Genomic DNA, 144,179 nt, shown 5'->3' on the forward strand with positions numbered 1-144,179 from the left:
CTGATTTATGCCAGCTGAGGAGCTAATCTGTGTGTTTTGTTGTTATGCAGACTGAAATGAAAGGATCAGTTTTCCATAATTTGCTTGAGAGTATAATGGAAATCAGAGATGGGGAAGACCTACAGTACCCCAACCTTAAATGGGAAACCTTAAAAATCACGAGGCAAGCCACCAAAATCAAGAGATTGTCTTAAAATCATGAGACATTTTAAAATACATTTTGTGTACTTTTTATTTGCCATCTGTTTTTTTAGCCTTTAGAACACACTTGGGTCATTTTCATGCTTTTGTGCGTAACCATAAGAGCTAAAATTTATTCTCTCAGATGTCTAAGGAGATTGGCCTAAAGTATTGATCTAGATCTGAACTTCCCCAAACACTGAAGGGGTTGATATCTGGTGTAGTTTTCAGTGCTTCTCGCTTCATGTAAAATTAAAAGAACACTGCTGAAATCTGGCCAAAAATTTAGATTTCTATTTTAGGGCTTCATCCTGCACTACTAAAATCAGTGGGAATTCTGCCATTGACTCTAATGAGAAGGCAATCAGGCCATTAGAGACCAGTTCTGCAATTGGCTCCAGGTGGGCTCACAGTTCCACCTCTGTATCTTTCATTCCAGGATCAGGACACTAAGTAGCAAAACTTTGAAGTCTTTTATATCCATTGGAGATCTCTCTCTCTCTCTCTTTCTTTTTTTCTCTCTCTCCCCACTGGGCAAGACAGAGTGAAAGTAAATGGGACTTAGGCTCCTAGTGTTTCAGACGTAGATTCTGAAAGATATTTAGGTGTCTAACTGCCATTGGGCTTCAGACACTTTGTAAATGGGACTTAGATTCCTAAATCAGTTAGCTGTTTTTGAAAATTATATCCACCATCTAACAGGCTTGATTCACCAATTCTCCATCTGGTTACAAATTTCAGCTGAAACCTAGTGCTGTTAAGCAATTAAGAAAATTAATCACGATTAATCGCACTGTTAAACAATAAGAGAATACCATTTATTTAAATATTTTTGAATGTTTTCCACATTTTCAAATATATTGATTTCAATTACAAGACAGAATATAAAGTGTACAGTGCTCACTTTATATTTATTTTTATAACAAATATTTGCACTGTAAAAAAAAGAGAAATAGTATTTTTCAATTCACCTAATACAAGTACTTTAGTGCAATCAGTTTATCATGAATGTTGAACTTACAAATGTAGAATTAGATACAAGCAAGTGGCTGAACAAGAAGTAGGACTGACTGGATTTGTAGGCTCTAATGTTTTACATTGTTTTGTTTTTGAATGCAGTTATGTAACAAAAAAAATTCTACATTTGTAAGTTGCACCTTCACGATAGAGATTGCACTACAGTACCTGTATGAGCTGAACTGAAAAAATACTATTTCTTTTATCATTTTTACTGTGCAAATATTTGTAATAAAAATGATAATATAAAGTGAGCACTGTACACTTTGTATTCTGTGTTGTATTGAAATCAATATATTTGAAAATGTAGAAAAACATCCACAAATATTTAATAAATTTCAATTGGTATTCCATTGTTTAACAGTGCGATTAAAACCGCTATGAATCACGATTAATTTTTTTTAATTGAAATTTTTTGAGTTAATTGCATGAGTGAAATGCAATTAATCAGGTTTCAGAGTAGCAGCCTTGTTAGTCTGTATTCGCAAAAAGAAAAGGAGTACTAGTGGCACCTTAGAGACTAACCAATTTATTTGAGCATTAATTAATTAATTGATCGACAGCCTTACTGAAAACCATTTTCTCCTTTGCTTATATCTCAACATCTCCCTCCCTCTGCTCTTATTTTCCGATTGAACTCTGTCATTGTATTATTTCACTCTACAGATCATTTTGGGATAGTTTGCAAGAACAGTGCTTTGCTCAATAAAGTTAAATTGTGTTGCATTGTAATAAAAATTCAAGGCATTTTCTGCAGAGTGCTTGGTTTCTGGTTAGTTTGTTTTAGCCATCCTCACACTGGCAAAACTGCCATTGATATTAATATCATCTTCCCCTGGCTCTGCTGGTGGGATTGGGCTTGGTTCACAATGGGAGGCGTCATATAAAGAGTTTGCTCCCTTGGAGCAAGAGTTTGCCCCACTCCAGAAATGTGTCACCTCCTCAAGCCGTGGAGCTCTCACTAAATAGTGTTTGCTCTCTATCGTTTCCACAGTAGATAACCCACCCCACTGTGGCTTTTATGCTCCTACCTACTTTTAGTTGTTCCTCTGCATCACACAGCAGGGGAACTATGAGTTTCTAAATTCGGTAAAAGATATGGAAAAGAGGGTAATTTACATACACTTTTCACATAAACAAAAAAAGAAGTGAAAGAGAAATATAAACTCCCCGCTCCCTTTTCCCCCAAAGGAATGAAATAGTTATAGCAGCTTAATTATGTATTTTAATTACATGCACATTAGAAAAAACTATTTATAGAATTATGTCTTTAAGAAAAGAACAGAAGGGCAGCGTTGCTATGTGTTTTACAGCGGCCCCTGACTATCAGATCAGGTGTTCAGAAATCACTACTTCCACTTCTTTTTCTGGGGCTGAATTTTTGTGTTAATTTCAGTTTATATGCTGGCCAGATGATGAGTGAGTTGTGCAAAACCCAAGAGTAAACAAAAGACGTCATAACCAGCAACTAACTGTCTCATGGAAGATCTTCCCCATTGTAAGCTTGACATGTAAGTTTTGCAGGAAGGAATGTTTTACTTACATCACCACTGTGCCTTATACCTGCACCCTAGTGGGAATCCCAGTTGACCATGTTCAGCTGGATCCTGTTTCTAGCTGCTAACTAGGTTCTGGAGCTGAGAAACAGGACTATTAGTCTACTGGTTCCTAACTTCTGCTTGCTGGGCTACTGTTTCTCCCAGTAGAAATCAACAGCTGAAGGATTTTGATGGTGTCCACAGGACAGTTCAGTAGGGATGGATTTACATCCTTAAAATGATTGTGCAAACTAAGGTTTCTATATGGGGTTTCAAATACATACATAGAGATTCATCACTGCATTATTCAACTATAATCAATTTCAGTGGAGTTACAGCAGCATAAAATTGGATAACACAGGAATGAACCAGGGCCACAATGTGTGGACTAGAATCTGATCTCAGTTACACAACTGTAAATCAGGAGTAACTCAAGTGATCTCAGTATTTTAGATTTTCATCAGTGTACCAGAGATCTGAATCTGATTTTATATATTATACACGCAAACTCAAACACCACCACCCCACACACACAGTACAGCACGGGGTTAACTGATAAACAATAATTCTCAATGGTAAAACCTTTTTTTAAAGAGCACTGTATATATTTTTGAAGTTATTTTAATTGATTGCCACTCTGTGTAGATATATGTATCACGACACTATGATTGCTTTCCTTCTCATTTTCATTAGCTTTGATGTGCTCTGATATACCAGTGACTTCAACCTTAATCAGTGCTGTAGCTTGCCAGCTCCACATGAAAATATCTAAATGGTCTTAACTTGCTGCAGGAGATAGTCTCAAGTATCTAGGCATGTACACACACACACACACCCCTCTAAACTGTGTGAAGAAAAGGAAATCTGTACTGGGTATTTCATCTTTATGTAGCATACTTGCCCCTTGATCAGCAATTGATTGGAAAGCATAATTAGAACTATCTTTTCCTGAACTAGTTTTCATCCCAAAGCCCTGATCCACCTAAACATTTAAAAATGTGCATTACTTTGACCAACAGAGTAGTCCCATATTGTAACTTGTCATGATAAAACCTACAGGAAGTGTGACAGGGACAGAATAGGTTCACACTTTTTTTTAACAACCCCATATTTTTAGAATTAAAATATGAAATGATGTTTTATCCTATTCCGCCTATAGTAACATCTAGGAAATGTATTGTAGGGAACAATCTTGCATTTGGTAAGGGATGGACGAAACGAACTAATAGGTCTTTTCCATCTCTAACGTGTGATCCTTTCCAGGAAAGAATAGTCTGTCATCTGACAGAAAATGGAATACATGTTGTCATTGAATAACTAAAGGTCAGTGTTTAGCTGAGCTGGGAGAATAATTCATAGCAAATCATCCACCAGACAAATATTGCCTCTTTTTTTGTTTTACAAATTGATCAAATTTTCTCAAATGCATCTGTTATTCAGAATTATTTCTGCAACAAATTCTTGGTCTGTTCACAAATCTCTCATTGTGAGTGCTCAATCTTCAAGCTATTTTGGCTGGACACATAGATCATATGTACATTTCTGTTCCCTGACTGGCCTTAGAATGCAATGCAACCCTTAGAATCCACTTTATGGTGTGAATACTAGTTATTATATTTTCTGTTAATATTCTGCAATATGGCCCCTAAAATTTATGTAAATTTCTTGCCAGTACACTCACTGGCTCAGATTCTGATCTCATATATATTTATGTAAATCAGGAGTAAGCCTATTAAATCCATAAAGCTACACTGGTCTCAAATTAATATAAGTAAGAATCAGGCCCTTCAAAATTAAATTGGTTGATAACCTCATGTTCCTTTATTACAATAATGCTAAGGAAGAGGTAATTTAAAGGGATTCTGAAAAGAAAAAATGAGTTAAAAGATTTTTAAGTTTAAAATACTTTTTGGTTCATTGCGTATCAGACCCTGAATACTAGGGTCCTGATTCTGATTTCACAACAGTTTTACTAAACCGGTGTAACTCCACGGATTTCAATAGAATTCTTCCTGATTTATACCCATGCACAAGAAAAATCAGAATACGGATCAAAGCTTGGCAAATACTGCAAAAACATTCCACAAATATTCATTTGAATTTGTGAACACGTTTGCTTTCCTAGTATTTGTTGTTTCGCTTTTCATTAATAGTCTAACAAATGGGCCTGATTCTGATCTTTCATTCACACCAGCGAATCTGAGGAGTTGCTCTGTTTAAGTCAGTAAAGCTACAAAGTGGTATAAAACAGTAGTAAGTGAGATCAGAATCAGGCCTTATTGTTTAGGGAAAATGCACACTGAAATGAAAAATATATGAAACTTAAAAATAAAATACAGTGTCCTTTAAAAGAATTCTTCTGTTGCAGAGTGCCTTTAAAATGTACCTTACTTGGCATTTTGGAAATTGTAAGAGCATGAACTTTAATTCAATTTAATTGTCAAAGAGCCTGATTCTCATCTCACACTACCATAACAGTTAGAATAGTTTAACTATTACATCAGTCGAGCCCCGATTCAGCAAAGCACTTAAGCATACACATAACTTCAATAGGTTTCAGAGTAACAGCCGTGTTAGTCTGTATTCGCAAAAAGAAAAGGAGGACTTGTGGCACCTTAGAGACTAACCAATTTATTTGAGCATAAGCTTTCGTGAGATGAAGTGAGCTGTAGCTCACGAAAGCTCATGCTCAAATAAATTGGTTAGTCGCTAACGTGCCACAAGTCCTCCTTTTCTTTTTGCGGATAACTTCAATAGATTCATAGATATTAAGGGCACAAGGGACCATTAGATCATCTAAATTGACCTCCTCTATATTCCAGGCCATTAAATTTCACCCATTTACACCTGTATTGAGCCCAGTAACCTGTATTTGACCAAAGCATAATTTAAGCATGAATAGTCCTACTGAAGACAAGGAGATTACTCACAAGCTTAGAAATATGGCGCCTACCTACATATTTTGCTATATCAGGACCTAAGTGAGTTAAGAATCTGGCCCTCAAAGCTTCACAAATAAATCTTCAATTGTCTAATAGCAGTTTTGTATACAATTATCCCAGTCAAGGTTTTCTTACAGTTGTTAAAAGTGTTAGCTTGATAGGGAAGAAGAGGCTGGTGGATTCTGTTGAGCTATTGTCTCCATCCTTACAATACTCTCCAAACTGAGCCTTATTCCGCCTTTAGATGCATATAAGTAACTCCCCCTGCACTCAGTCAGAAGGGCAAATGTGTATCTAAAGGTAAATTTTGGTGTATGTAAAATACTGCTTGGAAGCCCATACTGCGTGGGACAAATTCTGCTCTCAGTTAAGTCAATGAATGGTGTTATTCCATATTTACATCAGAGAACAGAGGCCCTGATCCAGTAAAGCCCCTAACAACCTTTAACCACTGGGACTGCTCACCTGCTGAAAGTGAAGTATATCTTTAAGTATGTTGCTGGGTGGGGGCTTGAGTGCAAAGTTCAGCTCAGAAAAAATAGAAACAACCAAGCTTACCTTCCAGTACTTAAAGCTACTTGTTCTGGGACATTTTAAGTGTTTAAAATATAGCTCCAGCTTGCATTGCTTAAGGCTCCAATTCAGGAAAGCCCTTAAGCACATGCCTTACTTTAAGTATACACTCAAGTCTCATTGGCTTTAGTGGGATTTAAGCACATGCTTAAAGTTAAACAAGTGCTAAAATGCCCTTCCTGAATAGGGATGCTTTCCTGAATTGATACCTAACTGAACTGATACAAAGATATTCCATAAGTCTAATGAACCATAATGATCCTCAGTTTTTCAGGTCCTCCCAAATTTAAAATAAACAGGAAAGACAAGATTTGGAGATCAAGTCAAATGTCCAATTTATTTTTATAACTTGAAACTGGAACAAACGTTGTTTTGAACGAGCGTACAAATGAAATGGTAGACACATGCTGAACTCAACATTGTGACAATAAGGGAAAAAAGAGGCCAAAAATCTTGTACAGAGAATAAAAGGAACAATAAATATTTCACTAAGCCATATTGAAATGACCTCCAGCCATCTCAACATTTTATCCATAATAAAAAAAAAGTGCTCTTGTTTTTTAAACAGAGCACCAAATACCAAGCAATAATAAATAGTTCCAAACTTGTAGTAAAAGACAAAACCTCCAAGTAAACAACAAAAGCTCATACAATAAGTAATAGAAAAAGGTAATAAAAATATTTTGCCTTGCCGGTACAAATGCAAACAACTTAAATCAACATTACTTTGCTTTGCAGTTCTAAAATACAAAGAGCACCATAAAAATGAGTTTGCTTGTGATAAACAAAACCTTGGACTGTCTTGTACTCAGGACTGGGATGAAATGCTGATTTTTGACCCCTTTTTTTCATATAGATATTTTCCTTCCCAAAAATGAGATTACAGGCCCACTCCTGCTCCCACAGAAGTCAACTGAAGTTTTGCTATTGACTTCAACGGAAACAGAAGCGGGCACTGGAAGTAATAAATTTCAACTTAATAAAATGTTAAACTGAATTGTGAATATAAATATGGCAGCATAATAGCTACTGTATGTCTATGTAATATTGTGCTTATGGCCTAGTAAAGTATGATTCTCCTAAACAGGAAGAAGAGGGTCTCCATTGTCACTACAGTCTGTAGAAACACATTCCTTGTGCTTTTTGGGTGACTTACCGTTGGTTTATGAATGATTTAAGTCACACGATTAGACAACTGCTGGTTTAACTACCTTAGTAAGAAACAATAGGACTAGCGGTGCTCCCAAGCAATTTGCTTTAAAATGAAAGTTGATGTTTTTTTTCTTTCAAGGAATTGGTCTTAGACTGGAAACCTAGGATTCAATGCTGATCTTCATTAGACTGGTGTGTATTCAGGGGTACTCCACTGAATTCCATGAGGTTACTCCAGATTTACACCATTGTAACAAAGATTAGAGTTTTCACTATAAAGTAGTATACACCTTTAAGGGGCCAGATTCTAATCTCAGTTACACTGGTATAAATCAGGAGTAAATCTTATGAATTAATCCTGATTTACACCAGCGTCACTGAAATCAAAACTTCACCAATAGGTAAATCTTAGGATAGGGTGTAGTCAAGCAAGAAGGCAACATCTGCAAGATAGCTGGGTCAAATTCTGCTCTCAGTTACAACCATGCCACCCCAACAGCTTCAACTGCATTGCACAGATGAAAGTGAAGGAAGAATTTGGCATGGTGTTTTTTTACCACCTTTTTCTGAAACAATGCAATTTCCTCCTTCTCTCCCACCTTAAAATATTCAATAGAATGTCATCGCCACTTCTGCTACCTGTCCCCATCCCAACCAAAAGAGAGAGAGAATAGAAAAGAGAAATCAAAAGGCACAGAATTTCATCCCAGTCCCTCAAACATTCAGAAATTTATGGAATGTACAGTTAGGAGTACAGCAGCAAAGCAGATAATAACATGGACTGGCAAGACCTGTACATGGAATAGGTCCTGTTCTGACAGGGAAAACGAAGGCTGTGCCTGGACCAATTTTACTTCAATCCAAATTACAATTGTACCAAGAGCAGGTCACTTTAGCTGTGTCAAAGCAGGTGTAACAGCTTTTAAAGAGTAAAATTACTTTATTCTGGAGGGCAGGAGTTAGGGAAGTGAGTGGGAGGCAGTGGTGGTAGAGAAGATGCTATAAACAGCTAATCATTTGCAAGGGGGAAAAAAATCTCCTCTCTCTCTCTCTCTCTCTCTAGAAGGGGAATCTGTGGAATGTTACTTCAAACATCTCTACAAAAACTGAATTTCCCTTAACATGAATAGGCAATAACCATTCAGCCTGGTTCACCCATACCTGGTAAAACCTTGATGCAAGGGGCCCAGGAAACTTTGAAGATATTAGAGCCCTGTGGGAACAGCACTTTTTTTTGTAGGCCATTTCTGACAAAAAAAAATATATATATACAACTAAATCATTTGTGAACAAAAAAAAAAAAAAAATAAAATGAAAAAAAGCACTTAATTATTTTGTTTTGTTTCTTTTACTTAAAGGTCGTCTAACAACCCCTCCCCCCCCCTTTTTTTCCTGTACAATAAGGACTTAACATACAAATTTTTTTTTTGCAATATTTTATCCTGCCAAATTAAAAAAATATATTATTGGCAGCCTGTTTGCTTGTTTTTATTTTTATTTCCAAATTCACTAACAAAAAGGTACATTAAATCCCTTTAAAAGGACAAGCGTACAGTTAAAAAATTACAAGCTTCAGTAAAAATACAGCGAGTGCCTACATCATATGAATCAACCAATATCAATATCCATTCCAGAAGGGGGGGAGGGGGAAGAGAAAAATAGGTATAGGTCAGAAACGTGATTTTTTTCTGCAAAGCAATAACAATATTAAGCACTTTTTTCTACATACTTTTTCTACATGGTGTAGCAATCACCTTTTAATCCCCAAATACAAGTTTCTATACATTTTTTGAAATAAAAATTCAACACCCAAGGCAGAAAAAATTTTACTAAAACTCAAGACTTTACAGTTACAGTGACAAGAACAAATTTATAGACCCACCATTTAAATTTTACTGCAACATTTTCAAGGAAAAAAGAAAAGGTTTTTTTTTGTTGTTTTTTGTTTTTTTGTTTTTTCTTTCTGGTTTTGTAAAATGCCCAAGCATTCTCCATTATTACAAATACTGGTCCACTTTTACAGTAATCAAGAAATTTTAATATATATAATATATACTAAAACCCCGTCACCAAAAGAAAACAATATACACATGGCCATCATGGCATTTTTTTAATAACCTATTAAGCAAACTTTGAAAAAAAAAAGATTGCTCAAACACACATACACACAATTTTTTTTACCCTTGTATGTATTCAATACTGTAAACGTATTTTAAGACAGAGTGCACTAAATTTAACTTTTAAAAAAAATTAGCCATTGTTCCTGAATTGTTTTTTTCTCATTCAATGATAACTTGTAATTTGTGTCATATGAGTTTTAATTCAGCAGTAAATCATTTCCATTCCATTTCCTAAGCAGCGTTGTCCTGAAAAAAAAAAAAAGCTGAGAATAATTCAGCTAATGGATGTCCGAAGTTGTGCTGGGTATGCATCTTCATTTGATTGGGTCTTATGGCATTTTCATGTCCACTATCTTCAACCAGTAATTTTTTTTTAAGTAAATGTGGCTCTTTTTTTTCCCCTTAAAGAATGTACTTTCCTTGTTTTACTTTTTTAAAAGTCTTTTCATTTCACAAAAACGTTTTGCATTTGTCTCAAGAGACTCAGATAGGAAGATCAGTTTTCAAGGCACTCACGTCAAATTGAATGGCAGTAGAAAAACTGTCCAATAAATTATTTTTATTTTATTTTTCTTTATAGTGACAGTATTGTGAATGCCATGCTTAGCAACACTGACACTTAATCTCAGCTGTTCCCTTACAGTTTAACCCACCTTTGGGCCAAGGAGAAGAATATGCTGTAATTTCTTGTTCAGAAGCCATTTTCTCTTAAACACAAACAAAAGTTTTAAAGTGCGGGTCAACATAATCAAAATGTCTAACCTTAATTGTCCACTCTTTGTTATCATTAGTCCTAATATGCTAAAAAATAAAACAATTGGAAAAACTGAGCAGCTGCATTCTTTCCCTACAATGCTTTGCTCATATAGGGCTTGCTCCTGCTCCCAATTAAGTCAATGGGAAAACTCTCAACTCAAAACTCTCTTGACTTCAGTGGGAGCAGAATCAGGCCAATACAGGTATTATGATTAATTTTTCCCCTTCCTTACAATAACATTGTTGTGCATTATATGAGATAATCCTGATATTTTCTACTCGCCATCCTTATAAATTCTATTCTATCAGATTGAGAAACTACCAATCAGCCCTAGTTACAATTGCCTTAATTACAGCGATTCTAGTTGCAGTATACTACTGAGCTAAGTAAGGGGTTTGTACATATATCCAAAACTCGGTTAGTTTTGTGTGTGTGTGTGTGGTAAACTAAAAGAATGGCATTTCATTCATCCAAGGGTGGAGAAGATGCTAAAATACCTTAAAAGAGCTTTTATTACAACTATGAGGATTCTTTCGGTTATCTTAATTACTGAACCTGGAACAAGTGACAAAATGGCGGCATCTCAGTACATATCATTAATAACCCGAATAAACTATCTGATAATAATCCACAATTAAGAATGCTATTGCTTTGTTCAATGTAGCTGCCTTCAGAAAATACCTGCACCCATGTCTTTTTAGTTGACATAACTTTAATGTTGAAGTCTACATAGAAAAGGCCTCTATCTTTAGCGACATTGTCAGTGCTACATATCAGATCCAATTCCAAAAGAAAGTGCTAATTTTAAAGATTGTTATCCGCTGTACAATTTTATTTTCCCTAATCTCCAAGGTTATTTTACAAAAAAGGAAGAAGAAGAAGAAGAAGAAGAAAAGAAAGAATTCAGTTAAAATGTTGGCTTCTTCACAAGAAATTACACATGCTTAGCTTAAATTTCAACAAAGCAGCGGCCCCAAAATTATAATTTAAAAAGATATGCCTCTCCCCCTACAATGCAAGTAATCTCAGGCTACTACTGGGTAAAATTAAAAAGGGATACCCAACAAAATTTTAAAAGAAATTTAAACAGAAAGAATAAAAAAAAGTACCTGCACATGCCAAAAAATTACAAAAACCCAATAAATACAGAAATTATTGCACAGTTAAAAGGCTCCACAATTTTACTGCCTTAATCAACCCTCAGGTTTAATAGAACTTTGTAGACACAGGTTATATTTAAGTGCCAAGGTCTGGCACCTACTATAGTTATGCTAAGTTATGTTTACGGAGGCAAGTTAGGTCAGCTTTTCTCAGTTGGCAATAGTTAAACTGTACAAATTAAATGTTACCTAGACCCCTGATTTAACCCAGTGGGGGTCTTAGCTTCTTTCTGCCTGCTCAATTTTGACGTCATTTGTCAGCAAATGTTCTCCATGCCACTTTTTCATGTGTTTCTCCAGGGTGCTGTAAACACTGAAGGGCATCTGGCAAATGTCGCAGCGGTAGACCTCCTTCCCTATCTGGCCATGCGTTTTCATATGACGTGTCAGCTTACTGCTCTGGGCACATGCATAGTTGCAGAGCTCGCATTTGTAAGGCCGCTCTCCCGTGTGGCTCCGGCGGTGCACCGTTAAGTTGCTGCAGTTCTTAAAGACCTTGCCACAGTACTCGCATGTATCGCTCCTCCGCCCTTCCTTTGAACTGGGTCGACCGGGACCAGGTCCACTGATGTGGGGAGTGCTGCCTCCGCTCGCTGTCCCACTGCGCCCTGAGAGACCCCCATCCAGCATGTCACCTGGTGGAGTGGAGAAACGCAGGCTTCCATTCTCTGAAGAATGCTCAGAAGAAGTTGCAAAGGGGGATTGTCGGGAGTCTGTGAATCCTAGAAACGGATCCTTCATGAAGTGCCTTGATGCTGCATACCCTACCAGCCACTGGGAGTAAACATTTTCAGAAGGTATTATTGTTGCTGGTGGTAAGTCCAAATCTTTCTCTATTTTTATTCTTTTAGAAGAGTTGTTTAAACTGGGGCTCGTGATAGGTGTTGGCTTGCGAGGAAACAAACCTGGGAAGGGTTCACCTGGGCCAAAGTTTCTTCCATTGACCGTCCCTTCCTCAGTGCGGTCAAGTTCTCCTGCCACTGAGTCTTCATCGCCTGTGTCTCTCTGACAGAGGTCTCGAGGACACAGGTCTCGCTGATCAGAAGACCTTTTCATGAAGCTACTCCTCTTCTGTTTTTCAGCTAGCATGTCATTGTATTGCTGGATGGCACCGAGACTTACATTCTCTATAACTTTTCCAAGGACAAGGGATTTTTCATCTGGTAGCGATTTGGAACCGTTCTCTCGGTTACGACTTAGCTCTGAGTCCATGCTGAAGCTTGACTCTGGCCTGCTCTCGTTTTCAAGCTCCTCTTCCTCCTCCTCTTCTTCTTCCTCTTCTTCATTGTCATGGCCCAGGGAGGGATCACTCTCATTCCTGAAATCTGTCTCACTGGATTTTAGTCCCTCTCCAGTGAGCTCACTTGTGCCTGGCTCAGGAGAACTTGTGGTGGAGAGTCCATCATCTGACCTGCCTGTCATGGAGCCAGCTTTGTGCATATGTGTTTTCATATGACGTTTTAGCTTGCTGGCCTGGGAGCAAGCATGATCACAGAGTTGACATTTGTAGGGCTTTTCTCCTGTATGACTGCGTCGGTGCACGATAAGATTACTCTGGAACTTGAATGTTTTCCCACAGAATTCACAGGACTTACTCTTTGCCTGAGGCTGCGGCGGCGTAGTGCTGCTTGGGGGCATTGGTGGCAATGGCGGGGTGCTCAAAAAAGGTGATTTAGGGCTAGGCTGAAAAGGATTCAACAAGCGATGCATAGGGTTGCTGCGATTCGGTGAGACTGGAGGAGGGGTAGAATTGTTTCCTGCCAGTTCTCGAAGCCTTCTGGAGAAATCCATCGCTGGGGACTCAATTGCCATGGGGTTTAAACGCATAACTCTGTCAAAGGCACTGGGATGCTGGGCAACTAACCCCATTTCTTCGGCACTAAGGCGATGTGGATCCAGATGATGACGAGGCGGTGGGCTGAACAGTGGAGGTGTGTTGGGGAGCCGACCCTCACCAAAGCCAGGGTGATCACGTAGGATGGGGCCCGTCATCCGCAAAAGACTAAAAGGGTTGTTGTCTCCAAGGAAATTCATCAGCGGGGACTGTGCAACAGTCTCTGGTCCCAGAGGAGGAGGGATGGTGATGCGTGGAGTAAGGGAACTGTTTGAAGGGCTGGTTTCCAGGTAGATGCGGAATCCATGTGTGTTCTGGGCATGCTGAAGCAAGAACCAAGCGCTATTAAAAGGCTGCTTGCATGTTGTGCAAATATAGCTTGAAGGCTCATCTTTACCTAAAAAAGAAAAACAGAGAGAACACTCAAAAAATAATACAGTGGAGAATATTTAAATACCATTGGCATGTACTTTATTTTGTTAACAGATTTAGTCCTTGGAATTTCTGAAAGGGGATTTAATTGCAATGTACTGATTGATATAACATGTTGCCCAGCGTATTTACTCATCCAACATTTTTATTCATTGAATATGCATGACATACATTACACATACTTGCCTTCTGTGTATATCTTTATATACTATATCATATAAAACCTTGATTTTTGGCATATAGGGATGAAACTTGCTTCACACCTTTATTCCATGTAAAAATATTTGTTTCAAGGCATCTAATGCTATGTATAAAGTCAAAAGAAAATGTGATGTAGTAGGTAGATCTGTTTTATGGTACCTAAATAGGCTGTGGTATCATGTTCAGTCTTTAATTTTATATTTGTATACACTTTACTCAGCAGTCACCCCAGATCTTTGCTGTATTTAATGTATACATGCTTCAATCATGCTGTCCCCGAAATTTTTAAAGCAGTATGTGGGTATTTATCTGCACAAGTCCCATTAAAGTGAACAGGAGCTTGGAAAACGTATCCCTTTGACATTCTCTTTGCCAAAACACCAAGAAGCCACTCAAGTGGAATATCCGGTAATCAAAGCTAACAGAACAGTTGCAATTAACAGTAACAAATGTCGGGCAGTGCTTGAACTGGATCCCAAGAATTTCTGAGCCTGAGCCTGCCCTCCATCACAGAAATAGTAACCAGAGCCAAAAACATGGCTCTCTATTTGCCTTTCTAGCCTCCTTTAAACAACTGTATAAGGTGGGAAACATTCCTTTAACCCTGATTCAGTTTACATACAAGACAGGTGTAGACAAGTCTGCACTACAGTCATAATTTTACTATCTAAAATATTCCAACCCTGGACATAATATAAAATTTTTACTATCTTCAAAAACATGGTCTTTTCCCCTTTAGTTCTCCCGCAGCAGTCTAACCCCTATACATGCCTACACACACGTCAGCTTGAAAATCATGCTTCAGGACATTTTTTTTTTAGAAGTGTGTCTTTGAAAGTAGCTACCTTTTATGGAAAAACTAAAATTGAATTTTTGATTTCTTTCTATGACTTAATATATTCTGAGCAGTGATGGACCTAAACCAGAGCTCTGAACCCAAATGCAATAAATTTTTTGAAGAACAGAACCAGGACTGAACTTCCTCTGTCTTGCCCTATGCATAATGAACTGAACCAAATCCCAGCTCATAACAACTGCAAGAGTTTGGCTCTGGATCTAAATTTTACAACCCACTTCCAGTTATAGGTATTAGGTTATGCAGAAGCCTGTTGCTCAACCGTTATACTTGAAATCAAAAGTGTTAATAGGTGAATCAACTGTACTATCAAAACTGCCTTTTTAAAGCTAAGTGACTCACAGGGTATGTCTACACTGCACTAAAGCACCCGTGGATGGCCTGTGTCAGCTGACTCTGGCTGCGGGGCTATAAAACTGTAGTGTAGACATTCGGGCTCGGATTGGAACCCAGGCTCTGGGACCCTCCCTTCTCATGTGGTCCCAGAGTCTGGGCTCCAGCCCGAGCCTGAACACCTACACTGCAGTGTTATAGCCCTGAAGCCCAAACCCAGCGAGCCTTAGTTAACAGACACGGGCCAGCAGCAGGTGTTTAATTGCAGTTTAGACATGCCTATAGGGACCAAGAAAACTTAAGCCAAAACACACCCGGAGAAGAATAACTGCCACTGATTCTATTCCACTGTTCTAAGCTTCCAGAAATGGCTGCTGATGAGGAACGCTTAGACAGAGGCAAGATGGGGGATATCTATCTATCCACCTATCTATCTGGCCTTATCATCATAGCATCTGAGTGCCTACGAAAAGGGAGAATAGAGAAAATTATATCTGATTCTACCACCTTGACTTACATAAATAGGCCTATTTTTAACTATATATTCATTAGATTATTTATGGGGGAGTAGTTCCTTACACCACAAGCACTGCTACTGATTTTAATAGCCTATTCATGTGAGTCAAGGTGGCAGAATCTGGGCCTTTACAAAAAAGAAACCTGGAGTGGAATACACTTTTGTCTGATTGACATGATCTTTTTCCACAGGTTCTTATTTTGTGCTCGGAGGGGAGATAACTAGGAGTAATATGCTAAACTTTTGTGATTAATCTGTAACAATAGCTATTGTAAATAAAAGTGCGGGGGCTATATTCTCCTTCTAACATGCATACAGAACTCCTATTGACATTAATAAGAGCTGCATGCACACACCAAATGGAGCAGATACAGTATCCTTTAAAATCTACTTAGCGATGAGGCAGTTATAGGGTTTTATGTCAACTCTGAAGTCGAAGCAACATTAAATGCTCCCATTATTACTTCAACTATTTAAATTTCTGTTTCTTATAGAAATATGATGAAAATGTCTAGACTTTTAACTTTTCTTGAACAGCAACATGTGTAGTATAAAAAGTGACAGAAATCACTGAAGCACACTGAAGTATATAACATATTCTGTCAAAAGCTTTTTTTAACAATATGTTTTACCTCAGCTCACCCTAGAATGGATTTTAATAAAGCCCTTTCTCAAGTGAGATCTAATAGCAAACGAAGTGCAGTGTCTTACAAGGTCATGTATCTTCAAAATAAAGAGTGCTCTGCACCCTTCACCTCCATTTTATCCACTCTAATTAATCCATTTATTACCCACAGCTGTTCGATTCTTTCATTTTTAAAAGTCACACTGTGCATTATATTTTAAATTGTGTGTGTGTGTGCACGTGCATGTGTGTGTGTGTTCTTAAAAGCTTGCTCATCTAGTACAAGAACTGACAAAATCCAAACAAAACAAGAACAAAAAATTAGCTGTCGGTTAAAAAAAAAAAGTTTACTTCAGAAAACGCACATATGTAAGAAAAAGAATTCGTGGGCAGGCTGAGGATCAAGGCTAATCTAAAACTGAAATGGCTGATTAAAAAAATTAGCCTCAAAATGGCAGCTGGCTAGGAGCTTGCTACTACATGTTATATGAAGCTCAGATGTTTTGTTTTGTTCTCCAAAACTTCACCTCTGTGAAATTCAAGTGAGGAAAGTTCCTTCTCCCTGACTCCTTTTTAGTTTTCTTTCAAACAGAGCAAATTAGTGTTTATTGCTGAGACAAGGTTTATGAGATATCAGTCATAACAGAAACAGTATTCTCTCTTTTTGTTTTATTTCGCTTTTATGCCCCTAAACTCTTCTGTTCAGGAGACCGCTACACAATGGCAAAACTGACTGCAGGCTACCTGGCTACCATGGCTCTGACAGCTTTTTCTTTTCTGTTTTTTAAACTTTCACAACCCTCAAAGGCTCTCCCTAGATGCCTCTTTTTTAAAAAATAAAATAAAATGTTCATTTCCATATTATCACTTCATGGTTATCTTGCCTAGAAGTTGCCCTGAGCAGTGTAGATGCTCACTTTTAAGTACAGAACAATGTCAAAAAGTCTTTGAAGATCCACTCCGAACATTTTTATAGTCTAAAACTTGCTAAATATTTTAAACATGCCCAGGAACAGTCATGTATTTCTCAAAAATGATTCGTATATTTAATAATGCAATGCACCTACACTGTAAAACCCTTTGTTATAAGGCTACTTTTCATATATGGCATAGTCTCTTGCCCACTTCACTGAAGTTAAATAATCACTTTATAACATCTTGCTACAGTGGCTATGCCATGCACTATCTCTTAAGCACATGCTTAGTTTTAAGCCACATGAGTAATCCCACTGAAGTCAATGACATTTAAGCATATGTTTAACTGCTTCATTGAACGGGCATGGGATTACTCATGTGCTTAAAGTTAAGCATATGCTATGTGCTTTATTGAATGGGGCCTGAATGAACACATTTCAAGAATGTGGGCATGACACGATTATCTTTAAGCAGACATTTCTGATTTCAATGTCTTTTGGGGGAGAGAAGGAGGGTTTGAGTTTATTTTATTATCCTTATTAATTGGTGGGTATTTATTTATGATGAGAAGATCAGTCCCCCATGCTGTAATTTATATGGTGGGATGAGAACCCAGAGCATAGGATGGGCACCTACAGAAAGTAACATGACCGGGGACATATGTTTATAGATTCACAGATATATAGACTTTAAGGCCAAAAGGGACTGCTATGATCTCCAGTCTCATGTTATGCATAAAGCAGGCCACAGAGTTCAGTGCTAGATGATATCTTTTAGAAGGACAGCCAATTTTTGATTTAAAGACTCCAAGTGATGCAGAATCTACCAAAACCCTTGGTAGTCTGTTCCAAATGTTGATTATCCCCAATATTAAAAAATTGTATCTTATTTCCAGTTTGAACTTTGCTGAGTTCAATTTCCAGCCACTGGATCTTGTTATGCCTTTGTCTGTTAAATTAAAGAGCTTTCTAGTATCAGATATCCCCTCCCCGAGTAGGTAATTATAGACCGTGAATTTATTGAACACTTCTGTCTTGTCTGCATATTATAGCTAAAGGTGGTCTTTGCCAGAAATATTAACATTTGTTCCCTCCCTTGCTACGTGACTGATTACATTTCATTCAAAATGTCAAAACAATAACAAGACTTTTTTTCTTTTTAATAAATGGTAAAAAACAGAGCTAAATTCAGTTTCCTTTCCCCCTCCCCACCCATAAAAGTCTGGTTTAATGTTGGGCACCTAGTAGACAGGTAGGTGAAGTAAATTCCACCCATCTGAACTTCTGCTTAATGCCTAGATCAATGCTAGAGCAACTAGATTTTGTGGGTCAGCTGCTCCAATGCATTTGCATAATCATGGATCCCCTGACCGGCCCTCTGCAAGCCTATTTGTGACCAATGCACAACTCTTTTTTGTGATGTAGAGGCCCTCCCCGTGCAATCAGTTCAAACCCTCCCTATGTAGGCTCAACCTTGAGCCATCAGCAGCAGAGGTGAATTTCCCCCTGAACGCCTTAAAATATTCTGTGCCATATTAAACAATAATCATAGTGTGATCAGAACTTGAGAAAATTCATTGTTTTCTGTTTGGGCTACAGAGACATTCTCTGCCTTACGAACCCTCTTTTCAGCAGGACTGAATAATTCCATTAGCTGTAACAAGAGAATAAACTCCCCCCTTTAATCAGCCACCCATGACCCTCACTAGGACTGTGGCATACACAAAGTTGGGTGCATATAACTACTGCTATTCTTTACCTCTAGGAATACATTCTAGGTAATGTTTCTGGTATGCTTTACAAAGTTATGACAGCAGCAATAAAAACGTAAGGAATTTTAATGCTGCTTTACTGCAGCTTTAGAAGTTCAGGAAAAGTAGAAATTTGCAAGCTTTAAAGAAAGGACACCATGAACTGTAACACTCAGGAACAGACATGTATCCGGTTCCTACAATCATTCCACCAGTGTTACTCTTGCCCTCTGCCACTTGATTTTTTAATGAGCATTTAAATAATTACTCCTTCTTATTATGCTGGTTACTCTAATAATACCTATAAAGCTAGCGTAGATGCTCAATAAAAACACACCTTTAATTGAATTATTATTAAATTAAAATGCCATAATTGAAAGCACTGGTTTAACAAGTCTCCTTATAAGACCAGCTGACATTAAAGAGAAGGACATTAAACACTAAAAAGATTTAGTGTTTCATGGTGAACAAGATCTATGGGTACATAACGTTTGACAGAACATTGAGGCTGGGACCAAATCCTTCCCAGGATCCACAGTGGGAATCCCTGTTGCATCACCCACATGCCAGCTCTATGGAGCATTCCAAAGAGATCTGTGATATGGATCCAAGAACAAGATTTTGCCCCTAGTGTCTTTTCTACCTGAAATAGTTTCACAAACTGTGCCATTAATTAAGCTATCCAAAGCAAGCTAGAATATTTATCTACTTAATTCTTTGACCTCATCACCATAATATGTGAGCACCTCACAAACATTAATGAATTTCTTCCCACAATATCCCTGTGAGGTAAGGAAGTATTTTAATCTCTGTTTTCTAGAAGGGCAACTGAGGCACTGGGAGGTTTTTTCAATGTCCGTGACATGGTATGTGGGAAAGCCAAGACTTGGACCTAGATCTACAATTCTGAAGCACCACCAACCCAGTGCTTTAACCTGAACCCCAAATTTTTAAACAAAGACTGAACTACTGACTTTTACATTTCTTTAATAATAGCTCAGTTTGATGCCAGTGAAAGTTGATGAAATGACACAACCCCTAAATCTTCAGTCCATCCATAGACTACTAGTAGAGTGCATACTTCCCTACATAACCCAGCCAATGTCAGCCTTGTTCTGAAGGGATGGCTCATTGGGTGTTACTAGACAATAGCCTTCATGTCCATTCAAATCTTGCATTGCCTATTGAGCACTGATGTTTCCTGTGAAACTGACACTTGTCTATTGAAAACAGGACTAAGACTACCAATGCATTTCACACAGATAACAAATCAGCCATCAGACGGCAGAAAATGTTGGACTCTTATGACTTAGGTAGAATGTCTCCAGACCTGATTATTACTTTCCTGAACCACTCAGTTCCCAACTCAGATAAATATTCATTCCCTCTCCTGACTCACAACTAACCTACCTGCTTTGCTAAAGTCCACCTCAGAGCACATGAGAGTTAGCATTCTCCTGAGCCGGTAGCTGTCTTCAGTCATATGAGATCTTGGTTTAAGAGCAGAAGGACATGAATTCTGGGGTGTCACTGTCACAGGGTAGCCTCAACACCTGGGATTACATTGGCTGGCCTCGATAAGGCAAAGAGTGCCTGATAGACCACTCATCCCACTGCACCTAGGGATTTAAACAGGTGCCTGCTGGAAGGTCAGAGAGAAGGAATTGAAGGTAAAGGAGAAAGAGAGCAGGAATGAGTGTCCAAGGAGCCTCCTGGAATCTGGGGAGAGGGAATTTTGGAATGAGGTCAGGTGAAGGGAAAAATTGGGGATGGAGAAGGATCAAATTGATTTGGGAGGTGGGAGGGGAAATAATGGGAATGCATTCAGAAAGAAGGCAAGGCTGTTTGCTCTCCATCCCCATCCATGGCAGTCTCTTTATTTCAACTTCACTCCACACTTACCCTCCAACCTCCTATATCCTTGTCCTGTCCTCACCTCCCTTCCCTTCTATATCCCCTCCCCCTTCACTTGTCTTTTTCTTTCCATCAGTTTCCACCATCCTAATTAAATCCCTCCCCATAAAAAAATAAATGGAACTAACATAACGTTTGGTGTTATGACATTGTTCACTCTGCTTGTGCATATTATACTCCTTTTTCCCATCCTGCATCTGTCTTGCCTAGTTTACTACTCTGTGTACAGCGCCTAGCCCCATTATTGGTTGGTCGTTAGGCACTGCCCTAATAAACATGATTAATAATAATAATTGCTCTGCTGTGATTGGAAAGGCTTCAGATCAGCTTTCATACTTCCTGAGTATTCTCCAACTCTGTCAAGGCTCCCCCATCTCCAACATGGCCTTTAATTAATGAGAAAATATTCAGAAGAGAATTTGTTTCTCCCAGGTGGAAAATTTACATAGCACTAACTGATTTCATGACTTCTTGCTCCAATATATACTGATATTTTTATGTATAGCCAAATCCTTCCCACACTGAAGCCAGTAGCAAAATATTGTCTTCAGCAGGGTTAAGAGCTGGTCCACAAATAGGGTCTACTCTTTATGCTCACTGAAGTCAACTGGAGTTCTCCATTGATTTCAAAAGGCATTGGGTCGGATCCTCACTGAGCAAATGTTCAGCGGGACACCAAAGCATCTGTATTGCAATCAATAATAAACATTATCTTCTTGCCAAATAAACTCTTTTACCCAACACAGGGAAAATCAAAAAGACCAACTGCCAGTCACACACCTTAGCTGTCACTTTGGGCCAAGTTATGCTCAGATACCCATGTGTATCTCCTGCTGAAGTCAATAGGAACAGAGTACAAGAATCCTAAGAGAACTAGTGATGTAAAGCTTACTGTACACTAGCATACACTGAGCCAGAGTCTGCTTTCACTTGCAGGGATATAAATCCAAAGTAATTCCATTTACCTCCATCACAGAGGCTAAATTAGACTGGCACAACACAGATCATAATCTGGCCCAGATTGAACAAATGAACAGAGTTGTTGATTTTTTTCATTAAACCTTTTTTCCCAAAAATTGTTGAATATGTTTGATGAAATTTAACACTCATAAAAAAAATCAGTGGCTAACAGCTCAGGCTAGAGCCATGTGTAATATGGGTCGGTGCATGTTGTCTCTTGGTAGATGTAGACAAATCTCTGCTAGAGACAGGGCTGCGTGTCCAACAACTCATTTTCAGTTGTGCCCTAATCAAACTTCAAGTTTGCACATCTAGGGGCCAGTACATTAAGCCATTAGCTGTACATTTCAGCTTAATTTTTATCATACCACATTATAGCAGGGTTATACATCCAGATCTCAAATTTCAAAAGTGAGCTGTGATTTTGGGAGCCTCAGTTTCTGGGTGCGACACCTTGGAGGGGCCTGAGGTTCACAGAAGGTGGATGCTCAGCACTTTTAAGAGTAAGAAACACTTTTCCCCTCCTATGTAGTGGAAAAAAAGAAAAAATGCATAGCAAAAATTGGACCTGACAATACAATATTCCCTGAATGGAAAGCACTGCATAAAATAGAAGAGGAGAGCACGTTAGTCATCTCTGGACCACACTCATCTAATTGGTGTTAAACTCTAAAATACAAATCAATTTATAAAACAGAGAAAGGGAGAGGTGCAAAAGGTAAGGAGAGGACAGGAAAATCAATATTGAGAGATCAATAGTGAATGAGCTAACTTTTAAATTAGCCCCTTGTGATATAACAGTTTCAACTGACTCCATATACACAGCATCTAAACAGTTTTGCTTCTTTTAGGTAGGTTCTATGAACCTTATATACCAGTTAACAGAGAGTGGATGGATGCATGCATAAGAAACATGGCCTATAAAATAGTGAAAATCATCAGTACCTTAATATTGGGTGGGAAAATGTACCCATTAGTGAGATGAAAAGGCTATTGGATGTATCTATGGTATGGTAGTTTATATATAGGATCCCATTTATAGCATTCATGAAAAACCACTGTACTTCTCAAGGACATTTTTAGGGCTTTTTTTTGCATAAGGCATTCAAATACATTTGAAATAATGTCAGTCTTTTCTACAACATATGAAATATGCCAGCAGCTTCCCTTTAAATCTGTTTCCTATACAGTAGCTTTGTTTGAAAACTGGCAAGCGTTTTTTTGTTTTGTTTTGTTTTGTTTTCTCAGAATTTTCTGAGGTGCCATTTTCTGATCTTTCAGGCAGCAATTGTGAGGCCAGAAACCTGATCAGGAACTTGAAGGGAGACATAAAGGAAATTGTCCATGTCATTTAATGGAAAAATAAAGAGTAAATTAGGAGACAATAAAATAAGCCAAAGGGTGAAAACAAATTTTACATTTTTTTCTTTCGGTGCTTGTGTCTGTTTTATTGCAGCTATCTCTTTAGGGTATTAGGTATCTATTCATAGCTAGTAAATGAAATAGCACTTTTGTTTTAATTCATTACTTCTTTAACAAATGCTAACTCCCATCTCTGCTTCTTTAAATCCACAAAATTTCCATGTTCAATCCTAAGAAGTATTATAAGGGCTGTAAATCTTGTTTTAATGGAATGTACATTTAGCTATGAGGAGATAATTGACGTTATGGAGAGCCTAGATACTGAATTATATAGGTTATCTAATACAAAGGGGACTCATTACTGAAGCACTACAAACAAGTAGTAATATATGTATATTGTTCTGAGTGGCGTTATAGCAAAAGTGTTCAGGTCTACAGGGATTTATAAAACACAAGAAAACAGCAGACATGCACTTGTAAATTTGTCTCATTTGTCTCTGAAGTTAAAGGTTATTCCCTTGATCTGAATTTGTAATAAAAACATGCTAGACTAAGGTTTGTAGAGAATGTTTGAATATGTAAATTGTGTATAATGATAGGCAATTATAGGGTAAAAACTGGACCTTATGAATGTTACAGAATTGCATGAAGCACCAAAGTATTTTCCTTCTGATGAAATATTTATCTTTTGTGCATGCTATAAGCACTTTTTCAAAGGTATTCAGCAACCTATTTGAGTGGAGAGTTAACAAAAATCAAACCATTACAACAGACTAAGACCATGGGCTTAAGCACAGGAGAAACCTTGGCTTTTATAAAATATACAGACTAAATCTCTTGAACTAATGGTTCTGGCGATGTATCCTCAAGGACAAGTTCCACTGATTTTCACTTGCTTAGATGAAAGCTGGTCACATGTTTCTGGATATTTTTTTTTAAAGAGGATGTGTGTGGGGGGGTAAGAATTTGAATTTCTTTGGACTGATTGAACTAAGTCCCATTTTTATTTTTAGTTGACGGCTGTACTCTTAAAAATAAAAAGGGATGATGCATCAAGATAAGAAGGAGTAAAGCAGAGAGATGATACTGCAGGTTATGCTGCTGAAAATAAGGTTTTCTCCTTCTCCGAGCATGGCAGTCTGTTCAGGTTAACCAACTGCAGTGTTAGAATAACTCCAGCCGACTTGTCACAGAGTACAAAAGTCATCAGCAACTGAATGTTCTTTTCTGCACCGCAATTAAGACGAATCAATACGACGTGCCACAAATGGTATTTTACTCTCAATAAGAACTCGGGCTGAGTTTATTCAGAATATTTTAGCGCTTCCCCAGGGGATTTTGGTCCGACGCAGATGGCAAATAAAGTACTCAGCCTAGGGCTAGAGCACATTATGCTAATTCTAATGTCAGATGTACTTTAATATACAGCTCTATTTAATCACCCCATTATTTCACATTTCCATATGAAAAACCTGCGGCACTTCTGCAGAGCTTTCACTGTGTGACAATGCCAGCTTCCTTCAACTAGCTCACTGCAAAACAGAAAAGAAGACTGGTCATTCTCACCAGTCAAAATGTTACAGTTTCAAAGTTTCAGTATTCCTGAATTTAAAGTGGATCTTCTAGTGCGATTAGCAAACCACTCTGCTAGGATGCTGATATATGCAAAATGCTAAAGAGGTGTTTTTAAAAAAAATGAGACCAGCCTTCCCTCTAACCCCCCACACGTGCGTGTGTTACACCCCCTAAATCTGCTTGGAAAAAAAATAAATCTGTCATAGTGCACCAATATTCACAACACTGTCACCAACAAAAACGCTAACATTCTCGAGTTCATAGCTTCAGTTATTTAAAAGAATTGACATGACTGGCACAGCTGCCAACCTACAGATGTCTCTGAATAAAACCCTCCTCGTGTATTGGTAATTTTTGCTATATCAAACTGCTCGGACTGGAATTAGAAACCACACACCTTCAGCCCAGATCACAGGCCAAATTCTCTTCTAATTTACCCTGATGCAACCCTATTGACTTAAATGGGAGTGCGCCAGGACAGAGCCGTAAACAGGGCGGGGCAAGCGGGGTAGCCACTAAGGGTGTAAAGCCATGGGGGCAAAAAACGGGGTGGAAAAATTATGGGAAAAAACGGCTGGAGGCACAAATATGCTTGCCCACTGCTTTTGAAAGTGAAATAGTTAAATGAAATCTTTGGTTTTATACTGGAAATAATTAGTGCACAATCCTTCTCTGTTGGGTGATTTTTTCATAACAATATATGGACTAGTTGTGTAGCAGTGGTAAGTGATACTGGAAATTGTGCCTGCAAATTCCCATTCCTCAGTCCTTACTCTTTACTTTGGCAAGTCTACTAGGGCACTCTCCATGAATGATAGTTGACTCAGCGTTTCAATATGGAAGGGACACAAGTGAAATGAGTTCCATGGTCTCAGCTGTCTATATCACCAAACCAATCACCAGGGTTGGAATAACTGGGGCTCTGTACAAAAAGGAGGCCCAATTCAGGAAGGTCAGAAAAGGGATCCAGGTCAGAATTGAATTACATCGATGTGCTGTCTGTCAGCTTCCCACTGTTGTGATAAACCCACCCAAACATTTAGGGGGAAAAAGCTATTTTTTTTCTTTTCTTCTACAACCATCCAATCTACATGCCTTGAAAATTGTTCAGCAATGCATGCACAAGCCAGCACCTGGGGCCAGACCTCACCTGGTTCCACTGTTATGAGTCAACGTTTAAAGATGCAGAACACTATTGCTGTGACTGATATGGCATATGTCACACAAATTAAATGTTCTAATTTGAACACAGTGGGTAGCAATCTTTATATTCATGGTTGGAACGATGACTTTTTAATCTTCATTTTTCTCACCGTGAACATGGTTGCAATACTCCCAAAGGGGAGGATGCTGAAAAGCACAAGGCACTAGAAGGGCCTCCTTAACCTTTTCTATTATCCTTTCAAACATGTGGGGTCTGATCCTGCAGTCTATACCCTGTCCATTCACTCCAGAGGAAGTTTTGCCCAAGTAAGGATTTCAGGATCGAGCTGTCTAGTGGTAGAAAGTTTATTTTGTCAGCTTGGCCAGGGAAACTTGGATAAATTAATATTTGTTAAGAATAAAAATACTACCCTAAATTCAATTAGTTAATTTCAAAGGGCCAAAAAAATTGTTTATTTTTAAGGGCCTGATCCACTGTCCACTGAAGTCAGTGAGAGTCTTTCCATTGATTCAATGGGCTTTGGATCAGGCTTTTTTCTTCCTGGGATTTGCTATTCTCAGGCCATTGACTTCAGTGCAGGAATAAATCTGGCCCGCTACATGGCAGTTAGTTAAGAATACAGGACCAAGTTCATCCCAGCAAAAAGCCCAAAGACGTCAGCTGAAGTTACACTAAGGGTTAATTTGGATCATCTCTGTTAGGTACTTTTTGTTTCTTCAGTAAATGCACATGTTAAAAAACAGGAAATGCACTAGCTGAATATCAGTCCCTGACAGATTTTGCTGTCTTTTTTTACTTCACTATTATGCGGGGGGGCGGGGAGGTCTCTCTTATTTCTTTTGCCCAGTTTAGATAAATTGACTCCACTTTTAAGTGCCATTATTAAGACTTTGCAGGAACTGTAGCTGAAACTAGCAAAACAGTTTAAAAAAAAAGAACACATACATTATTTATTCCTGGCAATAAACAAACTTGTGGAATCCCAGTCAATTTCCATCATTATGGAAATTATTTGAATGCCAGAATGCCTACGGTTGCATCTTACAGTGAAATTGCTCCTATAAAATTCTAAGTCCTGTAAAGGAAAAGCCCAGGCTGCATGAACAGAGAAGCAGAATGAGCAGAAACATGAGAAGTATAAATATTAAGGGGACAATGCTATCAAATACTACAAACTACAAAAAAGGTTCAGCCACAGAGGCTGGGATTTTGGGGGCTGTTCTAGATCAAGCAGTTTAGATGTGATCTGTGTGAGCGTAGCTGCAAAAGATTAATAGACAAATATATTTCCTGAAGTGCAAAGATAAAAAATACAATTTCTGCTCCTTAAAACTGCTGTTTTATGCTGTTACAACACTGCAGAAAAAAATGCCCATTCAGGCTTAAAAAACTTCCAAACCCTACAAACGTCATATTTTATTTCTGTACAATCCAGATTGATCACCTAAGAGAATCACAATTAAAGAATGCTAAGTATCCCAAGCCCTCTGAGAATGTGCTGCCTAAAAATATTTTTAGAACAATCACTGTAGTAATTCTTCTTAGTTGTAGAAACACTCCAAATCAGAAAGTCAATTTTTCCTCTATTTGCAGAAGTGTGCTGGTTTTCACTGGAAAGGCGCCTGTGTTTTGTTTGGCTGCTGTTCATATACTGCCTTGGCAGGATTTCCTTGGATAGCTTACAGGGAATATTGCTCTTGCACACAGTAGCACTCCCATTTTAACTGTCCCAGCCACACGGTTTCTAATAACACACGGAGAGCTGCAAAATCCCTGTACGCGTGGTGCTTAAGCAACACCACCAGAAAGGGAGCGGGGAGGAATTTCTGCCCCTTCAAAACTGAGCACTGCAAATGGAGGATGGTCCCTTTAAAAACAACCAATGTGAATTATGTCTAAGGCACAGTTTTTTCAGGAAAAAAATGAGAGAGAGAGAGAGAGAGAGAGAGAGAGAGAGGAAACAACTCAGTGAAAAGTCCTGATTCTGCTGATTCATTAAAGTCAATAAAAGTTGGGTATGCTCAGTAACTCGAAGAATCAGGCACTAAGAATGATCTTCATGTGACAGCACAGACAATTTAGTGGTTCCTGATGTCTCCTAGCCTGCTACAGCTCTGATGTCCAATCCTACGGTCCTTGCGCAACCAAAATTTCCACTGACCTGAGGGAGATTTGGGGGCACCAGGAAAGCAAAAACAAGCTGTTGAAAACAAACAGGCATAAAACGTAGAAGAGGAAGAAATCTAGATCATTGAAAGATCAGTAAGAAACTCAACCACTATATTTCCACCTAAGGTTGGAAGAAGGAAAAACAAAAGAACAAAAAACCAAGCGGGGATTCCGAATGCACGTTAGGAACAGCACTGACTTGTTAGGGAACAGCTGCAGTCCTACACAACTTTCCAACTTGGTGTATTTGCTGCCTTGCTTTCGGAGATTGACAGCAATTTGCATCACCATACATTTAATCTCTTGTAAAGTAAACTGATTAATTTGGCCAATGAAGGATGTCACTCAAAGAACAAATTTCCAGGTACAAAACTGTATGGCATCTAGACACCTAATATTATTTCTGGCTTTAAAAACTCTCCTCCAGCAGCATTGCCTCCACTGCACACCTCTCTCTCTCTTCCCTTTCTCTATCCCCACCCTCTCTCTCTCATTCTCTCTGTTGTTTACAAAGGTTTCATTATGTTTTCAACTAATCGGAAAGGCCTGCTAATGCACAATTAACGTGTGATTATAAAAAAATAGCTTCCAGAAGAAAGAAAAGTAATTAAGTAGAGAATGCTCTTCAATCAGTGCTCGCTTTAACCCATTGTCAGAACACGATCTAGGTTAGTCCACAATGGATGGAACAGATGCCAAGGGCAGAATGTTAAAAGCAAATCAAAAAAGGACATTATTTTCTTTGGGAATAATAACCATCAACTCCACAAAAATGAACATCGAAATTCAGTTGTTTCTCTCTGACCTTCTCCTCTTTCCTCCACTTTTCTGAAGTGTCTTTTATTGTTTCATTTAATTTTTTAAAAAGGTATTATTTATTATACCTGGACTTCCAGGGTGATAGAAAACCAAATAACAGTCTGAACCATCAAAAGGGCTTAATGTATTGGGTTTTTCAAAAATGTGATTTAGGCCTAATCCCCACCCAGCTTTCCACAAGCCAAACTCCCAGCACAGTCAATGGGAATTTTGCCTGCGTAACGACAGCGAGATTAGACCCTCTGTGGTTTATTCTGTGTTACATCCACATCTGTAGCACTGATATAGTTAAAAGAACTGCAGTATTTCTGTTGCTAACCTTGCTTTGCAGGGGCTGACAACGCATCTATCTGCAGTATCCTTAGCCCAAGACATGCCACACAGGTTCACAGCCTGGAGCCATGGGTTTGGGTTTTTTTTTTTAATTTTAACAAAATTTCATCTGAATAGGTTCAGCCATTTTTGATCTAGAGATTGTCAAAACACATCCAAATGTATCTTGTGTTCCTGATGCTTTCTGCCGACCTCCACAGCAAAAATGGTTCCCCTTGGAAAAATATAAATTCCTCTGGATGTTTGTCCTTGAAGTGGCACATTTGGTGTATTTTTATTCCTGTTTTTTCCCCCAAATGCATTTTGAAACAAATGAGACAAGTATTGGTATGTCTCCAGCTTGTGTGGTACTCAATATCTCTCGCCTCGTACTGAGCATCCCTCTGCTGCTACTGAAATCAGGGGTTCACAGGATCAGGCCTTTCCTTAAGTCAAAACTAAGCCTATGGAATAGCAGCTCCATTTCCTTAAATTTTTTGCTGTGTGTTTATATTCCAAACTCCGTGTCACATCCAGAGGATTTTTTCTACTCCAAATCCCATTAGTTTCATTGGCATGTTAGGTAATAAGATTTGCATGGTAAAAATTCCATTTGTATTAGATCGGGTCTAAAGGACTCACCAGCCTGATATGATTGCCAGGGGAAAGAGAGGATTTGTCTACACACAAATTTGCACTAGTTTAATGAAACGTGTTTAGTTAAACCAATGCAAATCCCTGTGTGGACACATCAGTTTAAAACTGGTTCTGTCTGTATAGCTTGTCACAGAAGCTAACTTAACCAGTATAAGCCAGGTTTGCATCAATTTAAGAGTGTCCACACACAAAGTTGCACTAAGTCAGCTGGAATACATCTTTAGTTAAACCAATACAACTTTGTGCGTAGGCCAGGCCTGAGTATTTAATTCATTTCCACTGACAAAGTTACTATGAGATATAATGGAATCATTGGGCAAATCCTACTCAAGGCCAGATTGAAATCAATGAGATTCTGCTACGCTCATTCATGTTGCTTTCAATGAGAGTGCTTGTGCAGGTAAGAACTATTCAATATAAAAAAAGGCAGCAGAATCAGAGTACAATATTATTTGAAGTACAGGTGACAGGATCAGACCCTCAATTTTTACCAAGAATTTACTCAGGCAAATCTCCTACTGAATTCTATGGGAGTTTTGTCAGAGTAAGAAATGACTTGAGGATTTGGCCCACAGAAATTAGAAATGGAAAAAACCTATTTAAGTTGTTTTGTCCAGTCCTTTTCTCCTGAAAGATACTGTGTGGCTTCTGGAGCTCTTCCCTGGCTAGTTTTAAATGTCCCAAGCAATGGGGCTTTCGTCACCACCCATTGAGAGAGAGTTGATCAGAATTTTTTTTGTTCAAAAATTGTCAAAACTTGAATTTTTTCAACCACCTCTACTTGGAAGAATAGTCCAAATCCTGATGTAAGTCATGGTTTAATATTGAGCCTAAATTTCTCATTGATTAGTTTTATCCTTTACTCATGGTTATGAGCCCCCATTCAGGAAAGCACTTAAGCATATGCTGAATTTGAAGCATGTGGTTTAATCCCATTGACTTTAAGTGCCCTTCCTGAATAGCAATGCCTTCCTGAACTGGGGCTTTTATGCCCTTGGACCACCCTCAGGTATTCTTCTCCCACAATGCTATTTGCAGAACGCTCCTCAAATGCTTGCATCATATTCCCATCCACCCTCCCCTTAGCCACTTTATAGTAATACTACTTGTGTATACATACTTTTTATCTTGCCTAGTGAATCAAGCCCTCCAGTCCTTTAATCAATTTTGTTGTTGTTCTCTGAATTCCCTCCCATTTACTGACATCTTTCCAGTATCAAGATGCTCAGAATTATACACTATGTTGAATCACTGTTATTTTTTCAAACTCACTTTAAACAAAGCCCAAAGAGAATTAAATGCTGAAATAATGTTTAAAGTAACACCATGGATCAGATTCAGATATCAGTAACATTTACCATGGTGTAAATGAGAGCAGACTCCGGCCCAAAGTGGAAAACTAAGGCTGACAGAAGCATGTAAATTCAGAGGAAGGAGTACCGTCCATAACTCAACCCCTTTGTTCCTGGATCAAGCAGTGATCAAGAGAGGTCACTCTTTTAAGACTCCTGAAACAGCAAGACACAACAGAGTGAAGGGAGGATTAAGTGGCAACCTTGACTCTGGATTGCCTTGCCATTGTCAGTTTGAACCAGTTGCTTAACTCTATATGATCCTACAGCAAGAAGTTATTTTCCATCTAAGATGCAATAGCATAGCAGATTTACAAAGATAAAACTAATGGATGTAAGAGGCAAGCAGCTGCAAGAAGAACCCGGAAGCATGCAGGAACCAGGCCTACATGTGAAAACATGCATTTTTTAACCACAAAGCTTGGCTAGGTGACAACTGTGGAAGCGACATGATAAGTACCCACAAGTTTCTGAATGGGGTAGATAGCAAGGATGGTAAGGAATTGTTTTGGGTGATCCAAGGGGGTACAACTAGAAGAAATGGGCTAAAATTGTGCCAACAACAGGACAGGCTGATTATCAGGAAAATATTTCCTAAAAGTATATAGTCTATAAACCTCCCAAGGGAACTGATGGAATTCCTATCACTTGTGTCATTTAAAACAAAACTGTGGGGAAAGTACTTAAGAATACACTGTAGGCAACAATGTTACATTGGCATAATTCCATAGGTATTTTCTATCTTCGTACTTATGGACCTGATTCACATACTTAAGCATGTGCCTAAGATTAAGCACCAGAGTAATCCCATTTAACCCATTAGAGTCAATGGAACTATTCACCTGCTTAAAGTTAAGAACGTGCTTAAGTACTTTGCTGAACGAGGTCTCTGAATAACACTGTGCCTTTTTAGGCAAAGCCCAGAGCAAAGGGCAGACCAGAGCCACTTTGTCTCAGGGACACTCCAGGGGTGAAATCACAGCTCCACTGAACTCAATGGGAGAGCCTTTATGGTACTATATAAATGGTACTTACCAGTAACAATCAATAGGAGCTCAGGAGAGAAATGAAAATAATGCATTCTTCACTTGAGCCACACATCCCTTCTCTCCAACGTATAAGCACAGACTTACTATTTGAATATTTTGACAATTTTTTGTATTTTTAAATCAAATAAGCTGATTCACATAAACTGATGATTATGAAGTTTAAAAGTAAACCTACTATATATATATATAAAATCAACTGGTATATGTTTTTCTCAAGGCAACTATTCTATAACTCATAGATTTACTGAATTATTCCATTTCATATCTGCAGGCAATGTAATTTCTTACCTGTAAGTTTGGTTACTGTGATTTGGATCCATCCATAATGGATATGAGGAAGTTTTTTGTTCACTGGGCCAAAATTTATCCCTGGTGTAACTTCAGGTGGATGAATCTGGCACAATGTCTACTTATGCTGATCTGTGCACCATGGACTCTGCTCTGCACAAGGAATCCATTTTCAATAATTCAGTAGAACAATCAAGTATCTGCAAGGGCCTGATCCAACACCGAATGAAGTAAATGAAAATATTCCCACTGACTTCACTGGGCTTTAGATCAGCCCCGATGCAAAAGTAAATCTGGGTCTCAGAAGCTAAATTTACAGCTAAGTCACTACCCTTTTTGTGGTCTATATGGACTAATCCTGATGATGAACACTCCAAGGTAAGAGCCAAACACTAAAACTCAATGTAATGCTGGGAGAAATAATGGACTAATTTCTGGGTTACAGAAATCGGAAAATGCCACCCCTAAGCCAACTCTTCTGCCCAGGATGTGGACAAGATCACCTAGATCTAATAGTCTTTAATCCTAAAATGATAAGAAATCTCTTCCACTTTGTAGGCCTCTTAATCCATGCACAAATGTTCTCAATGCTCTGGCACTCATATTTGAGGGAAGAAACTAGGTTTCATGCAGAAAACTACCTTGTCTTCCTGAAAATGACAATGGGACAGTGGCATGAGAGATCCCCTAATTCTCCAGCCCTCTAAGCAGAAATAAAAGTGGTCTTGTATCTTTTTATCAAATCAAAGAGGACTTAAACCAAAGTGGTCAGTCCTAGTTCAGTCAACTGCCCTGACCTCCCTTTAAGATTCTGAGAGTCTTCTCACATCTTCTTCTCAGTATAAAAGCTCTGAAAGCCAAACGATATAACCAGTGAAGGCTGGAGCTGCATTTCACACTATTCCATCCCTTCACCTGTTCACATCTGGGTTCTACCTACTGTTTGGGTCAACAGTAGGAGCTGGAAGCTGGCTGACACAACTAAAGTTCTCTTGCTACCCTGCCAAAGACCTTGTATCCTCATCTAGGACATTCCTTTATAGGGGAAAAGCAGTGCCTCTATGATGCTGAAACGCAGCAGAAGAGAGTTGAGTCAGAAAATTGCATGAAAATTGTGAAACACGATTGGCTGGTTTTGCCTGAGTGAGAAAATGATCACAGGGTGAACAGTGAATCCAAAAGACACAGAGGTGAGATTTCAATTTTGTGTAGGGAATTTGTACACCTGATTCCCATTGAAATTAATGGAAGTTGGGGAGAACACTAAGTGGTTTTCTGAGAAAAGTACATAGAAATCCAAGTGGATGGAGCAGATTTCAAACACAAATCTATAACAAACATATTCAGTTTGGGCTTTCCTATTGATTCCTACATAATTTTAAGCCAAATGTCATTCCCCCCATCACACAACTACCTCTTTATTTTCATTCCTGTAATCAGGGTCTTTCTGGGTGCCTTTTGTTTATTTTACTTCCACCCCAGTTGGCATCATACGCACAATGGACCAAATTCTGCCCTGGTCTAAACCCACTGTAGGTTTACACCAGGGATAAATTTAGCCCTCCGTTTACAACAGGATTTGTGAAATGGTGGCACGAGGAAATAACAGTTTTTGATGGTTGTAAGAATGCAGGTGGCAGTCATATGGTGATTATTATATATTCTACCCCCTTGTAATGGACAGGCAGAAGTCAAACTTGTGCACTTTAAGTACTAAAAGGTTTACAAATGGGCCTCTTCCTTTAATGTAAATAGTTTCCTTTATTTTTTAAGATGCATCTATTGTATAGTGTTCTGAGCAAACAAGCAATCTTCAATTGCCACCTCGTGTATCTGCAATGCATAGTACAGTTCTTCCCAGATAAATATCTGGAAAGAAGCAGGAAAACAATTAAAACTAGAAGGTAATAAATGATGAAGAAGCCTATGAACAGAGTTCTGGCCCACTTCCCAGTCTTCATTCATGCGTCAGAAAAATCCCATAGCTCTGCGTTTTTGAGAGGGCAGCTGGGCAGTAGGGGTGTCCACAGTAATATAAATGGGAATTAGATATGATCGAATGTGCTCACTGCATTTTCAACAGCACATGTAATCTTCTCCCACCCCCCACCCCCCCACACACCTCCCGCCCTTTTACCAGAATACATGACAAATGATTCTGTAACCAAGCAACCGGACAGATGAAGAGTTTCAAAGTTCCAGCACATGACAGCTTAGCTTATTATCATTTGGGTGATCAGGATCTGACTAGAGGGGCCATACCCATTTTCTGAGTTAAATCCATTCACACACTCAGAGCCTTGGCTCATGCTCTAAGCCAAATTCAACCCTGGCAGTTTGCATGGGATGTGAAGGTAGAATTTGGTTCTCTGTCCTTAAAATCTATATTCATTACCTTTGTTGTTCCCTGACATATACAGGTGCGTGACATCCACTGGTGAAGTACAGTTGCACCCACTTGCCAGTCAGCTCCATGGCAGCAATGGAACCGCCCCAGGCATCCCCACCAATTAGCTAGTTAGCCCTTACATTAGAAGTGCCTGGGAATGTTCAGAGTATTTAGCATAGCTTAATCCCCAACCAATATTTGTTTGCACAATATAGGAACATTATTTATAAAAATTTAGTAACCTAAAACATCTTAAAACAACAGCATCTTTTCCAGTGGCCTGTTCTAACTTGTAACAGCCCTCTCCACTGGGGATTGACGATGAGATGACTGATCTTGATGTCACTAGGTGCACCCTTGTTTTCAACTCAAGACACATAATGCCCCTGGAGGTCAATTATCTCACAGTACAGTCCCCAGTAGCAGGGGCTATTGCTTAAGAGATCCTCTGCTAACAAAGTATAGTTATCCCATACTGGCATGAGTTTACAAAATCTTTTTATTGCTCAAACTATGTAAATTACATATTTTTAAATAAATATATATTTATATAGACAGAGAGAGACAGAAATATATTATGTGTGTTTATTTTGTATCTCTTTCAATATCAGTACTTATGTGACCCTCAGAACTGAAGCATTTGTGTATGTATATGTAGAAAAATTATAAAACATTTAGATAGATAGATAGATAGATAGATAGATAGATAGATAGATAGATAGAACCACAAAAGGTTTCGCTCTTACTCATTTGGATCAATAAAGCCAAATTAACTAAATGAGCTTTGAAATACAGTCCAGTGTCTGTTCCGCTGTTTGAATTCTGAGTTATATTAAACATTTTAAAATCCATGACTACCCAGACAATATGAAGTCAGCATTAACATATTACATTTAGTAGTTAATTGGCCACCATAGTAGAAAAATGCTAATAACACAACTAGAAACTGTGAGGTTGGAATGAAGTGAAATTCTCTGGCTGATCACTGAAATGGGGGGGAGGGGAGGCGGCAAGGGGAATCTGCCTTGGTACATCTCTGTTCAACTATAATGAATCAGCAGAATGTGTTGTTATCCTAAAAAAATGTTATCCTTCGAGTCAAAGACAGCTAATACTCACAGGAAAGCCCTGACAAGGCACTTTAAACTCAGAAGGCTTAATCCCAAACTGGCAGAGGTGACTTCAGCTCCCATGAAAATCTCCAGACCACATTCTTTGGTGATGTAACCAGAGGGTTAAATCACATATCAGACATAGTTGGATGAGAAAGTGGGTGTAAGTGGCTTAGTTTTCACCAAGCTGGCATACTAGGTTGTGCAGAAAGAGTGTAGATTACAAATCAAAAGGGAAAAGCAGCTAACTGCAGAATGTCGGCTAAAGCAGAGCTTTCCTTTATCTTACACCATCTTCTTGGTTGCTATTCCATATGAACTCTCCTCCAGCCTCCTCAGCATTTAAGTTACACTCATTTTCCATGCCCAAGCGAATGACAAAACTCTCCAAGTTACGCTTCTTTAACATTTACACCAGTTTTTGATGTCTGACACCATTGGTAGTTCTTATCTTAGCAAGTGGCCCACAGTGTAACAGTAAATACCTATAGTGCACTGGCTGCCAAATTGCAACCCCAGCAAAGTCAATAGGAGACTGGTCAGTGACTTCGATGGGACCAGGATGTGACTCAAAATAAAGACAATTAGGGAAATTATATCAGGAGTGTGCATTGCTTGGGGTTTTTAAAGCAAACTCACATCCCTATTCCTTTTAAAAGTCAGCATATGAACTAAGTAACACTCCAATAAATAAATATAATGCCGGAAATGAGAAGTTAGCACAACTGAGGTTCATCATCATGGTATCTAGTATAGGTTTTGTGATCACAATTAAGTAGATTCAATGGTGTTTAGCAGGGACCATTTATTGGGTGCACTGATTCGTGTTTGAAAAAGTTAGCAATCATACTTGTGTGCATAATTGCTATTAATATTATTAAGAACAAGCTCTCCATCAGTTAGAATTATTGTAGCCACAAGTAATGGAGATATGCTGGAGAAATTTCAACAGCTTATCAGCCTTTCAAGGTAACTGTCCCCATAACACCTCACGCACTGATTACGCTTTGTCACAGCAGAGAATAATAATTGAAAAAATCTTGTGAACTATGGCAAGTGAAGTAGGCTAGTTCCTAGTGGAGTCCAGTTGGATAAATAGCAATGGGATGGCAAGAAAACAAGAGAGAGAGAGATACAGAGCAACCAGAGTTTGCAAGAACAATGAACAAAATATCAATCACGGCACAACTGACAAACCTGTGTCAAGTTTTCATCCTTATTCAAGCTAAAGGCCTGAATAATTTGCTGCAATATAAAGATAGGATTTAATGAAACATTATGGCTCAAAAGGATGACATGAGTAGGATGCTTGGTAGATTATACTGTACATTTAGCACACAGGCTATAGTAAAGGGCAGTACGTAGGCTCCTAGCGATGGAGGAATAATTTGCAACATCTTTTTATAGGGTGCGCAATACTTCCTTTCTCATTGACTTCCACCATGCACAGCCACCATTTCCCCTGACCAGTGGACAGGGCAGAGCCATGACTCCCCTTCCCCACCCTCTCCTCACCCAGCTGCTCCCAGGGAAAACATCTATGCTCCCCAAAACCACTGTAGCTTTGGCAGCTTTAACGTGAGCTGCACAGAGAAGACGTTGCTCCCCTCCTACTTCCCTGCCAGGTTGTGTTAGACGAAGGCACAATCTATCCCTACAAGACCAATTCTGCCACCTCTACTGATGCTGTGTAGTAGTTTACTCCACAAGCAGTCCCACGGTTATCAGTGGGACTATTCATAAAGAAAGGAACGACTCTGCATGAGCCAAGGCGATGGCATCAGGCCCTGTAGGAACTGCTCTTCTCATTCAACACGAGTCACTCAAACTTTTAATCTGATAAATCATGTCCAAAAAATTTCCTATTCTGGCTTTGAATATATGCAACTTGCTTGTCCTGTGTTTGCTATTGTTTTTCCCATTCAATTTACAAACAACTCAGTCTCCCTAAGTGTATCATGAAGCCCTGTGCAATGCATACTGAACACCACTGGCCCATCAATTTAGCATGACACAAATTCGCTCAGTGGAATAATGTTTTGCACTGGGCTATTGTCCACAAACCATTATTTGTCGAAAAACAAACAAAAGGAGAACATCACAGATACTTTTACATGATACTTTCCTGGTTCCTGAAAATGTGAGATAATGAATAAAAATGTTCATTACAGAATTATTCACTTTTCTCCATGATTCACGTCCCGGTAATTACCGTGACCAGCCTAATAAAAACTGCTACAAAACGAAGGTCAACTAGCAGTTAGAAGTGTTCATTTTCATTTCAATGTATTCATCTCTGGCTCCTAATGGCCTCATTTTCTCCTATGCTCTTTAATAAATACCACTGAATTACAGGTTAAATAGCTAAATTAAATTATTGCAATTACAGCGTGCAGAGCACTGAAACTGGTTTACCTTTCCCAGTTCAATTAGAGGGGAAGTTTCAACAGCTTGAGAATCCTGATTGCTGTCAATATACTGAATCGCTTGGAATCTATACTGAAGCACCAGATATTTGGTAACAGACCCAGTATTTATTTTTTTACACCCCTCTCTCCTGCTTCCAGGAGAATGACTGGAGCACTCTCAGCTGAAAGAAAATCAGACAACCAAAGTGTTTTTTTGGAAAGCAACCACAAAGCATAATTGATTTTTGACTGAAAAGAAGGAAGCCTTTAAGTGATGGGGGCTGGTGCAGAGTAAAAGAAAAGATAATCTTCCTCTTCTAAATAGGGAGGAAAGTACATTTTAATAAATATGAATGCTTAACCTGCCACCGGCCTGCAATTATATTACATGTACAAATTAAAGAAGTTCTTCATTATTTAAATATATTCCAGCGTTTGTTGATGTTGCCCCCTCCATAGGCTTAATTATTTAACATCCCTTATAAGAATGAATATCTTAATAATCAGGATGGTTGGAAGAGAAATTAAAAAAAGAAGATTGTTTCCAAAAGATCCCATGGCATGTGGTTATATTTGTAGTGGAAGAGCTCCCCCTTACTTTTTCATTTTTGTGTGTTAACAGAAACACCAAAAAATATATCAAGGATGGGAGATTCTTTTCTGCAACGATAACAACACATGGGTCACGTGCACTTCAAATTCAATTAGACCCATATCAGAATATTTCGACTTCTCATCATTTTTAACATCGGGGGGGAGAAAGTATGTTTGGTTTGCACCAAATCAAGCCACATATTCCACATTGCACTTTAATGAAGAAATGATACTGTGACTGGGAAAACTAAGGAGAGAGACTGCTCTGCTCAATCATTCACAGCTTTTTATCATTTTTTCTTACGATGCCTTAGGGCAGCGGGGAGGAGAGGAGCTGCTTTGTGCCAAGTCTGGGAGACATTTTAAAGTATCCCTAAAGCCGAGCGAAAATTAGTCACAAAGGAAGTCAGGAGTGTACACAAAATTATGCACTTTTATTATCTTGACTCTAATAGGATATTCAGCTCCATGGGTGTAATTCCCACTGAAGTCAACAGGGTGCAAGTCAGAGCAGAATATGGCCAACAGTGTGCAGCTAAAAAAAGGAATTACTTCTCAAAGTCATTCAAGCAGAGGAAACTGGTCGGAATACTGTTGTGAGGCTTGATTCCACCCTTTCACCCAGAGGATTTCAAATTATCGCCAGATCCTTGGCAGTATGAGGTCAAGGCAGTGAAGCATGGACAAGATTCTGCCATTTGGCTTTCTTGGAGCCGTGTATGTGAAACTGGCTGAGAAGATCGTTTACAGATCGCAACATTGTCACCTATAGACTATACTTCAATGTTTGTTCTCTGAAGTGTGGCCCTTGCTGGATCCCTATTTAATTTTTTCCACAAGTTTTAAATTACAACTACTGATGAACTTCGTAACGTACCGAGTGAAAGAGAGAAGACAGACCTGGAGGCTGTAGTTTTTAAATTTTTATTTCAAATTGTGTTATTGGGGCAAAGTCTCAGGTTCTGAACTTACTATATAACAATAATGATGACAATTGATTACTGTACTTCTGTAGCACCATCTACAATATCCAAGGCTCTAGAAGCACTTTACAAACACTAATGAATTAAGCTCCATGCAACCTCACTGAAGTCCCATCAAGAACAGAAGATATGAGGAACAGCTAACCATAGTCCCCTCTATCTTTCCCTTCCAAACCCGGAAAGGTGGAATTTTCTGTAGTATCTGGCTGATGAATCTTGCCCATATGCTCAGGGTTTAGCTGATCGCCATATTTGGGGTCGGGAAGGAATTTTCCTCCAGGGCAAATTGGAAGAGGCCCTGGAGGTTTTTCGCCTTCCTCTGTAGCATGGGGCACGGGTCACTTGCTGGAGGATTCTCTGCTTCTTGAAGTCTTTAAACTACGATTTGAGGACTTCAACAGCACAGATATAGGTGTGAGGGGTTTTTTTTGTAGGAGTGGTTGGTGAAATTTTGTGGCCTGCGTTGTGCAGGAGGTCAGACTAGATGATCATAATGGTCCCTTCTGACCTAAATATCTATGAATCTATGATATTCCCAGGAGCTCCTTGAAGACAACAAATCCTAAGTAAGAAATCCAGGGTCTAAGTGGGGGTGAGGGTGAGCTAGGAGGGATGAAGAGGTCTGAAGTTCTAAATTTATCAGACTTGAACCTCCAGGCAAACCTCAAGGGTCTGGTTCACCATCAACCCCTCATGAACCTGAAAGCAGGGTTTGCTCCACGTACACCATTGTGAATGGAACCCTGCAGGGTTTGAACAGTTCTAGCCAAAAGTGCAGCAATGGAAATAAAATGAGTGTGCGTTTTGTGAGAGCTGACAAATTAAGTTACATCTCTCCAACAGACAAGTGCATTCATTCTACAAGGTATGTTTCCACTATTTCCCTCCCAGGTCTGAGAGGGCATCCTTAGCAGCTCAGGGCTGAATGGCCCATGTTCTGGACTTTCAGATCCTATTTGGAATCTGGCTAAAATGTGCAGGACATGGGGGAGGTAAATGGCATGTTTTTCTTGTTTTCAGCACATTAAAAAAGCTATTTCAGGGCAATTGTATCACCCAAGCAATGCAATCTTCATACATTTTTAGCTTTTATTACGTTCTATTGTACACAAAGATCCTGACTTGTGTGTTTAAATGAATGGTTTTATTTAAAGGTGAACTTGAAAGCTCTTTACTAAAGCTGGTCAGAACGTTTGATGCAATTTCATTGTTGCCGAAGCTAAAATGTCTTTCAGAGACATATTGGTTTGAAGATTTTGTGAGCAGGAAAGAGACTTTCACACTCTGTGGCCTGGTGGTTGGGGCACTGAACTGGGATGTGGGAAACACAGGTAAGGTTCAAATCCTTGCTTTGACTCCTTCGTTGTGTTCTGGGATGAAAAACTCTGCTCTGAAACAGAAAGTGCAGGGGCTCCGAAGCCAATGCCATAACGTTCCCCCCGCCAATCAAAAAGATCGGGTTTTGATCCAAAAATTGACATTTCAACACAATTCCATTTTTGCAAAAACATTCAAAGGTTTGGTTTTGTTCCAAAGTAGAATGAAAACAAATTTCCAAAAGTTGCTGTGAAACAGAAATACTGTCCCTCCAGTCACCTCTCCTCCTTACCCACTAGGACCAGAGTCCTGAGGTGAAATACTGACCCGACTGAAATCAAAGGAATTGGTTTGAGTGTGGCCAGAATTGCACCCCTGGCTTCTGTGTTTCTCTGCAGCAGTCAATTCCATCCTGAACACCTGAACCAGCGGAAGGAGCTGAATTCCTGGTTTATGTGCTAGGAGTGACATCAAATGAAGCAGGAGAAACCTGAATCTTAAACTCAAGCATTGGCAAGTAAAGAGAAAATATTTTGCAAATGACTTGGTTTTTTTAAAAAATCTATGTATTTGCAATGTTCAAACCTTAACAGATATTGTGTTAGTGAATTGTGATCTTAATGTTTAGTACTGAGGAGGCAAATAACTAAGGAATAGTGCTTCGATGTCTGTAGCTACTGCTGCCTTCAGGAGGAGTTACAAATACATTTCCATGGGACAGTTCACAGACTAAAGACCTTAACTGATCACTGATTTGTAACTTGGCCCCAACACTTTTAGTAGCAGAGGAGATGACTGGTTTAGGACAGATGATCATGAGGAATGCCTGGAGCCACAGATTCAAATCCAGATCAGTTTGAGTCATCCCCTGCTCTTTCGGAAGAAGATAACTTTATTCTTGACTGGGGGTTCAGGTGATGCATTTAAAAAAACAGGTATGACTGTGCTCTGTGTAGGCACTTAAGCTCCCATGGCATCTTTCAGAATGGATGGGGTTCGCCCAGATGTCCTTAGCCAAAATTGCATCTCCTCTCAATGTCTTGTGGACAGTGCTGTGTGAGATATTTGCCTCCACCCCAGTGGTAGCTACATTTCAGTAGTGTGGCATATTTACATTTGGTGAAGTGCTTTAGGATAAAAGGTGCACTGACAAGGTACATTACCTTACATGATATTATAAATACATTCTAAAAGTGCCAAGCGTGAATACCGGGGGTACTCTCAAGAGTAATTTGGCAATTATTTTTTGTTTGTTTGTGTGTTTTTTGAGAAGGGCAATGGGAACAAAAATAATAATCAATCACAATACCTAACTTATATAGTGCTTTTCGTCAGTAGATTTTTAAATGTGTATGCACCTTCCTTCCTCTGCACTGAATTAAAAAAAAATGTTCTTCTAACCCTTGGATATCTTTGAGGACTTTGGGCTACATCAAGTTTTGCTTCCATTCTCCATTTTTAATGCAATTGGGAATGGTTAAAATAAGACCCAGCAGGAGCCCCCAAAACTTGAACTGATTAAACCTTTTCTTGAAGCTAAAATGATTTTTCCTCCTAAACCTCCAAACCTTCAGGGCCTGGCCAGGATCAGAAGTGGCAATATTGAGATACTATGAGAAAATTTCTAGCTTTACTGGTACCAGAAAATAGAAGAAAGCTCACTTACAATTTCAAGCTCAATTCTGCAGAATTGACATTTCAGGCAGTTTGGATAAACTTTGACTGTGAACTCTTTAGGGCAGATATTGTATCTTCTATTGTTGTTTGAACAGTCTCCAGCACAATGGGGTACTTACCCTGACTATATAAATAATGAACAATAAGGACTAATCATGGTGTGCTTCTCCAAACTGAACTGTTTTTCTGAAACATTCAAATTTCCCACCATTATGATGTCCAGTTTCCCCCAGCCGAACGTCAAAAGGGAAGGTATACCAGTACTTTAATAGAAGTACATGATAACAGGGAAAAAGAAAATCTGTATTTCTAACATTCTTAGACTCTTTCTCACTACAAACCAAATACAGAACAAAGAACTTGGAAACACACCAGAACACATGACCCAATGTTTGGATTATTTGCTTATTTATTTCTGAGCATGGATCATCCCTTTCCAGTGCGCTTCCCAGGAAGGGGATATCAGCGTTACAGATCACCCATTTCCGAGTAACAAGTGCTGTGGTTGAATTGCCACTCCCTATTTCTTCAAGGAAAAGAGAGTGGGCAGTCTCAAAAGACTACAAATGCAGGTGAAAGAGTGCAGGTGAAAGAGTGCCCACATTGCCTGATGCAGATCAGGTGTGGTGAAGGCTGGAGAGCATCAGGGACAGCTGTTACTTTAGGGCAGTCAGATGCAATTATGGATTGGAAGAGCAGCATGGAAGTGAGTGATAGTCACCAAGTGAGTGGAAAGGCCCATGAGAAATAAGCCCAAATATTAGTAATGATAAGTCAGAAGCTAGGTTATTAGGTTTATGCATTACATAAAAGTCCTGATTTTGCAACCTTTACTCAAGATGAGTAACATTACTCATAGTTCCTTCACTGCAACTAATCGCTTCAAAAAGTGCTATCCACTGTGGGTAAGTATTGCAGAATTGGGCCGGAACCTCTTTCTCAGTTCCGCACAGAAACACCACACAAAGCAATAGTTCCGGATTACTGATCTCTCAACAATCACTGGGATACACACCATGGATCCAACCCGTAGAGGCTGCTTCCCCAACAAGTGCAAGTTCACTAGTTCTCAGTGTTAGCAAGGCAAAACTAGCTCTACTTAAACTTTAATGGCCTTTTTTACTGACTTCTCATTTAGTCAGTCAGAATAAAAGCTGAATGGATCCCATGATTTAACTATAAACGCCACTAGAAACACATCTGTAGAACATAACGTTATTTATTTCCTTTTTTTTAACCTGCTGAAGCAGAAATTGTTGTATCTCACAAACATGCTGGGACAGGAACAGTTTCTGCTTCTGTATATTTTGCCATGTGTGTAGTTTACTACAGAGAGAGAGGTGGTCTGACTAGAGGCTTGCAAGCTGGGAATTCTTCAGTTCTGTGCCCAGCTCTGCTATTTATTAAGTCTGTGCCTCTGAGCAGGTCACTTACATCAGTCTTCACCTCTTTCCCCATCTGTAAAATGGTGATAAACCTACTTACCCATCTCACCAGGGTGTTGTGAGGGCTGATTATATAGAATCAGCAAAGATGACCAACCTGTATATTTTCACAAAAGTTGTGAGGTTTTAAAGAGACATGATCCCATTTCTGAGCAGCCTAAAGACCACATTTCAAAATGAAAAGAAATAAAGAAATGAAGCAAACACAAGCCACTATTCCCCTCCTCCCTCCCCCTACACTTAATTTCAAAAGAATTCACAGATCAACAGGATGCTGATTATTTATTAATACTAAACCAGTCCAATATACATGTATAATAAACTGGTCTGGGGTGCTTTCCAAACAAACAAAAATCACACCATGCATTACCAAAAATATTTACTAATGAAATGACTAAGAAGAACGGGTGAACTGTGGCTGCCAGAGAGGCAACACATTACTGGGAAGTATTATTCTTGTTAGGGAGCCTGATAATGTTTTCTGCTCTTTATGCCTCATGTTTCTTCGGGAATACAACACCAATCCACTCTGGTAATTAGCATTTCTCAATCTCAGTTTACTACATGGGGGAGGAGGGGGGAATTGCTCCTTGAAGCAGCAATCTCCCTGAGGGAAAGGCATCAAGAGCAAAAAAATACCAATAGCAACAGAGGGATGGATATAGAACAAGTTTGTCCAACGGAGCCTAATGCACATGCTGCCAAAGAAATGGCATCAACTGACAGAAGCTGTAAAAAGAATTACAGCAGAGTCCTCTCCATCTCCCTGCTCAGGACGGCTGTCATTATGGACAGAGATGTAAGGGAGCACAGAGGAGAGGAATGGGGGAAAGGCAGAGAATGAAATTAAAACACTGAACAGAATCTGCTCCACCAAAAAAAAAAAAGTGAAGTTTGCTGGACTGCAAATGGAATAGGGGCCTGATCCAAAGCCCAATGAAATCAATGGAGGTCTTTCTGACCATTTCAGTGGGCTCTGGATCATGCTCTAAGAGAGTTGATTTTTTCACCATTTCAATCATACTTCGTATCCTGTACACACTGTTGTTAGCAACACTTTTTGCATCCAAATCTCAAAGTGCTTTATGAATATTGGTTAATTCTGTTCTATACGCTGCTCTCATTGCTACGGCATCTGAGCATCTTGAATTAAGCCTCACGACACTGCCTGTGAGATAGGTATTACCTTGCGCTCTCCCCACTACAGCTATACAAACGGAGAGACACAGCGGTGAAATGACTTGGCCAAGCTCACGCAGGGAATGTGTAGCAGAAATGAGAAAAGAACCCAATTCCACTTCCAGTTCTGTCCCTCAGCTGCAAAAATGTCTTTCCCATAATGACTAACTCAAGCTTATTGTTTACACCCAATCCAATCAGAAAGTGCTCGGGGCTCCTTGGGACAAAAGGTACTAAAATAAATGCTTATTATTTTTATTATTATTATAATTCTCAAATAGAGATACCACAGTAGTTGCAGAACAAGTTTTGGGTGACTGCTCCTGGTGAGGCTCACATGTCTTCCAGGCATCTATCCATGCTGTTATATTGTATTAAGGTGTGGATAGGGAAAACCATCTACCTACTCAGCACTGTGTTTAAGTGGCCTGCCAATTCCGGCTAATCACCAAGTTATTTACTTGCAGTTTATTAGGCCGAAACTGCCACTAGCCGTTGGCAGCCTCAAATATTTCCACCTTGCTTTCCTGGGGTCTCTTAAAGCACTGCTGTAATAAAAAAGCCATTTCTTCCAGGTTTAGAAGCTAGAATTAACAAAGAAAACCCAGTGCAATGCCAAGCTAAATTCTGGTCTCAGTTACAACCATGTAACCCCACTGATTTCCAATGAGCTTCATTTGCAATGTGTTTGTGCTGTTATACCTGAGAGCAGAATCGGATACACAGATGTAATTCTCTTATGCTTGTGAAGATTATAAAACAATAATAGTCAGACAAATATCAATCCCAATCAGTCTCATCAATAACCTTCAGTCTTGTTTCCATGACATCCAATAGAGCACAGCAAGAGCAGTATCTACAAACTAACTACATTCTCCATGTCTATCTTAAATACTTAGATGACCTCCATCACCGCAGTATCTGAGGACCTCACAATCTGTAATGTATTTATTGAAACCGCCCTCCTTTGGGGTAGGGAAGTGCTATTATCTCCATTCTAAGATGGGTAACTGAGGCACAAACTCTGCATGACTTTCCCAAGGTCACACAGGAAACATGTGGAGGCACAGGGACCTGAATCTGGGTCTCCCAAATCCTAGGGATTAGGGAATAAAATGCAGAAACCATACGTCTGTTTTTTAACACCTTCCATTATTCACCAATTAAAGTCAGGGCCAAATTCTCAAATCCATCCATGATAGTTCTTGGTGCAGTTATTCTGCTCTCACTAAATACATGGTTTGGTTCTTCCGTTGGAGTCCTCTGGAAAGGAGAGTTTTCCTTCCTCCCAGCTTTAAAGGACAGTGGCTGGTTTGCTAAGGCTGCCTCTCCCACAGATTGGGTCTCATGGTGTACTGCTCTTCTGGGTGTCTGGTCCCATCGTCATCCTCTTCCAAACTCACGGATATGACGTATGAGGAGCACAGAATATCAGATTCATGATTCACCATATAAATCTAAGAACAGAATTCTGCCCTTAGTGGATTCCCAGTGAAGACAAGATTTGAGCTTTCTGATGCTGAGCCACTAATTCTGGATATACTATGTGCTTTGACAGTTCTTGATGCCTCCACACCATTCGCACTGCCACCAGTGTGGAATTCCAGCATTCACTGGGGGTCATATACACTATTCATGGAAAAGCCTTGGAGAGCAATAAAACAAGAAACGGCACAAAAAGATTCTGATTCATAATACACTGGTACCTAGTTAACTGACCACATTCAGAAACTGTACGCAAACCAGCAATGGGCCCTGCATGGCAAAATCCACATCCAAATTTGGAAATCCAAACAAGGAACTCCTCAAAGATTGTTTGTGTCTGGCGATTTGGTTTGGCCCAATGAAACAGTGAACAGCTGCCAAACTCAAAAAGGTAATTTTATTTCACAGAATCATAGAAGATTAGGGTTGGAAGAGACCTCAGGAGGTCATCTAGTCCAACCCCCTGCTCAAAGCAGGACCAACCCCAACTAAATCATCTTCATCTAAAACATCTAAATCTTCATGCTCCTACTATAGTGACCTGGGAGCATCTCACTTGGATTCCAAACCAGACAACCAAACACAATACAGCCCTTAAGAGAATCCACCCAGTGCAGTGGACACCATGCCAGGACTCTGACAGTAAAATTCCGGTCCCATTAAAGTCAGTGGGAGTTTTGCCATTGACTTTGATGTGGTCAAGATTTCACCTTGGACGTTTAGTGAGTGCTCCTCCCATACAATGCAGACATAACCAGTAAAGTTCACAGACATGTAACTCACTATTGAGTCTCACTAGCTTAATTTAGAGAGTAGTAATTGTGTTCACAACATCCACAGTTTAATGTATTTCTATGTCAAGAAAGGAGAGCTTAGAAGAGGGAGAAAGGGAAAGGAGGACAGAGGGGAGATGAAAAGAAACATTTGTTTTGAACTAATAGGAAGCTATTGTTAGACAGTGGAAGGCCTAGCATTTATTTCAGTCCACTTTAAGCCTAACGATCACTTTGTGGGGTATATTGGTGAGGGGCAGTTGAGATTATAGCATAGTTGAGTGGAATTAAGTGGCACATAATGGGCAGGGACAAACTGAAAGGGTGAATTTTGTCCCCAGAAGGGATGGTAACTCTAACTCCCCAGGGTAAGAATGCCGCTTTGCTGTTCTTTGCTGCTCAATTCCTTACAACTTCAAAAGAGTTACAAGAAACAAAGGTATTTTTTAAAAATACAGTTACATAAAATTAATATTACAACACAAACAAATGCAAAATAAATCTCTCCGCTGTTCTCACATACCTGGAAATATACTTACATTGCCGTGCATATAACAGGTAAATGGAAGGTCACCATGGAAGTCTTGTTCATTTTTTGCAACTTTTATGCTGCTGCAGCAGCACAGAAGCTGGTAGAGGATGAGCCTTGGAGAGGCTAATATCCACACTGTCCTTAAGGCTCTCTCTCTGCCCGTCTCTCTTTTTCTCCCTCACACACACATGTGCACCCCCACACACAGCCAATAGCCTGCCATACATTTAACTTTTTACTTTTGGCGATTTGTGATATAGCTTTTCAATTAAATGCATTATATAAATGATGACTGAATCTAAAATATAAATATAAAGCCCATTTCAAGAATAAATTCCAAATTGCTAATTATCTATTCAATTACACTTTTTTTCAGTCACCCTCTAGAACATGTTAACAGCACATCACATATCCTTTTACTGTGACTTTAAAAAACAAATCCTGTCTGCTCTTTGTGAACACTGATGATCCTACCAGTTTTCAAAAGCCTCTGGCCTTCTGTTCTTGGCCAAAATTTCTCCTCCCCCACCCTGAGATGTACATGCCTGCTACCTCAGAGATGGTTGTATTAGATGGGTGAAGAGAATCTGCCCTGTATATAATTCAGTGGTTCTCAAACTAGGGCCGCCGCTTGTTCAGGGAAAGCCCCTGGCGGGCCGGGCCAATTTTTTTACCTGCTGTGTCCGCAGGTTCAGCCGATCGCGGCTCCCACTGGCCGCGGTTCGCCACTACAGGTCAATGCGGGCTGCAGGAAGAGCAGCCAGCACATCCCTGGGCCCGTGCCGCTTCCCGCAGCCCCCATTAGCCTGGAGCGGTGAACCGCGGCCAGTGGGAGCCGCGATCAGCTCAACCTGCGGACACGGCAGGTAAACAAACCGGCCCGGCCCACCAGGGGCTTTCCCTGAACAAGCAGCGGCCCTGGTTTGAGAACCACTGATATAACGGATAAAGCTGAGATACTCTTGAAGTGAAAAGTATTACAGAATAAGCACTGTTTGTAGTTATTGCGATATAAAATCTGTCTCTTTCTGCACGTGTTTGTGTGTGTGTGTGTGTGTGAGTGTGCACGTGCGCACCTCAAAGCTGGTTGGATACGATAAAAATTGTCCTGGAATCTGCCTCTTTTCACAAATTTGCATGCAATCGAATTTTACTAGCAAATTCCAAAATCACAGACACATTCATTTGCAGAAGCCAACTTTGAGATGTGCCTGACTTCCTGTGCCAAAAGTGCTTGTGCACTTGTCCAACCCACCAGTAACATCCCAACAACATGAGCCCGATTTCCTGTGAGGTCGCACAGCCTGCACTGACTTAAACCTGAGAACTGAGCACCTCTGAAAATCAGGCTCTGCGTGACTCATCTGACTTCTGACAAATAACCAGCAGCACTCGACTGATGAATACTGAAGATTAAATCCTCACAGAGAACTATTTGCAATCAGTCCATGGAGGATTTTTTTTAAAATGACATTAAAGTTTGTCAGATACTTCTGAATGACAATCTGAGGATATTCGTTTACAGCTCACACTAAAGTCCCTCGATAAATTGTTTGTTGTTAACTGGTCGCTCAGCTTTAAATGTGTATGTGTGTGAGACTATGAACTGTATTTGGCATCTAACATCTATCTATTGATAGATAGCTATATCTCAGCAGCCTGCTCTGTGAGCCTCTGCAGACAAGGAATGGGGCGCACACTTTCATCAAACTAGCATCTGTTTTCAATTCTCATTTATGGATGTGGAATCCTTTCAACTGGACATTAATCATTCTCAACAGCAGCAATTAGATACTTGAGACACATCAGAACAAATCAAATTAGCCCTATTTATTAAAAAAAAAAAAATCCTAAGAAGTGAATTAAAAAGGCAATAGACCATCCTATGTGTAGCAACACAAAAAGAAAATTAAGACACTGAATCTCAGAAGTCTGAAAATTTTCAGGTGCTGTTTTCAAAGCCTGAACTGTAATCGAATAGCAGAGGGGTTCTACTGCAGAATGCCTGATGGATTATTTTAGCAATAAGGTATAATTGAAAGGATTAACTTGAATGTAATGTTTCCCCTCCAAAAATTCCAGGAATGTTGAAATGACTCTCATCTGCAGCCATATGACTCATGTTCTTAATACTGGAACTTAATTTTTACTTCTGAGCTATTCGGGTTTAGGGAAACATTGCCACAGAAATACTCATTCAATTGACAAAGGAAAATCTCTCTTTTAGTGTGGTTAAATCCTAGGAGTCACATCTTTGGAGAATCTGGCTTGGCTTGAGGTAATGGACATACTGCACACAAACAAGAGAGGATCTTCTTTTATTAGAATGGAAAAACCAAGCAGGATAGATCACTGTAATGAACTCAAACTTCTTCAAGCAGACCAGACAATGTGACTTCCTACTGCTGAATTTGTCTTGCCTGATATGGCAGGCTACTGTCAGCAGGTAACATGGGAGACCCAACCCTGCTCCCTTGGAAATAAACATCTAAACTTTCATGATTTCAACAGGAACAGGATGGTGCCCAAGTCAATCCGATGTCAGGCATGCATGCATGTTGCTTGCCAATCACAATGAGCTAATAAAAAAATCATAAATGAAATCTGCTGATTTTTTAACCAGGAAAAACACAATAGATATATTTGTAAGGAAAAGTTACAGACGAAGGAAATTCTGGGCTAAGATAAGCTACTGTTATGAGCTCTTATTACCTGTACTAATATATACCTCAACAACTCTTAGTTGCCTTTACATTGGAGGCCAAATCTTATGCATCCAAGCCATTCCACTAGAGACAGTGGGAATGCTTATGAGTCCAGCAAGCATGATTTGGTCCTCTATGGGCAAAACTACCCTCACAGATCCACCCAGTGGATCATGATTCTGACCTCATGTTCCCATTTGGAAAGTCAGGCCCATGCCTGGTAGTGCATGTATCTGGAAAGTTTTACCCAGTGGAGCACAATATTGGAGGAAAGCCCATGTGCCATGAGAGTCTGGAAATGGAATTTTGCCCTCTGCTATAAAGGAATTTGCTGACTCTGGAGTCTTCTCTCTTATTAGTGCCCATACAGAGCTGGGCTTTTGCAGGGAGGGGAGAATACACCCTTTTGAATTAAGCAGTCCATCCTCTCCTCTTCGTTAAGTATCCACCAGTCCAGTCACCTCCCATAACAATTCTTTCCTCCTGCTTTCCCAGCTCGGCGTACACCTGTCTGTAATAACAACTGGAATAAGATTTGGGGTTAGCCCATCTAATATTTATTGCTCCCTTGTTTATTTCTTCATAAATAAAAATCATTGGTACCTGCACACAGTTCCAGCACTGTCTCTGGTATTTCTTAAAAGCCCCAAATAGAAAATAGTCTCAAGTTATGAAGAATTAAAGCAATACAATCCAAAAGGCCAGCATGTGAGCAGACGTATCTAAGGACTGCCATTGCAACATACAGAATTCACGTATGGTTTTATGTTTAAAATTCCCTGGTTTAGAGAAACTGTATCAGCTAGTTAGATGTAGCTATAAATAGAATCGCCTGCTGACATTAATCACAATAATTTGGCAACATGACCACCAGTGACATTATGAAAGGGACAGGTAACTTGCAAAGCAGAGTCCAAATCCATTCCAACCATTCATCAGGAGGGGGAAAATGTTTTCCCCATATACTGCAACCTCATGAGAGCATGTGGTACTGGAGTCCATATTTTTTTCTTTTGATGAAATGTGACTTTAAAAAATATTAATCTGTTCCTTCATCTAATTTCATCTGTATGATCGGCCAAGAGAAATACACTAATTTATAAGTTGAAGTGAGCCTTGAGATAATGTCACCCACCATTCATCCAAATTTGTCACTAGCATCCCATTAAAGCTGTAATTATTTTTTAATTAAAACTAAGGAAACTGGCATGCATGTGCCTACTTTATACATCTGTTATGGGTTAAAATAGCTTTTAAAAAATGTTTTTTTAGACCGCAGTCTTTTGTGGCCATGGCCTATGCCAAAGAAAACGCAAGCTTGCTTATTTTCTCCATGGGGCGCAACAGCGCCTGTGTGTGCCTGAACAGATTCGACTGGCCGTGAAAAGAATTCTAAATAAAACACAAACATGGAATTTGGCAACGCCACAGAAGCAAGCTTAAGACTAATTCCAGCATGCGGACCGCTCTCACACAGCAAGTCTGGCTCCACTATAAATGAAACCAGGCTCTGTAAAATATCCAGTAAAGTTTGAGTTCAGATTTAAAGGGATAGTGCTCTTATTCCAGTTTAAAATAAAAAATCTTATTAAAGAAGCTCATGCTGGCTCAATAAATCTGCATGTTGTGAGCTGTGTTTTCTTTCAGCTGATACTTCCATTTAAAAAAAATTAAAACAATTTCACTTTGGGATTGACTTTTGTAGAGGAGGTTCTGAAAAATGTGTTTAAAAGTAATTCAGGGAGGGCAAATAAAGAGAAATTTTCCTAAGGTGAAAGAAAGCAAAGAAAGTGAAGGGAATAATTTAAATTTATATATATTAAAATAGGTCCCTAAAATAGGAAATTCCAGAATAAAAATTAGGTGTGGATTAAGTTTGTGGGTCAGTCACCACAAGTCAAGCGGGCCATTGACAGAAGAGCTTGTTCTAATCACGTATCAAAGCAACAAAAAAGTTGACTCATGATGGGCTGCTGGGGGGGGGGTCTGTCTCTTTGTCTGTCTGCGTGCAATATGCTCCAGCATTCCCAAGAGAACTACAGAGGAGCAGGGTCAGTGGTGCTATCCCCAGGGGAATACAATCACATGGGCAACCTTCCTCTAACAATCTCAGTTGACCAGATTGGTTCACCAGAGATAACAGGAATTTGTGAAGAAAGGGAGGGGGTGGAGAAAAAGAACTACCAACAATATAAACAACCACAGACAAAAGATTTATTGGGTTTTGCCAATTCTGGTGTAATAAAAAAAATTAATAATTGATTACCATCTCAGAGAGATGTGCAATGGTCCTGGCAGACTTACTGGGAAAGGAAGGAGAAAATTATACAAGGCAGCCTTCAACCCGACATTAAAAGGCAATGGCTTTTTTCCCAGTACATCTTCATTTTCCCTCAAAGGTCTGGATGACGTTATGTTGTGGCATTCTATAATCACAAAAAACCTACCCTCCACTGCCCATTCCCAACCCGGATCATCTGCCTGCTCCTTGAAAAGAAGATTTGCTGGCCAGTGGCCACTGAATGTTTCAAGAGATTGTGCTTTTAAGAATGTATTGACTATATCCTAATGATCTTTGACAATGATGGTGAAGAGGAGAAATAAGAGAGCTTTATTGCCTCTCATTTCAATAGCATCTTTTACCCTACCCGTTATGGCAAAGCTCTGCAGACTGTATAAGGATAAAACCAATAGATTTCTACAGAAATTTAATAGGGTTTATCAAAATTATTCTACAAGCCAACTGAATGTAATAGAAAATTATATCCATACTATAGGGCTTTTTTAACCATACTACAGAATTTTATATTTTATAACAGGGATATTATTTTAATTCAGTGAAAAGGTTTAAAAATTTATAGAATGGGTTTATTTTCTATTAAATTCTATAGGACTTCTGCATAAGGGTAAAGTTACTTATTTTAATGTTGTCCTCACTATAGGCAAAACCACAAACATCCTGTTCCCAGCTCTATCAACGGCACACATTTTTTTATAAAGGATTTGGATTAATTAATCTGTAAACACTCTAACTTAATTTTTAGACACCCTTTAAATGTTAAACAATGTTAAGTCATAATACGTGCACTTATTCGCTCCCTGTTCTACTGGAGGGAGGAAAAAAACCAGAAAGACCTTTTAGAAGATGTGAACTAAAATAACAGTAGTTCTTTTAAAGATGGATTACATGTAAGCAGGTTTATTGCTATTTTAAGATCCTATTCAGTTCTGTTAACTTTTATTTCTTACATAACTTATTTTTAAATGACAGATCCTTCCTAACCATATACTGGTTCTCATTTAGAGCTATATACTTTTCTGGGCTGCACAGGCAAAATTCACAGCTTGCAAAAACGGGTGTAACACCACTAAGTTGATGGAAGTGAAAAGCACTAAGGCACCTCTCAGGAAGACACACTCACAGGACTAAGTACCACATGTGCTCCCCCTGTTGTCAACAAGAATTCCACACACAGACTGATGGCATTGTATGATCATTGTTCTGCCTGGCTCATGGAAGATACTGCATGGCTCAGTGTTAGGGCATGAAAGTGGGTACTCAAAAATTACCCAGAATCCTCCTAAAGGTGAATGACTTAGAGGCTTACTGAAACCCAGGAAATAAACAAAAGGCAAGGGCATGTTTCTGTGAGCACTGAATCATCTTTGGAGTGCTTTATAAAAATAGGTTAAAGGAGCAGTTCTATGCTAAAATGGACCATTTGTGTTCTGAAAGAATTATAACCACTCAAAGCAAGCAATTCAAGACACAGACAAAGAAAACAAAATAATCTGTCAATATTATGAAAGTTAAAAAGTCAACCACCCATACAGAAAGAGTGAGATTGAAGGACAAAAAGACAAAGGGCCCAATCCCGCTCCCCTTACAAGCCACCAGGACTGTTTATGTGAGTAATCAAGTGGGATATGGCCCAAAATAAGGAAGTGGTGTTTAAACAAACCTAAAGGGAGCAGGTGTGTTGTATACATTGACTTCTCTCTACCCACGGATTCCTTAGGTTCTTATTAGCAAAGAATAATTTTAGAAGTACAGTTTTATGGAAAGATTCCAAATGCCCTGTCTCCTCAGATACTCACTCAGCGCCTGCATTAACCTCATTCCAAAAGTCCCAGGACCTCTGACTCTTACAGCTGAATTCATAAAAAATGAAAGCCTTCTCTATGTGGGATTTTTCCAAGTACACATTTTACTGATTCATCAGACCTTCCTTCCCCAGTCCTTGCTATGGTGAATGGCCTTGTCTTTAGTACACAGGCAAGGACATTGGTTAAAAAAAACAAAACAAAACAAGAACAACAACATCCGCAGGGCAGAAAGAAGACGATTACATAAGGGACATGCCACACTCCGGTGTACTAGATACACTTATGTGTTACAAAAAATGTATGGAAACCATAGAGCAAATAAAGAAGAAAACAAAAATGTGTGCTTCAAATATGTACGCAGTCATTTTTCTATCAAAAGAAGTGCAATGGGTAACTCAATAAACTCCTTTGACTTCAATGGAGTTATGCTGTGATACTGCAGTGGGCAATCTGGCACAGCTCCTTTAAAAAACTAAAAAGTTCACAAAGAAATGTACACTTACCAATGTTTTTCACACTGGTTTGTGGGCCAAACGGTGCAGGCTTGATAACATTTATCGAAATGATATTTCCTAGATTAGACTACCTGCCCTTGATTGTGAGAGATATGTCTACACACAAGACACTAATCCTCCTCACTGAGTCTGAAAAGCCTAGTTAGCACATTTCCTTACACACACACACACACACACACATCAAATCGAAAGTGCCAAGAAAAGCAATGACAGAAAACATTTCTGAAGGGACAGAATAACTCAGTGCTACACATGCCAGGTGAAGCAATGCAAGCAAACGGTTTGGCATATGCTACATACAAATGAATGGGATTTTACTGAGAGAAATAAAGAATAATTGCAAACATCTACGTATTGTGTGTCTAAAAATCTCAATGCTTTAAAAAAAAAAAAAAAATCCCTGTGCACTGCACAGCCAAAAGGCAAGCCCAGTGAATTCAGACAGGCAGTGCGAATCCTAATTTGATCCTTCATTTCCTAACAGATTATTGTTTCACACAAGCCTTCCACTCTTCATGTTTTTAACATTTTTTTATGAAGTGTTTACGAAGAGACTGGCTGCATTTAGGGAAAGAGTGGAGAGGTAGGGGGAAGGTAGTGCCTTCAAACGGTTGATCTTACAGCACAAATTATCTGCAGTAGTTACCCTGTTGCTCCTGCTGCAAAATAAAGTGGATCCCTTCTTTGTTGAGTAAGAATGTGCACAATATTTCAACTAGAAAAATACGTCTGCTCTTGCTACTGGCAGTGGAGGTGTTTTCTGATATGATTTCTGTGTGCAGCTATGTATTCACCTATACATTCCTATTAGTAGGGGCGTCCTCTTTTTATTTTGGGCCTCCTGAAAAGTATGGCATGAGCCCCAATTTGCAGAGAAAAAAGCAGAAGTGTAAATGGGGTTGTTTGTGAGTGGGTCCTTTGTCAGAGCAGCAGCAGCTCCCCCATCAAAGGTGCTGCTTCCTAATCCTTCTACTTACTCTCATTCAAACTGACCTTGCTCCCAAATATGAAATGATTCAAGAGAAGAAATTTGGGGTTTATTTTTATTGTGACCGATAAGATGCCACAAGAAAGAACTCTTTTTTAAAAAAGGGGTCTGAAGGAACTCTAATGTGTCTCCTTTAGTTTCGTTTAACCTCACATCCCACTTTGCCTTTTTCAGTAGGCTTCTCATTTGATACTGACAAGCTATGGTCAGGATTTAACAAAGACCGGTCACTAAAAAATACAAATCCACCAAGCTTACTGCTTAGCCTAATGGTGTTTACCTGCTCTGAAAACATTTTTTCCTAAACAAGCCATCGTTTACCATACAGTGAGCCCCTCAGTAATGGGAAATTCATCCATTCCCATAAATAAATTAAAAAACACCTCCATCTATCTTGTTGCAATATTTTTAAATTTAATCATGGCCAGAGAACTGCTGGTTAATAATTAGCCCTTCCCCACTCACTCACACACACACACACACATACACCCTTTAAAAATGCAAAATCTAGCCCTCTATTTTAATATTTCTGATGTCGGTGACCGATGTCAGCTCGCCCCATACAGTAACTGCTTTAAAGCACTGCATCTAGCACTGCATTAAAAATTAATTACACATGCTATTTTATTGATAGTGCATAATGTAATGAGCACCAGCTGTGCTAAACGTCCAAACTCCTTTTTAAGACAGCTATAAAAAAAGAAAGAAACTGCACTTCCAAATGCTTCTCCTGTCAGAGGAGAAAAACAGCAACATCTTGTATGGATTTGAAACAGAATTCTTTGATTTAGCTGTACATTTGGAACGTTTGAAGAATTCAGACTCTCGGGCTTGGTGTAATGGTATGCAATCCCGTTAACTCTCTAAATGTTGGAGCCATTGTTTCTACGGTAGGCAATGTTTCCTTGAACCCCTTTGTCTTGAGATTACTGGATCCAGTTCCACCCATTAATATTGCAATTAAGCACCTGTCTTTTTCCTTGGATGTCTGGAAATTGCAGGCATCTAGTTTTAAGCAACTTTAAATACCCCTTTTGCCCCGCTGGTTTTTAACTTTACATAATTAGGACTTACTAAGTTATACTGATAGGGTGTCTTTCTAGAACAAAGCCTAAGCCTCACTTATCTTGCCAGCACCACTGCCCTGTGAAGCGCCCTAATTTTAGCTGCCTCTTTGCTGTTTTATAGTCTCCTGTTCATCTCTTGATCAACATACCATGTATTAAATATAGGTTTATGTTGAGGTCTAGTTTGTGACTGGATATGAGATAGACAGATAGATAGATAGTGCATACTTTAAACACTGCATGAAGTAAATTCTTCAAAATGCATTAAATATTTCATTAAAATAAGTAAATAAATATAACTTATCAGTGACTAATAGAGACGTCTCTTTGGAGCACAAATTTTAGTCAGTTCTACTCTTGCGTGAATCTTTTTTTTTCACAGTATAATGAGAAGAAACATTTGCAAATGATTTTAATGTAGCTGTAGCTCTTTGTCTGCATTCACACACACAGTCCAACTCCTCTTTCTCCTCTCCAAAGAAAAAGGGGGGGAAGTCGATCTGAAGTCTAATTTGGATGGGTTTTTTTTTTCAGATTCCACTCAGTAAGAGGGGGAGGAGTAACATATCGGCCATCGTCCTGGGACTTGATGAGTGAGGAGGCTTTTGCAGGATGAGTTTGCATTCTCCATTCTGATTATTGTTTTGTTTTCCATTGATCTTCCAGTGTTAATAAAACCCAGTCTGATATGAAACAAAAGCTTGCTTCTTGTTCTAGTATGAAACGTGCAGAACACATACCATATCATTAACATAAAAGTTTTTGAAATAATATTGCTTTCTAGACAGACTGTATTAATTGCATCAAGCTTTTTACAGCAGTGTGGTCTTTTCTAGCACTTCTCATTGGCCGACTCGGATTATAAACCAACACAAAATGAATAGTGATATATAACTAAAGGAGGAAAAAATATTCTACTGTTAAAACCTATTATTTGCTTACAGCTAGTTCTTTTAACTTTATTGTCACTTTAACCCATGCCAAGAAAACACCAGACTAGTTAAATAATACAGTGAGCAAAATTTTAGTAGCAAAGTAAATTGATGTTAACTTTACAAGATTACTGGGTAACTATTAGAATGTCTTAATGACTAATATGGCGAATGCCTTGAATTAACAGGAAATTGTTCTAACCATGTGATCTAGGGCCCCATGGCTCCTCTGTGTTAGACCTTGAACCTCACAGTTCTTCCCGTTTATCACTGCTGTCAATGCCCACTTACTGTTTTTAAATATGCAACTGAAGTATTACAATAGCTTTCTACCTCCTTATAGATATGTCTGTGTGGGAAGGAAGCTGTTTCACTGATTGATTAGATATAGATAGATAGAGTTAATTATTTTTATATACGTATATAAAACCCATGCTCACAGGGCCAGTGCCAATGGATTTAGATCAGGCCCATAATAACACAAGTATAATGGGTAAATTAGAGACCCATGTTGTTTCAATGTGCCTTGCAATGTACCAACTGCAATTCCATTTATAGCGCCTTTGGATTGTACCATCTTCAGGGCAGGGACTTTTTGTGTTTCTACCGTATGTCATAAAATGTCATGTACTCTCGGACTGAGATTTTCATAGCCCATTTCTCTTTTATTTTAATGGGAATTGAGCATCCCAGTTTCATAGGCCTCTTTGAAAATCTCAGCCTCAAAGTATAATATTAATAAATCAGATCTTGAAAAAGACACCTGTATTTATAGTAAAGATGTATTGTGAAAAATGGCTTCAGTGAAAGTTTTCCAGAGCGTCAGTATACACAAACATACATATATTTTTACATACAATTATGTCACTCAATAATCATTTGCATGTCTTTGTTATGTATTTTACAGTTAAGCTAAGCTGTCAGAATTGATTTAAACAAAATAAAAAAGATTAAAAAAAGCACTCTGATCTGGCAAGACACAAAGCAAAGTGAATTTTGTGCCCATTTATGTTTTAGATCCAAGCTACACAACCCTGTGAATTTCATGACTCTGTTCCAACTTCTAATTAAATAGGCACTAAAAACGTTTAAAACAAGAGAGCCCAATTCAACAGACAGAAGCTTCTGAGGCACAAAAGACACTGCAACAGTGATATGTGTAGATATTAAAATAATAATATTTTAATATGTAAGCTCTAACTGGCTAATTCTACATCCTGTGTTGACTTAGACACAAAAAAATTAACAAAAGCGTAACAGAATATGCAACTAGTAACCAAAAAGTGGCCCAGCACACACCACAGCAGAACTTCCATAGCATCCATTTGTTGCGGTTATTATTGACTACTTTGAATATTATCAGCATCAAAATTTCTAAAGAGCACAAACAGTCCGAGATGATGCAGGATGAATTCCCATTTGCACAACTTAACAGTGTCTTGTGTACAAGAGAAATCATATCTAGGACCAAATTTTCAACAGCAGCTTTGACATGTGGATGCCCATATGCAGCCAACAACTCAGGTATGCCACCACAAATTAAACAGACTCCTAAGGATCTGACTTGTGAGTGACAATCAGAGATACTACGTGCCTACAGATGCACCTGCAACTGCTTGTCCTCAGATTTAGAGATGTTGAGGCTACACTGAAAAATGTGAGGTCCTTACTATGCATTTAAGCAAGAGCTGAAAAATACAAAAAGGTAAGAAATGGAGGAGGAAGGAGAGAGGAGGGAAATGTTAATGGCTTTTGTTCAAAGAATGAAACAATTCCTCGGAAACAGAAACAAGGCTGACAGAATAAAGAGTTAATCGAGTCAGGGACACAAGCAGATCCCTAAAGCTGGAGTAAGTGACTCTCCAGTGTAAATGGTTTTCTTAAGAGGAAAGAAAATAAATTGAGATCATCACCGGTATTATTATACAGTCAACACAAAGTTTCATTTCCACAAAACATTTTGGGTGTAAGAAAGACCTTGCTCTATGTTCTCAGTGTTATACATGGAAGACAATAAAGGGTTAAGTAGATATGCGCCTCCTGTCCAAGGGAAGAAAATGCTTCTTTCAAGCAGAACTTGACCAACTACTGTCATAAACACTTAGCGTGTGCTTTGATATAACCTATTCTCTAAGTGCCATAGACTGTAGCAGTAATTATAGGAAGCCATGATAACAGGTCTATCTCCCCACAAAGCTGGCATCACTCTTTTAGCAAATAGATCATTCCAAACACTAACAGCGCACAACTATAAAATGCAAGTACATAAAATAGAAAAGCCTTGTGTTCCAACATGCTGTAATGAGTTAGTCCTTCCTTCCTTTTCTATTTTTAGTTTTACTTTCTTCTCTCTCCATTAACTGTCTATGTTTGTTTTAGAAGCAATAGGGAATAAGGGTATCAGTTCATTGTTACAACTACCTACATATCAAAGACACCCGGGTCTATTCTATATTAAAAAAAAAGAGAGGGGAACAGACAATATGAGCTCACCTCCAATATGTTTTACTAGTTACAGGAGGAAAACTGCCTACCTTCACATAGTGTGTTAATTGTTTATAAGGGCTTGACTATATTAGCTTTATGGCAATGTCAGTCCACTGAAGCCAATGAAGTGAAGCCATATTAACAGAGTGGAGAATCAACCCCACTGAGAAAGCAACCTGCTTATAGGGAACTTGGATATAGTGCAACTTCACGTATCGCTGGCAGACATTATTTGAATGCTTTGCACTGTGCAACATATCATGCTGGTTATAGAGAGTTTGTGCTTAGAGCAAAGTTGATGTATGAAAACTGACTGCACAATGGACCCAATCCAGCATCCACTGAAGTCAACTGGAGTCTTTTCATGGACTTCAAGCTTTGGATCAGGCTCTTGGAGGTTCTGTTGTGTATTTTTAAACCTCCTCTTGAGAACTCTTCATCCTTCAAGACTCAAGGTTTAAAATACTTGAAAAACTTTTGATCTGTTCATCACATTAAATCTGAAGTTCCTAACTTTCTCCCTCAGCCCCAGTATCGCCCAGTGGAAGACCGCAGACATTTAAGGAAATACAATCAGGTATTTTCCAAAGAAACTGAACCATAGGGACCCTGTCTTGATATATAGTCACTGTTATACTGTGGTAGGGTTTTATCTGCACATGCTACAACGAAAAGCTGTATGTGAGCAAGCTTATGCTGGCCCTTCCAAGAGGTCATAGGGGCCAACTCTTGAAGGCTTTACTCACTTCTCACTCTGCTCAGTCCGTCCTGACTGTCCAAATTCTGCAGTCCTTATGCAGTATTTACTCAGCATTATTCTGTGAAACTCCAAGTAAGTTTGTCCGAATAGGGACTGCAGAGTTTGGCACACACGGGAGTTTTTCCTGTCTAAGCACTTCAGGATTTTGCCTTAGCTGAATTTTCTTTTAGGCCCTTCCCATTTTCACCTCTAACCCCCTAAATTCACTGCAGGCCTGACCCCTCAACTAAGCTGCACTCTGAACACCCATTGATTTCAAAGAGATCCCGGTGTCTGAAATGGCAGGGTCAGGCATCAACTCTTTAGTCAGTCACATGTCAGAGTCCTCCCTGGCAACCTGGGTTCCACTAATCTCCACACTGCCTTTCCTTCATGGCAGTGACAAGACTCGGGGTTTAAAAAATGAAGACAAAAAAAAGTTAATGAGGAACATTTTCTCAAAAGCCAAGGAGAAAAAGTGCATGGAGCACATACGTCCTGCATGCACATGGACTCTGAGGAAAGCCCTTAATACAAATGATTAGGAAAAAAAGACCTCAGATGTTAAATGTTATCCAATTAAGCTTAAAATAAACAGCCCAGAGAGATGAAATCTTGATACCAGGGTATCACATTATGTAAGGATTCTCAGACATTTGCTCACAATGTGGCATAAACAGACCAGCAGCAGCTGGTGGTGACATCTGAAAGTGGGTAAATGGGGGGCAGGGGAGGAATGGACTCAGACCCCTTTTCCCACTCCCCGACCTCAGTGATGAGGGAATGTTTACATTTTCACTGCCTCCCCCACACAACCCAGCAAAGACGACTCTCCCACAGTACAGATGACATCACTTGGCAGCACTACTGACCTTCAGATAGCAAAAAAAAAAAAGGTTTCTATTACCTGACAACTGACAATGACATCCAAATGTGCCTGAAGTCTCAGTCTGAGTCTCAGTCTGAGTCCCGCCAACTGAGACTGCACGTGCACCACAGCAGGGCAGGCTAAGGCAGGGCGGGAGAGAGGCCAGTGCGCGGAGAGGTGACGTGATCACTGATGTGTGAGGGTGGGAGGAGGCAGCTATGGGAGCCCCCGGCAGCTTTGCAGGCCTGGACGGCCCTGGAGAAAAAACAATAGAAAAAACTGTCAGTCGGATCTAAGTTTGAAGGGACAGAGAAGGCATCATCAGGGAAAACAGGAGGGGCAGAGGGCAACTAGGCCTAACTCGCTACATACTTTTAGTTAACTAATTTATATGACAGGCTGAGACCGTTGTGGCTCGTTGGAAAGCCAGGGAGGAGAAGCCAGGCTGGGGGAATGGGCAGGCAAGAGACCTGAAGAACTACAAAACCACAGGTTGCTACAGGCAATTTTCTGAAAACAAACTCAGACTGGAGGGGCCCAAGGGAGGGAGACATCGAAAGGGGATGAGGTGGCCGGTGAGGGAAGCTAGAGAAGGTCAAAGATGGTGCAGATGAGAACTGGAGGCGGTTACCAGACCCACCAGCACGTGCTTAGGGACCGAATCAAAAGGGGGATTCTTGTTTTATGGCGTGTTAATGCATTTAACTGACACAAAACTGGGTAGGCTTTCTGCCGAGCTGCTGCTGAAACACGATCAACCCACCAGCGCAGACAAAGTGCAGCGACTTACAACTCAAATGGTTTCACAGAGGTGCCAGAAATCAAGCTCCCAGAATAAAGCATTCATGGGCCACTGTGCTTCCTTCCCATTTGAGCTGCAGCCAGTTACGCATTTTGCATGCCCCATTTGTGTATTCTGTTTCCCTATCAAGCCTATAAAGAATGAAACAACCTTTTTCCTAATAGCTGAAAAACGATATTGTAGCCTCAAACTGTGTTATTTATTTTTAACGCATCTAGAAATCTTCTGCTATTTAAGCTGTGTTTAGAATCCTCTCCTGCTTCCCTGGAAACCCTCTCTTCTCCAGGCACTAGTCAGAAAGGAGCCCTATGACTTAAAAAAAGAAAATAAAAATCTTAAAATATGTGTATACACACACATACCTATGCACAAATGCACATGCAGACTCACACACACACACACACACACTACTGTAAATCAGTATAATTCCAAGGAAGTCAATGGAATTACACAAATACTCCAACAGAAGATCTGGCGCTATATTTATTTAAAGCCATGACTTTTATTTAATTACTCAACAAGGAGTTGTAACTAATTCAGGGTAGCTTCTAAATAAAGCTATGTGGTGCAGTGGTCACCGTTCAAAAGCTGGCATTTGCCAACAATTACCTCACAGTGGTACCTCGGAAACCACAGGTTTTCCCCTACATTTAGATCAGGAAACAAGTGTGTTAATTGTAAGGTATCTTTTGGCAAACGCTGTACCTATTTTGTTTTAATGGTGACAACTCTGTCTGTGCATGCAAGTACATGCATAAACATATACACACCCGGGCATCAAGAACTATTTTGCCACAAGCCCTATAACATTAGAAGCAGCATGTTATAATGCATCCTCTCCATCTCAAGAGTCCCAGTTCGAAAACTATGCCTACATGTTGATCTGACAGTTACACATGTGAGGCAAATAGGGATACTTCATCCTTGGCACAGCATCCAGAGTGTTAGTCTGCAAGGACTGCATTTGATTTTGCCGTTTATCTTAAATGGCTAAGAGACCACCAGTGCAAAACATTTGTGTGAAGCTTTTGCCAAAACCACAAGTGAAGAATCTAAATTCCCTGTGTAAATACTTGAGCTCCAAGCATCAAGGATAAAATTTGTGCTCTTTTACAAGGACTGCTTTTAAATAGAAGCCATCTCTGTGGCTCATGGGGCATTTTTTTGGAACTGTTTGATCTCACTGCAAATGCTTCAAAAACAGGTAAAGATAACCATTGTATCTGTACTACATTCTGAGTATGACTGTGTGCCAGGCAAAAAGAAACAGATGTCAGACATACACACATAGGGGCCGCTTCATTGTAATTTTAAAGTTCAATAATAAGGGAAGCATTTTTATAGAGCAATAAAGACCTGCGAACGGGGGAAGGCATCCTAAAGCTATTGAATAATTGCACTTTTATTTTTAAAAAATAGTATAATGAATTAGGTTGGCACTCTGCTGGCCTGGTTCAGCCACCTGGTTACTGGGGAACTTGTGTGTTGTGGGAAGAGTTGTGGGCTTGACATCTGAGTACACAGGGTGGCTATTGGACATTAATATTCAAAATTATATTGCAACCTCCAACTATCCATGTGCGGCACCACAATGTTTGCACCGTATCGTTTCTAAGAGACAGACTGGGACATACAGAAGGAGTTCAGGTCACGTGTACTCCAATCACTTACACCTTTCAACAGAACCAAAGCTTACAAGAGAGTCTAGGGGGGGCCAAAGTTCTGTCTATGGGCCATATGGGCCTACAGAATTCTATACTACCTGTGGGTGAACTCAGCTTTAATACGGAGGGGAGGCCTGCAGGGAGCACAGATCCCAGCATGCAGCATGACCCAAATGTTGGGATCAAAACGAAGCACAGCAGTCTTTCCTAAAATCTCAACGGACCACAACTCTCTGTTAAGGATCAGGATGGCTGCAAGCTGCTCCATTTAGCCACAGCCCTCAGAATCATGAAAAGACGCAATACAGCCCTCAGATAGGCACACTGAGACCAAGTTCTAGTCCAAGGTGTCCTGCTCTAGTAAGAGAAGGAAATGAAGTATCAAAAAGGACACTCCTAACAGGTGCAAAAAGCAAAAGTGGGGCAAAGAGCAAGTAAAGAAGGGAGAAGCAATAAACAATAAAACACAACCCTGGCAGGTCTTAAATGCCACTACTGCACAGATTGGCGCTGTGAGAGAGGAAAACTCCCAGGGCTTACAGACCAGCACAAGGCCATGCCTTCCTCTGTCAGCAGTTACAGGCCAGGTGGTGCCATCTTTTTTCTCACTGGTCCCTTCATTTTTAATAACTTTCTGAAGCATCTGAGGATCAGACAAGGTGGCACCTTGGCAAATGCAAAGTGCCTGGAAAATAAACTCGCAGAGAGACCTCATCCATTGGGTTCAAGGGAAGTGGCCAGAGAAAATTAGTGCATTTTTTTAAACAAACAAAGCTTTCTTCTGGTTGTATAAATTGCGGAGCTGGTGCCCAGCAGCACCCCAATAAGTACATAAAGGATGTGTCTGGGTTTTGCACATCCAACCCATTTTCAGTGGGTACCAGGCAGCCCTAGAGTAAGGAGTGTTTTAAAGATGAAAACAAAGATAGGGTAACTCCTCATCAGTTTAACTGCTTTAAATATAAACATATTCAAGAAAAGCAGAAATCTGCCCTTTTAAAACAGTGGTGTGAGATACTGATCATTCTCAACTCAGCCACAAGTTACAGGTCTCGATGCAGGAATCACTGGCTTGAATTCTATGGCCAGGGTTATCCAGGAGCTCAGACTGGATGATCAAAATGGTCCATTCTGGCCTTAAAAAATCTATGAACTCCCTCCTATTTCAAAAGATCAGATATTCAGCATTTACCCATTCTTTACTTCAGCAAATCTCCCACTGAGATAAATTCTGCTCCCAATCACACTATTATAATTCTGGAGTAGCTTCAATGAATGGTTTGGAGTTACTCTGGATTGACACCAGTGTAACTAAGAGCTAGAATTGTCTCATTCATCACTGCAAGATTTTGCCAGAATGGGGACAGAGTGGAAACAAAGTAGAGACTTCCAGATTGGCCCAATCACACTAACGTGTAGGTTTGCAGGCTCTGGACTAAAATCTGACAAGTGCCCAGTCCATAACTGGCCTGTCAAACTGTGTCCAGGCTTCTTCACATCCAAGTTTTGTACATATAGAAAACTCAAACCAGGATGAGGAAATCACATTTACACATGAAAATCAGATACTATACTTAGAAATCTAGACACCCAGCCTGCACAATCTGGGCTCAAGGAAGCCTGGATGTAAAGAAAAAGTGGGTGCAATTTTAGAAACTACTTTAGAAAAATTGATCTAATTGTTTTAGTGTATTTTATATATCCCTGCCTAGATGTTTGAGGCATAATTCTCCTCTGCAATCAGTATGGGAGAATCACTCACCTGCACTGCAGATCTCTATAGCATATTTTCTACTCATTCTGCATGTGTAGCTCCCATTGATGTCAATGGGAGTTTTGCACGTAGAATAGTGTGAAGCAGGCATAGAGAGATCACAGTCCGGATAAAAGATGTCCAGTGCATATGGGAGAGGAGACATTTTTCCTTACACTTTAAAAAGGCTCTACATTGCATATATATCACTGTTGAATAGACTCCCAGATACATCTGAGAGTCATTTTTGTTCCCCACTAATTTTACATTTACAAAGAAGAATTACTACAGATAATTTTCCCAGGTATCTGGCTGATGCGTCTTGCCCGCATGTTCAGCGTCTAACTGATCACCATATTTGGGGTGAGGAAGGAATTTTCCCCAAGGTCAGATTGGCAGAGATCCTGGAGGGTTTTTGCCTTCCTCTGCAGCATGGGGCAAGTTTAAATTAGTGTAAATTGTGGATTTTCCGTAACTTCAAGTTTTTTTATCATGATTTGAGGATTTCAGTAACTCAGCCAGAGGTTAGGGATCTATTACTGGAGCAGGCGGGTGCGGTTCTGTGGCCTGCCATGTGCAGGAAGTCAGACTAGATAATCATGATGGTCCCTTCTGACCTTTGAGTCTAAGAGTATAAGAAATTAAGTTAAATTAAATATAATCCCCCAAAATTGAAATGAGTGTAAGGATCTTGCTGACAATGATAAAACCCTGGAAAGTCACAACCCCAGCATAAATGTTATCCTTTCATTGTTCCTCTCACCTTGCCTAGGCACTGCTGGACATACTGTATTGTATATGAAAAAACCGAATTCTCTCAGACACATCTGCAGAACAGTACCCAAGCACAACAGAGTGGTACAAGGGTGGAATTGTAGCCTACCCTTGGAACGTAATGTATCAGAGTTTTTAAGACAGCCAACAAATTAAGAGAGATCTTATTTTATGTATTATATTGTGATCAATGTGCATGTATATATGTGTGTATTTTTATATTCCTTTCTTGGTGTGTTGTGTTTGCCTGTATGTTTTTGTGTGTGTACATTTGTTTAAGCCTTTCTTCCAAGTGCATGCGTCCTCTGTATGTACATACTTGCTTCTCTGTACCCACGTGTCCAGGTAGACAGCTCGATAGGCAGTCAGACAGATTCAGTTACATTATATAAAAAAGCTCTTAAAATAATGGCAGATGTCAGTCCCAAGCAGGAAATTCAGAGTGTAGGTTGCAAACCCATCTTTGCACCATCCCATTGTGTTCAGGTACACTCCTGCAGCTATTTCTGAGAAGTCTGGTATTCTGTATTTACCATGCAGCAGCCATGAGCCAGACACATCCGACAGTGCAACGAGAATCTATTTGATAATCTCTCCCGCTGATCTGAAAGCCTTTCCTAAAACGAGTTGTTTCATCTGTGTTACATATTACAATATGGACCTTTTCCACCTAGTATTATAATCTCTTAACCATGGATTTTCTCTCTCACACACATACACAGGCACACATATGAATAGTAGCACACACACAGACATAGGGACACACACAGGCACAAGGAAGCAAGCACACACACAGAGCACGTACAGTACTGAGGTTTACATAGAGGCTCTAATCTTTTTCAGTGGTAACACACATACCATGGCATGTACACACAGAGAGGCAAATACCCCTTTCTCACACACACAGAAGAGTTTATGCAGATACACACATAAAACATGTACATACGCACATGCGCATGCATACACCCACACAGAGAGGCATGTTCACACACAAGCACTCAGGGGTACGGACACCCCAGCCACGCCACCTTTCAAGACAAAGTGCACACAACAATTTGTGATTATTCAGATTCACACACCGCCTGACTTATATTATTCTTTCTCCAGCTAAACTTTATCTACAAATATGAAATGCAATGTTGTAAAGGACGGGTGTTCTGCGTGGGGTTGTTTTTTTTTTTTTTTTTGGCAAACGAGGCTTCCCTTTGAATAGATACGTTTCTTTATCCCAAGGATTCCAACTGATAATGCATAAATGAGTCACAGAAGAACAGCGACGTTGTGAGCATGAAGGAGAAAGTGTGTGAGTGAGGGACACTGGCACAGAAACTTGACAGTACCCTAACTCCCCCTCTTTCTCCCTCCCCCCCATGCCAAGACATTAATTCTCACAAGTCGGAGAAAATTACTATGCATGAATGCAAAAAGCATGATCAGGAGTAATTAACATGGCTTCATATGCAAATTTTATTAATGCAGAAGTACAAAGTCATTATGCAAATGAAACTTACGTCAACTCTCTTGACAAATATTCATCTCTAAAGCTCAAGTTTCTCCCTTCTAATTTTTTTTTGGGGGGGAGGGGGTAAAACAGAAAAAAGTGACGAGAACTGTTTGACAAGTTTGCAAAGTTGTTTTTCAACTAGAGAAATTTATTCTTGCACTGTTGATATTTTTTTGTTGTTGTTGTTGGCAGGTACACGACAGCTCATAGAGAAGGGAAGAGGAGAGGTGGGGGGCAGAGGGAGGGAGAAAGCTACCAGCAGCAGGCAGCCAATCAAAACGCCAGCGGCTGTAATGAGCGCGATTGATGACTGTTTGGCTTTACTGCAGGGTAATGAACTAGAATCCAGTCTGAGGAGGAAAAAAATATGAATATTCATGAAGCTGTGCTCCTGCCTTTGATGATTAAAGAAATTTTTAATATTCAAATAAGCGCTTGCCAAGTGATTAACAAAGAACAAGCACGCAGGAATATGGAAATGGAGCTGTGGAAGATTTGGGAGTCACAGTCTGTGCAGCAAAGACAGCACAAAATTTCATAAACAAGATAGGCAGATAACCCAATTCAAATTCAAGCAAATAAAGAAAAAAATAAAATCCAGTTTCTTTTCATTGACTCAATATTGTACCAGCCACTTTATTTTAAATTATAAGGGGGAAAACAACCATACAGTAAGACTGGGGGGGGGGAATATCCCCATAATTAAATGTACTGTTTGCTTATTAAGTGCGAGTCAATTTTGTCAAATCTACCCTGGAAAAGGTTGGGAGTTTTCTGGTTACAAACTGATCGGAAAATACAGAATAACTCCCCTGTCTGTTCTGGGGCATTGCTTTTTAGGTGTCTGTTCCTGCATAGTGCTCAGCACTTACAAAATGTGGAAAGCCCTCACCTTATTGTATATAACTCAGGCAGGAATCGAGGGTGCTTTGCTAACCAGACCAAGCCCTATAGTATTATGTGTGGTCCCTATGCTACAAAGTCCATCCTTGGGTGTGGCCATAGTCTGGAAACAAAAAAACGTACCAGGTAAGGAATAGTGCGCATCCTTGGGAGCCCGGCGGCAAAGAGGAGTTCAAGAAGGTCCCAACCAACTAATCAGTTGGTAGGAAATGTGCAGGCAGCATTCTCCAAGTGAGAAAGGTCCTTGCCTCCCCACAGGGTTTATGAACAATGCTACAAAAAGCCAGCAGTTTTACAAAATGTCTGGTAAATTCAGGCTCTCACACTTTAATAGCTCCACTAAGGATTCACACTGAAGCACATAACAGCAGTATTAACTGCCAAAATCATTTTGCAGTGAAAATACATCTAATTAACAGCCAACAACATCCACTGTTTTGAAATTTCAAATACCAGATAAGTTGAGTGCCATCTTAACTGAGCACCAGATAGCTGAGCTCTAACTGCTGCTCCAGGGACAAGGCATGTAGGTCATCATTCCTTGGGTCTCTCTTAAGACAGTGGAAATCGGACTCACCTTCTTTGTTATTAGATCCCAGGTTACACAGGCCTGTTTGGCTTTTCTGCAGATTTTTACAATCTGAGGTTAATTATTCCCATATTTTAAAACCTAAAAAACATATTCTAGGAATCATTGAAGAATTAGCTGATTTCTTCAAACTGTATCATTTCAACGCTATTTAAAAAAAAAAAAAAAGAACAAGGATGAAGCCACAAATTGCACAAAATTGCCACAGACAAGTCTTTCTAAAAAGGCAGAATGGATTTGATGGGATTTTCTCCCATAGCTGATCTATTTTTATAGAGACAAAAAATATCTATTATTTAAGCACTGTGAGGGGGAAAAAAGCCTAAATGTAAAAAAGTTAAGGTTAAACATCGTCATTCAGGAAATGCAAAGTTATAGCTGAGACTTTTATCTTCTGAACAATGCCAAGCTCTTCCTAACATGCCCTGTTGTGGCTAAGCATTTGTAGGAGTCTGAAGTATTATGTTACATAACATATATGCTGCAGTGGTTAAGCACAACAGAGCTGGTTAAAAAGAGTGAATGTGACCTCAGCTTTACACTTCCTGACTTTTGTTAGTTTATGTCAGATCCTTAACACAATGTAAACATTGTCTTTTGTCTATGCAATTCCTTGGTTTTGTTTTAATAGCAGTATTTTTTTTTAAGTGCCTTGGAAGCAACTAATAGCTCACACAGTCAGTTCCTTTGCAGCTCTGTCTTTGGAGCTTTTATGCTCTATCATAAGAACACATATTTATATGTAAGGCAAAGATTTACTTAAGCTGTCTTTAAAAGGCATTTTAAAGTCCCTATTTACTCACTTCTGGACAGAAAATGATCTTTCAGTGGATCAACTGAATACACACATTCAGTACAAGGAGTCAAAGTGAAAAGTATTAGGGTCATGTTTTTATAATCACTCTCTAAATTTAAGAGCCCCAAATTGTGCATGCAAGTTGTAGGGTCCTAGTAGTAGTCAGATGCTATAATAAAATAAATAAATTAATTAATTAATAATAATAATAATAAACAACTTTCATTTCACTAATGCCTTCCATACAAGGCTCTGGAAGCACTTTACAAACATAAATAAACTGAGCTTAAAACACCCCATGTAAGGTTACTAAATGCCTAAATATCCGTTTTGTGCATGCAAATCCTCTTTCTGTGTACATATCTATGTTTTTGATCATCCATATACTTGTGTGTCCTATTTTGGGTGTTCATGTTTAAAGAGTAGGATGAGGATATTTTTACTTACCCAACAAACCATCTGAATTTTCACAGGTGACCCCTAATATCCCTGAAGATTGCTTATGGAGTGCCAAAACCTGCCCTTTAGAAGACAGGTATGTAAATTGTTATTTGTCCCACTATTTGGCAACAATTGATGTCACGGTGCGTATTTTGTATGCCACTCATCAGTATCCATATAAAACACACTCTAGATCTCATGCCTGTTACCTGGTCAATAGACATGGCTAGAGAATCAGGTCAAAGACTTTATACTCTACTTTGTCTAATGTCACGGCTGGGTCATTGAAACAAACCTGCTCATTTATCTTTGTTATATTTTTTTAATCACTCAGAGTTTAAATGCAAAATAATTAAGAAATAAACCAATATTTGTTATTTTAAATTCACCCCCCCCCATTAAATATACGAAAAGAATTACTCACCAAAACCCAAAACTATTATGGTCCAAATTAAACCATGCTCCCTCCTCCTCAAGACAAGCGTGTTTGCATCATTGGTAGCTGCCTACATTTCTATAGGGGTGTATTAAATATCAGGGAGCGACACGAGGAAAGGAAGGGAAGGGAGGGTAAATGAGGGCAGAATCAGGCCTAAAGTATCTAGCATTAACAAACAGGACATCAAAATCATTTCTCATTTGAGCTAGTGTGGTCCAGTAAAGCAAGTATTGGACTGGGAGTCAGGATAGTAGGGATCTACTCCCAGTTCTACCACTAACCTCCTGTGACCTTGGGCAAGTCACTTCACCTCTCTCTGCTTCTGTTTCCCCTCCCATCCTTTGTCTGTCTTGTCTATTCAGACTGTAACCTCTTCAGGGTCTTTTACTACGTGCACGTACAGTGTCTAGCACAATGGCGCCCTGATCTCAGCTGGCGCCTCTAGGTGCTACTGAAATAAAGTAATAAATAATAATAATCACTCCGATTGTGGAAGTTTTTTTTTAAAAAAAAAAATACAGGATTGACAATAAACTGCATGAATATTCCCCTGATTTCATTCCCCAGCTCTCATAATTAAGTCCTGAGGAGTTTCAATGGTTATACAAATCCTTGTGGGGATTTAAATTTTTAGTCCTGAATATTCAGCAAATATTCCTGATATAATCATAATATTAAAACATATCGCCCCAATAGGTGATCAGAGCAATTTAACCGATCCTGGAATTAATGAAGGGAATTAGGGGGTGAAATCAGGGCTGCATGTGGGCAAAAATACAAAGATACACACACACACAGTATATATATAGATACAGACATACACACACACATATACATGATAGATAGATAGATAGATAGATAGATAGATAGATAGATAGATAGATAGATCGTATAGCTCTTGTCATTTTAAGATGCAAAAACGAAGGGACATGGGTAAGCAGGACAGGAGCCTGGACTAACCAGTGGTCAATTATGCTGACCATTTGGCTTCTGAACTTGTCCATTTGGGACCAAATTTTGTTCTCAGCTGCTCGTATTTCAGTGCACACAAGCATCCTCATGCAGAATTTGGCCCTTAGAGAAGAAAGCAGAAGGAATTTGCGGCTTGGACAAGTTCCTCCCACCAACTGCCCCTAAATTTGTCCCCATTCTATTCTCACCCCTTTTTTCCTTTCTCCTCTACCCCACTTTTTCATCTGCCCCCACAAATCACCCCTCACCAATGAAAAACCCTGGTGGCAGAATTAGACTGTAGTGGGGCTTAAGCAGCTCTCTAGCTGCCTGGTCTCAAAAGTGGTTTTCTTATTATGGTGAATCTCAGGAGACCTGCGGAACAAGAAATGTGGTGGTGGGAAACGCACAGAGAGAGTGAGACCAAGGAGAAAGGAAGGCCGGAGCGAGAAGGGAGAGGCAAAGAGAGACGAGAGGACCAACAAAAGAATGAAAGGAATGAACAAGAGCAGAAAGTTATGGTATTCTGTCTCTTTTTTTCTGTCCCCTCCTTCTTTCTTTTTGGCTTAGAAGAAACCAAGGGAATGTAATGTTTAACCCTATATTGATGCAATGTTAAAGCCATGAATGGGCACAAAGGAAATGGAAATGTTAAGGTGCTCATGGCTGGGGTGGAACTGGACCTGTTCATGGTCTGAACGATACCAACTGGTGCTCCAGAATCCAAGCCTCCTTTAAAATAAATAAATAATTCTCTAGCCATTAGAGTTGCAAAGAAAACTTTCTGCTGTGAATGGGATGTAAATCAATGAAGTGCTGTTTGTATGAGGCTACAGACATTGTGAAACACTAGCTCTGAGAGCTGTGAACTGCCCCTATTCACCTCTGCAGCTGTTAACTCTGAAGACTAATGACAACAGTTTAAGTATCAACAATGTCAGCTGTTTCACTGTTGACTCAAGAAAGTGGAGGGAGGACGATCAGCTCATATCACTGTATGTAGAGAACATACACAAGAAGATCTGTGCTATCTTCTGTAATTGACATCTACAAGGGCTGCAACTTAGCATATGGGCAGGGCTTGGTTTGTGAGCAAAATTTGGGAGAGTACCACGTATTTCTTTTTCCAGTTAGTCTCCTGCTAACAGCAATGTTAACTTACCCAGTATTTATAATGTGGATATTAAGCTATACATTTTATACCCCCTCTAGTCTTCAAAAATTGCACACACGTACAATGTGGATGAGTTAATTACACTACTAGCAATTTCACTTTTGCTTTTCCTGACTTTTTACATACAAATCTGTAACCACAATTTTCCCCCGTGTATAAACACTACTCACAATCACCATGACATTTCACATAAGCAAACTAAAACATAGCAAAGAGTGGCAAGTAGTTAGCAGGAAAATATTCAATATAGATTTAAAAAATAAGGGTGGACTTTGATTTGTGGACCTCTCTGGGAAGAAAACTCCACTAGTGAGGACCTAAAATGTCCCAAAGTTTGATACCTTGAATGTACAAATGAAGTGGGTAAAGTGACCAACAGGAAATTTGACACAATCCACAAAGCTATAAGACTCCTGAGGATTTTAAAAGTCAATAGCAGGATCTTAAGCTTAATTCTCAATTCAATGGTCAGCCAAAAAATCTGAATAAGTAACAAAACGATACATGAACATTATCCAGAAAATTAACCAAGCAGGTTGGTTTTGATTAGCCATCTAAGGTGGATAAAAAAAGCAGGAAAAGACTATTATAGGGATTTTAAAAGGTGAAATAATCGAGGAATGAATCAAATTTTATTTGCAAAAGGAAGCCGTGTGTTACAAATTTTGGACCCAATCCTGGTGTTATATAAATTAATCAATTATAGTTTTGCCCAGTGCTTCAATCAGAGCAGCAGCAGACTCTTTAGGAATGTTGACTAAATGAAGACTGGATGATCAAATTCCATCTGGGAAGGTAAAAGAGTAGCACAATCAAGAAACAACCCTTGTTCCTCACCACCGGTGCAGAAGGATAACAGCAAATTCAGCCTTGAGAAAGTAAGAACCATTTGACCACAGGACATGCCGCTGTAATTATATTCTCTTTGGGCCTGATTCTACCTCATTTACTCATTTTGAGTAGTATCTTACTCTGCAAGTAGTCCCACTGTGAGTACAGCCAAATCAGGCCCTTTCTTAGTATGTCTGTCTGAAACTGAAGCCAAAATGATTTACTGTATCAAGAAGGATGTTTAAAAAAATAAAATCAAGTTGAGAACAAGATGGAAGTTCTGCACCATCAGAGGGCAAGCAAAAGACCACCATTTTAGCCATGTTCAGCATAAAGAAATTATAGTCAATTCATCTTTTTTATCCTAGTAAAATAAATGCCAGTGGATTTTTTTGTTTTGTTTTTAATGAAACTGTCTATACACTCAAACTGGAGCTCACTGCTTTGTATCACACTATAACAAAATCTTTCTATGGCCTCTTTGGTTTCAAGACAAGTTTCTGAAATGTCACTGACTACAAAAATTGAACCACCCTGTAATTATTTTCAACAAAGTAGTCCTTTTAACCCTGATTTTCTGGATGTAGATGGCATTTCAATATACATATTGTGAACATTTCCTTAAAGGATGAGTGGAATCAAGACTGCGAAATCACAAACTGTGTTCTGATGTATCACTTAAAACAACTTCTTGATTTTTCTGTAACAGAATTCAATCCATTTTCCAGTCTTTTAACAGGTGATCGGGCAAAATGTATATGCATATCAGCAGTGGCAAAACAAAGTAACACCTTAGAGCACTAATTTGATAACGATTGTTATAACCAGTTAACACTAGTATCATTATTCCTTATGATTTAATATTCTACTGGCTGTAAGAGAGGTTTCTGTTCTGCTGAGGTTTATACCACTGTTTAATGTAATTAAACAAACTGGCAGCAAAAGCCTCATGGAAATATCATTTTGATCGCACAGTATTCCCACCAGAAATTTAAAGGAATCATAACATACAAACTTTGATTCTGTTTTATTTTTCCTCCCATTCTGAAACTGATCAGGCATTTCTGGACTTAGTAAAGCAAAGGAAAAAATTAATTTGGCTTCTCAGGACATGTGGTTGTTTACAGTAATAATCTACTGCGAATAATGAGCTCATTTAAGGTGTAAGAACAAAGCCTGAGTTAACAGGCTCTGTGCAGTGAACTGAGTTGGGACTGGGAACATGGAATTCACCATCTCCCAACGATGGACAGGGCACAGCCTTCCAGTGTGCTGTGTTCCCAGCCATTGACTCCAGCTTGCTCCCAGTATCACCCCTATTCTGCTTCAACAAGCATGCACAGAAAATGGATGCCCCTCTGAGTGGCCGCTCACTTTGTACGCTCTCCCCAAAAAACTCACCAGCTAGAAAGGGCCTCATAGGAGCCTCCACCCTGGGGTGGATATTACAATGATGGATTTTTAGGTACACCACAGAAATTCCTATTTTCATGGAGGGCGTGATACCACTCCTACTGAAATCGAAGGTAAAACTTCCACAGGCTCCCATGGGGGAAGGGTCAGGCCAGTCCAGTGTGACCAAAGAACTGCATTTGAGGCCTTGGCGGGAAGGAAAGGAGTATTTTTCTAGTTTTTCAATCAAACTGAGGGTAGCGCTACACTTAATACCGCTGCACCATTGTAATGCTTCAATGAAGACACTACTATGCCGATGGGAGCGCGTCTCCCAACAGTCTAGTTAATCCACCTCCATGAGAGGCAGTAGCTATGTCGACAGGAGAAGCTCTCCCATCAATACAGCACTATTTATACCAGGGTTAGGTTAGTATAACTGCGTCGTTCATGGGGGTGGATTTTTCACAGCCCTGAGCGACATAATTATACCAACGTACATTTTGTAGCGGAGACCTAGCCTGAGTAAAACTCACAAGAGCGCTGACTCTTGTGAAGCTCCCATTGGTTTCAACAGTAACTTTGCTGGCATAAAAGACTGCAGGATCATGCCCTACAGTTAAAATAATCTCAATTCCAAATCAGGGGGAGCTTTGCCTACATTGATTATGCAGCATTGGGCCCACAGTCTGGAGACATAGGCATGCTTGGGCATCTCTAGAGGACGTAGTTCACTGACTACAATGGAGCAGCACCACGGATGAATATGGCCCTGTATGTCTTTGTGAAAAAGGGACTTACCTTCCACTTCTAGGGTGTGAGCTCAGGCCCCATTCTACAGTCCTTACTCAGGTGAAACCCCTGTCAAAATCAGTGGAAGTGTTGCCTAAGTAAAGACAGATTGCAAGATCAAGCCCTTGGCCTGCCATTTGGAATCCAAAAGGAAATGGAATGGCAGTCACCACTCCTACCCCTAACAGGCACAACCCGCTTCCTTCACAACAGCAGAGCATATGAGGAGAGGATGGAGTCAAAACTCAGTTAAAATAAAGGCTTAGTCACCTTTCCCTCGCATCTGAGAGGGTATCTGGAGGGAGGAAAAAAACACTGAAACGATATCCATACCTATCCTGATGTGGGACAGGGAATGACTAAGGGAAGAGAAAAATGTCTGGTTCCTATTACTGCTATCGTCAGTCCTTTCTCCTTCACAATCACAAATAGTTTGCTTTAAAAAAAAAAAAAAAGCTTCTGTAATATATGTTCTGATTTCCTTAAATTGATCTCACAAACTGCTAGTATCTAGTTACATCTCCCCATCCTGCAGGTTTTAATACCCATATTCTACAGCCTCATTTCTTGCAGGGGGAGGTAGCTCAGTGTCACTGGGTTTTGCAATCCAGCAGCTTACTTGGCAGAGCGAACTGCTGGTTGGCAAAATCCACTCCTTTGACAAAACTACTATTTCTGGGCACTCACTCAAAAACAGGTAGGAAGCAAATGCTGAGAAATAAGGAAGTAAAAACAGCCAATAGATTTTTCACTACCAAGAACTCCAAGAGTAAACATGATTTATTAGCTGTGTTTAACGTGTCTCCTCTGCACTAGACTGCAGAAATCTGCTTGCATTTAAAGAAGGAAGGAGGGGGGCGGGTGTGGAGGGATAAAAAGGGAATCCATTACAGAGCTTCACTAGTACTTTCTGAATTGTTCAGTCACCCAGTTTTATTGAGTACAAGTATTTTCTAACCCAAAATATATTCATGTGTCAGAAGAAAGCAGCACTAATCTGCTGTTAATTAACAAGCTGCTGCTAACAAAAGATGAAGGACCCAATTCATACAAACAATATTTACGTGGGCGTCGCACGATTTTGCCACAGATCTTTTCTTTTTTCTTTTTTTTTTCCTTTCTCCCTTAGCACAGGAATTGTGGGTATCTACAGTGCAGGAATTCTCACTCAAGCTTTGGACCAGTCTACGTGGTTGAGCTGAGAATCCCATCCTGCACCTGCTGAACTTAATGGCTAGATTCCCAGTGTTTTCAATAGAAGCAGGATCTAGCCCACAGCTACAAGAAAAATTACTGTTGATTGAAAAAGTATTCCTTTTTTCTTTGACTGCTGAAGGTGCCAAGTGAAAATTTACTTAGATCCTTATTCAATTAAGTAGCAGCAACCATCTTTTGGCTTTGGGCCCACAGCAGCAACAATGCTGTGCCACTGAGAAGTGACACCTCAAGCCCCCTCCAGCATTCACCCCTATACATGTAACCAGTGGAAGGGCTGCAAGGGGGGAAGGAGAGAAAGGGTCTGAAACTTCAGTCTGTGATTTTACCTGTGTTCACATGTGCTGGGCAGGTGTGTGTGTGGAAGAGGAAATGTTTTCACAATAACAGCACTAAAACCTGGACGGGATATGGTCTTGCTGCTCAAAAATAGCAAAACATGCAGAGAGGTCTAGCAGTGTGAGCACAAAACTGAAGGCCAGGAACTCCTGAGGTCTAATCCTGTCTTTGACACCCACTGCCTTCTGTGGCTTTGGACATGTCACTTTTGGTATTGAGTACCTGCAGCTCCCATTGTATTTCACTCCATGAGGAGGCACCTCTGAAAGTCAAGCTACTATCATCTTTCTGTCTCGTCTATAAAATGGGGATGCAAATACTTTCCTCACATAGTCATCCATGATTTGTTGACGTTTGTAAAGAGATGGAAGGGAAGAAGCACCATACACTCTGGTGCTCGCTAGATGTTTACAAAAACATCAGGGACAGCTGTAGTGCAGAGAAAGGACCAATGGCCTCCAGTGTTTTAAAGCATAAAGCCAAGTAATCCTGCTCTGAGCTTAAACCGCTGGCGGTTGGATGGAAATCTCTCCACTAGAGCTTCCATAACTGCTACCACTGGTGGAACTGCCTGGGTCGTAGCCACATCAGCAAATATATCCTAGTGGCTGCAAGTGCTAAGCAGCGATATTCAAGCATGATTTTCAAAGTGCAAAGGTTCCCACACAATTGCATACTGGTGAAGGTGTTTCTGCTATGAAGGTTCTTTGCATACTAGTTACCATTTCACCCAGAAGGGTCACATTGGTCTCTCCCAATAAAAAACAATCTTCACCTCTTGCCCTGCAGGCTTTACCTCTGCACATTAACCCTAATTCTCTAGAACACTCATTTCTCTTTGTTAAATTCACCATGGATCAGCCAGCTCATTTGCTGGGTATCCTAGCCACACCCCATCTACAGCAGGCTTCTCCCACTTCCTGGGCTGCACAGGCAGCCTCTAGCCTTTGCCAGGCTACAACCCCCAACTCCTCAAGGCAGACTTTTTGCTGGTAGGGCCCAGAGCCTGTGTTTGCACAGGCAGAAGCGTGTGAGGGAGAACAGCACTAAATATACATTCGTACATGCTGTTGCATAAACCTATCCACCTCTTTGCATATACAGCATCTCTGGAGGGCAAACCATCTTTGCCACTTCATCAAATCAGTTCAAGGGAATCTAGAGCTGCATTTATAACGGAGGAGAGTTCTGAGTCCTCTTCTCATTCCCTCTGTGAAATGCCAAAAAATTTTAAACACCAATAAATGTATTATTTTAAAGTCCCTATTACCGTTTTAAGAAGATTTTCAGAAGAGCTAACTAGCAGAGATTAGATAGATAGACAGACAGACAGACAGACAGACAGACAGATAGATAGATAGATAGATAGATAGATAGATAGATAGATAGATAGATGTTGCATTTCTCCCCTAAATAATACAGCATTCCAGATGAGCAGTGGAGACAATGGGAATCAGTTTCCAGGTATCCCTAGAGAGGCACTGAAAAAAGCAGAAGAGGGACAGAATGCAAGATGGTACAATACCACCCCCACGTAACTAATGCTATAGTTCTCTATCCCTTTGAACAAATCGGAACCTTTGATGACAGCTGTACAGACTGCAACAATATAAGCACTTAGATGACAAACACTAACCCTTCAAACATAAACAAGTGTCCTTGCTCATGATCTCTTATGATCATTTCTATGCATTTTTCCCCCAATGGATATATTTAGTCAATTTTAGGGGTCTGATCCAGAGCTCTGGAGACTGAAGTCCGCTGGGAAGATCCAGCAAGGACAGCATCAGGCCAGACTTCCTCTGCCAACGTACCCTGACCTAGAGGGAACACTGACGGATAATTTTTGGTGGTAAATAAATCCCAGTAAATAAACCAGATCCTGTACAGTATCAGTGAAATCACATAATGCCTCTCTTTCAAGAAAAATTCCCCCATACAATTAGGCACCCTTGATCAACTTCAAAATCTAAAATAAAGCACATGTCCCTAAACGATGAACGCTGCAAAAATGGGGGAAGGGTGGTTGGGGGAGGGGAGGTTGGTTAAGTGATTTATCTTTTTCTGCAAAGAAACCCTGTACCATAAACATTAATCAAACACTATATTCTGCCTTTTAGTCTCGAACAATTATGAGTACAGTTTTGTGATCTTTAGCCATATTTACTGATATTCAAAGGCAGATTCTATCTTGTTAGATTGTTATAAATGGGACCCCCGGGAATCAGCACACAGGCTGAGACAGATGTGAAAGCTTTCTTAGAGTTTGTGCGTGTTTGACTTTCCAGTGCTGAAATTATAAATGTTTTATAAAGAAAAAAAAGCCATCTTCAGATTTCTCTGCCAGGTCATTAAAGAGAGCAGTCCTTAGACTAAAAAAAGTTCAGTTTTGCCGAACTTTAGTTTTTTAAGGTGAACTATTTGTTAATAAATTTTCAAGTGTGGTTTACATGTGCTTGTCATTTGTAAACTTAAAAGTTTTAAGAGACAGACAGACACAGAAAAGGCCTCTGGTTATACCCCATAAAAATAAAAAACCCACAAATTCTACCTTGTTCTCTCTTAGTTAAATGCATTGTGTCTGGTCCAGACCTGTTTCACAATATCATAAAATAGAGACATGCTTCCGACGCTAGTCTTGAGAAGCTGTCGCATTGAAGGAAAACTTTTAGTCTGCTATAGGCAAACAGGGTACCTTTTTATTTCCTAAGGAACAGCTTTGGGGAAACGTTTAAACAAGAATTTAAGAGCTTCATTATAAGGATGCATACAGGGGATTCAGACAGCTACTGTTTTGGGGTTGGTGGTGGGGGTTGGGTTTTTTGGGTGGGGGATTCTTTAAGGACTTTTGAGTTCCTTAAATTACTAGTTTAAAGTAGACATTTTTTTTCTTCGTGCCTGGGGGTAAAGAAGACCCACAACAAAATGACCACCTACACCCCATTTTATTTCTGATTAATGTAAAAGAGAAAAAGAAGTGAAAAACAGGTATGAATCTCCAGCCATTCATCCGAGTCTTTTATTTTCTTGGGATACTGTTAAGAACTTAATCGTGTCACAATTCGCAACACGTTAGTCCTCGGATATGTGTAATAGCAGCACAGGGTTTTCCCCAGGGCGCTTAAACATGGCGGCCCCGCTACAGCTTCCTTATCTACTACCCCCATGCATTTCCCACACACAGTCCACTTGGGCTGAAAATACAAACGCAAGCCAGAAATCCTGCAAACACTTAATGGACGTGCTTAGCTTTATGCACGAGTAATCCCAGTGAATTCAATGACGCTGCTCACATTCAGAAAGCTAAGTGCACGCTAAGAATGAAACTGAGGCCCCACTGGAGCTGATGGCAAAGCTCCCATTGACTTCACAAGGGCCAGGTTTTCACCCTAACGTCATTGCAGGATTGGGGCCATAACCATTTTAAGCTACCTTTCTGCAGTTGTCCTTCTGTTGCTGCTGTTTGGACCTATGCCCCTTTCCCACCTCGAGGTCCCTCTTTAAAACCCTGCCATGCAGGAAACTGCTCGCTGTGACAGGAAACATCCTTTGCAGGTAAAGCTGAAAGAAACTATTTCACCCCGCTGCATGCGTTTGAATATATTAATTAAAGCATGGGAACTTTGAGTCCAAATGCTTCCAAGAAGCAGTTGTTAATGGAAGTTGATGTGAAAGGGGAAGCCCCAGACACTTAAAACTAGCTGTGGTAAAATAACAGGAGGCAGAGAAATTTTGTTTTTTAGTGTAAAGACATCGTTGCACAACTCAGCCCTCAAGTGGTTAAAACAACGAAGCAGAGACGGGGGAATCGCTGCTGAAAAGTGGGGGTGAAGCAGCTGCAGCCACCGCTTGCTGCCTAGGAAGCAATGCAGCAGCACTGTGAAGAGGAGGCAAAAGTGAGCAAACCAGCTGAACTGCTTGCAGAATTAATCAGTAACAAAGAGGCTGGAGCGGTTGGCGGGCTTCAGCCCTTGAACCTGGACTCTGCTCTATAAATTTCAACTTGGAATGGCTCTTTACTTGATGAAAGACAGGTTGGCACTGGGCCAAGTCTAGCTACCACCATGGGGCGGCGGGGAGGGGGCGTGAAAGAAAAAGCAAACCTTACTCCGGAAACTTCACTTCAGTTTCAAACTCTTTTTATGAGCTAGTAACAGGGAACTCTAGAAAATGGGAAGGGGGGGGGGTGGTTAAGAGGGAAAAAATTAGCAGAGAGTCCTTTTAATAAATAAAACAAAACAAGTCCGCGCAGAATAATAGCAGCTATAATCGAATATTTCAGGATTCCTAGCCAATAATGCAAACAGCAACTTTTACAGTTATATCAGCTGGCTATGAGTTTGACTCTGAAAATAATAAATTTCTTAAAAGGAGACTAGCAGTTTAATCCCTGTTTGCTATTCTACTGTATCCGCTCCTCCCCCATCACCCCGCCCTCTTTAAATGACCAGTAAAAAACATCAGCTTGGTGTAAAAATCCAGATGAGTCATTTATTAAATAACAACGTTTAGTCTTTTTTCAAATGTTCCAAAGGGAAGCACATAGAGAGAGAGCAAGCTGGAATGCTCTGTCCGCCAGCCGCCCTTGTGCCTTGCAAAGACAGTTTTCATCACGAATACCTTTCCACTTTGGTGTGTATAGAATGAGAACAGACGAGGCGTGGGCTGGGCAAGAGTGTGGAGAGGAGAAGGGGGGGAGCTGTCAAAGTGGAAAGAAAGCAGGCGAACATCTATTCAGAGGCCAGACGCACTGACCAAGGTCAGCTGCAGAGGAACAGCCCCCTTGCAGCAGCTGTGCAATTATGCCCAAATTATGCATGGCACTGACGGAGCTTACAAGAACCTGCATGGCGAGGTTGGACAGGAGGATCTAGGACAGCAGGAATGAGATGTTTAATGATTTTAATTGCTCTGCAAGTTTCTAAAGGCTAGATGAGATGCTCTCTAGCTAGAAAAGGGTCTGATGCGCCACACTGTTTGCAAGAATAAATGCAGATAAAAGACCCTAATGAGAGACTGGAGAGAGAGAGCGGTATGGTAAGTGCCACCCGTGATCAAAAGGTGAAAGAAAATATCAAAATAAAATGCAGTACAATCAGCTGAGAGGGGGGAATGATTTCTTCACAAAAACCAGCTGCTAAGGTAAATTAGCTTAATTACTGACGGAAAAAATCCTCTTTTTGCTAATGTGTTCTTATGGAAGTCCTTGGTCCTGTAATCTTGTCAAGGATGCAATAGATAGAGATACCCTGCTCTTGCAAAGGGGACAAGGATCAACAGCTTGGTCTTTTCCATCTGTGACTTTCATGACCCTGCTGAGAGACCAACAAGCAGTGTCCCCCACCCTTCTCGCTCAAGATATACGCTAACGAGCACAAGAACACAAGACTGAAGGTCCCGAGATGTTGGACTCAGCAATGGTTAGTGCTGAGCATGCTCAAATATTCTGCAAAGGCAAACATGCAAAATGAAAAAAGAAAAAAATAGCAACCACCAAGAAACCACTTCACATCTGCCATTAAGATTATTAAATTTCTTACAAGTGGCGTCTCCTCCCAACTTCCTCACCCACCCGGAGCCCTCCAACATGCCAACTGAGAGCCAAGAATGCTTTGCATCTGCTGCAACCACATTCATTCCTGTTAAGGGGTTAACGATTCGTTTCCACTACTTCTCTCGAGAAAACCTACAATGAAAACATTGGCTCACGAAAGCGTTCTCACTGCCAGAATGCCACAGCGCGAGTGAAAAGTCCGTTTTGTTTTCATTACATCTCTGGGATTTCCGGCTTAGCTCCTGAGCTTAGACATTAAGTCCCCAGATACCCCACCCACTTTTTCTAAAGATTTATACAGCACAGCCCACCGATTACCAATCTGAAGGTGGGAGGGAATGGGGACAAGAAGTGATGCTAAAGACGGATGCTTTTGCTTGAAATCAGCGTGCTCGTCTCTCAAACTGCAAACCACTCAGTTTCTCTGGGGCTCTGGATTTATTTCCAGCCTTGTCAATTAAGCAACGCCATTTCATATATATGACTTTTTTTCTTCTGCTTCTTGCCCTCCCCGCCCCCAACTCCCTACTCGTCTACATGCTCGCAGGTCTGAAATTCAGCCTAAAATCAATGCCCTCTGAGTGAGATGAGGTGACATGACACAGAAATCTAAGTCTTTCTAGTACAAAATGTATGATTACTTCATGATTTTTAGCTACAATAGAAAAATGTTCCAATCTCAGACACCCTAGGAAAGGGCAACCTGTGTCACGGTGACCTGATTTGGTCACGGTGTGTTCAGGCAGCACAAGTTCAGACATGGACTGAGAAATCATAACACTCTTCCACAAGACATGATGGGAGCCTACTCTTGTGGTACTACGGCAGTCCTGTCCCGCAAAGGCAAAGGAGCATCTATTTTTATTTACTTATTTATCATAAAACCATAACCGTGGCTTTTATTGATCATCCATCATTCTCAAACTGTCCAATAATTTGTACTTGCAGGCTGGCTTTTCTACAACACAAGGTCTGCCTGTAAATGTCCTTTCCAACTAGGTTTCAGCGCAGCCTCTAATTCCTCAGCAAACTCACTTCTACGATCAAATACTCCACTAATCATACCAAGTATTTTTATTATTATTTTCCATGCAGTAACAAATGCCATAGCAGGTTTTTATAATTACTGGGTAAGTCTTTATTTTGCAATGGACTGTTTTTTTGCAAGAACATCAGGAAAATGACTTATGATTGGATGACCAGCACTTGTTCATCTTTTGCCATCATATTGTCATTAAAAATCTATCAACCTGTCAGTAGTAATAATTATCAGACATGCTCACTTGTCTCATACACACGCCCGATGTAACTATAAAAGAGGTCCCAATGAAGGCAGAGAAACATTTTCATGGGGGGGAGATTTTGATTTTGCTTAGTCCTGGGCAAATCAGGAGTCATTCCACTGAAATTAAAAGAGTAATACCAGTGTAAAGCTGATGTAAATGAGGGGGATTCAAGCCCACTGCTTTTAAAAAAAATGTGCAAATACTGCTCTGACACCAATGTCACAGAGGAATTACTCGAGATTTACATCAGTATCAGAACTGACCTCCAGTACAGTAGGACCTTCTTCCAAGTTGAAAAAAAACCACATTTCTGTCTGAAAAAGTTTTACCTAGCATAGTCACAAGATAACTGTAACTGAAAGAGTTTGAGAGAAAAATTATATTTGTTCCTGTTTTTTTCATTTTTTTACTTTGTGCATTTGACAGCATGCTGGGCTTGAGTCACTGCTCCGTTATCCCACTCAGCTCAGTGTAACACCACTGGTTTCAACAGTTACCCTGTTGTGAAAGTGGAGTAACACAGTGATGTACCTGCCCTTTGTGAGTAATCATTTTCACTGTTCCTCCTGCCCAGTCAGTCAGATAGCCAGTTTCCCTTGTTGTTTGTGTGGGTCTATCATGATGCAACAGGAGACAAAAACATTTATGAAATATAAGAAAATGTGATTATAAAACCACAAAAGATGTCAGGGAGAATCTGAGATGGATGTTTTACCAGAAATTACTTTTTTTATTTTGTCTAGATTTCAAATTCATAGACAGCAGTATCCTTTTAAAAAAATGTTCGCTCCAAAATATCTAAACAGCAAAATTTCAGCCATCCAGGCTAAATCCTTCTCATCTTTCTCAGCAGTAGCCCCTACTGAAATCAAGAGAAGTCATTGTCAGAGTAAGGAGAGTATGATTTGGCCTCCTTGTTTGCTTTGATAGGATGGACTACTGCACGCTATTCCACTTCAATAGCAGAAAGTAGCTCAAGAGCATCTCTGAACTTCCCCCATTAACTTTCCTGTCCCCTCAAGGGACAACTTCTGCATTGTGTTTAGAAGTGGAAACCCATCCATTAGGAGAGTTACAATTCCTGACCAAGCCAACGGCGGTGGAAACTGAACCAGGCAAAAAGTTTTATACTTTTGAGCAGCTAACCTGCCAAAGAGGAACCAATAAGAAATCTATTCTAGGAACACAAGACTTGCCATACTGGATCAGATTCAAGGTCCATCTAAGCCAGTGTCCTGTCACTGACAGTGGCCACCACCAGACTGCAGAGGAAAGTGTAAGAACCCCACAACAGGCAGATGTAGGATAATCTGCCTTTTTCACATAGGCCTGATTCTGGTCTCTCACAGTTAGAAATTGGTTTAAAACCTTAATGCTGTAGTATATTTCTGCAGTTGCTACTGGAGAAATTCCCCTCTCAGAATTAGTGTGTACAGCTGACAGATGAGTGGAACCACAGTTATGGCACTGGGGAGAGCAAGGAATAATGCAGGCAGGCACTGTGCAATTGTTCTCACTTTGCTGTATGAATGCACTTCAGGACTGATTTTCGCTTCTCCATTCTGGACTAAAGAGACTCCCCAACATGCTTTATTTTGCACTCGTTTGGTGATGTGCACAAAGAAAGATGAGATCATTCAACTTGTTTTTCCCCTTGTGACCCAAGTCAGGGCCTCCACCGAGGTCTCCAGAGGCAAAAGATTTGTTCTTTAAACCATTGCAACACTGCACTCGCTGTTCTCATCAGGTTTGGGGTGATAGGACTGGGCTGTTTTGTTGTTTCTTGGGGGTGGGGGGTTTCTGTTTTCCAACGTTAGATATGCAAATTAGCAAAATATATTGATAAATGTCTGATAAAATCATAGCTCCTGATTCTGGTCTTACAGCAGGGTACATTAAGGTAACTCCAGTCACTTCACTGGAGTTACACCAGGAGAAAACAGCAAAAATGAGAGGAGAATCAAGCCCATAATGTTTTCTCTAGAAGCCTAAGGTAAAGATTCCTACAGTAAGCTGGTTTTCTTAGGCCCTCATATCATTTAGTTCGGAAGCCTTTTCTTCCTGTTTAACACTATTTCTAGCCATCTCCTTTCCTTGCTCTGATAAATTATCCATGCTACAGCTATTGTATTGAAGAGCTACTGGTGGTGGGATCAGGTGCCACAGCATACTTCCTAAAGAGATCAGCCAATGCTGACTGGTTTCCAGCACCGTATGCCAGCTCAGTGTTGCTCAGACCACCTGTTCCCAACCTGTCTGACATCACGGGCGATCAAACTAGGTTTTCTCCGCTTCCATTTTCCTTCGCTGGCGTACTAAGGCATGGTGATGGCTGGCTGAGTCCTATAGTTAATATGGGTGCACGGGCCCATAATGGTACATTGTAAGTGAATGTCTCAGACTAGACAGCAATAATAATTAGCTGTCATGATTTGAAAAAAGGATAATCCATGCCATTGAGTTAACAATCACTCACACAACACACATGGATTTAACTAATCTTAATTTGGAGAAAAATAACAATTCTAAATATATCAAATAGCCTATTTCATGGCAACCTGCAGCAGTGTTTATCTCTGGCTTCCAGCACATGCTGGTTATTTAGTTTCTCTACAGGCAGTTTTACCATTTAAAAGCCTGAAATGCACATTCGTGGAGCAGGGGTTGCAGTTAAATCCCACATTTGACAAGAAGGGTTTTTTTTCACCTTGCACATCTAGTTTGAGTCCATAATGGATGGAGCCCAGCACTGGTGGCCTGAACTGGATGAATGAGGAATTCAAATTAACTCCTACTCCCAGCACTGCCTTTGCAGAAATTAACTCCACCGTCTTAATGAATTTCTGCCGTTGTTTTGGTCTCATTGTCTGGAAATGTATGGCTCCTGGTCTACACTTGTGAACTAGAGACAAACACCACAGAACCTATCCAGGGAAGGCAAGACAAGCTACAAAACACCACTGTATTTCTCGTACTTCTTCTAAAACAACTGACATTTATAAAATACATGCAACAGTGATTGACAACTCCTAGCTAATTCACTGGCCTGGCTTCATTTTGTTGTGGAACAATCTGAAGCATCTGTTAATACAGTGCTTTCTGCAGAAGAGCGAGAACGGGTTTCTAAACAGGTTAGCCAATTTAAAATAAACAAATATTTTGCAGAATAAACTGCCTGTAGTCAAGTCATGTCTTTACACTGGCCATGTAACATTCAAAAGCATACCTTATAGACAGTGATAACAAAAAGAAAGCTCTTTGATCAGCCAAAGTTTGGCCTAGCAAATTACAAGTTAAGAGAACACTACAGATTTCAATATCAAAAGGTCTTTTAAATCTATCCTGATTCAGGAGACAAAGTTACCTCCTCTTCTATGGCAGTCTAGACGTTCTGGATTTGTGTTACACACACACACACACACACACGTCCACACGCACACACACACATACTCTCCTGCAGATCCCCAGGATCCACTGGCTCTTGTTAGCTATGCAAGTATTCTAAAACCACCCCTGATGTGGTCAAGTAGGATTCATTGAGCATATTAAGTGGAGTCACACCTGGCTGTGAAGAAAGAAAGAACGAAAGAAAGCTATCCATGAGTCTATCAAAGAAAGAAGAACTTGGCTAAATCATGGAATGTTACAGAACAAAATTCAGGGCTTTGGTAATTGAGGCCATGAATCCAGCTGGAAATTTGCAATATGGAACTTTGTAACCCAACCATTCCAAAAAAGAAAAAAATCTCACAACTTCAGAGCACCCTGAATTAGGATTAAAGTTTTACAGTGCGCTGCCTCCTAGCACTCCGGCGGAAACACCCACGCCCACAGAGAGTAAGAGGGTTCTGTGGCTCAGCCAAGCTCGTTGCTTGACTTACCTTGGCTACGCTCAGCCATGGAGGGTTGTAATGTCGTGCAGCTTAGTCACGCAGCAGAAGGCCACACAAATCATTTTGACTGAATAAGAAGGTCTATGAAAACAACACGGGATCAAGGAGAGTAGCTGAAACCTATCTGAGGGCAGCAGCGGTGGCAGCATATTTCAGGGAGCCGGAGTGGCGAGTGGGTGATTTCTGGTTTCTCTCTTCAAATATAAAGACTCAATTATCTTTGAACAGCTTGCTTTACACATGAATTGACACATTTATTTTACAATAAATAACTGAAAGTTATCTATGTTTCCTTTACTGTTAATCTACACAAAGAAATAATAAACAGAGCTTGTCTACAAAAATGCAACTATTGCAGTCCTCTGAATTCAATTAAGCTAAAATAATTAATGCTTCCGCCATATTAAATTACTTTATACATTTGAGCCACTGAAGTTTTTATTCTATAATCTTTTCCTTTTTATTTAATAAAAAAAAAAGTTTGTTTCAAAGTGTGTGTGGAGGGGGGCTGGTTAAGAGCGGGGGAAAAGGAGCATGATTTGCTGTTAAAATGTAATGGTCTCCTCTAGCTGACACAGCATGTAGAGTGTTTTGTGCCTTTGATTAAAATAGCATTTTAAATGCTTTGAACAAACATATCTCCCCATACTTCTAAGGGATTATTTTACATATTTCTTGGTGGAATAAAAAAATTCATTCTTCCTGTCACCGTGCAGAAGGGCTAAGAATATCTTTCGTCACATACAAAGTAAAAATACTGTAGGCTGCTGCATTATTCCCACAAAAATAAAAAATAAAATAACGGGAGGGGGTAGGAGTGGGGGAAAGCCGCCTTCGAGATTAAGTTTCCCTTTTATGAAATCGTATTTAGCCTTTTTTTTTAACAAATCTAACAACAATGCTCTACAGCCTCTCACTGGGAAATACCTTTAATGTTAAATGGAGATTCTGATTTTCTTGGCTAATGCAGAAAGCCTTTCTATTGAAATATAAGTAAGGGGCCTGGTATATCCCACTAAAGCCTTTCCAGTGAATGACTTCTGTGGGTTTTTCATGGCTACCCTCCATGGCTGTAATGTGAGGCTTTTATCCTACTATTGAAAACTATCCTCTGCTATTTAAAAAAATAGAAGGACACTACCTTTTTATCTGAGAGTTCAGTTCCTAATTGAGAAAGCATTATTACCGCAGTATTTAGTGGTGAGTCCCTATCTGCGTGCAGTGCAGAGAAAATCCCAATCAATCCATAAACCCCTTTTATTTTTGTAAATTCAGACTATCCCATACACATTTCCATTTGATCTTCAGGTTAGTGTGAAAGAGATAAGGAGCTCTGGATTGGCTTGCTTTTTTTTTTTTTTTTTGGATTACATTTGGGCATGACATTTGGAAACGCACAGCTACAGAAAAGACTCTAGGCCCAATCCTGCCAGGCACTACGCAACTCCTGCAAGGTGCCGAAAGCCTTCGACTCCCGTGGAGGTCAATGGTTGTTCAGAGTGCTCAGCACCTTGCAATATGGGTTCAGTGGCTGCAAAATCGGGTGCCAAGTGCACACTCTGAGCTCTCTCTTGCTCCCATCCAAGTCAATGCCTCAATCGGTTGATTTCAATGGGATCTGGCCCTTTAATAAGGGATTAGACCACAAAGAAGCCCTATCTGCCAGGAAATGCAAGCACAGGGGCCTCTTGGAATCATTGAAATCATGGGTGGGAGAACTACCACAGCGCAACCTGCTCATGATGCTGCCACTTCTGATGCCCAAAAACCTGCCACCTTCACATGCTCCACTTTAAAAGCCAAGGCCCTCTCCTGAGGAAATGGGGCGAGAGCATGTTCCGACTAATCACATTCCAACGGGAAAGACAGAAAAGTACCTGCTCAAGAGCTAACTTGGGGGCTAAGTGCATTAACTGAGGGGAAGACATGTGTCTGTTACAGTGCCTAGCTACAGAGCCTGGCTCTTCAGATCATCTGATAGAGACTCGTGTGTTTGGCTTTGGAGGTTCCCCGATTCGCTCTCCAGTGTCAGCCAAGATAGCAGCTGTCACAGGGCGAGCGGCATAGCACACACCAGCAGTGGTTACATACTTCCTCTCAACAGAGAAAGCTCATCTGGAGCATCCGATGCGCACACCGGTTCTAATCCCATTTATGTAACAGCAGATACCAGGGCTTGAACCAGCAGCCTCTGCTGCTAAAAGCATAAGTCTCTGTAGCTCAAACTAAACAGACAGCCACTATAGCTAGCAGATGTAACCGACACACATTTTCTGTAGATCAAGCCCTGCTGAGGACACGTAACACTCACCGACCAGTGGGGTTGTGCTGTGGTCACTAGCAGAGAAGGGATACTGGGCCAGCGGATCTGATCCAGTATGGCAATTCCTAAGGAAACCAGCATACTGAAAGCAATAACCACATCCTGTTGCTCTTCAGTATTGGATGGAGAAAGTGGAGTCCACCAGGAAGACAAGTTTGACTCAAGATCCCATGCTGAGATAGTACAGGAAACCCGCGCACTAAGAGAAAGAGCAAGTCACATAACTGTCATAAGCAGTGTGTGCTTATTAACCGAGGGAAGAATAGGTGCAGAGCAAAGGAACACACTATATACTTCATGCTACAGAAAAGCTTTCCCGTGCCATGTACGCTGCAGAAAAAGTTTCAGAACAGCTCATCCAGGTAGATACAGTCCCCTGTAATGTCCCGGTCAGCGAGACCGCTCGTGATCTGCCGAATAAGTGCTGGCCTCAGGGCAGCTTTAATCTACCCATCCAATTTCTCCAAGAAATTCAAGCATTTTAGAAAAGAAAATGTTTGTAATCTGCTCTCACAGGCCAGCGTGGGTTCATCTCTACTTTCAAAAACCACTTTTGGGGCATGTTTTTGAATAGCTCCCTTCCTTTCCGCCTAAACCTATGAAAATCCAGGATATACAGGGCATCGGTAAACACATCCCCAACAGCAGGTCATTTGGATAATGAGACTGAAATTCACCCCATTGCAGAGGGAGTGAGGAAGTCCCTATATACCAGGTAAGCCCCACTTTATTCCTCAGGACCAAATCCTCCTCCCATTAAAATCAATGGGAAAATTGCCATTGATTTCAATGGGATCAGGATTTGGCCCTTTCCACAGGCTTTAAGTGTTGCATAAGGCCTCTGCACTGGGATGAATTTCCCAGGTGTGTAATGTTCTGTTGTCTTTCCTGGGTATCTGCCTTCCGACTTGGGGAAGACACCACCAAAATGGCCTCTCTGACCCTGGGACTTAAGCTTTTTTTGTGTGTACAGGCTGTACCTACAGCTATCCCAGAAGACCAACTTCAAACACTGAAAACAGTCGTTTCTCACTGACAGCTGGCCCTTCACAGAAAGGTATTGCCATATTAAAAAACTGGTCAATATTATTGCCACAGCCCTGACTAGTGAGGTTGCTCCAGGCAAATGGCTCCTATAAAGACCTGCTATTGAAGACTTCGTTTCATAGCACTTTCTAGAGGGCTTGCTTTAAAAGATTACCTAGGTAGTGGATTGAGTGTAAAACATGCTGTACCTGCAATGTTCTCCTGCTTGGGGCAAATTCCTTTTGTAGGCGTGAGAAGACGGTCTTCTTCATCGGGTGTGACTTGGATCCCGATTTCCACTGGCTCTGACACTTTCCTGAGCTCGGAGCGGGAGGAGGGGGGAGGGCTGCTCTTATCCAGGCTCTTTTCATAGCAGACACCACCAGTGCCATTGCACTGTTTCTTCTTGTGCTCTATAAAAACCAAGATGTCTCCCAGGGGGAAGTTCATCTGACACTGTCCACAGGTTAACAAATCGGGGTCTGTCCCACCTGGGGTGATGCTGATGCCACCCGGCTCCGCTATTGCCAGGCTCTCATCTTCGTCGGCAAGCACCGTTTCCACATGGTCAGCCTCTGCTTTACATGGACAAGAAGAAAGAGGGAAAGGGGGTGGGGAGGAGAGAGAGATTGGTTTGAATGTTCATAGAATCTGAATGATGCACCATGAGGTCAGCCAAAACAGCCTGGTTGCATCTTTCTTTTCTTTTCCATATCTTCCTCCCCTCCCCATAATGATTTCAATATATTTTGCAACCAAGACTGTCTGTGAAACAAAATGATAGGCTGACCTGACGTAGCTTTACTGACAGCTCCTTCTAACTGCTGCCAGCATCGCAATAATATCAGCAAAGAGCCATTTTGCAATGCTCAAGTTTCGTTCTGAAAGGGTTACTTTTTTGTCCCATCTTCTCATTCCTACTGCATCTCCCTGCCATCCAGCACAGGCCCAGTCCAGCAATCCTTATACACTCAAAACTCTCACTTGACTACCATGGGTGTTTGGGTGCTTTGAGGAATGCACGGTTGGGCTCCCTATGGCACACACAAATGGCACTTATCCAAACACATAGACAGCAGCAAGGCTAAGTGGCAGCCAAATAGCACTAGTTACATTAACCTACTCATGTGAGTAAGGTGATATGGCCTGTGGTGACAAGTCAGGGACTTTTCAAAAGCATTTGCAAAGAGAGAGAGAGAGAGAGAAACTCACTTATTTCCATGTAGGAATATTAGCTGGACTTTAAATCTTGTGATCATTATTCTACTACCAAATTTCAGTATGGTTCTACAGGTTACAGAACGTTTTCTTATTAAGTTGATAGAGAATTAAAGTGTGTGGGTTCAAATAATTACTTTAAAACTTTCAGCCTCAGAAAATATTTCTTTATCTGATCACCCAAGTCAGTTTCAAAGGAACATGTAATTTCTATTAGTTTCATAATCAATCACTAAGTATTCTAAGCTAATTAATACATCTAAAATAATTGTAGTTCACAAACCACTTCTAGAGCAAAATGTTTTGTTTTGTTTGTTCTACAGCCGAACTGACAAATCCCACAAACCTTAGTCTTTACTCAGGCAAAAATCTCCACTGACTTTTACCTGAGGGAGTTTTACCTAAGAAAGGAGTATAGGATTTGGCCCAAACAGTACACAGGGAACTAGCAGTATGTAAATCAGCAAGTAGAGAGACAACATTATTGAATCTGGAGTAGGGAATAGTAAGGAAAAAGTTCTACATTAGCATCAGTGCTTTGTTTTTCAGTTTCCTGGAGAAGGGAAGGCATGCAAATCTCTCAAAGCAGTGGGCAAACAGCATGTCATAATATAGAATTGGATCCTCCTCCCTTGAAGTCAACGGGAGTTTTGCTCAGATATATAGCAAGCTGCAGAAAAAGTATACAAAAAGGGATGAAGGAACAGGGGAAATATGCTTTATAACTAGGAAGTTATTGAACATTCTGAGCCACAGAAAAAGTTTAGAGGAGGCTTCTCCCCTGCCTCCACCTTACAAGATAAACTGCTGATTAGTACCTCCACCAGCTGTATCGCAAGTTGCATCAGGATTCACAACCAGCTCAGAGCAGTGGTTCTCAGCCAGGGTGGGGTACATCAACTCATCTAGATATTTCCCTAGTTTTACAACAGGCTACGTAAGAAGTACTAGCGAAGTCGGTACAAACTAAGATTTCATACAGACAATGACTTGTTTATATTGCTCTATATACTATACACTGAAATGTTAGCACAATATTTATATTCCAATTGATTTACTTTACGATTATGGTAAAAATGAGAAAGTAAGCCATTTTTCAGTAATAGTGCGCTGAGACACTTTTGTATTTTTATGATTGATTTTGTAAGCAAGTAGTTTTTTTCATGAGGTGTAACTTGGGGTACACCAGACAAATCAGACTCCTGAAAGGGGTACAGTAGACAGGAAAGGTTGAGAGCCACTGGCTTAGAGTATGCAAAATGAGAACAAATACTGTGCTTCGTATATCTACGGTAGTAAGAGCAGGACTAGCATCCTATGAAACAAAAATGTCTGAGCAAGTCACATCCTATTGACAGAAGATATATATTGTAAGGCTCTGAATTTACTAACTTATAACAAAATAAATCTACAAGGTAACTAAACTCTAGGCATAATACACATTCTGAAAACCATTAATTACTTCCCCCCCTTAATCTAAGTTTAAAAGGAGTTTGAAGACAATGCTACATAATTAATTTACCAATTTATTTTCTGAAAAGATGCTATGCCATAGTGAATATGTAATCATAACCCTGTGCTGAACAAAGATTGCTGGGGAGAGAGTGAATTTCTGTGAACAGCGTGTCAGAATGCAAAAGATAATTATTTAGTGCTTCTGTTCCCATTAATGATCTAACATTGAGCAATATTGTTTATATTGAAGAAAGATTGCACCTTTAATTACCAATTGCATATATATAATTTTAGAGCCAAACGAAAAGGACTGTGAAAAAGATCTTTAAGAAATATGTGTACCATTTCTGGCTAGAATTCTTATAAATGGGAGCAGAGTGTCAAAATATTAAAACACAGACACACTAAAGGGAGATGGGACAAAAACCTGCAAAAGACAAAATAAAAATGAGAGCTGAATTGAATTAAGGAAAAGTGGTAGGGAGGGGGGGAAATGCCTGTTACCAGGTTCATATAACATCCCTGTTCAGCTTTCAGATTAAATATGCCTCTCAAATTACAAAGGTTTAACTCTGGTATATGTAACTGATAAATAAAAACACATATGGATCTCAACTTTATTATCTTTTTGATGTATAGAATTTTTTTCCCCTGCTGTTTCAGAAAATATAGCAAAACTTCTTCATTTGATAAGGGTTCTGACTATGCTTGGGTGGAAAAGACGAAGTATCTTTTAGTTGTTAGCTGCTAAAATTTTTCAAAATTCCTTCTTTTCAATTCAACAATAAATCTGAATATTAGTTACGTCCACATATGTCTGTTCATTTATACTCTATCTCTTTTTCCAAGGATTCTGCACTGGTATTTTTTAAAATAACATCTGGTATTCTTTCGTATTTTGGCAGTCTTCACGTTACAGAAAATCAACTTTTCATTTTCTGGGTGCACTAAACCCTCGTGATCGGTAGTAATTGGGTTCCAAAGTATTCAAAGATTCTCACTCAACTGTATTTCTGATTTTAGTTTAACAAATCGTCCGGAACAAGATTGGTATCGTAGCTATCAATCCAAAGCGATGTAAGACACACACACACAGCTTTCTACGGGGCCTGGAAATGGTCACAAAATAATGTCAGGCAAAACACTGACTATATCTTCAAATGCGTTTTATCCCAATCAATTTGCATATTAATTTTTTACTCAGAAAAGAACAAAAAAAGCTTCCTCTCAACAAAGATAAGCCACTAAAACCCTATATTCAAATAGCATTACAGGACAGATGTAAACTCACAAAGGTAAGGACAGAAAAGGCTACACATCCAGCCTTAACTTATGTGCCAAGCTTGGACAACACCACAAATAAAGTCCTCCACCATTTAAGATCCTTGCAGTTTCAACTGGGCAGTTTAGGCCAGACTCTGAATGAAAACTCTGACTCTGCTTGTGGGTTTAAAATGAGACGCTCCTTCGCATTATTTGAACTTCGCTTTCTGTGGTTTCATTTCTGTTGCTGGGCTGCTGGGTTTCACCATTCGTTTTTTGTTTGTTCTTTTCCCCCTAATTTTTATTTATTTAAAATAGAATGTTAAAAAGGAGGAAAAGCTGAACCACAAAAAAGAGAAAGGAACTAAAAAACGCCTGCTGCCCTCACATGGAAAAGGGCAAAGTGAAAACTAATTGCTTCCAGCCAGGTGGGTTAAGGTGTGCCCAGCCTCTCACCACACCCCGATGCATTCTCCAAGCAACCCGTCAGTAATCGCTCACGGGGAATATTGTGATCCATGGAGCAGAGATGGTGTCCAAAGTGGGAACCCTCCGAAACTGGTGTCATTCAATGGTTTCATGTGCTTAGACAATGTTCATTCACAGCACTGTATTTGTCAGACTCCTAGCGGAATCTCTAAGCACTGTTACTATCTATCGCACCCATCTGCATTAAAAATAAAGTGCTTTTTCATCCAAGACTGCAATGGCTCTATCACAATACCACTGACACGACACTTTTTAGCACGGTGGCACCATTACAGCATTTATACACATGTGTATATTATGCAACACACAATATTAAAATTACTACACTTGCAATGGTTTTCTGACTTTCAGATGCTTCAAGCTCATTCATAATACCAAGAGAGCTTCAGCTACTACACCCAGGGCCTGATCCAAAGGCTCTGGAACTCAATGGAAAGACTTCCCACTGGGCTTTGGATGAGGCCTATAATAGGGAATGTTACATTTATTTCTATATTTTAGTTGTACTTAAGTACTAAAAATACAAAAGAACCCAAAAGCAATAAACTGCCCTTCTTCTTATTTTCCCTCCCTTATCATACAGCATAAAACATAAGATATGTTAATATATTTTATTTTGTTTAAAGAAGTGGGAGAGAAAAAACTGATCACGGAACAAGGTCCTGCATGTCAAATTTCTTCCCCATGAATCGTTTCTACAGCTCAGTTGCAAACCCATAAAAGCAGAGGTTGATAGAAACACGCCACAGCCTTCACTATAGAGGCGCTAGCAGGTACCCCAATTGCCATGGGTACTGTAAGATCGGTTACCATGTAAATCTTCCACAGTCCCAGATGAGCAGAGCACAGATTAACCAGATCTGACTGCGACTTGCCAGCTGCACCCCATCTACAGGGAAATTCTACCTTCAAGGGTATGGCAAACACTCCCTCCTGCCTATGCCCCATGTACGTGGAGTTACCAGCTGCATGATCCATGTGACAGTCATTGCACTGAAACCCAGGCAACTCTACAGTGCTTTGAAACCAAATCCCTACTTTTAATGTTTTACCCGCATCCTGGTAAAAAGGCACAAAGGAAAGACTGGGCCCTCAAAGAAGTGGATTTCAACCTGGGGTCCGCAAACTATGTCAAACAGATCCGAGAAAGGTAGTCATAACCATAAAACAGTGGTTTACCACCTGTGGACCACGGACCCCTGGGGGTCCACAGACTATGCCTAAGATTTCCAAAGGGATCTGCACCTCCATTCAAAATTTTTTAGAGGTCCGCAAATGAAAAAAGGTTGAAAACCACTGCCTTAAGGTGTTACCCACAAACTAGACTTTAGAATGATGTCCCATTGACAACACCTGCATGTCACTCTTATTGTAATATCATTGCACTTATAGAAATAGAGCAGACAACACACACTGGCTAGGTTATCGGAAGCACCCAGTGTCATGATTTTACCTGCTTACAACTAATACTTTGGAAAGCAAAGTCTTCATCTCCTCACCATCCAAAGTCTAGCAATAACCTGCATACAGATTATTTTCATCTTCGCAGCTGTGAATTGCAGTGTTTAGCTATTGTATGATGTCTAAACTGCACTAACATCACCCTCAGCAGCACTGGCTGGTTTTAGCTGCCATCAATATTTAATTTTTCTGATCCACACGATTAAAGATCAATTCTTCATAAAAAGAAAGCTGAGGATGGATTCGTAAAGAGAAAAACAACAGCAACGGGGAATAAAGCTCTACTGACAGAGAGACTCATATTTTTGTATTACTTTTAAGTGAACCTCATGCCTGTGAAAAGTCCATGATGACAGCCCAAGAGATTCAAATTCTCCACTTATCCACAGAACAGCAAAGGCAGCAGCTGTATGAGCTTCCCCAAGCTGCCCGGCCAATATTCCTCAACCTTGACCTGAAGGGACAATCTCTGGGTGTAGAGGACAGTTTAGTCTCTTTGGCCCATTCAGTCTGCTAAGACAGTCACACAAGCATGCCAATTAGTTCCAACTGTGGTAGAGAGGGGCGTTTTTTGCTATGATAGGAACACCTGTCCACTAGGTACTGGACAGAGATCCCTGCTTCACATAGCCCACTGCACAGCCTTCAGATGTTAATGATTTTTGATCACTAGACAGCACAGGGACTAGTATGCGGGGAGGGGAGAAGGGAATAACCCATTTAGATCTAATGCATTAGCAAACAGAACACACAGCTGTGAGTTTCAGGCTCTTCTGCAACACAGTACATCAAACACCTATTTCAGAAGTATCCTGAACCTCTCAGAGCGCAGCTTAACCCTCAGTCCACACCTGAGACAGAACAAACCTCTCTGCCATGGCAGAAAATGTAATAAGGATTGCATTATAAGAAAAATGCAAATGGAAATGAAATAGTAATAACAATGAAAATACCAAACAAAACAAAAGCCAGGCATATCCAAATGCGTACTTGAATCTTGGGCATTTCTCAGATGTAATTTAATCAGAAGCTACACACACAACAGAAAGGGGTGATGTATGCTTTCCTAAATAAACTAGATGCTCTTGAAAAAAAAATATTCACTGCTACTGAGAGCCTAAAATGCATCGGTTCTTTTACAGACCACAAAAGCTGTAAATCTTTACAGATAAAACAGGGATTGTGATGATGTGATGTAAAAGCATTCTTTGTTCCCAAGTGAATAGATTTGTTTTATTTAAAACTAAACACACATACAAAAAAGAAACTGGATACACAAAAGAAAAGAAAAAAAACTGTACTGAGGTACAATCTTTTAACTGTATTGGAAAAGAATCCCTGAATTACAGACACTTAACAAAATATTTAAAAAGCATGGTCGAAATTAGGTATTTTGTTTCCCGTGTGGATTTAAACACACAGCTATATTGTCTTTTAAAATTTCAGTCTCCAAAGGGGTTGTGTTCTGAATGAGGCATAAATCACTGTTACTCGTATACAACTTTCTCGAGCCATTTTTTTGACTTTCATTGAAGCATATTCATTACAACATTCAATGAATTTATGGCTTATGCCAGTGGCTTAGTGGAAGGGGTCATAAAAAAGTTAGGTAAACTAGTGATTTTTTATTCTCCCCCTTAACTTTGGATTCCCTTTTTATAATGTGCTGTCTAGTACTGAGTCTCTGGAAAGTACCCTGGGCACATAACAGCACACACACAAATTATCAGCTGCTTCAGACCAAAAAAAATTGAATTTCTTCCATTGAGGCAACTACACAAAAGACTTGCATATGTCAAAAATACAGAACTCAGTCCCTGTGAATGCCATACCATTAATCAAATCCCCGATCTGGTGTCACTTTTGCCCGTAAAATGATGGTATTCTTCTAACCCCCTCCATTGGCGCGTGCCTGCGATGCGTGAAGTGCGTCCCTCTGCTTTAATTTGTTTTCGAATAGCCTGCTTTAGGCATTTTTTATATATTCCTTGGGGAAAGCTGCTGCTGCTTAGAGCTCTATCAAGGGGATACGGTATAGGCTAGGCAACAGCTTTTTGGGGAGGAAAGCAGTGAGCAAATTTAACTGATGTTTAGAAGCTGTAACTTACTCTGAATACACAACTGCCTTTGAGGGTGCAAAGGAACAGTGCGCAGTGTGCAGCCTGCATAGACACATTTTATGAAAGTAAATAAACATGAAAGAGGAAGGTAATGTGGTAGCAGCAGCTGAATGAATCATACATTTATCAATGCTTCACACAGTTATTGATGTCTTTTTTCCCCCCTCATGACAAAGATATATATAAATCTATCCGCATAGAACAGCGGCACACACTTCGCAAGGCGCTTTTATGGCACCCGTAACTTTACTGTGCAGCATGATTCAGCCCCAAAAGGCAGCTTACTTTTCCTCTAGCCTTCTCTGAGGCTACCCGACTCTTAACCTTGAAAGACCAAATGCTACCGACAATTCTAACTCAATGTGTTGGGCCCGGAGAACCAAAGAGGACTGCTGCGCTGCAGAACAACCACCAAAAGGAGAAACTGTTCAGCGGAAGTGGAGAGCCATTTTGGTTGTAGTAAGTCTCTTCAGCGAGACTTTTTAAAACGTCTTTCAATCTCAGAGGGTTTCTACCCAACTATTATGTATGTGGGGGAAGGGGGGGCAGGGGGGACGTATTATGTCTCTTAGTAAAAATTTACAGTCGTGGAATTGAAGCAAAGCCACAATCAGCAAAGTTTGAGGTTTCTGCAGAAAAGGTTTTCCCAGAGCTGGAGAATGGTAGCATCATCAGTGTTTGAGCCACTGTGCTCTTCATCTTCCAGGTCTGTCAAATGAGCTGGCTGCTGTCATCCAACTTGCTCAATTCAAACATTAAATGAAGTAGAGAAATCATCAGATAAATTGCTGGCCCTCTGTACTCAAGAGTGAAGGCTTTTTCTACAGTTGATGACAGCCCTGATCTTTTGTCTGACCTAATTTATTTCTCTTTCAGGTTAGAATAAAACACTCTTTCCTGTCACGGGATAACCTCCACCCACATATTGTGCCCGAAAATAAGAATAAGTCATTGCTATGTTAACAAAACTATAACTTGATGAATTTCTCGGACTTGGTGAGGTAAACTTTATATCCTAACATCCAATGATCAAAGCTTTCTATGCGTATGCCATTAAATTATATGTTTGGGCAAGAAAGTTTCCCACTGAAGTCTATCAACAATGCACAGGCAAACTAAAACAGTGAATGGTAGAAGCCCTGTATATTAGCCTATCGCTCATTCCCCGGAAAGTTTTAAACGTTGTATATGACTTGTGTTTATTTCTTTAGGGAAAGACGTATTTTTATTTACAGGAACTGCAGCCTGTATGTTAAAAGGACTCAAGGATCAAAAGCAATACAAGCTATCCCCAAAATTTGATACAATCGAGTGGGATTTCAAGCTTTATGACATGTAAGCACATACAATTGTATGAACGTGCATGTGCATTTTTAATGTACACAGTCTTCTTCTCTATCTAATATTCGCTGTATGCTTATACATACGCTGGAAGCAGATAAATAGATGCACAGGTCTTTTTACAATGAATCCATACCTATGGCTATCATCAGCCTGGTCACTATCTGACAAAAACAAACTGAGAATTTAAAGATTATATGTTGATGATAAAAAGCACTGTTAAAAACTTGTTTTAATTAAAGACTTCTAACTGCAGGAATCCGTTAATCAGTCATGATTTGTTTAAAAATAGATTTATCTAACTTGCAATCCCACTCATCGAATACCATATAGATCTTTGCATAAAAATCAATACTTCAACTTTACACTTAAAATATTTTGCAGCAACATAAACTGTCTCAGATACAGCTATTATTTCCCAAGCTATTGTATCCCACCCACCAGTACTAGAGTACTGGATGATTCAAACCATAATCTACTATGATACAGGCTATGAGCTCCCCCTAGTTGTCAACACATGTCACTTAAACCCAGAGGGCACAACTGAGACTTGCAATTCAACTAAAAGCCAGCAAAGTTTATTTTGGAAAGTATTTTATAACAACAAACAATCCACAGCGCAAAGCAATCTAGATAGGAAATGTGAAAGGGAAATAAATGCCTTTTGCAAAGCATTTTTAAACAAAAAGATTACGCTAAAAGCAAACAGTTCTGATAAAAACAACAGAATAGGTGTCAATGGAAGTCAGTCATTGATATCTATAATTTGCACTATTTTACCTAGCACACACTCATCTAAATCATAATTATTGTCAGATATGTCACAAGACATCCTTTTGTTCAACATAGTAAGATACATTTTGCCCTAGACAAGGATTCAAGAAACCATTATTATTAACACAGCCACGTAGGAAAATCTTAGACTTGTTTGCTAAATGTTTAAATAAGCTTGACAAAATATTCTCTGTATTTGTCTACCAACGAAACAACATGAAACACTTTCTAATCTATCGTACAGCTATTTAAATCACTAAGCAAATCAAGCGAAAACTAGGAAGCAATACAGATTCATAATACACAGCCACAACATCTTGGCTTTTTAAAATATGGTATTTTTTAAAGCCAGGAAGGCTATGAAAATGAACTGTTTTTATCTCATGAGTAAAGTATGAATAAATTTAAATAAAACGCATCCCAGAGACTGATAAAGAACATATCTTTTGTATTGTCTTATTTAAAGCTGTCATGTAACATGTCTTTAAAAAACACATTATGCTTTTGTATGCACAGCTATGCGGGTATTAAGAAAAACGCAGCCATCTCCAAAAATCATTTCCTAGCTAATTCTTTAGTAATATCTTACATTCTCAATGTGTGACACTAGGTGAAATTGTTTTCTTTGACAGCAAAAAGCACATTAATTGCAGCAAATCTACATGCATCTTAAGTGGAGTTCTTTGCACTTAGAAGCATTTTGCAAAACTTTTATGTACTAGAAATTTTATTAGTTTTTTCTTTTGCTTAAATTACTTTGACAACATACGAATTGATAGGGTAAATTATTAATATTCTTAGGGAACCTGTTGACCAGTTATGGAAGAAATCTCATTGGGGAACTCTAGTTCTCTATCTGGAATTTTACCCTTTTACTGTGCTTTTCTCCTCCATATTTTCTACTGTTTTATTAATTTTGCTTATTTTGCCTTATTCTGCAAAACTGGTAGAAGCAGGCTTTTCACATAGAGTCTCTTTCACATTTCCTTCAACTCCAAAATATAGTTCAGGTTTTAAAACACATTTCTCAAGTTTAAAAATTGCTAAACTGAAAAATAAGCAGTTAAACCAAAATAATCGTTCTTGATCTGGAGTAGTTCTACAGCATATCATCATCTCTTCTGTATAATACCTTTTTTTCACTTTGTCTATAAATTTAACTAGCTTGGGTACAAGTTTTTTGTCTCCATCACTGGATAAAGGTCCAGACTTTTGTTTTAAATTTCTTTTCTCTTATTTGCATTGCAAGTATATCTATTGCAACACTGTCTGAGGAACCTAGAGAATGGCAAATAGGCCACTCAATTTTGAAGATTATCAATAATAATAATTGTTCCAATTTTGGAATAAACAAATATTTTATATATATTGCAGCCTGCTTATCTGCATTCACTATCTAAATGTTTCTTTGAACACCAACGTGAAACCCAATAAATACCAGTGGAACAGTGTCAGAAAAGCTGCCTCAATGGAAGAAATTCCGTTTTTGTTTTTTTTGTTTGTTTTTTTTGGCCTGTCACAGGACTCCCATCCACCCTGAAAACCATTTCTCCTGACGGATGCCAAAAAGGCAGAGCTAAACATCAAAAATATGCATCTCAGTCAACAATATCAAATTCATTCCGGGTTGTTGTTTTGGTTATTAGCTTAGGCTTTCCCCCTCCCCCCAGCTACTCTCCAAACTCTCCTTTTCACAGGACAGACACTGGCTCTTTAATAATGAATTAAAGCTTCCTGAAAACTGGTAGGACTACTCCTGTCTGGCAAAGCACCCTTCTGAAAGTGTGCAGCTTAGGCTCAGTGTATGTGTGCTAAAATGCCCGCATTTCCTGCTTCCCTCCGCCCCCCCAGTTGATACCTTTATTTTTTTCTGCCACTATTCAATATGCATCCTGATTTCTCCGCCAGCTTCCTCAGGATGGAGAGATAGATAAATACAAGAGGGGAGGGAGGGAAACTGCATGCAGCTTTGCCTTCCATTCCTCGCAGGCTCCCCTCCAAACCCATTGTGCCCGCTGCTTCTTGGAACCCCTATTAATGATTCCCTGTCTCATTATATCCTTTCAAATAAGGCGATATGAAAACAAGATGAAATTGAAGAGCGAACCTACCTGGCTCCCCTCCCTCCCCCCGAAAAATATGTTTCGCCCTTTTAAGCAAATTCAAACGTACGCAACAAACCAGATTATCCACACAGTCCACGGCCCCTTTCAAAACCAAATATCTCCTTGCAAATGAGACAGAAAATAAGTAGTACAAATTGCAATAGGTGATGCAGATGGTTTTAAAAATCAACAATCACCCTCCCCCCACAAAAAAAGAAAATGCAATTTCCAAACCAGATGTTTGGGTGTTTTTAAATGCAAATAACAAAAGGGGGGGGAGGAGAGTCACCTTTTTTATGGGCATGCAAATCTGGTTGCAAATAACAATGAAAAATAACAATGAATTAAAAACACCCGGCCCCAAAAAAGAGTCAAATATCAGATGCATCCTCATTTTGTTGCACCAGGTGCTGGTTGCGGAGGGGGAGGGGGGAAATGGGGGTTAAAAAAAAGAAGTAACCAGATGAGCTAAAAAAAATTAGAAATTGAAATTTCAGAAGGCAAACGCCACCCAAAATATCTAATAAAAAAAGTTCCAATAAATTCTTACAAACAAAAATGTATCAGCTGTAACAAAGGAGAGATCGCAACCACCAAATGCTCCTGGCAGATGGCTTCTATTCTTGGTTTTCAGGGGAGGGGAGACTCTCGTATATATTTATTTATTTATTTATTTATTTATTTAAATTTTTTAAAATATAACATAAATATTCGGATTTGCAGCGTTAGAGACTCAGCCCTTGGCTTGCTCCATGCGCAACACTCCTTTAAAAGCAAGTTCGGGACTTATTTTGTTGTTGCTGTTTGCTTGTTATTTGGCTACATTTTTTTCCCCACCTCAGACGGTGGGATTTCGGAGAGCCATGCAAGGGAAAAGCCTGCCTGCAATCTTCACTGCACCTAGAAGAGGTTTGATTTTTACTGCACTAAAATTGTGCATGGAGAATTAGGGAAATAAACGCTAAAAACGGGGGTGGGAGGGGAAGAGAACGTGCCCAGAGAAGGTGCAATTGCAGCCGCTTCTGTAGCACGCGCGCACACACAGCTACACACACAAACTGCGCTGTCCCCCGGATCTTCGTAGAGATTGTTACACCTTATTATCTTCTCTTTCTTTTACAATGGGAGCTTTTGCAAAGTGCAGCTCTCACTCCTGCCCGGGCTTTTGTGTGGCGGGGGCGGGGGCGGTTCCCAGCGTGGACCTAAAGCTCCTGCTTCATTGTGATTGTGACTATTAATTATTATTATTATTATTATTATTGTTATTTGCTGCAGCTGAATCCTCGTGGGGTAATTCTCCCCACCCTCACCCCCTTGCAAATTGGGTCCTGGCTCTCGCCGGCCCGCTCGCTGCCATGCCTGGGTCGGTGGCCGGTTTCCTCGCGGAGGGGCAGGAGCCCCCTCCCGTGCCTTGGCACCTGGGCAGCTCCTTCCGTACGGGGCATGGGGAGGACAGCCGCCTTCCCAGCTACCTGGAGCCTGACAAGCGTTTCGGGCGGCCGCTGCTCTCCCCTCCGCCTTCGCCTCCCCCAGCCCCCATCCCAAGGGCTGCCCCGGTCGCCAGCCCCCCAGCCGGCGATCTTCCCGCATCGTGCCGGGGACGGTCCCGGCTTCGCCTCCCGGGGCGCGCCGGCCAAGAGGGGCTGCCCGGCGGCAAGCTCCGTGGGGTCCCCCCCCCCCCCCACTCCGTCCTCCCGCCGCTCTCCTTCACTGCCCGCCTTTCCCCCCCTCCCCCCTCCGGCTCCCCTTGCCCGCATTTCCCCCGGCCGGCTGTCACACCGCCGCGTGTGCTCGCCAACTTTCCCCGGCTCTTCCCGCTGCAGCCAGCACGCGCGCTTTGCAAACCAAAACACCGAGACCCCACCGCCAGCTCCTTCCCCGGCCCCTTCTCTGCCCCACGCCGCCTGCCGCCTCCCTCCCGCACCGCCACAGCCTGCAAATTCACGGCAAACTTTGGTTTTCTCGAGTTCCCCCCTCCTCCCATCCACACACACCCTCCCCCCTTTAATTCCCTTCTCCTCTCCTCTCCCCCCCCCCTTCTCTTTCTGGCTCTAAAGTGACTTACTAGACTTGGCTTTTCCTGGACTTTTCCCCCCTTTTGAGCCTTGATTTCTGATCGTTCTTGTTTCAAGTTCAAACTTACGTGTGATAATCTCTCTTTGTGACAAGTGCTGCGGGTTTCCCTGCTTGCGACGGGACATTGCCCTGGCATTTACACTGGCATCGCCCGGAGAGCTGTACTGGGTTGGGGGGGATGTGTGGGGGAGTGGATCTTCCTCCTCTTTTTTTCGTTCACTCTTTCGTCTTCTTCTTTATTGATTTCTTCTTCTTTTTAAAAAATAAAATGGAGACAAGAAAAGCCCTCTTTTTTTTTTGTTGTTCTGGTGCACTGGGTGGGATATCCCCCTGAATTAAAAAAAGATCATCATCAGGAAAAACTCTTTCTTTTTCCTCTCTCTCTCTCTCTCTCTCTCTCTCTCTCACTGTCTTTTCTCCACTGCTTCTGCCACTTGGACTTCCAAATCTCTTCTTGAACTTAGGAGGATTTGCACCAACAGTGACACTTTCTCTCTCTCTCTCTCTCTCTCTCTCTCTCTCTCTCCAGAGTGCTTGGCAAATTGGCAAGTGCACTTCTTCCACCAGGAGGGTAAAAAATCAGGATTTTTTTTTTTAAAGTACAGAATGGGGATTGCCCACACACACAAAAATGCCCCCAAAAATATTTTTTTTCAGAGATTGACCCTTGCTGGGTTTTTTTTAAAGGGGTAGCCAAAACTGTGTCTCCTCTTTCCCAGTTCAAGTGGCTCTGCTTTGCCCAAGTGCTTTTGGATTGCCAATGCCTCTGCACCACTTTGCACTGCTCCCCCTCGCCTGGCACTGGGACTGGAAGGAAGAAAAGCCCCCAGTGCAGCTGGGTTGGTGCTGGCTATTACTGTTATATATTGCAATGTGAAGATGGCGGAGTCCTGGTTCTCTGGGAGCGCTCTGTCTCTCTATGGCTGGGGCTGCCTCTGTACAATGGGATAAAATTCAAGTTCAAGTGCGGACGTGACGTTTAATCCGCACTAGAGACAAAAAGACCCAGAGAGTAGGAGCACTGGGGGCGACTAGCGGTGGCTTTTTAACATTGTACCCTGCAAGAGAACAAGAAACACACACACACGCACAAACTAAAGCACATGCACGGATTGGGAGCAGCTCCGGGCTTTGTGCGTTGCCTCCTTCCCCGGCACGCCGAGTGCCGGCGAAATAATAACGATCAACAATCACCATCGTGACAAACAATAATCATTCACACTGAACTCCCCCCTAGCCTGTTCCAAGTGACCTGTCTGTGCTGAGACCAGCGCCCGGGGGGCTGGGGAGCTGAGGGTCTAGCGGGTGGTGCGCCGCGGCTGGGGACTCACTGTGGGAGTGACTTGGGGATCTCCCTGGGGCAAAGTGCCTGGATTGGACTTAAATCGGCCCGGGGGTTATGGCAGGCAGCGTGGCACCGCCGCCCGGGCGAAGAGAGGTCAGGATCGGAGCGGCCAGCCCAGGGCGACGCAGGCAGCGGGGCTGAGGCGGGGGTCCTGGCGGAGTGATCGTTCCGCTCTGTTATTAATGATGGCACAGGATCTCCATGGTCCGGGCTCGATGCTGGGTCTTGCTTCGTTGTGGTCCATTGCTCTAGGATCACTGGCGTAAAGGGCTGGGGCGGGCTCCTCTTTCCTTCAGACGGCACCGCAGGTACCCAGCTGCAGGCACATCCCCACTGTATTTCAAACAGTTTGTCACTAACACAAATATCTGTGTGGGCTGGGGAGAGATTTGGTCTCCCTGATCTACGAGTGAGGCGACCGGGAAACTACAGGGAAACACACCGAGAGACTCATTTTGCCTCTCTCACGCACGCACACCTCTCCGGCCTTTGTTTGTGGCGATGGTGGTTGTTGGTGTGAAAATTCCTGACAGGGAAGAGCTTTGTGTGAGTTATTGGCACTCGCCCAAGACAGGGAGAATCCAGAGGCATTTAGATCACTGCGGGACAAGACACTGCATGTACTTTTCATTTGATTTCACAGGCAGGTAAATGCCCGGCTGAGTGCGCTTCTAACTTTAAGATTCTTGGAAACCAACTTTTCTTTCCCCGCCCTCTCCTTCTTCCCCTCTTCCCCGCCCCCCGTATTTCCCCTGTTTTCCCCCACCCCAGAAAAGCAAACTGTTTGTTGCGAAGTGCTTTTCAGCACTAGGTCTGGACAGAGCGAGGGACGTGTGGGGGGCGCACTTTGAAGCCAAATAGGGGGAGTACAGTGAAAGCCAAGAAAAATCATCAGCCTTCCCTCTGAGCACGCTGGGCAGGACATTCCGCATTCGTGTCATTCGCTTTCTACGCTGAATGAATATTGTTGTGTGTGAAGTCGCAGGGGAGCCTTAGGGGACCAAAATTCATCTCCGTGCCCTTAATCTGCTTGGAGCAGAATTTGGCTAACCAGCTACACTCGCCTCCTCCAGTAACTGTCGGGAAATCTGCCTCCCCCTACAGAGAGAGAGACCCTCTCAGATCTATGATTTCTCCTTTGTCAGCCCCACTCTCTCCATAGACCCTAGTTCTGACCTGGGGATGTCACATGGGGAAAGCCAAGGAAATCCCACCACCAGGCCTGGGGATGGGTTTTGTGGGCGGACACAGGGCCAACCTTGCCTTGTCCTCTTCTCCCTGGCTCGGCCATCGTTCTCCGTTTATAGCAACTCTGGAAAAGACAGTTCACCCCCTAGCACGAGTTGCCTAGATTCTTTCTGGCGTTTGTTAGTTTTGCTTTACAGGGTCCTACAAAGAAAATTAACATTGTGATTGTAACACAACTCGCAGCGGCTGGGCGGGAATTCAGAGATCCTCTGGCTGCTTTACACACACACACCCCAACACACACGGAGCCCTGGCAAAAAGTTGTGCAAACAATCGGGTGAGAAATGGGGAGCACAGCAAGGGCCTGAGTTGGAGAAAGGTCCCAGGTAGCCTGCAACTGGAGAGAGGGGAGGGAAAATGCCTTCCGCGGAACCTGGGCTGGGGGAGCAGCAGTGTCCCCTCCTGTGCCTTTCAGGGGATCTTTTGCTGAACCATTCTTCCTGCAGCTCCACCCCCGTTCTGCCTAAAGCTTGAAAAGCACCAGCCCCACCTGGTGTCAGCATGATGGATGCCACAGGCGTCGGTTGTAGCCTTTCCAGGAATGCAGCTGAAAGTCCCAAGAAAAGACAAAAAAAGCAACAAATAAAGTTTAAAATATTTCTACCGGCTCTCTCTCTCTCTCTCTCTCTCTCCCTCTCTCTCTCTCTCCCTCTCTTACACACACACACACACACACTGCACTTCATGCATTTCTAGATACTTGAGTCATATTTCTACGGCCATTTCCTATAAGGGTTCGCTTTCATTAATTCCAAGAAGAGTCTTTCTTTCTTTCTTTCTTTCTTTCTTTCTTTCTTTCTTTCTTTCTTTCTTTCTTTCTTTCCTTCTTTCTTTCTCAGTCCCTCCATGCCCCCCCCCACACACACACACACACATATCCTTGCACTTTGCTTGGCGTGGCAAACAGGCTTTGAGTGTGTGACTCTCATACAAAACGTGTCTCGCGATTCTGGGGGAAGCATTTGCAAACCCACTGGCTGCTCCTGGTGTAAAGGTGCAGCGCGAATGGCGTTACTGGCAGCCAGGGGAGTGGGGTGGGTGCAAAGTCCATCTCGCCTTACTTTGGCCGGTTTCAGATCGTTGTAGGAAGCTGCACGTACCTAAAGCAAGCCTTATCAGGAAGTTCCTGGGCATCATTTGTTGATTCACCACTGTCTTACAGTGGGCATTCAAATCAAAGATAAGGACACATAAATGATTGACCATGCTGCGTTCCCTTATTGCCTCTAATGGTTCAGCCTGGGGTGGACGCGGTCTTTCTTCTTTGAAGTGAGATCAGGACTAGTGTAAGAGCTGGCGTTGTCTTACACACAGCTTATCTGAACTATTTTTTTAAAGCCTGCCTTCTCTTCCACCTCCTTCTAAAATATATCGCAATAGAGGAAAAAATTCCAAAGTGATTTTTCAGTCTCCTCTTTTCTCCCGTCTGGCACTTGTGATCATTAGCACTGAAAGCTGTTAATGTCTTGTCTCACAGCTCCCCCTTTAGTCTCTTTGCTCTCCCTGTCTCGCGTTCAAAGGCAGATCAATAGCAGTCTCTTTCTAACCTTGACCTATCCCTCGACCCCGCCTCCATCTGCAGCTGGCCCACTGTTTTGTTTTCCCTCTCTGTCGATATCCAAGTCACAGTCGGTGACAGCAGACAAACAAGAGGGGCTTGCTTCTCTCTGGGGGCTAGCTGAACTGCCCCCCCCCCCAACTCCCTTCCCCCAGGCGGCCAGCCACAATAGCGCTATGGTCAGAGGATTTCTGTCCCACTGATTATTTTACTGCTTTGTCCAAGTTCCTTTTCTCTTCGCTCTCTCCCCCCATCGCACTGGTTTAACGCATAACAAAAACACGCACGCAAACATTAAAGCTAGGAAAGGCAGCTAACAAAAAGGAACCAGAACAATAATTGAAAAAAGAAGCGCTGTCTTTGTACAGGCTTTAAAGATGTTAGTTTCTTTATTTTAAACTAGAAACAGAGCCAAACAAAAATCCTGCCCCAACGTGCTGATCATTCTGCTCCTATTATAATATGGATCATAACAAATCGCTCTCACCCAGTAATATCTTCTTTAAGGGAAAACAAACCAATGCAGTTTTAAATATTCGATTTTATTCTATATGCAACAAGGCATGGCGATTGAAGAGCTTTGGGCATGCATACGTGGTTTAGCTTCTGAGTTTCTTCCCCCCCCACACCTTTTTTTTTAAAAGCATGTGATGTCTTCTGCTGAAATTTGGCGTGGGTATAAATAACTGTAACTTCAGTGTAAAAAGAGGAACTCCCAATATTCTTGCAAGAGGATGAGATGAATCTGTCACTTGGACGCATTTTAAATCCGTTTCCACGCTCTCCCTTTTGGCCAAACAACTTTTCAGCAGAATAACAATTTCTGCAGCAGATTCTGTCTGGTGTGACTTTAGGTTTATTCACTTGAAAAGCTCGTGCTAAGTTAGGAGTAAATGGTTTTCTATACAGATCTGGGCAGAGGGGGGGGGGGGGGAGGGAATCAACCTTAGCTTAAACAAGTCTACTCGTTCCTTTGAAAGTGGCGGTGTTTGTGAAAAGGAGTATAAATACAGGGCATTGATCCGATCGGCTTAGTTAGCCGCTCTGCCTTGAGAGGACATATAGAAACACAGGATCTAATTAGATCATATTTACATACATATTAATAAAGCTCCCGTGGTGACAGCTCTGCCTTCACATATTGTACAAGTATTTCTATGAGGTCTCATTTCAGATCCATTACAAAAAAAAAAAAGATAAGAGGTCTTTGGGGCTTCCTTGTATGTTTGTCTGCAATGGTTTTACACCATTTCTGAAAATTAGCTAATTGTAGCACCAAATTTGTGGGTGATATAATAACTCGACATGTGTATGTGTATATATATATATATATATATATATATATATATATATATATATATATATATATATATTTGTAGCATCTCACTTTGCAGCAGTAAACGGGGCTGCAAAACATCAATCAGAGGAGCAGTTTGGTGGGTCTCTTTCATTTGTGGCGTTGTTAGCCATTAATATGAGAGAGGGAGAGCATCGTTAAATCACCTTACTTCCTTTGTCGTGAGTGAGGTAGGATGAGCCTTACGTGGGAACCCTGGTGTATTTCAGACTGTCAGTCAAATGAACGCTGAGGAGGATGAGGCATTATCTGCTACCACTCCTCAGACCTCTTGGCAGAGCCACAAGGGATGCAAAGTTCGCTCTTTCTTTAGACTTGGCGGTGTCCCACTTTTTGTCTCCGTCACTTGCTGACCTCTTCGGGACCGGATTTGGGAAGTAACATTCCGGCAACATTGTCATCCCCAGTGCTCTGCCCCTTGGCCTTTCCAGCTGAGCTCTGTGCCCCCAGCCTCCTTCCGAACAGTCACTGAGTGACAGCTGAAATGTGGGGGCCCGATCCTGCCCCCCTCCCGCATCAAGGGGCGGGGAGGGGGGAGGGGGGAAAGCCACGCAACCCCAAACAAACCAACGAAGAAAAACCCACCCATCTCAGTCTGGAGCAGACGGGAGCGTTGCTTTAAGTGAGGGATGCAGAATGGGGCCCTCCGCGTCTGTGGGAGGCATGTCCCTGCAGACACAACGGCAGCCTGCTTGGATCTTGGACCCAAGCACTGAATGGTCGATGCTGCCCCCCCCGTGAGGGCAGTGGCAAAACTTCCACTGACTTGAAAGGGGGTAGGATAGGTGTGACCGAGCGCCTCTTTTGCTAACCAGAAAGGCAGCTCCTTTTCTGTCTCTCTTACTTAGGGTTTTTGTGTGTTTGTTTTTTTCTGTACCACTTTCCAAGCAAAAGCAATACAACGTGTATTATGGGATGAACTACAGGGAGTGTGTGTGTGGGGGGGCACTTTCTCTCCCACCCCCCGCCCCACACACACAATGAAAGGGACTCAGTGCGTGAAGCACGAGAAGATGCCACTTGGGTTCCTTCATGCCATGAAATGAACACCCGGGTTTCCGAATCTAACTGAAACCCAAAGAACAAGGGGGGGCCGGTAAAGTTCTCCGTTGTGTGTGGGGGGGGAAAGGGGGGGTATCAGCAGAGCTGGCGTGCTCGCTCTTGCTAATGAATGCAAGGCAGGGATTGCTGCTTGTGTCTCTGCAAAGCGCTGCGCATTAAGTGCCATGGCTCCAGGGAATAGATCGAGGACAGACACGCTGTGAGGTCCCGCTGCTGCGCTTGGCACAACTGTGCGAAAAGCTGGGACGCGATTAGAGACGGGCTGGTGTCTTCCCGGCGAGAGCCCGTTTAAAAAAGTTGTCCCGTGATGTAACTATATCGCACATTATCTCGGTTGGGAGGCGCACTCGGGACTCCGTTTGCAGGGGGCGGGAGGGAATCCCTCCTCAACCCGGCACTGGCAGGTTTCAGAGTAGCAGCCGTGTTAGTCCGTATCCACAAAAAGAACAGGAGGACTTGTGGCACCCTAGAGACTAACACATTTATTTGAGCATGAGCTTTCCTGAGCTACAGCTCACTTCATCGGATGCATTCCTTGAAATTTGGGAAACAGAGCGATGCTCCTGTCGTCCTCTGCTTTCTAATGTTAGTTTCAATCAGCTTCCCCCAACCATGATTTCACGGGGATTTAAACTCCTTGGGATTGTTTGAAACAACAAAGGCCTCTAGGATATCGACGTGGCAATAAAATCTTCCACTTAAACTTATGACAGAAAACATTTCAGCCTGTCTCTCAAGGATCATGAAAATAGGACTGTGGACATTACAAAAGAAAGACATCTCATTTGTCTTTCTTTTGTATTCTCTAAAATCTCCCTGCTTTGTGGTCTTTAAATAGGGCAGATTTATGGTAATTCTTTTATCTTTTTTTTTTAACTTGGACAACTGAACTCAAACTGGCAAATTCATCAGCCTCTAGATTCAGTATAAACATCTGCAGCTTCATTATTCCTATCAACAATTAGGGAACTTAAAAGTGAGGATGTCTGGCCTGGGAGTGATTGTATATTGCTCCCAAACTGCACATTCTTGTTCGTAAGGAGTGGAGCGATGTATGAAACATCAATGGGTTTAACACTTCAACATAAAGTTTGTGTTTCTTAATTGAAACTGATCAAATAATGGTACTTCCTTTTACAACCAAAAAGCGGGCATGTTTCATGCTAATAGGAAGTAGTAGTATTTTAGGAAACCAAGGAGCAGTGTCTGGGATTCCTTGTCACCCTTTTTTTCATGTGGGGCTGCATTCTGATCTCCCTTTACTGCAGTTTTCCACCAGGGTAACTCCATTGACTTACCAGAGTCCCTACTGATTTCTGGATCAGGTCTATGGCTTTTCCGGTTCCAGTTTTACAATGTCTCCAAACACATTGTTTTTGCCTCCTGCTTGTGGTCTGTAGGTCAATGCCATAATAATAGATCTCCTGTTCCCCTCACTTCAGCTGACACTTTGAAATGTAATTTAGGATAATTAGGCAACCTCAGTGCCTGATGGACCAGAGGTTTGATAATACCATGGTAAAAGGACACAGTGATGCAAAGCTTTTACAGAACAGTAACTGGAGTCTTTTTTGAGCCAACTGTTCCACCTGGACCACACTACAAATTATTGTTTTCAATTACCACCTGTGTACTCCTTCCCATGCATCGTATTGATGTAAAATTACAACAACACTAGTATAAATAAGTTATGCTGCAGTAGTAAAATGGAAGAAATTTTGTTGTAGCAATTATGTTCAGCAAGATGACAAAATAAATTTCCAGTGCTGTGCTTGCAGTAACCTGGGGAATTTAAACCTCATAATTTCCATTCATTTCAGATAATTTGGAGTAATTTCTATATGTAATAACTCTGTAATGAAAAACACAGCGGTACTGAAGTGATTTCAACTCTGTTTTTTTTCCTATGGTATACATGGCCCAAAATAAATAATAAAAATAATATTTCCTTTTGTATGTGTTGAGTAATTCTCTCAGCAAAATCATAAACTAATACCAGGACTAAATCTCTGTCCATGAAATGAAAAATAAATTGAGTTAAAGAAAGTGAAAAAGTATGAAAGGCCTTGGATGTTTTATTGTGACTTTATTAAATTGTATCATCTCTATGCTCTATTGTATCCCCCAGGGAAGGGCATACAGAAAGATGGGTACATGTCCCTAGATCAAAAGGAGAGATGGTTGGAGCAAATATTTCTGAACATATTTAATTCAACACTTTAATTTGTAAAAATAGAAACTGGAACTTAAAAGAGAGAGGTGCAAGCATGTACAGGACAAAATAAATAAGTTGTTTGAGGCCATTGATTTTCATTAGTGTGTTGAATGGTAAATTACTTGGAAGGCTGCAAACACGTGTACTCACTGAATATGTTCCAACACAAAGGATTCTCCTTTAATTAAAGACAAGAGAGACATTATTGAAGAGAGGGGTCGGTGTCCTACCTACAGTCATGACAAAAGGCAATTATTACATAGTTAACATGAAACCATATGTGTTACTTTTTGGCAAGTACATAGTAATTCCACTGGAAATAACAGTAATAAGTCAGTAATATTATTGTGTACTTATATATCACTCTTCTCTCCAAGTGTTTTACAAGTGTGGTTATGGATTGAAATACTTGCTTTACAGGTGAGACAAATGAGGCATAAAGAGAGTAAGTAACCTGGGCAAGGCCACATAGCTAGTCTGTGGCAGAATTGTGATTATTTAGGCTAGGCCTATTTAGGCGAAGTCCTGTGCTCTAATCCAGTGGCTCACAACCTTTCCAGACTACTGTGCCCCTTTCAGAAGTCTGATTTCTCTTGCATACCCCCAAGTTTCACCTCATTTAAAACTACTTGGTTACAAAATCAGATATAAAAATACAAGAGTGTCACAGCACATTAATATTGAAAAATTGCTTGCTGTCACATTTTTACCATATAATTATAAAATAACTCAATTGGAATATAAATATTGTACTCTCATTTCATTGTATAATATATACAGTAGTATAAATAAGTCATTATGTGTATGACATTTTAGTTTGTTTATGTAGCCTGTTGTAAAACTAGGCAAATATCTAGATGAGTTGAGGTACCCCTTGGAAGATTTCTGAATACCCTCAGGGGGTACATGTACCTCTAGTTGAGAACCACTGCTCTAATCAATAATCCTATTTCTCAGTGGCATCATGATGAGCCTTCCTTTTAAACAATGGCAGTTGAATTGCAGTTTAATTGCCCAACTTTATGCAATTAATGTTTATCTCCACTATCATTATAGCTCCTATTACAAACAATACAGTCAGGATCTGTGAATGGGCAAACTGGTTGACAAGCAATAAGAGCTGGCTTAAACCTGAACCCTGCCATGATGCAAGTGAATGGGAACATACTCAATGATACAAGCTGATTCAGGTATGTTCTCCCAAGCTACACACATGCCCTGCACCCAAGGTCTGTTCTTCCTTCAGCTTATTCTGTTTTTGCTGGTGCCAGTTGTGAGGTCTCATCTGGTCTGGAAGGCTCTGCTTGGCCAATTGCTGTCTTTATTTCTGCTTCCATTGCCATTGCTGCAGGTCAGGGCACTACCGCTTATGTTGATGTAACTTACATCACTCAGGGATGTGAAAAAGACAACTCCCTGAGCGACTGAAGTTACAGTGACCTAAGGGCTGTCCACACCAGCGATATGTCAGTAAGAGACACTCTCCTGCCAACATACCTTCTGCCTCTTGAGGAGGTGAAGTAATTATGCCAAGGGGAGAGAACTCTCCTGTCGGCATAGCGCATCTTCACCAGATGTGCTTACAGTGACACAGCTGCATCAGTGCAGCTGTTCCGATGTAGTGTAGACTTGCCCTTTGAAATCCTTTGGTCTGAGAATGCCCTGAAGCATGCAGTGCTGCAGCCAGCCTCCTGGACTTCTGAAACTTTTTGAGAGGACCTTCCAATGGCCCTGATGGAATATCAGGAAACTAGAGGAATCAGAGGGTCAGATCAGACTTAGTTGGGAGAGAGACAGAGGGAATGAAAAGGGGGGGCACTGACAATGTGGACTTTTAAGTCCAAGCCAGTGGAGTTAGACAGGAAACCAACCACAGACAGGGGAAAGAGGAAGGAAACAGGTTTGGGGTGCAGTGGGGTAGTAGTTGTGTGAAGGAAAAGAGCAGTATAAAGAAGAAGTATCTGAGGCCTTGTCTTCACTGCTAAAAGAAAAATGTGTATTTTTTACCTCAGTGTAACTAACACATGTCAGCCATCCTGAGGAAAAACACAGTGAAGACCAGGCACTATAGTTTTACCCCAAGGTAAATTCACCACAGTCAACCCCTGGAGGGGATAGAGGGCTGCTTATCTCATAGTAAAATTAAAGTGCCTGACTTCACTGAGTTTTTATCTCAGGATAGCTCATGTGTGTTAGTTACCCCCATTGTAAAAATGTACCTTTTTAGCAGTGCAGATAAGTCCTAAAAGTATTGGCAAGAAGAATGTGATGTGTGAGGTGGAGAGTCAGACAACTGCAGAAAGTTTGGATATGTGCATGCATTTGGACTGGCGTGTTGAAGATGGGTGAATACATCAATATTCAAATATCTTAGGCACTTACATGGCCCCCATTAGCATGGTATCTGATCACCTCACCATCTTTTAACGATTTATCCTCACAACACCCCAGTGAAGTAGGGAAGGGCTATTATCCCCGTTCCACAGCTGAGGAAATGAAGCTCAACGAGACTAAATAACGTGCTAGGTCATACAGGATTTTTGTTATGGAGCAGGGATTTGAACCCCAGTCTCCTAAGTCTCCGATTTTCAGGATATATGGGTTCAAGTTCACTTACTCTTCAGTAGATATGGAGGCTTATTTGGATCTGGAAACACTTATGGCAGGAAACATAAGGTAGGCAGGGGGTCAGCCACAGTGCAATAGCACACAGCAGTTGGTTTTAAAAATAAAATTCCCATCACCAGCCCCCATACTAAAGAAATAGAAATGAAAACTAAGTTCTAAAGTTAAAGGTAGGTAGGGGTCAACAGCAGCATGTAATGAATGGTGGGGAGCTGAAAAATTCAGATCCATTCATCAAAAGCAGCCTTTAAAAGCATGCAACCAAAACGCACTTTTGGTTCTGAGTTTAAGGGCTGCTTTTGAATGGTAGGTAGATTTTGTGTGATGCTGTTGCAGCTACCAAGACCAAGAAACCCCTGCTAGAGGTGATGGCCATTGCAGCAAGTGCCAGGGTTAGGTTTTCAAATCTTTTTTTAAAAACAATCAGATCTTTTTTTTTAAAACTGACCCCAATCCCAGCTCCCCCAGAATTCAAAATCCATCTCCAAAATGGCAGGAAACCAAACAGTTTTTTGAGTATAAATCACCCTAAGATTGGACCCACATTTTCCCCAAATACAATTTTTAAATGAGTACAAAAAAGTGCATCTTGATGTAAAATCCCAGTGAAGACAGGCACCATGGTTTTTACCTCCGTGTAGCTACAGATGAGCTCAATGCTATACCCCCCACCTGGGGTTTATCTCAGCTAGCTACACTGAAGTAAAATCTACAGTGCCCTTTGTCTCCATTAGCTTGAGTGAGCTGCCATGACATAAAAACGAACCCTTCTGAGGTGAAGACAAAATCATGAGTAACTTTACGTACATGGGTAGTCATACTGTGGGATCCCGTGGGCATAAAATCACTCGTGTTGGCAGAATCGTGGCCTTTAATGTCAACTCCTAAGGGAAAGGACCATGTTTTCCTTTAGGTACAGTGCTGAGCATGCTGCCAATGCTTACCCTATATATGAATTCACAACATAACAACACAATAAAGCTAACAACATTCCTCCACCCCACTCCCACCAATTAAGTGCATAATGAACGTGCGTGAGAGACGAAATCAGCAGTGGAGGCCTGGCGTGACACATTAAACTGTATCTCCCGTCTGCCTCCTCTTCCACCTCTTTCTTTTCCTCCCCCTCACCATGTGGCATCCTACTCTCCTGCTGCTCTCCTGCTACGCCTCTGCATCCCCTCTGATGAGGCACAGTACTGTAGCAGCAGGAGCAGTAGGAGCAGCATTAGAGCCTGCCAGTCCCTGCCTAATAATCCCCCTTGACGCCGTCCTTTCAGGTCAAGACCAAGGAGAGCTCTTTCTTCTCCCATGGCTGTGCAGCTGAACGTCACACAGGTGACGGCACTGAGTCTGCAGCCTTTTTTGTAACAGGTGGAGAATGAGGACACAGGTTTTAGGCAGCTGATGGATGATCCACACCAGAGGTATATTATCCCCTCGAGCTCCACCTACTCTGGGAAAGTGCAGCTGCTGCCATGCCTTTCATTTATCCGGCAGCCTGGAAGGAAATGTCTCAGACCTTCTCAAGGACATGCTTATGGTAGGGTTTGGAAGTATCAGTCACTCCACCACTGATAGCTAGACAGAGCTCCATGCACACTTTCAGAGCTCACTGGAGCATGTAACTATTCCGCAGCTGCTACTAGCCCATTCCCACCCTTCTTCCACTTCTCCAGCAGCTCTCTCAGTTCTCCAGCCAATGCCACCACCAATATCATTACACCAGCTCGACATATGGTGACATGCCTAAACCTTGCCCAGCCAGCGAGAAATCCCCCAGTGGGGTTGACAGGCTCGTAGTCAATAATGATGCTATGGCAGCATCTGTTGCTTGGCTCATACTGTCGCTTTCGTGGTCACCAGGTTTTATAGCTGGATTCAGCCACTTGCTGGGTGTGGGATGATGTAACTTCTCTATTCTTCTGTTTACCCATTACGGAAAGCCACATAGGAGGAACTCCAGCACCAGTGCACCAAGAGGTGGAATCCCTCTAGACCTCAAATAACGAAATTCAAGGCCAGCAGCAGCAACAGCATGTATAACAATAGTAGCAGCTCCAACCCACCGAGAGACTCCAGAACACTAACCCTAGGTAGAGTATGTCCCTGCTGTTTGTCACTGTGGTGACTGACGTACTGACTTTTTTAAAGGTGAAAAAATTGTGTCTCTCTGGACTGAAACAATAACAACTCTGGACCTAGGGGAATAAAAGTTCAAAGACAGCAGTAGCAACCCTTACAAAAGCATCTGCTGCGCACTAGCTTTACACAGACCAGGCACAAATGCACCACTCCCATATGGTAGCCCCTAGCTCTCAAAAGCACACATCAGCACTTTCAGTGAGACTATAAGACATGCCCATGGGCTAGCCACTGTTTCAGAGTTGCCAACTCTCAGGATTATATTGAAAGTCTTGTGATATTTGGTAGTTTTCTGAAAGCCCCAGCTCCCGGATTCATGTGATTTCATGTTCATCTCAGTTTTAATTAAAATAAAGTTAAGTTTCTAGCAGAGAAAAGCTTGAAAAAGTGACCCAAGTGCATCCTTAAGGCTCAGCAACCAGAAGGCAAAGAAAAAGAATCCAACTTTTATTATTTTTAAAAATATTGTGATTTTTAATGCAATCCCATGATTTTGGGCAGCCAAACTCACGATTTTTGAGTACTCACAGTTGCCACTACCACGGTTTGCTTGCTTGACATGCTTCAGCTTGTCATTTAGCAATAATAACACTGCAAAAATGAGCCACCAGCCATTGTCACAGCAGGCAGCCAAGCTTAGGGCTTTGGCTGACAAAGAACAGCCACCATCTCATTGCGGGCTGAGTCATGCCTGGCAATATGCAGGTGCACAATGAGGAAGGGAGGGCACAAAATGCCTCTTCTGCAGGAGCCAGGCACAACAGCAGTTCCTGACTGCAAGGACTGCTCCAAGCTAGTGCCAGCTTCCCTGGAGGGCTGGATATAATGAAGGGGTGACACACAGGAGTTCTGGCAGAAGGCTAACATTTTATTTCCTGACCCCAATCACAAGATACTGGTCAGGGTTATGGAAGGTAGGTATAGGGATTAGATATGGCACAGTCTATCCCTTCCTCTCTTCACTAGCTGTGATAGCTGGCACTGCACAGCATGGAGTACATGTTTCATCCATGGCAGTATTTATGTCCACTCAGTAATGGACTGGAATGCTCTCCTCTGACTCTGAGGGATGCTACTAAGATTTAACCCCACATTGGCACAGGTATGTTCCCACATGCATAGGATCTTGATTTTTCCCCAATTAATATTGGGAAACATTTAGGTGCCTTGAGGAGACTCATTTTTTAGCTCTCTGGAACACTGAGCATTCAGACTGCATGTTCCTAGAGCTGATTCAATTCGAACCTTTCAGTTTTCTGAGATTGGCCCATTGCCCTCAAACATAATACATTTCTAGATTTCCAGGCCAGAAGGGATAGTTATGTTTTGACAACCTACATAACAAAGCCAAAGAACCTCACCCAATAATTTCTGCATCAAGTCCATAACTTCTGTTTGAATTCTAGCATATCTTTTAGGAAAATACCCAGTCTTGACTTAGGCCCAGCTCCTCAAAGTATTCAGGCAGCTCACTGCAGTCCCACTGCCCATTGGAAACCAATGGGAATTAGTTGCCTAAATACCTTTGAGGATCTGCACAGCATCCAGGAGCAAGGCTCCTAGCCCGGGTCCCCAGACTTGTGTCAGCAGGGCTTGCACTAGTCTTCTAAAAATAGCTGTCTAGATGTTGTCGCTCAGGCTCTGAAGCCTGGGAAAAGTGGGGACTTCAGAGCCTGAGCTACAGCCTGAGCCACATGTCAAAACATGCTCTACACTGCTATTTTTAGCATGCTAGCCCAAGTCCTGCTAGCACAAGTGCGTTGCCCCACGGGCTGGTGGCTCACTCTCAGATGCTGTTCAGACATACCCAAAGACTGCAGGTGATGGAGAATCCACCACTTTATTGGGTAAGTTGTTCCAGGAGTTAGTTGCCCTCATTGTTTAAAATTTACACCGTATTCCTCATCTGAATTTGTCTAGCTTCAGCCTCCAGCAATTGGATCTCATAACGCCTGTTCTGCTAGATTAAAGAGCTGTCTACTGTTAGAAAACTCTTCCCCATTTAGGTACTTTTAGATTGTGAGCAAGATACCTCTTAACCTTCTCTTTGATAAGCTAATTTAGATTGAATGGTAGCTTCATAGAATCATAGAAGATTAGGGTTAGAAGATACCTCAGGAGGTCATCTAGTCCAATCCCCTGCTCAAAGCAGGGCCAACACCAACTAAATCATCAATCACAGCCAGGGTTTTGTCAAGCCAGGCCTTAAAAACCTCTAAGGATGGAGATTCCACCACCTCCATAGGTAACCCACCTAGGTGCTTCACCACCCTCCTAGTGAAATAGTGTTTCCTAATATCCAATCTAGACCTCCCGCACTGCAACTTGAGACCATTGCTTCTTGTTCTATCATCTGCCACCACTGAGAACAGCTGAGCTCCATCCTCTTTGGAACCCACCTTCAGGTAGTTGAAGGATGCTATCAAATCTCCCCTCACTCTTCTCTTCTGCAGACTAAATAACCCAAGTTCCCTCAGCCTTTCCTGGTAAGTTATGTGCCCCAGCCCCCAAATCATTTTCATTGACCTCCGTTGGACTCTCTCCAATTTGTGCAGTGGGGGGACCAAAACTGGACGCAATACTCCAGGTGTGGCCTCACCAGTGCCAAATAGAGGGGAATAATCACTTTCCTAGATCTGCTGGCAATGCTCCTACTAATACAGCCCAATATGCCATTGGCCATCTTGGCAACAAGGGCACACTGCTAACTTATATCTACCTTCTTGTCCACTGTAAGCCTCAGGTCCTTTTCTGCAGAACTGCTGCTTAGCCAGTCATTCCCCAGCCTGTAGCGGTGCATGGGATTCTTCCTAAGTGCAGGACTCTGTACTTGTCCTTGTTGAACCCCATCAGATTTCTTTTGGCCCAGTCCTCCAATTTGTCTAGGTCACTTGATTGAGCCTCTTCCTCCAAAACAGCTTTTCCAGACTTCAGATCATTCTTGTAGCTCTTTTCTGAACCCTTTCCAACATTTATGTACATTTTAAATTGCTCAGGTTCTGAGGATAAATCAGAGTGATACACATACTCAAAAAAGGTTAAACCAAAACAGCCCTCTAGAAATCAGCCAATCAGTTATGGCTATGTTGAGCAGCAGTCCAGGAGGGTTAGTTTTATTTATATATTTATAAAGGGTGGAGCAGGAGAAGGACTTTCAAATGACTTGGAACCATCAAGTTGTGCTATAACTAATCTGCACAACCACATGATTATATTGCTGTTGGCCTTGTCTCTGCTCTCCCTTCTATCCTTTTGGTGCACTCACTTTTTGCACCTAGCTTCAAATTAGATTATATGCTCTTTGGGGTAGGGACTCTGGACCAGATTTTTAAATACATTTAGGTCCCTAAAGATGTAGATCAGTGCCTAGGAAGATTTTCAGAAGCACATAGGTACCAACTCCGATTGAAATCAGTGGGAGTTCAGCACCTAGGTGCTTTTGAAAAGCCCAGTGGCAGTCTATCTGCATCTTTATGATCTTAAATACCTTTGAAAATCTGACCCAAGTGGCTAAGTGGCTAGAGCACTGAACTGGGACTCAAGAGAACTGGGTTTCAGTGCTTGGTGACCTTGGGCAAGTCACTGCACTGCTCCGTGCCTCAGTTTCCCCATTTGCAAAATGGGAAAAATTATACTTACCTCCTTTGTAAAGAGCTTTGAGATCTACACCTGCAAAGTGTATGTAAGAGTTGGTGTTTTTAATAGTAGCCATCATCATCATCCTGTTTAATGTCTGTAAGGTCTCTGGGAGAGGGATTGTCTTTCTATTACTTGCTTGTACAATGCCTAGCGCAATAGAGCCCTGATCCCTGGTTGAGGACCGTAGGCACTACCAAAATATAAATAATAAATAATAATAAATCAAAGAGAATGAAAGGGCATATTTTTATCAACTATTGTTGCTTATTTGTGTTAACTTGATTAAAGTTTCAAAATGTATCTACAATAAAATATGCCACCTTTAAGTACATATATTTTATACTTTATATTTTACATATTATATGTTGGAATAAAAAGACAGGCACAGTTAGTACTGTTTTACAGTTAGTGTTACCTTTACGTTCATACATTTATCATGAAAAATGTCCCTCTTACAATCTCTACCCATTGTTATTTTTGAACGTAATTATGGTATACAGCTTTTATTTGAGGCTTTTTGTAAGGCAAAGTCAATTGAGAAGTACATTTTATACGGGCAAAGATTTGTTATTGGCTTTCACCAACAAAAGAAACATTATTATTTTGAAATTTCTTACCAGAAGTGAGGAGACCTCCGTTATTACATTAATGTTGGTTGCTATTTCACTAATATTTATTGTATGTGTAACTAGCTGCAGATAGCTGTATACACTGAAACTGCACAATCAAAGAAATACAGTGGGCCACAGTCTGGCCTCATTTGCACTGTTGTAAATGGAATTACTCCAGATTTAAATAGATGCAACTGGTTTTAGAATCCAGCCTATAATCTGTAATAAGAAATGTACAAACATGTGGCCACATGCCAGCTTGTAGGCATAGAAGGCAAACCACAAATTTAGCCATCTATTTAAAATATAGGCTAAGGGAATAACTTCTGATGATTATATACATTAAGTGTACAAGGCCTATTGTTTTAGAGTAACAGCCGTGTTAGACTGTATTCGCAAAAGAAAAGGAGTACTTGTGGCACCTTAGAGACTAACCAATTTATTTGAGCATGAGCTTTCGTGAGCTACAGCTCACTTCATCGGATGCATACCGTGGAAACTGCAGAAGATATTATATACACACAGAGACCATGAAACAATACCTCCTCCCACCCCACTGTCCTGCTGGTAATAGCTTATCTAAAGTGATCAAGTTGGGCCATTTCCAGCACAAATCCAGGTTTTCTCACCCTCCGCCCCCCCCCCCCCCACACAAACTCACTCTCCTGCTGGTAATAGCCCATCCAAAGTGACCACTCTCTTCACAATGTGTATGATAATCAAGATGGGCCATTTCCTGCACAAATCCAGGTTCTCTCACTCCCTCACCCCCCTCCAAAAACCACACGCACAAACTCACTATCGTGCTGGTAATAGCTTATCGAAAGTGACCACGCTCCCTACAATGTGCATGATAATCAAGGTGGGCCAATTCCAGCGCAAATCCAGGTTTTTTCACCCCCATACACACACAAACTCACTCTCCTGCTGGTAATAGCTTATCTAAAGTGATCATCAAGTTGGGCCATTTCCAGCACAAATCCAGGTTTTCTCACCCTCCGCCCCCCCACACACAAACTCACTCTCCTGCTGGTAATAGCTCATCCAAAGTGACCGCTCTCCCTACAATGTGCATGGTAATCAAGGTGGGCCAAATCCAGCACAAATCCAGGCTTTCTCACCCCCCCCCCCCCCCGAAACACAGTGAGTTTGTGTGTATGTGTGTGTTTCGGGGGGGGTGGGGTGAGAAAGCCTGGATTTGTGCTGGATTTGGCCCACCTTGATTACCATGCACATTGTAGGGAGAGCGGTCACTTTGGATGAGCTATTACCAGCAGGAGAGTGAGTTTGTGTGTGTGGTTTTTGGAGGGGGGTGAGGGGGTGAGAGAACCTGGATTTGTGCAGGAAATGGCCCACCTTGATTATCATACACATTGTGAAGAGAGTGGTCACTTTGGATGGGCTATTACCAGCAGAAGAGTGAGTTGGGGGGGGGGGGCAGAGGGTGAGAAAACCTGGATTTGTGCTGGAAATGGCCCAACTTGATTACTTTAGATAAGCTATTACCAGCAGGACAGTGGGGTGGGAGGAGGTATTGTTTCATGGTCTCTGTGTGTATATAATGTCTTCTGCAGTTTCCACGGTATGCATCCGATGAAGTGAGCTGTAGCTCACGAAAGCTTATGCTCAAATAAACTGATTAGTCTCTAAGGTGCCACAAGTACTCCTTTTCTTTTTAAGGCCTACTGTGAAATATCCATTGCACTTTATAAAACAGTAACATAGAGGCTCTGGGCCTATTTTCTACTATCCGCCTGTCCAAGGTGAGTGTAAAATACTACCAAGCCAGTGCAGTGGTGTTTTACACCAGCTCTTCACATAGCTTGCACAGGTCTTAAATGACTAAGCGAGGCAGCTGAGAAGGAGGCCTTCTCTGATTATGATGCAAGGGTCAGAAACTGTATGGGCCAGTTTCTCCAGCTCATTTTAGCTCCTTTTTGCTGCTCTGGTGGTGCAAAGGAAACAGAAATTGGCCAGATCTCCTCAGCATGCATAGAGCTGGCTTGACTGGCTGCTTCACCCACAAGTGGTGAGGAGGATAACCTTGTGGCAGAGCACTGTGCTCTGGCTTCCCCTGGCTGGCAGATGGCTCTGGGGTGCTATAGTACATGATGGGGCTGGGGTGCTCCTAGAACTGGCCACAAAATCAAGGAGCTGCTGTGGGCTCCTTTGTGCCCTTGGTTCACCCATTAGCTATGCTGGACACAGTAGGGGATGGGGAGGGTACTGTCTTTGTCTCACAGTGGGAGAATGCTGCCTAAACACAATCTGTTGACCCCAATGCTTGCTCCCCAGTGCTGCCACTTCTGATACCCAGGGTACTGTCACCTCAGCCCCTGCTTTTGTTGACGCCAGCACCCATGTTGGGATCACTGGAAAAGGGACACGTTCTGAATCGTCTTGCCACAACATGTAGGAGACCTTGTTCATTTCCCTGGTGTGTGACAGAACTGCTAGCTCCACTCACCAAAGAGTAACAATTGTTACAGGCTAGAAAAGAAGGGAGCTTGGGAAAACGGGGAGGAAACAGGGGAGGAACATGGTTGTGCTCTGTTTTCCTGGAAGAGGGGCAAAGGGGAACTCAGCCACTAGAGGAAAGTAAAAGTGTATTGCCTACTATAAATACTATGGGCCGGATTCTTCAGCTTATCACTCTGGTTTTGTGTCAGGGCAACTTCGCTGACTTCAGAGCACTTTCACCAGTAGAAGACCAGCATAAGGGAGTAGAGAGTCAAGCCACACGTTTTTAAAAATAGATGACAAAAAAGTAGATGAATGAAAAGCCCTGCTTCCCTGGTGTTTATGGAAAGTCTCTCTGTGTTTAATACTGAGGGGGAAAAATTGCCCAAGAGCAATTGAACCAAATGTAAATATTGCCCCTACTAGCACTGCCAAGATCAATGAGAAGCTGGATCATCTAGCAGATGACAGAACGAGGAGTAATGGTCTCAAGTTGCAGTGGGGGAGGTTTAGATTGGATATTAGGAAAAACTTTTTCACTAAGAGGGTGGTGAAACACTGGAATGCGTTACCTAGGGAGGTGGTAGAATCTTCCTCCTTAGAGGTTTTTAAGGTCAGGCTTGACAAAGCCCTGGCTGGGATGATTTAACTGGGATTTGGTCCTGCTTCGAGCAGGGGGTTGGACTAGATGACCTTCTGGGGTCCCTTCCAACCCTTATATTCTATGATTCTATGATTCTATGATCTGCCTCATAAGCGCTCACCGTTTCAGTCAGACCAGCGCCAGGGGCGGGTTTAACCTAGGCACCTGATTTTCTAGCAATTTTTTATTTCTTTTTAGCGACTGTCATGCTCGTGAAAGGCACCAGACGGAGCGCTCTTGAGACCGAAGTCCTCTAGTTATCCGCAGACCGGTTCGTGGCACTGCATCACCAGTTGCCCTCACCTTGATTCTGGCAGGCCAAACACGCAGCGTGGGAAATTCATTCTGTCTCAAGGTCTGCTCCACTGTTGGCCAGTGAAGTGCTACTGAAAATTTCACAATTCAAAATAAATAGATGGCAGAAGGCAACAAAACTCCTTCTTCATTCTTATTGTAAACTCGGTATGTGTTTGCATGATGAATAGTTTGTGGAATACTGAAAAAAAGAGGCAGCTAACATTCCTTTATACATAAACTGTGAGTGATGGTACTCACATGTCTTTTTATTCATTTCCCACAAATATTCGTAAGAGCAATTCTTTTCCGTTAATTCCAAGAACATTCCCAGAAAGTGAAAATCTTGCAACCGTTACTCTGTATGTTGTGCTCCAATCCAGCACAGCAATTAAGCATGTGCTTAACTTTAAGCGTGAGTCATCCCATTGATGTAAGGGCTTTGCTAGATCAAGGACATATTTCTCCTATCCAAGTTATTTGTCTTTGCAGAATGATTCATTTTTGGACAGCTTCTTACTGATTGTAAACCACCAAAGTTGGTTCTAGAAAATGAGGCTCAGTACTGCAGTGACTCCATGGGGGTGCTTCACTGACTTGCATAAATGCATCACTGGGTGTATGTCAGGACAAACTGCAACCCTCCTTTTTTAGAAAAAACCCTTGCAAGGCCCAGACATTTCCAACTTTGTCACAGATCTAGTAAAATTGGAGGAGCAGCTTTGGATGGATGAAGTAATGCTAAAGCTTTTAGAAAGCTTGTATTGTGTTTCACGTGAATCTGAAAACTGTTAGTATGTTGTGAGTTTATCTTTGTGGTGTGACTTTTTGTCCAGTTTAATCACATTCCGCACACCTGATGTTGTTTTGCAAAGTTTGCTGGCCTGTGACATTTACTAGCCCGTGATGTTAATTGGGCAACTCTTTACAGGGTCAATTTTCAAAGAGGAATGTACACTAGCAAAAGCTGCAAGTATACCTAACATGATACGAGAAAAAGATTTCCACTTCCTTTGCTGTTTTGCAAAGGGCTCGATCCTCCAGGTGCTGAGCAACTCTTACGGGATACTCAGCACCCTGTACTGCCGTGGCTACACCACCTTGGTCTCCCCACAAAAAGAACACATTGTTAGGGGGATTTGCTAAAAATCCACAAGGAAACTGGCCACAGGCAGTTTGCCAAAAAAGTATTTCTCACCGCTGAGCACGAGTGCCCTTCTTCCATAACAGTGAAAAAAAGAGGATCACATTGGCAAGATTAAAAGAACCAAATCGCTGTAGCACAACTAAAGACGTGATTGTCGTTATAATAATAACGATAGTGAACCAGCTAGTACCGGTGCACGCTGCAGCACAGAATCAGAACTGCTCAATGGTGAGACATGTAGTACTGTGTGCCCGTTAGCTCAAGTAGTAGGGCCTTGTACCTTTGGAACACAAGCAGCTGAGAACTAGTCCCACTGTTGCTGCAGTATAGCAACAACTGCAAAGACCTGTGTGACCATGTACCTGTTGCAATAGTTTATATTTTTAGTGCCTTTCATGCTAAAGGTTTAATGTCCATCAGTAAAGGGATTAGGTAGGTAGATGTCCAAGGAAGTGGAAATGAACCTTTGGGGGATTCTGGCATGTTCTGGCTGACCTATTCTAAAAGCAGAGAGCTGCTTTAAGTGTCCACTTTAGCCTAGGCAGGCAAGTTTTGGCAAGCGTGCAGTTCTGTGCACAGTTTCACAGCTAGAAACTTTGCAGATGCTCATTGGAAAAGACATGATTCTGGTGCCATTTTACCGCAGACAACTTTTTGGGAAAGTTTATTCTCACTGCCTTCAATTATGCACTTGCTTTTTCTCCTTTTAGTCAGCCCACTTTGTATTTCCCAACTTGGAATATAATCTGACATTAAAAGACTCTACTCAGGTTTCCCCAGGTCACAGAAAAGTATCTTTCTGCCCATGAACGATAGTGGCACCATGCCTGTTTGTTAAATATAACAGCTAGCAATCAAATGAATCGTTTGCATTGAGACAGACATTCAGGGCTTAATATACAGTGCACGTAGAGATAGTCATTACACATTTTCAAAGATAGGAGTGGGGAGATTGTTTTGTCCTTTTTCACTCTTAATTCTGAGAATTGCAAATATGCTGCAGGCTTCTCAGTTCAAAAGCACCATCACACCATCATGGCTAAATCCTAGTGCACAGAACAAATGAGATCTCTTGGGTGACCACTACTGCATTCTGGAGTGGAGCATCCTTTTCATATTTTGTCAGTGTTGCGGTGAAAGCAAAAAAATCTTCCAGAACATCCTTCATGTATATATTCAGACTCTTGATATTTTCATTCTGCACTTTAAGAGCATAAGATCATTGGAGACTCTCGTTCTAAGAAGGACCGTGGAAATACATTGTCAAACCCTTTTAAAATGTTCCCTCAGATATCTGATCTTGTGAGGCAGCTGGGCTTTCAGTGGTTGTGAGTTACTTAGAGCTATCACTGTTAGAATTTGTTGCAGCTCAGCCTCTTGGAATAATTCTTGTCAATGAATCACTATGGATTAGGCCAGTCTTAAAAGGTTAATTTATATACAACTGCTGGAGCTTGTATTGACCCATCTTACACTGGCCTAGAGCACTGAAGGTTTTATTGCCACTCTGTATAAACAAAAGTTCCAGATAACTGCATATCATTGACAAGATGCACTTAACTCTTTCAGGGGTAGGGAAGGACTTAGAAGAAGGTTCTGTCACTGAGGGAGTGAGGAGCAGTTGGATAGGGAAAAGAGTATGATTACAAACCCAAATCTCTTTGCTTTTAGTTCCCAACTGCACTACAAAGAACTAGTATGTCCTGCACCCCAGTAGTGCCTAACACGGTTTATACATAACGAACACAGGCATGCTCACGGTCATCATCATGATCCAGGAATATGGTTAAAACATGTCACAGTCATAGGTACACCACAAGTCTGAACCATGTCGACCGTGTGGCTTTTGGGGTAGATAGGGCCAAAATGTGTTTTAACCATGACCTCAAATCTTCTATAGCCTGGGAAAAGTTCAAGGTTTTAGCCTGATTGAAAAAGACAGTTAAAAAATAGTTCAGTCTTGTCTACACTACAAAGCAAACTATGTCTCAATTGTATACACTGTGTGGTCTTGGAGATGTGATTCAGCAGTGTTTTAACTGGGTTCCCAAATCACGCTAAAGACTTGGTAAAATGTAAGGTGTTTTCATGCAGCTGGAACATATAGTTTGATCTCACCTATACTACAGGATGACACCATCTTCATCACGCGCTTGCTACAGTGTTGTAAATAGGTCCCGCAGCACAGTAATATTCAGATCTTGTGGACAGGGCCTCTGCCACCTTGATTTACTCTACAATGGAATTAGGAAAAATCAGATACTTGCCTAGCCAAGAACTCTCACTCCATACACAGTGACACACACAGTCTCTTATTCTCTACTTGACTAAGGTATGATCTTTCTGGCCTGAAAACTGTATGGCGTTTAGGTGACATTAAAAATCATAGCCACTGAATTCATCATCATCATCATCAACTCTGATGATCTAGATGGTCCCTTGCTACAAATTAGAGATTGGTCCAAACCACAAAGTTTTAATTCCAATCAGGACTCCTACAAAGCCAGGGGGTATTCAGATGCAGAGATTTGGTTCAAGCCTTTATCTAGGTCAACTGTTGGGATACTCTACAGGACAGGCATGGAAGCTGTGGGTGGGAGAGAAAAATTAGATTCTGCCCATGTAGGACCTGGAAGGAAAATGGCCCCAGAAAATTGATTTTTTTATACCCTCATATCTTCTTAAAGCCAAAGCTGTAATGCACCAGTACTTGAGTGTTTGTGTCCTGCTGCACTTTACTCCATGGAGTGTGTTAAGGAACTTTCAGCATATTGAACACAGGCTTTTGCTTTTGGAGTGCCATTTTAAAGTTGTATGAAATGTAGGCCATAGGATTTAGTTAGGAGTGTGAACTTTTCATTGAACCTTGAATAAGATTCATTTGTGAGTCTGAACCAAATTTCTAATAAACAGTGGGCTGATTTACGGTGTCCAGTAGAAACAAGCGAAGCTCTGTGGTTTTACATGGTTTTGAACCAGTCAGACAAAACTGGATGGTTTTTGACTGAGGTTTGCTCTAGGTTTGTGAAAGAGAGAGACTCACATGGACTGCAGCTTAGTCCACGTGCATATGTTTTAAATTAATTAAACCTTTAACTGCCGGATAAACCACTCTACCGAGCACAAACGTAAGAGGGCTTTATTGAAAAAAGTGTGGTGAACTGCAGTGTTCATAATAGGTCTTGTATTGACAGTACTACAGTAGAAGTTTCCTATTTAGCCACAGACAGGCAGCAGAAACTTCCCTATATATCCCCGTCAATAGGTCTCAACCCTTACCTGGAGGATAGCTCCACCTCCATGCTTAGAGAGTTATGGGCTTGCCTACTGAGTCTTCCACGCAGGGTTTTAACATTGGCACTGATTTTTGTGGACGTTTGGCTAGTGGACCTGGAATAGCCCACCGCGTCATCTTACACAGGGAAACCAAAGAGTTATCACATGGTAACGCACTTCACTAAATATCCTGAATTTGAATGGGCAGCTGAGAGGTGAAAGACTTGACAGTTATCTAATCCCACTATATTAAATCACTTCTTTTTACTGAAAGGACATTAGCCGGTCACATTGGCTGGACTGGAATTTGGGAATGAACAAAAATTGCAAGTGCCTCCTATGGGGGGTGTGAACCCCTTTCTCTCACTGATGAGTATAGGGTATTCCCATTGACTTCAGTGGGACCACTCATATGAAGAACTGCTCACTCATGTGAGCAAAGGATTCACGATCTGGTCTCTAAGAATTTTTTTTAAACTTCAAAACTGGGTAAATCCTCACTCCAGAAATGATGACTCACTGCAGAAAGACTATTAAGACTAGGAATGCTGCTGTATTCCTGGATCATTTCTTCCCAAAAAATTGTCATGACAACATATTATTAATAACTAAACCTGCTAGTTTTTAACTCCATGGCACAAAGATGCTAGAAAGTATTTACAAGAGAAAACAAAACAAAAAAAATCTGTTTACCAAATGTGTCTAATTAGTTAGGGGGTTGGATGGCTCAGCATATTGGCAATGAGGCTTTGTGATGCCTTTCATATCTGTTATAGGTTCAGATACAAGCCAGGCTGGTAGCTATCCACCTCTGATGGCTATGTGCAATCAATAGGCGCTGATCTTAGGCCTTGTCTACACTAGGATGTCACCCATCAGTGTAGCTGCAGTGGTGTGAACCCCTAGAGTAGCCATGATTTTCACAAGGGCAACTCCCCATGGTTTTAAGCAGGGGCAGACTGCACCAGTGGGATTCTCAGTCTGGCCTGGCTTCACTAAAGCAGTTGTTCTCAACCACTGCATGCAGAGATCTTTCAGGAGGGTACATCAACTCATCTAGATATTTGCCTAGTTTTACAGCAGGCTACATAAAAAACACTAGCAAAGTCAGTACAAACTAAAATTTCATACAGACAATGACTTATTTATATTACTCTATATATTATACAATGAAATGAGAGTACAATATTTATATTCCAATTGAGTTATTTTATAATTATATGGTAAATGCGACAGTAAGCAGTTTTTCAGTATTAGTGTGCTGTGACATTTTTGTATTTTTATGACTGATTGTGTAAGCAAGTAGTTTTTAAGTGAGGTGAAACGTGGGGATACACAAGAGAAATCAGACTCTTGAAAGGGATACAGTAGTCTGGAAAGGTTGAGAGCCACTGGCTTAGACCACAGGACTTTGGCCTAAATAATCACAATTCTGCCACAGGCTAGCTATGTGGCCTTGCCCAGGTTACTTACTCTCTTTATGCTCATTTTTCTCACCTATAATGCAAGTATTTCAATCCTTAATCACACTTGTAAAACACTTGGAGAGGAGAGTGATATATGAGTACACAGTAATATTATGTCTTATTACTGTTATTTCCAGTGGCATTCCAGTACTTGTCACAAAGTAACACATATACTTTCATGTTAACTACGTAATAATTGCCTTGTGTCATGACTGTAGGTAGGACACAGACCCAGCTCTTCAGTAATGTCTCTCTTGTCTTTAATTAAGGGTGAATCCCTTGTGTTGGAAGGTTGAGAAGCACAGCTATTATGGTGGCTGGCCAGCAATGACTACAATCCCTCAAGGAGAGAAAGCTTTAGTCCACTATCTCCTGCATCAGAATCTATGTCCCAGAAGCCTCAGCAGAGAGTCTGAGGCTTGAGTGGGAAGGTATTCTCTTACCTCTAAAGGCAGTCTTTTAAAAATAGGAGTGAAGCACGTTCGCAGGGCTGTACAGGTCAGTTTGCCCTGCCGCTGTCCAAGCTGCACACATTTTGTGGCTCATTATAGGACTTCAGCCTGCAAGTCTAGCACGAGCTACACATTCACTTAGAAAGCTTCTTCTGAAAAATAAATGTTACTCTGAAAAGTTTTCAATCTGCAGCAAAGTGAGTAACTGGGTGTGTGTCTATTGAAACTCTGAGTCATTTCTCAAGTCCACTCAGCACCAAGTCATCTGAGTTCTAACGGACAAAGGAACAGTTGGCCAGGGTGGCTGCTCTGAAGTCCATGCTGTTGATAAAAGAGCAGGGCCTACGCTTGTGGTCATGGCTGAGAGAGAAATAACTGTCCCCCTCCCCCCCTTGGCTATTAATAAAAAGGGTTATAGTTTTAATTCACAACTTTGTCACTTTTGCTGCTACAGGGTGTTGAAGAAAATTGGATACATATTCCTTTCAGTCAACCCAAGTTATAATTATTGGTCAAAAGTCACAATGCCAGGCACATTTATTGCCAGTTATCTCAGTAATCTTTAACCCTCCATGGCAAAAGAGCTCAAATGAGAAATAGAAAACAAACAAAGGTTGGGCATTAAAACATAATGACTCAACTGAACCTGAGCTGGGTTAGCCAGAGACTTTCTATTCTTTTGCTTTTAATGTCCCCAAGCCTGTGGAAATTTGCAAAGCAAGATGAATACTGTGCATTTCATGTCCTGGTACCTGGACTCAATTCAGTGCTGATTACATTCATGTAGGAACATCTGTAAAAGCTAGTCAGGCTTTGTTGCTTTCAAGTTCATGGGGCAGTGCTATGAGAAAAGAGTCATGTGCCATAGTGTGACATTTTCACATGTTGCATCAGAGTCAGGTTTGAATTTAAACAGTTCCTGGTGCACAGGTTATCCCCTCTTTGTTTTGTAGTGAGAGGATAGTTCAAACAGGATGCAGAAAGTTCTGAAAAGGGGCTGGAGGTATGTATATATCACTATTTAGCATGCTGTAGGCTGAACAGATACATCATCTGGTTTTAAGTGCACTAAGGCACACAAGTATGTCCAGCCAAAGATCATTTAACCATACAAAGTGAACCGTGAAGTGTCATTGGCAGAAGCAGAAAAATACAGCATTTATTTCCGAAGGAAGAATGAGCTTGTGGTTGAGACAGTAGCTGGGAAGTGAGAAGATCTGGGTTCTAGCTCTGACAGTGATTTCCTGTTTGACCTTGTGCAAGACACTTACCTGTCCTGTTAATCTTTGCAAAGTGATGTGAAATTGCTGACTGAAAGGCACAATGAAGGCAGAGCATTATTGTTATGAATTTCTGTTGTCCCAGAATGTCTATGAGCAAAATACTGAAAGAAGAGTGTCATGAAACACCATAGTTTCATTTCACAGGGATTCATGTGATTTTGATTTACACCCCCATGTTCTGGTTTGAGTTTTGGGGTTCAAACAACCCAATTTGGGCCCTGACTCAACAAGAAAATCAATGGGATTACTTGGATACTCCAAGTAAGGTGCTTAAAAACCTTGCTGAATTGGGTTCTAAATTTCTAATTTTGCAAGAACTGGTCGTTTTCCTGGAATTAAATCACCTGGTTTTGTGTTGACCCATGAGGAGTGGTAAAGTTGGCAGGGTTTTGATCCAATATATCTATCCAGCATCTAAATACAGTGGAAGTAATTCTTTTTAGAAACTCTAGATAGATAGATAGATAGATAGATAGATAGATAGATTAGATAGTCTTACACACCTTTTGACAAGCATGGGCTGAGTTTCAAGTTTGTAATGCAACCTGAAGCCCAGCAAGTTTCTTGTGATTTTAGGCTCTGCTATGAACAGTTTGCACAGCTCTAGCTAAAAGGATCTTACATGCTGTGTGGCCCTCTGTGCCCTGTGTGCAGTGCATTTGTCATTGTGTAGAACAGAGGGGAGTGTAGATCAAAGGCAGCACAGAAGGATGGACCCAGCAGCAGCTGAGGATCAAGGTGCCCCTTAAAGTTGGTGTGTTTTGCTGTTGTTGTTAATAAGTTTTTTAGAGAAGGGTAGAGGAGTCCATGGCCCTGTAATATGTACTGTGTTCCTAAAACTTATCACAGTCTTCGCTGCCCTTTGACCAACATGCCATGTCTAATGCCCCAGTGCCACTGAAGAGGCACATTTGTGATCCTCACGTACATATAGTAGGGAAATAAATCTGATTCCTCTTGGGATCAGCTCCTGCGTGTCAGAGCAAGTCAGAGCTGGAAACCCATTTCCAGACCAAGCTCTGTACTGCAGGAAAAGAAGGCCTTGGATTAATTTCTCCTGCCCTGTTTGCATGTAGGGATCTGCAGGCCATCAGGAGATGTACCTGCAAATCTTCCTGACAGTAGAATGTTGCCTTCAGCTATGTGGTTCTCACACACACACACACACACACACACACACACACACACACACACACACACGCCCCCCTTTCGAGTCTTACTGTGCACAGAATAGTGCTAATGCCAGGCACATTTTATGCTCACATTACGCTTAATTCACACACTCAGCATTTGGCATTGTTTGTAAGTCTATCATTATCTTTGTTCACAGTGACATCAAAAGCCTTCCTCCTCATGTGGATCTGTGAGCCCAGTGGAACCTCTCTATCAATCAATCAATCAATCAAGAGGGCAAGCAAGCAAGCAACTTACAAAGATTTGAAGCTGCTATGTGGAGCAAGACTGTGTGTCAAGCAAATACCTGGGCTCTAGTTAGGAATGAGTATTATTCTAATTTTGCTGACTTGTTCTGTGCTTTGTAGGACCTGGGGAAGCACTTTGTCATTAACATGTCAAAAGAGCAATATGAATGAGGCAGGAGGGAAATATCACAGTCCAGAGCCACAGTGTCAGCCATAATCTCTGATCCATTCTTTACTTGGGTACACAGTTTAAGTACGTAGGCGATCAAAGAAATATCATATACAATAGAACCTCTCTTACACTAGTGACAGGGTAGCCCATTGCAAATGACTGAATTTTATGAATTAGTGACAATGACAAGGTGATTGTATCACAAAAGCTAATGGGCCAGATTAGGCGTCAGATAAACCAGTGCAAAGCCAGAATAATCACAATGAAGACAATGGAGTTATAATACATTTATATTGATATAATTCAGATAAGAGTCTCACCCATTTTGTTCATTTATTTTGATTAGTTTGAATGATTTATGCTAACATTTCATGCTGTACTAGTAAATGTACTGCAGTCTAGTTTCAAATAAGTGAACATTTAGTAGGGATCCTATTGCTGTGTTAATGCTATTAAATCTTTGGTGAGAAGTGGGAAGAGGCCACTGCTATTTGTGTGAAAATTATGGGGTGAGTGGATTAGCACATTGTAGAATAATAAAGTTCCACGGCAGGAATGGGAGTAACAGATGAAAATTCCTTTTTACGTCTGGCAACATTTGCAAACATGAAAAATTACTCGTTCATTTTCTCAGAATGATATTTGTGAATATTATTAAAAATAATTAAAACATCTCTGATCTCTAGAAAAATGTACCTCTATACATTTGAGGTTAAAAGAATTCACTTTTAGACCATTCCAAAAATATTTTTTCTTTCCTATCAATTTCCCCACTGTAGCAATGACAATGGAAAAAAAAAAGGAAGAGAATATCAGGAATAAAAGCTTTGTTTATTCTATGACATGGATAAGCAGAATGCTTGTGCTCAGTAAATAATGATTCTTTATTCTTACGTGGTTGCATAACAAGGATAAGTTTAAGGAAGAACAGTTCTGTACATGAGATTTAGAAAACTCATAATGCATGAATGAACTGCTGCCATCTTCTGACTTTTCTGAGATCTGCAAATTAAAGAGACAATTTCCTACTGTAATCAGTGCCCCGGGGAAAATCCTCATAATGTTCTTACTTGGTGGCACAGAGGGTTTGGGGTTGGTTTTTTTTTAATCTCATTCTTAAAGATGCTGCAGTTCTTCCATTGACATATATAACAGACCTAAACAGAGGGCATAGATAACTACACTGAATTCATATCACTTAGGGAAGTAGTGAACATTTTCTGAATAGGAGATGTTCTTATTCACAAAATTTAGGCTGTAATTCTAACTTTAGCTACCACTGACATCACTGGGGCAGCACATGCATATAATGGAGAATGGGGACCTGGCTCTTAAAATTGGAAGCTATATTGAGATTCTGACATCAAACAAAAGAGAAATTTCTAAATGAAGCCTCTCACTTTTAGAAACGGGCCAAAATTAAAACCCTGGGTCAGAAGAGTCTTAAACTTGTTAGACAGTGTTTGAAATATGAATTTGGATCCGAATTTTACACATAACAGGCCAAGCCAAAATCCCACTTCTGAACATTCTCAGCCTTGGGGTGTTTGAAATTCAGAGCTGAATTTTGCAGTTTAAGCACATCTCTGGTACCTGTATGAAATTTTTCAGATGTCTCATTTGCACTCAGGCACCATAAATCTGGGCTGGATTTAAAACTTGGTATAGATGTAGTCCTGTTTATCCTGCTATCTATGTCTCTGTCAGGGTTCTTACATCATCATCCATTATTATAGTATTTGAGTGCTTTGCTAAGTTTGACAAACATTGGTTAAGAAATAAAGACGTTCTGAATTATTTAAAGTAATCTATGGCACTATGCACAGTATATTGTTACTTAGAATTTCTTTGACCATTTCTGCAGTCCCTACTCAGGCAAGACTGTTGCAGGAGCTTTGCCTGAAGAAGGTCTGTGGTACTGGGTCCTGAGTGTGGCTATTCAGACATTCTAGTGGGAGGATGTTGTGAAAATGGCCTTTAGAACCAAATTTTCAAAAGAGCTTGCCAGGGCTAGGTTTTGAATGTGCAGCACCCCACAATTGGAGCTAGGCTTTGCAATCATTCTAAGCACCCAACATCTCCTACTGGGTCTCAAAAGAGCTCCACACTCAACATGTTGAGCAATTCTGAACGTCTGGCCACTTATTTTGGGGCCTACATGGCTGAGCTCACTTGAAATCTGACCCTATTTTGCAGGCTGAGCCCTTCTGAAAACTCTGCCCATAAAAATGCCCATTCTAGGAGTGGGAGCCCCTCTGCTGGAATGTCTGATACACTGAACCACCTGATCAAACGAGAGAGCACATAAACTGCAAGAGGCGACCATCCATGTCACATCCCAGATTGGAAAAGCAGTGAATTGAGGCAAATGCACCCACAAGCTCTATTTCAAGTACAGATAGAGTGACGAGGTGTCCGGTTTAAAAAGGGATCCTGGTGGCTCTGGTCAGCACCGCTGAGCTGGCTGTTGACTGTACAGTTGGCAGCACCACGCAGTGGGACTGGCACGCTCCCTACTAGCCTCCACGTTGCATGGCTCCTGGGAAGCAGCCAGCATGTCCCCACGCTGGCTCCTATGCATAGGGGCAGCCAGGAGGCTCCGCAAGCTGCCCCCACCCCAACTGCCACCCCCGCAGCTCCTATTGGCCAGGAACCACGGATGGGGCAGCACGCAGAGCCACCTGGCCGCGCCTCCTCGTAGGAGCTGGAGTGGGGACATGTTGTTGCTTCCAGGAGCTGCTTGATGTAAGTGCTGCCTGGAGCCTGCACCCCTGACCCCCTCCCAGGTCCCAAACCCCTGCCTCAACCCTGATTCCCCCTCCCACTCTTCAAACCCCTAGATCCCAGCCCAGAGCACCCTCCTGCACCCCAAACCCCTCATCCCCAGCCCCACCCCAGGGCCTATACCCCCAGCCAGAGCCCTCAGACCCCCCCTTGCCCCAATCCCCTGCCCTGATCCCCCTCCAAAGCCCTCAGCCCCAGCCTGGAGCCCCCTCCTGCACCCAAAATCCCTCATCCCCGGCCCCACACCAGCGCCCGCACCCCCAGGTGGAACCCCGCTCACATCCCAACCCACTGCCTCAGCCTAGAGCCCCCCCCTGCACTCTGAACTCCTCATTTCTGGCCCCACCCTGGAGCTTGCACCCCCAGCCAGAGCCCTCACCCCCTCCTGCACCCCAGCCCCATGGGCAGCCTGGTGAAAATGACCGAGTGAGTGAGGGCGGGGAGAGCAAGCGACAGAGGGAGGAGGGATGGCGTGTGTGGGGGTGGGGCCTTGGAGAAGGGGCAGACATGGGAGGGGTATCAAAGGAGGGGCAGGACAGGGGGAAGGGCAAGGGTGTTCAGTTTTGTGCGAGTAGAAAGTTGACAACCCTATACGTGTACAGAAGGGAGATGGACTAGAAATTCTAATAGACCTCTTTCATTTTGGTGGCCTTGAAGAATAATAACAAAAGCCCATATTGTGGCCAGCTTGCATGGCCATTCCAGGGAGTAAGGGGGCATAAGATGCTCTCTTAATCCTTCGCCTTGGCTCCCCAAAAGTGCAGGTCGCAGCCTTCAATGGCGCTGCTATATGCACCCTGTCCTGCACAAGTGGGTGGGACAGGACTGTACAGGAAGTGGATAGAGCCTTGGCTCTGCCTCCCAGTTTGCTAAATAGGGCACGGGAGGAAGTACAGTGTGCTAGGTATAGGTCTGGCGAAGAGTAGCAGGAAACCATGAGGCAGACTCTGAGCTTGCAAGGTTTGCAACAATAATGCTGCCCCTTGCTCAGGCACAGTGGCAAAGACAAATCTTTGCTCCTTCCAGCTCCTGTCTGTGTAACTCACCATTTTATTTGCCTGCACTACTCATTTGTGCTAAACACAAGCAGAGCCCTATTCATCATGCCTTTATTCAGGTGATTAAAAGCCTCTTGAGGCACAGTGACCCTCTCACCCTGGCAACCTGCACACACTATTTACAGCTCAACTGTGCCAGTTATTACATTTGCCAACACACTTCCCTTCTAATGCTGTGGAGGGCCATGAGACTGGAAGGCTTCTGCCTGTGTGCTGAACTGGTGTTGGCTTATACAGCATATTTAACGTCCAAAGGCCAGCTGTGTGCTGTTCCAGCCCTGAAATCTCTAGCTTGTGAATAAAATGAGTGAAATGGCACGTACAGGCACCTTTTATTTAGTCACCTCAGGCTGCACAGGTGTGCTTGGAGCTGTTTGGAAGTTAGGTATACTCAGCACATGGCTAAATGATGTGGAGCCATTTCATTTCTGAAGTATCCAACAAGAAAAAAAGGGAAAGAGACCACATAGGGTCAGGCTGAAAGTCTGTTTCAAAAGGCCTTATTCAGATAGATCATTGACTTGGTGGCATATGAGATGCTGACCATGTGTGGTAATCAAAGACATCACAGTGCTTTCCCCAGATATTATTAGCCCTGGTGTCCTGGCTAAATTCCAATGTGGGCAATTTCATTCTGCTTAGCTAAATTCTTCCTGCACTTGGAAATCCAAATGGATTTAGTATTTTCTACTTCCTGTCCTAAACTGTTGTGTAGCATTGCTGCATGCACTATTTATCACCTGCCATTAAACATATTCCATATGCCAGTTTCTCTTTGTCTTCACTATTTGGAATGGTTCTCCAGTCAACGAACTAGGGTTTCCACAGTATCGTGGGTTGGGGAGAGGGGTTTCTACCATGTTATACGCTCTATCCCCCTGAGAAGTTTGATATTATTAGGTTACGCTGCTGCACATAGAAAAGGAGTACTTGTGGCACCTTAGAGACTAACCAATTTATTTAAGCATAAGCTTTCGTGAGCTACAGCTCACTGCATCGGATGTGCCGCAAGTACTCCTTTTCTTTTTGCGAATACAGACTGACACGGCTGTTACTCTGAAAGCTGCTGCACATGAAATTGATGTTTTTTCCCCTATGTTACATTTTCTTTTCCTATGTTGTGTCATTAATCTGAAGATCTAACTTTCGATTTGGCATCCTCCCAGTAACATACATTATACTTTGCTCGTCTGTGAGACTTCAGAAAGTAGCTTCTTGCTTGACAAAGAAAATTTAGGTTCCCTCGGGCCTCCTTGAAATTTGCTTTCCACCTGCCCAAGGAGTTTACACTTTGCTGATATTTCCTTCATTTATTCATTAACAAAAAAAAAGAGAAACCCACATATCTTAGACAGAAAGAATATTAAAAGGCTTTTAGTTCCAACTTAACCAGTATTTAGTGGAAGTTATTTTGAAACATGTGCATTATATTAAGAAGAATCTACTTACCTCAAGAAATTTGGCAGAAGGCTTTGGTATTTTACAAATTAAGGATCGTCCTTCATAGAGAAATAATGATTTGTCTGCTGTTGCACAACCTGATGTTTTAAATCTATCTTAGGGCCTTATTGCCCTAGTCTTTGAGCAGCTAACAATCTTTAATGAATTTATCCTCACAATGCCTTGGTGTGGTAGAGAAGTGCTATTATCTCCATTTTACAGATGAGGAAGTGAGACTAAGTGACTTGCCCATGATCACACAGGAAATGTGTAGCCAAGTAGGAAATAGGACCTAGGTGCTTTAAGTCCCAGACTCTAACCACTGAACCAGGTGTTTTCTGTTATAAATTACCCTATTTGTCTATAACTAATCTATCTCTGGCTGCACCCTCCCAACTACTGACCTTTGAGCCAGCAGCTGGTATGTTATTTGAGCTCTTCACAAGTATTTAAAAATTGAAATAACACCAACAGCCCCACCAGGTAAACAGGGTTGAGCCTGGTCAGTGATTGGTTGAGAACCCTTCAAGGAAAACCTGGGAGTGCAGAAGGTGGTGATTCCATAGCTGTCTCCCTTCTCTCCGATTATTAAGTTTGCCTGACACTTTCCATTATAAGACCCTGTTTCCAGTTGCGTATAAGCTTGCCAAACTTTAACCATTCGGGCTGGAATTTTCCATGCCAGGGGTTTGGCTCAGGCTGAAATTACTGAAAAATTTCAGCCCAAAATGGTTCAGCTGTTCAGGCTAAGAAAAATGCATTGTTTTGCCGATATTAAAAATTCTGGTGACTTTTTCTTGGAGACATTCTAGTGTATTCTAGGGACTTGAAATTTGGTGGGGGAGTGCCTTTTGTGCCTGGGTTGTGCCTTTTGCTGTCCCTGTGAAAATCCACCCAAATTCAGCCAAG

The 144,179-nt window shown here is 41.1% G+C and overlaps 1 protein-coding gene across 10 annotated transcripts; it reads right to left on the reverse strand.

Annotated features, from left to right (window-relative positions):
- Positions 1–6,560: 6,560 nt before the first annotated feature.
- BCL11B (BCL11 transcription factor B) lies at positions 6,561–108,513 on the reverse strand. Of its 10 annotated transcripts, none has more exons than XM_048854194.2 (4): positions 107,559–108,513; positions 93,477–93,845; positions 62,866–63,081; positions 6,561–13,670 (listed from the first exon to the last, which is right to left on the reverse strand). In XM_048854194.2, exons 1-4 carry the CDS (start codon positions 107,692–107,694, stop codon positions 11,659–11,661), a joined length of 2,733 nt encoding a protein of 910 aa, XP_048710151.1. In that variant the 5' UTR covers positions 107,695–108,513; the 3' UTR covers positions 6,561–11,658. The 10 variants fall into 10 exon arrangements, with proteins under 10 accessions (XP_048710151.1, XP_048710153.1, XP_048710152.1 ...); XM_048854196.2 differs by having other exon boundaries at positions 93,477–93,842; positions 107,637–108,512; XM_048854195.2 differs by having other exon boundaries at positions 107,637–108,512.
- Between the last annotated feature and the right edge of the window lie 35,666 nt (positions 108,514–144,179).

This window comes from Caretta caretta, chromosome 6 (genome assembly GCF_965140235.1).
Source record: "Caretta caretta isolate rCarCar2 chromosome 6, rCarCar1.hap1, whole genome shotgun sequence".
Classification (NCBI taxonomy): Eukaryota; Metazoa; Chordata; order Testudines; family Cheloniidae; genus Caretta; species Caretta caretta.

Excerpts from the sequence above, each read along its gene's own strand:
- BCL11B (XM_048854194.2), bottom strand. The coding sequence starts at position 107,694 with ATGTCCCGTCGCAAGCAGGGAAACCCGCAGCACTTGTCACAAAGAGAG. Across the intron at positions 93,846-107,558 it reads TCCAGGAAAAGCCAAGTCTA|CAGAGGCTGACCATGTGGAA; the intron begins GTAAGTCACTTT and ends GTCCATGTAAAG. Across the intron at positions 63,082-93,476 it reads CAAGCAGGAGAACATTGCAG|GGCCGTCCAGGCCTGCAAAG; the intron begins GTACAGCATGTT and ends TTTTTTCTCCAG.